At 38.1% G+C, this 144179-nt stretch overlaps 1 protein-coding gene and 1 pseudogene across 1 annotated transcript; one reads left to right on the top strand and one right to left on the bottom strand.

Annotated features, from left to right (window-relative positions):
• Nucleotides 1-70102: 70102 nt before the first annotated feature.
• LOC149256801 (uncharacterized) lies at nt 70103-73594 on the top strand. The gene is made up of 2 exons (XM_089460882.1): nt 70103-72912; nt 73020-73594. The coding sequence occupies exons 1-2, from the start codon at nt 70812-70814 to the stop codon at nt 73466-73468; spliced, it is 2550 nt and encodes an 849-aa protein (XP_089317008.1). The 5' UTR covers nt 70103-70811; the 3' UTR covers nt 73469-73594.
• An 11178-nt stretch (nt 73595-84772) lies between these two features.
• On the bottom strand, nt 84773-134018 carry LOC149256800 (putative CCR4-associated factor 1 homolog 6; annotated as a pseudogene).
• Nucleotides 134019-144179: the final 10161 nt, after the last annotated feature.

Raw genomic sequence — 144179 nt, 5'->3', positions numbered from 1 at the left:
TTCAAGCTCCTCCTGAGTTATCGAGGACTAAAAGTAGGTTCTTAAAAATGAAATCTTTGAAGTTTTGCATAAGTGACAATGCTTTATTTTGGAAAATTCACAAAGGCATCCTACTTAATTGTTTGTTAAAGGAAGAATCTGACAAACTATTACAGGATTTTCATGCAGGTGACTGTGGGGGACATCTTTACTAGAAGACCACAGCTGATAAGATCTTAAGAGATGGTTTTTACTGGCCCACTCTATTTTCTGATGTAAAGAAATTTGTAACCTCATGTCACAAATGTCAGACTTTTGAAGGAAAAAGAAAATTATTACCATTACCTTTGAAACCAATATCTACTGAAGAACCATTTCAACAGTGGGGTGTTGAATTCATTGGTGAAATTCATCCCCCTTCCTCTGCCCAACATAGATGGATCTTTACTGCCACAGATTATTTTTTTTATTTTTTTTTAAGTGTGGTTCACGGGCACCGGAGTGGCCGCTACGTCCACATAGAGAAGCGGGGCAGCTCCACCCGAAGGGATCTGCCGGTTGGCCATATCAGGCCTAACCCCGAGGGCGTCGAGGAGATTTGACCCCATGACCTCCCAAACCGGGAGAGTACTTAGCAACGGGAACTCGACCATTTGAGCTATCCCTCGGGGCTGCCACAGATTATTTTACAAAGTGGATAGAAGTTATACCCTCAAGACAAGCTATTGATACTGTCATAATAGGTTTCCTTGAGGCAAACATTCTATCGAGATTCGGTTACCCAACCAAAATCATCACAGACAACGCGGCAGCTTTTAGATCAAAGAGAATGATGGATTTCTGCAACAAATATCATATAACCTTGGGTCACTCCACAGCCTACTATCCCCAAAGGAAATGGACTAGCAGAATCTTCTAACAAGAGCTTAGTGAATATCATCAAAAAACTGTTGGAAGATAACAAGAAAACCTGGAACAAGAAGCTAGTAAATGCCTCGTGGGCAGATAGGCTGACCACAAAGAAATCCATTGGTACCAGTCCTTATCAGCTAGTCTATGGAATCGAGGTTGTTTTCCCATCTTCCTTGGGAACACCAATGATGAAATTGCTCCAAGAAGCACAGGTTGAGCCAAATGATATTCAAAGGAGGATCAACCAGACAATTCACCTACTGCAGACCAGGGAAGAAGTGTATATTAGATCCCAAGTTGTGCAGGAGAGAATCAAGCAAGATTTTGACAAAAGGACCAAGGCAGAAGATTTCTACGTAGGAGATAAAGTTTTGAAATGGGACTCAAGAAGGGAGGACAAAGGTAAACATGGGAAGTTCGACTTCCTATGGAAAGGCCCTTACATCATTTATGCTTTCAAGGGTAATAATGCTTTTTTCCTCAAAGAATTAGATGGTGCAAAAGTAGAAGGAGGACCAGTTAATGGTCGAATGCTTAAGCACTATATAGATCCCAGTCACTGATTTCACTAATCACTTGTACATATTTTATTCTTCAAAAAAGTTTAGTGTTGATTGGATGGTAATTTTGGAGTTGAAGCCTAAAGAGAAGGCCCTAAGCTTCAAAAGTTTCACTGTCATAAATATCAATAAAGCAGCAAAGTAAAAGGGAAAAGTTGCAGAGTAAAATCATAGTAATTCAGAAGGCCATTGATCTACTAGTTCTTGACATTTCATTAGGAAATTCCATCCCCAAGTGGAGCCACTATTATGTTCCTATACCAATAGGAATCACAATTTTTGAATAGATGAGGTCAAATCTGTAATATGTACATACCTTGCTTTCTGCAAATGTTTTCCATATTCAAAAAAATAAAATCAAAAAAATTAAAAAATGTAAAGAGGGTATGTCCTAAAAGAAAAATCAAAGGACAAAAAGAGGAAAAAAGGTATAAAAAAAAAGATGAAAAAATGAACCCCAAGAAAGAAAAGACCATGAAAGTGTGCAAGAAAAAATGCCACTACTATTTACTTTTGATGCAGAATACAAGATTGTGTGCAGCTTGTTACCTTTGCCACAATCCATGGATGGTCAAAATGTTTAAACTTGGCTATTTTATGTTTTCAATTTTATGCTTAGAGATAGAGAATAAAATTTGACCAAACTGTTTAATCTTGGCAGATAAGTAGATAGGTAGAGTAAATAAAAAGAGCTCAACAGTTTAATCTAAGCCCTTGGATGTAATAAGGTTAGACTTAGATAGATTACTCTTGTAACAGAAAAGAAAATGTTTTGATAAGGGTTTGCTAGCTTAAGTGCACCCTAATAAAGAGGAGTAAAAATGGTAGGATGAGTAGGTAGGTAAGTAGTTGAATGGTTGTAGAATTGTGATGATTGATTAGATAAGATCATATCATTCACCATCATCATCAAATTTATAAGTATGGATGAAATTGAGCATTTACCAAAGTACACAAAGTTAATTAATTAACCTCCCTCATTCATTACATTTTTCACTTAACTAATTTCCAAGGAAAGTCTTAAAGTACCTAAAATCTTAAGTTAAAGGGGCTCAGAGAATTTCTCTGACTTCTGGAGGGACCGAACCCTCGACCCAATAACTTATAGGTCCTAAGTATTAAAAGTCCCCTCATAAGCATTCACAACCTTCAAATTCACGCATATTCCCAAATAAACTTACTTTTCCCTAATAAACCCCTTTCTCTAAGGATAAAACCTTAGAAAAGTAATCACCTCCCATGTAAAAACCCCTTCTGACAAAAAACCCACAAATATACACTTAGCCTAAGTTTTTATGTTTTCTATGTGAAAAGCAAAAAAAAATTGCAAAGAATTCATTTTATACTTAGCGCTAAAACATTCTCCGCCTTCATTCATATTAACTAGTAACTTTATTTATATTAAACTCCCGATAAAATAACCCTTTTCCCTATGTATTTATTAAAAATCCCTTATTATTAATATCCAGTCCTAAAAGTTTGAAACATAAACTTTATTAATATCATGAATGATTAATGGGTTAATTAGTCGATCAACGATTAATTAATAACCAAAACCCTCCGTTGAATAAAAGAGATTAATTAACCAATCTATGGTTAATTAATAATCGGCCTCAGCTAATGAAATCACCCCCGACGCCCTTAATCCGCCATAATCCATGATTAATTAATCATGCCACGCTTAAACCTCCGCCGGACCCCTCCATTAAACCTCATGTCAAATCCTCGCCCCGATCACTATACGATCAGGCCCCATTTGATCCGACGGTTGACGATCATATCGGGTGGCCTCCGAAGGCCGACCTTTACCTGCTAGATAAAGGTGGTTTCACTTTTCACCCCGCTGCTACATGGCACCTGATGAGTGGCATCAGGCGGCCTCCCCCTGAAACCACTCCAGCCCAAAAGCGATGTGATCTAAACCCCGCTTACTGCCTCCCGTTAGATGACAAAACGTCTCACCCCCCGCTTAACTCCAAACGTACCTTTCCTATGTACCCGTCAAAATAGCTGACATTGCAAATAAAACTAAAAAAACTCATTGTTTTTAGTTTTATTGTGAAAAAGACTGCTCAGACCTCCATGCAAGCACCAGCGTATGTGCAACCGTCAACCCATGTCCTACTACCAACCTGCTGAAGCTGCTGAATTTCTAGACCATCATTCAGTCATGTACGCTTCCTGCAAACCATGCATAGTCACCCATCAATCCGTTCAGAGCCGAAACTAGGCATTCACCCAAAATCACTAAGAAACCCTGTTTAATTCCCAAACCTTTACTCAATTGTTTTAAGTTATTAAGTAATTAAGTAAAACAATTGCCCAACAACTCCAAACCATTATGAATTAAACCAATTTGCCTCCAATTTGACTAAAAACCTTTCGCCCCTGTCCTTGAATCCACAAGAACTAAGGATGGCTACTCCAGTTGCATTGAATGTCCTACCAATTTCTACTCCCCACAGGGACTTAGACCATCTCCCATTGGTAGACAAAGACTTTCAAATCAAAGATACCTCTGTCCAAGAATCCCCACTAAAGTTATACTACAGGTACAGAGACTAGTACTTAAATCATGTAGACAAAATAGGTCTTTGGGAATCAAGTTTGGCCAAGTACCAATTCCCTAGAGTTCATATCTTCCCTGAGATTGTCCACTATTTCCATATGAACTACAGTCCCAACCAAAAAGCAGTGATGACTCCTGACCATACTGTATTATTTACCATCAATGAAATGCTACAGTTTCAACCAGGCCAAAACCTGACCCCCCTTTCTGTTGGAGACCTGCTTAACAGATTCCCTACAATCACCTCCATCAAACTTGCTCAGTTATTCCAGACCTTCATTAGGGAAGAACAATACATTCCAAAGGACCCTCCCCCATACATGTGGACCATATTCTCTAAACTTGGCCGAGACATCATAGCAATGATATCCAGTGTGTTAGGCCAGACTACAAGTGAATTTTTTTATGAGATTATTATAGCCTTCATGTCCATTTACACTCCTGGACAACCCCCTGCCATCATGTTTGACTATGCTAAGTTCATTGCAGATAATATGCATGATCAACTCATGAGAATGGACAATGAAAGAGTATTCAAATATTCATCAGTTTTATATCATCTATTCCTATATTATCAAGCTGATAAATTCCCATTTACACTCCAAAAGCTTGATACCAAAGGCAACCCTAGATCAGTAGTCTTCTGGACTTCATTAATCCATCAATATGACTCTCCATACACTTATACGGATTTCATAGATCTCTTTGTTCACCCAGTGGAAACTATGTTGTTAGGAAGTCCTCCCCCCAGAATCAGTGCAGATATCAGGAGGGTCCTATAGTTGTCCAAACAATATAGAGTGGGAGATTGGTACTTGTACCAAAATCACACTGAAATCAGGATATATGGCTGTGAATTAGCACCCTAAAAACTGCCAAGATACCTCCCCATGAGATTGTTTGATCTAAAGTACTACAGGAAAATGATTAATTCAGATGAGGTACATTTTGTGAAGGCCAAGAAGAAATCTCAACTCAAAATAAAAGACCAGCGTGGCCCCTTTACATGCAATAGTAGGGAAGGTGGAAAGGAAGCAGAAGAAATCCTTCAAAGGCTGAAACTGAAACAAAGTTCCATATGGAGGTATGACTCTTTAGTTTTCATCTGTAATAGAAGACAAAAGAACAAATTATCTCCCTATATCCACCACAGAATTCCTGAAATAGAATAGTATGCAAATCAACTAGAATATGTGGAGAACACTTTAGTAGACCGAGATAGCACAGAAGTTGCTGTCAATAATGTGTTGATTGATCTAGAAAGAAGACTTGATGAAGTTTCCTTTGAACAGGTGCTAGGAGAATCCCAATCCCAAAGGGAAACACAGGAACACAGTGAGCAACTAGCAGAAGAAGGACCTCAAGAGCAAGAAGAATTAGAGCAACCAGACATATCAAAAGAGCTGGCTCAGCTAGAACACATCATGAGTAATCCTCCTATTGTACAGACTCCTCTAAATGAGGAGAAGAATCCCAAAAGATATAGAGAGGAGGCCACTCCTTCTAGCAGACCTGTTGCATAGACTTATGTCAAGAGGCAAAGGTTAAATCTTTTTTCAGAACAAGAGTTTACAGAGGAAACAACTGGAAACATAGGTACAGAAAGAGTAGAAAGTAGGAAGACCACTCCCTTCGGAGGTACACAATAACCTTCCACTTCATAGGATCAAATGCTAGAGAGACAACAAAGCGTGGAAGTATCCTCATTCAAGGCTCCAACTGGCTAGAACCATGACATTAGAGAGAAATACAAAGAAATAAAGGCTAGAAATGAAAGATTGAAGGCCCAAAGCTATCCACAATACCTTAAAATGGCTCCCACTAATCAAACAAGGCTAATGTCAACCTTTGATTTAAAAGAAGGTAAGATGCAAATGACTTTCATGAAGCCTACCACACAGCAGCCCAGGTCTATAGCAGAATACTTGAAGACAGATTTTGAGGTGTTGGCGAAGGATATACATCCTATCAACCAAATAGAATTACACAAATAGACCAGGCAAATGGTTTATTCCACATTGACTAGCAAGGCCATTGCAACACCTCAACTCCAAAATTCACTGAATAATATATCAACGCTATTCCAGTTAGAAAAGGCCTCTTCACAGGCAAAGGATACCAGGATAAACTCCTTAGAGGACTTAATCATAGAGTTGGGGCATGATCCCAAGGATGTAAAGGCTAGAAAAAAGCTAATTGAAAAGAAAAATGATGACATAGCTGCATTGAAAAAGCAGCTCAAAATTCCTCCTTTGCATCATCCACAAATAGCTAAAGTATTAGAAACTCGGAAGGAAGAGGAGCTTATGGACTTAGTCCTTAAGCTGAATGATCAACTAAAAGAAACAAAGAAAGAGTTGGATAATTTGATTCAGTCTAGACAGAGTGAGTTGGCCACCACTCCACAGACTGTCATTCCTATAGTCTCTATAGCAGTGCCCTCCACATTGGCTGCTTCCTTAGCACCAACAGTTCCACCAGCTACAACTATGTTAGTCACAGGTACATCTACAAGTGCAAGGACATCCACAGAAAAGATAGCTGAATTGGTAAAATCCATGGAGGAAATGACCATCCAAGCTACTGAGCTCAAAAATCTTAGAGAAAAAGTGTCAAGTTTGGAAACTGATTGCAAACTTGCACAAATACAACAGAAGGAAGAAGCTCAGAAGAATCAAAGAATGGGAGAAAGGATAAAAGTCCTTGAAAAGGACTTGACATTGCAACAGCCACTAGGAGATATAAAGGAAATGCTTTGGGCCAACATCATTGACTCTATCAATGACGTTTGGCCATTTATTCAAGTAATTTTTAGCAAATTGAATTGGTGAAAGTGGCCACCGAAGCAATTCACAAGACAATAGAAGAGCTGGGAGACGAGCGTGAAGATGCCAACCAATTGATAGCACTCTTGAACAACAAGAACAGGTACCAGCTGGATGAACTGGGCATAGAAGATAGGATAGGGACCATCAAATAAATCAAGAAGATTCTTACTAAAAGGAACCTTATGCTCAATCTTGATAAAAAATGCCAAAGCATCCAAGCTGATATTGATAGATTTATGACAAAGTTTGGTATTTTAAAGGAAAAAGGACTCCCCAATCCTATGGTAATCCATGACAAGCTTATGACCCAAGATGATTACGTTGAAAGACTAAACAAGTTGGCCAACAACCAAGCTAGAACTTCAAGGGTAAAAGCTCTACGCATGGGAAAGGTATTGTATGATAATCTGGAAAACCTGTTTTTCCTAGAGCATGAGATAAAGCACCTATTCGTCAACAAGCCAAATTTTGCCAAGAACACCGAAGTTGATGAGATATATAGAAAGATGCTAAAACTGAAATTACCTGAAGGTGAATGGTGGATGAAATTAACAGATTTACTATAAAGTTACTGTAGTAAATCTATATGGTAGCTAGGTAAAACAAATAAAACAGAGTCAAAGTGTAGCAGGTAAAGAGTATCAGTAGATTGAAGACATAAAGTGATTCCAGCACACAGCTATAAAGCAACTGAAAGAGCCAAATTCGAATTACAACAGCCAGCACAATCACAATAAAAGGGACAACAAGAAGGCAGTTCTCCATCTATCTCTATCTTCATGCTTGAAGATATTTTTGGTTTCCTAGAATAATTCTCATATTGTTATGAGATATTTTGTAACATTTTTTGTATAAATACTTCACATTTTGAAGTAATTAGGGTGGATTAAAATACATTTCTGTAGACATTTTATATCAAGCTAAGGAGCTATTGTATTCAAGACTGGACTGGTTTTGTTGGGTCATGAAATAAAGCTAAAGACATTTCACTGGATTCTTGTGCACAGTTGGAACCAAATAAGTATTATCTCTTCATGTTTAATTATTATTTTCTCATCATGTTATAAATATTCACATGTTTTCTCTATGAAATATGAATAGTAAAAAAGGAATGATATCTCAAAATTAGCTTTAATTGTCTCTATTTTGTCTGTTTACTTTCTCATTGTTTTCTACTAAACTATCTTGGTCTGGGAATTCTTAATTGCTCCCTTACTTCCGTAGTTCCCCCCTTAGGTCCATAGTAAAGGATTCTTAGTTGCCCTTTTCTACTGATCTCCTTCTGTTCTTCATCTTGATCCCGGTTTAAGGATTCTTCATTGCCCTTTTACCCTGGTTAGGACTACCTCATCCATTTGAACTTGCAAATTTGCTTTTTGTTGTGCTAGCCTACCCTGTGAACTCCTCCTTTAGTAATTGATCTGATCCAGTTAAGCCACTCTTTGATTGACTCCATAGACCAATGGCCTAAATACTTGTTCTGCCCATCTATTTTCTTAAGTCCGCCACCCAATCAAAACCAAAACATCATGAGCACTAATAACTATCCTGAAATCCTACTCAAACCAAAGTTAAATTATAAAGAGAGAGCCCTCTTTGGACTTAGGTTGGCTAGAACCTGAGTCTAAAAGATTAGGCTTGTGGTTACCTCGGATTATTCCTTCTTTTATAACTTCTAGGGAAGACTTTTGAGTGATAAAAGTTGACACAAGGAAGAAATAACTCATCAAAGAAACTTTGTGAGTTGGTCTTGTAGAGGAAAATAGGTTAAGGGTTTTGGTCTTGGTATTTGTCAATTGGAATCTTTATAAGAAGAAGAATTTGTTCAGGTTTTCCTCTCAAGTGGGAAAGGTTTTAGCCGTAGATGATAGCCTATATTTTGTGTCTCTTGTCTCTTTATGGTTTATGCATTGGTAGTTTCTTGATGAAGAATAACACTATAATAAGGTAAGTAAAAGAAGATCCCAATCTAAGAAGTAAAAATCATTCGCAAGCAGTTATCAATAGAAGAGAAATTACCTAATTGTTATGCCCTAAATTTCTCAACAGCTACATTGGCTTGAGGGGGCCTGACCCAAGTTCAGAGTTGTTTGTGTCAACCAACAAAAACCTAATTGCTGGCCCTTTCCGCAACAACCCGCGTAGCGAAGGCTGCAGTATCACTCGAAGCAGTATTGGGGGATGCTAGAACTAGGTTTCTGCATCCAGGGATGTGATAAGTGGTTTTTAAGTCTAGGCATCTCATATTTTCCTCCGCGCAAATCGGTATCTTCCTAGGGTTTTCTACTGTAACTCAAGTAAAAGGGCTTCTAGACCTTCGTGAAGGTCTACGATCAGTCTTTGCAGACATTAAACAAGCAGATTATCCACATTCGCGCATCAATAAATAACCCTAGATCTGCCTTCGCATAGATCTATTCAATTCATCAGAAATTATAACAGAAATAATATGTAACTTCGTGAACAAAGATAATTACTTAAAAACATATAAATAAGATAGATTTAGTAGTTTCGCACAACATTCATACATTATAAATTTTTCTATACGTCATACTCTATGTAGGTAGGTGAAATTTCTGTTATTTTCCATTTGGTAATATGGAAGTTAAGTCTAGGATAACTACAAGGTTCGCATATAATCAAGTCCATATATTTATTCTACGTTAACTTTTGCTTCAGTGTATATTTTAAAATATTAAAATAGAAGAAAAAAATGGGGCATGCTAAACTTGGTATTATAAACTAGGTTTCAAATTCGATGCATATTCAGAAGATTAAAATAAATATGAGCGACAAAATATAACCTAAGCAAGATTGATAATAATGCACAGTAATTCTTCAAAACGAGTCTATATTCAATTCCAACATTTAGATTACAAACTTCTCCACCCTGCGCACTCAGCTGTAAGGGTTTGCGCACTCAACTGCAGACTTACCAAGGCCTCCTGTGCACTCATCTGTAGGAGCCTACCCCTTCTCGCCTAAGTATAGGAAGCAAAGCCTTCCTACCTTAACACTTTCCCAAAACAACAAAAAACATTCAAAATTCACAATTCTTTATTCCAAGTTATCTCTAAAACTATATTGACTCAACTATTTATAGCTTTCTTCCATACAATACCATGGTCCGCAGACCATGGGAGACTCTTAAAACTGACTCAAAACAAGGGGATACAACCCCTTTGACTCCTATCTAGCTTCGTGCTCCACATCCACATATCGCGAAGACTTTATATTCTTTACAAAAAACTTTTACAAAATTGGGTTAAACTAACCCCAAAACTGACCCTAGGGAACCTAACCCAATAGGCCCCCAACACAAATATGGTGACTCGCCCTCGAGTCACTTAGCTGGAACCTCGATATTGCGGAAAAGGCCACCCAACTCAACCTGTAGTGTTGCGACCTCAAAAAAGCTCTGCATTGCTGCCTGATGTACTTCCTCAACCAATTTATCTTTATGGTTTATGCATTAGTAGTTGCTTGATGAAGAATACCACTATAATAATGTAAGTAAAATAATATCCTAATCTAAGAAATAAAAATCTTTCACAAGAAGTTATCAATAGAAGAGAAATTACCTAATTGTTATGCCCTAAATTTCTCAACAGCTCTAATAAATATCCTCCTTCAAATCTCCATGAAGGAAGGATGTCTTGACATCTAGTTGTTCACATTCCAAATCTAAAGAAAAACAATAACAAGAATAACTCTTATGGATGACATCTTAACAATAGGAGAAAATATTTTAGTAAAATCAATACCTTCTTTTCATGCAAACCCTTTTACCACCAAGCTTACATCATATCTTTCTTTCTTCTCTTCACTCTTATGTTGAATCATGTATACCTAGTTCTTATGTAGGATGCTTCTTATTTTTGGAGGCTTTACTAATTCCCAAGTTTTTTTTTCAATAGAGATTCCATTTATTTCTTCCACTCTTTGTTAGTTTCCACTTTGAAAGCTTCTTGAAAACATTCAAGTTCACCTTCATCAGTAGTAAAATATAATCTAAGGCTGGATACTTTTGTGAAGGTTTATGAGTCTTGATAGACCTACAAACCAAATGTGTTGGTGTGTTTTTAGGTTGGAATTCTTGCAAAGTTTTCCACACATTTTCTTCTTATTATTGTTCATCATTGCCCACTTTTTTTCCATCCCATTCTTGAATTTTCTGCCCATGTTATTGCATTGGTGGGATATTTGTAAGCATGTTAACAATTTTCTTTACCTCTATATAACTTGTAGACCTTTTAAAAAATTCTAACTAATTAAATATAATATCCATGCTTCTAATAGCTTTATTTTTAATTAGATGCCAAAGATAATACCAAAACCCACCATCCACCTATCCCAAAAAAATGCACCTTATGGATTTATAATCTAACTTAGTTCTATTCTCTTTGGGAATGTGCATAAATGCTTTTCATCCAAAAAATCAAGTGAGAATAATGCACCTTCTTACCACTCTAAAATTATTTAGTAATGCCACCATACAAGGCTATAGTAGGTGATCGATTTATAGGGTAACAAGCTATCCTTGCTGCTTTTTCCCAAAAGTGCTTTTACAATCCAGAGTTGGAAAAAATACTCCTTACCTTCTCCATGAAGGTATGGTTCATTCTTTCTGCAGTACCATTCTCTTGAGGAGTACTAGGGATAATCTTTTCATGCTTATTTTGAACCTATTTCAATAATCCTTTAATGCATTTGAGAAATATTCACCACCATTATATATCCTTTAACACTTCAATAGTTTGTTAGACTCTCTTTCAACAACAACATGAAATTTTTGAAATATATCAAACACCTCACCTATGCTTTTCATGGAATATGCCCAAACCTTCCTATATGCATCATCTATGAATGTGACAAAATATGAGGCTCCTCCTAAAAACATAATATTGGTTGTCCCACACACATCAGAATATACCAATTCTAATATACTTGTTTTCCTTTCATGGAAACCTCTCATAAATTAAACTCTTCATTGTCCACCATATATGTAATTCTCACAAATATTAAGTTCATGGGATTTCAAACCTAGAAGAAGATTTTTTACAACAAGTATTTTAAGTCCTCTTTCACTCATGTGACCCAATTTCTTATAAATTCCTCTTTCACTCATGTGACCCAATTGCTTATTCCATATATCTATTGAGTTTCCTTCTTTTACAACAACAACCACATTCAATATTTCTGTGCTTTCCATTAATGTATACAAAGTTCCTACATTGAGTCCTTTAGACATGACCAATTATCGTTTAATAACTTTACATATTCCTTTTATTTTCATGGAATATGCCCAAACCTTCCTAGATGCATCATCTATGAATGTGACAAAATATGAGGCTCCTCCTAAAGACATAATATTGATTGGTCCACACACATCAAAATATACCAATTCTAATATACTTGTTTTCCTTTCATGGAAACCTCTCATAAATTAAACTCTTAATTGTCTACCATATATGCAATTCTCACAAAGATTAATTTCAAACCTAGAAGAAGATTTTTTCCAACAAGGATTTTAAGTCATCTTTCACTCATGTGACCCAATTTCTTATGCCATAGATCTATTGAGTTTCCTTCTTCTACAACAACAACCACATTCAATATTTTTTTTTCTTTCCCAATGAATACAAAGTTCCTACATTGAGTCCTTTAGCCATGACCAATTCTCCTTTAATAACTTTACATATTCCTTTGCCAAACAATGTATGGTATCCTTCACCATCTAACATCCTAGTGTAAATCAAATTCACTCCAACCTTTGGCACATGGTTAACCTATTTCAACAATAAACTGGAACCATATTTTGTCTTTACTATAACATCTCATACTCCTTTAATATCATACAGGATTTTATATCCCAATTGAAAATTACATAGATTATGAAATTTATAACCCAATCAAAACTTACATAGATTACCAAATTTATATGAAATAAAATTTACTCTAATTGGTGTAGCATGATAGGAAAAATTGGAATACAAAATCCAATCATTATTATGATCAGAGGCATAAATACATACATATTCACAAGAAACAATGATTAATACCTCACCTTTTGATGCAACAACAATGGTTTCTTCATTGTTGTTGTTGGTTACCTTTTGCTCTTTTCCCCTTTTGCTTCTTTTTCCATATCTACCAATTTTTTTTATGTGACCACATTTTTCGTAATGATGGAAAATTATTCTTACATTTATAAACATTGATCTACCTCTAGCTTTTGAATTCCCTCATCCATCACATTCAATTTTCCTTCCACAATTAGATAAGGCTGGAACTTCTCCTCCTTGATTTTATAAAAATGATTTATGTTGCAATTCCTCATTTATTAAACTACAACTAAGACTATCAAACTTTAGGGTCCCTACAGGTGCTGGAGTGTTAATAGCTACTATCAAATTCTCCCAACTATCTGATGCAGGAGGTTGATGAAACTAAGGTGGTAGTCTTAAAAATAGACTATTGGCTACTTTAGAACGAATCAAATGCATTTAAGCGGATTCTGTTTGTGGCTTACTTTACACTGAGGGTCCCAATTTTCCCCTAAACACGTCGGTCCCACGTTGACTTTCCCTTTTAAACAGGCACTTCACTCTACGTTGTTGACCTCCTCTCTCCATATCTAACAGTCTTCACTCACCCCGATCAACAAAATAGTTTGGTGATCACTCTATACCGTTGATCTCCTCTCTCCAGATATAACAATCATAACCTGACAAACATAACAGTCTGGTCTTCCTCCACCGTTAATCAATGCGCACTTGATCCAATGGTTGATAGCGATATCGGGTGAGCCACTTGCATGGGGATTACCCACTCGATAAAGTGGTTTTCTCTCTCCACCCGAGTGCTACATGTCGCTTGGTTAATGGAATCAGGTGACTACCCCGAATTACCACTTACAACTTTTCCTTCTCCTGATAACCACCTTCGATGATCAAACCCGCTTTTCCAATATAACCACGTGGATTAAAGCAAACTTAAATAAAGCGCTTAATCAATGTTTTAACGCTTAATTCGAAGATTACCCCTTAACACTAAATGACCACGATTTAGTGAAAAACACATAAATACTAAGATTTACCATTAAAGTGTGAAAACAGAGAAAATATCCATTTACGTTTCAGAACGCGGATACACAAAGGTAAACGAGAGTCTACACCAAGATTAACACACAGTTGCACACTGAATCAATTTATTCAATATAATAGAAGTTACAGAGTTTTGGCCCTCTTGGCTCAATTACAATGATTTATATGACCTTTGTCTCAATCTCAAAACCCTATCTAACACTCAAACTCTTGCCTCTCACTCAATTCTCAATCATCTCAGCTAATCCCTTTCCATTACATTTCTTCTCTTTTATGAGTCAAATCCTATTCTAACTTCACTAACAACTCGATCTCTATTTTAATCAATCTAACAATCAAATCTCTATTTTTATGCTCTATTACACACCTATAATAATAACTTAGGCCTTAGTCTAAAATAAGACAATTTTCTAATTATTACAATTGTTAGCTCTGCTACAGTTTGCAACATTTAATGGATTAAATCAAGCCAGGCAGTGCTAGTTTTGGTTGCAGAGGGTTTGCGGTTGTTTATTTTATCCTTCCCCTTCATTTGCATTATTCCCTTATAGCTCCCGCCACCTTCGTTTCCTCCTTCCCATAAAAAACCCCGATAACCCTTTAAACCCCGTTAACCTATAAACCCCCGATAAACCTTTAAAACGGCTTTTGGGCGTTTTTGTTTTAATTCTATTAAACCCCATATAAACCTATTATTCGTTTTACCACGACACTATAGTCCTAACCCTTATAACTGCGCATATAATTAAAATCAATACCCGCCGAGACCGTTCCCTGTCACATCAACCCAGGAGCACGTGCCTTTTACCGTGACCATCCGATCATCCCGTGGAGATCCAATGATTGATGCTTCCCCCGCTCCGCAAACCTACACAGTCGATAACTTGCGGGGAAGCGGTTTCCTGCCTGCCACATGTCGCAATTTAACTCGATCACACCCGCCTGTACATAAACCGCCATTCTCGAAGAGCGGTGCGGGGAAACCGCTTACCGCCCTTCCGGTACGGCTCCCTGCCAGTTAACGCATGTTCAACTCCGCCGCCTGTCAGCCGTCGGATCTCCCCGATCATGATCCGACAGTCCACGATCCTCCTTTTCACCTACCCGCCCGATAGCCTCTCAGATCGAATCTCCACCGTTCATTTACATGATCTGACGGCCCTCATTGCATCTTCTTTGTCATCTCCTGATAGCTCCTCCCACACAATCTCCGTCGTTGATTTTTATCATTCGACGGCTGGGATTTTTTCTGCTGTTTAATCTGCCTCCATGTCTTTCATCGCCTCCCGCTGGTCTCCAATGTAATTTTCGTGTTTATAACAGTCCTGTGCACCCGAAGAAAAAAGGAGCTCATGGTTAAATACTCATCGCATTTAATCTGCAGCCAATTGCATTTAAAGACAGAATGGCCGAAGGATAGAAAGGACACCCTCGAGCAGCTCAACCATTTAGCAGTTATGGAAATGCATTCAAATCATATTTCACCTGATCAGGAAGGACATCAAAGTACAAAAAGAGCCATTTTGTTCATTAAAAACAATCAAACTGTATCAGAGACCCATATCTGATTGTAAATGCAATTGGTGGTCAGTTATGACCCCTCCACGCATGGGTATGCAGAGCAATTTTGTAGTCAACCTCCATATATACCCAAAAGAAAAATGTTATGAGGTTGATGAGTGTTATTTTGCTGTAAGGTTCAACTTCTGGAGATTGTAACTGTTGTGATACCTGCAGCATCTGGTCTTCATTTTCAGCTAATGCAAGCTTCTTTTGCTGTTAATTGTTCACTGTCCACTTCTTCTTCTTGTTCCAGGTTGTGCCTGTTTTGCATTTATTCATGTGCTATTAATGTTTAGCATTAGAGGGGTTGTCATCGCACCTCTGTGTTAGGATTCAGCATGTATCATTGAATTTGTTTGCAGGTTTCTATTATTTTAATGCCAGAGAGTTGTCATCCTATCTGTGTATTAGATAACAGATTTACAAACCTTTTAACTGGTTGCAGCTGGCCATCACAGGGTCCTGTGCATCTACTGGTGTGATCAGTGTTCTCCATTATCACATTTTCTTTAAAACTGTGAGTAATTGGTGGTTAAAAGCCTTGTAGTCTAGGGGTATTCACCCATGTGTGGGGTCAAGCACAGTAGAAGTGGTTATCTGGCTTGAATATGCAACATTTCTTTCATTCATCCACCATTTATCCAACATTTTGTTGAGTTTATAATGTTCCCGAGCATCTCTGATATACAACCTAGGAGAGTTTCTTGGGGTGATAACATTAATTGGCACTGTTGCCAGGGAGAGGAGAATTGAAGCTCAGCTTCCCTGGGAGAACAACACAACTTCAAGCCTTGATGATAGACAAGGTTTGAACATAGTTTCTAGTTGTAGTCATCTATCTAGCGACTCCATTCGAGGAAGATCATCCTTTGGCGCCTCCACATCGATGTTCTGGCTCAATTTGTGAGACACACTCAAAAAAATCCTCAAAAATCACCAGCTGAACCAGTACTTGACCCTAAGAGGACTGTTAAATCAAAGAAAGCTTCACAGAAAGGGGCATCAGGATCAGGTAAGCCTAAGAAATCTTATTCATCTCTGAAAGATAAAGTTATTGTTGAAGATTTACAGTTTGAAGATTTAGAAATCAGCACTGTTAATAAAGAAATTCCTTCAGAGATTAGTTCAGCCCCTTGTTCAGTTAGTTCCCCTTTGAATCTCAGTCCAAAGAAAGTTTCCCATTCAATCCAAAACATCCCTTTATCTCTGCCATCCATCACATTACTCCCTACCATTCAATCTGCTAGTATTCTTCCAAATATTCCAATCATGGCAGGACAGCAAGCACCTACGAGGATAGAAAGAATTGTAGCTGCCAGATATGGACCATTGGTATTGCCTGTGCCTTTAAATCCTATGCCTGTGGGAGAGTATCAAAAATATATGCCTAAGTTCACTGGAACAGAGGGTGTAACAGCAAAAGAACACCTAGAAGCTTTTTACAGTTATGCTGATAATTTAGATATAAGTGAAAATGATGTGTGGATGAGAGTTTTTGTCCAGAGTCTTGATGGAGAGGCTAGGAAGTGGTTTAGAGAATTACCCCAGAGATCTATAACATATATTGAAGCATTGGATGATGCGTTTTTGAAGCAATGGGGAGATAAAAAAGACTTGCTGTATTATCATACTGAGTTTGGTAATCTGAAGAGGGAAAATGGTGATTCTTTGCCTGATTTTAATAAAAGATTCAATCGAATGTATAGTAAGATACCAGCTGAGGTAAAGCCGACTCCTACCTCTGCCAAACTCACTTATGCCAATGCTTTTGACTCTGATTTTTTCCTGTTATTGAGAGAAAGGAGATGTGCCACTCTAGCTGATATGCAGGATGCAGCACTGGAGGTCGAATCCAATATTATGGCTGCAGAAAAGCTTAAAAATCAGGCTGACAGAAGGAGGCAGAGAGGTTAGGTTTCTACTTCCTCTGCATCATCTTCAGAGCCTAAATTGGACAAAATGACTAAGATGATAGAGTCATTGGCTGCTGAAATTTCTAAGCTAAAGGTTGAGCAGAATTCAGCAAAAACAAGGCAGCAAAACACATTTGCTCCAAGAAATCAGAATCCATTCAGAAGAGCAAATGAGCAGTTACAAATTATGCAGAGAGGTGAAGAATCAAAGGAAGAACAGAAAGTAAAAGCTCCCTTCCAAAATGTAGTCATGGAGGAGGAACAATTCGAACAAGAGGAGGATGAAATTCACTGCATGGAAGATAAAGGTAGCGTTGCATTTTTTACTCTGGCTGCTTATGAAGAATCATTGCTGCAAGAACAAAACAGTCAGGAGTGGGACAGAGGAGTTGTTCTACAAACTGAGCAGCAGCAGAGATATAACCTAAGGTCAAATGCAAAGAATGTCAAAGAAAATCCTGCACATAGAGTTGTTGTCCAAACAGAGTCACAGAATAGCAAGCAGAGAAGACCAGCAACTGATCCAGTCATCCTCAAAGCTCCAGTTCAAGAGGTAAAAAGTTCTGATAAGTCATCTTCTTCTTTTAGCTTTGAGTCAGAAGTTCAGAAATTGAAAATATCTATGCCTCTGGTTGAGTTGGTGAAGAGTGAAGTATTTAGGAAGCCTATCCTTGAAGCCCTTGAGCTAGAAACCAAACAAACCTCCACTGACTCTGTCAATTTGCAAGATGACAAGCCTGCCATTGTGCTCAACCCTATGATTGAACCTGCTAATAATAATTCTCCATCTTTTTATGTCTCATTGACCATTCATGACAAAATCCTCCACAATTGCCTGCTAGACACAGGGGCCAGCCACAATTTGATGCCTAAAGCTGTCATGGAAGAGTTAGGCCTTGATATCACCAGACCCTATCATGATTTATTTTCTTTTGATTCAAGGAAGGTGAAATGTCTTGGATTGATTAAAGATCTGGCCATTACCTTAACTCAGCTGCCCATGAAGAGTATGATGATGGATATTGTGGTAGCAGATGTCCCTCCTAAGTTTGGCATGCTGTTGTCCAGAGGGTGGATTAAGAGACTAGGTGGGACATTACAGAATGATCTTTCTTATGCCACTGTCCCAGTTTTTGGAGGAGAAAGCAGGAGGTTATATAGAGAAGCACAGTTGGCATATATCATCAGTGATGAGAAGAATCCTACAAATCATCCTATTTATGCAGTGGACACTGATTTTGGAGCATGTATTCTCCAAATAGAAGAATCTTAGAAGGCCTCATTGCAGATCAGGAAACCAACAGTTCAGGCCAAGGAAAAGCAAGGAAGTCAGATTTGGGAGATGTTCTTTGATGGAGCATGTTCCAGGGAAACTGCAAGAGCAGGGGTGGTGCTAGTTTCTCCAAAGAAAGAAAGCATTCAACTGTCTTTTAAGCTAGTTTTTCAAGTGACAAACAATATAGCAGAATATGAGGCACTGTTGTTGGGCCTTAATGCAGCCAAAGACAGAGGAATCAAGAATCTGAAGGTGTTTGGAGATGCTGATGTGATCATCCAGCAAGTAAATAAAACATTTCAAGTAAAGCACCCAAGGTTGAAGGCATATAGAGATGAGGTATGGAGAATTAGAGATTCTTTTGATTGTTTCTGTATTTCATATATTCCTAGAGCCCAAAATTAGCTTGTTGATTCCCTTGCTGTTTCTACTAGTCTATTTATCCCTCCCATGCCTCCCAAACTAGTTTATGAAGTGCAAATGAAGTACAGACCATCCTTGCCTGATAATGTCTAGCATTGGAAAGTTTTTAATGATGATGATGAGTTAAATAGGTTCCTTCAAGTCATTGATGAGTTTTCCGAAATGCAAATTGACCAAGAGAATGAAGCCTTGTTAGAAAAATCTTCAATCCCAGCTTAGAAATAAAATTGGTAAAGATAGCATAGTCCAGCTTCCTAGTAATCATATTCCTAAGGGCCTAATTCCTCTTGAAAGACTGTTTGACCAAAATGATGTGCCTTACAAAGCTGCCCAAAAAGAAGACCAATCTGCAATCTGTAAGCATGATATAGGAAGTCCAGGTCAGCCTAAATATGTAAATTTGTCCACTCATTTGTCTGTTGATCAAAGTGCTGAATACTGCAATTTAATGAGGCAATTTGTTGATGTGTTTGCCTGGGAGTATAGTGACCTGAAAACATATGATAAGAACATAATTCAGCATAAAATCCCTCTGGAGAAAGACACTGTTCCTTTCAAACAGAAGCTGAGACCAATAAATCCCATGCTTCTTCCTCTAATTGAAAAAGAAATTAAAAAATTGTTGGCTGCCAAGATCATAGTCCCTCTTAGGTATTCAAAATGGGTAGCAAATTTGGTTGTGGTGAGGAAGAAGAGTGGAGAAATCAGACTGTGTGTTGATTTCAGAAATTTAAACAAATGTTCCAAGAAAGACAACTATCCTTTACCAAAGATGGAGCACTTGTTGCAAAAGGTCTCAGGAGCCAAAGTAATGTCTTTCTTGGATGGTTTGTCAGGCTTTAATCAGATTGCTTTGCATCCAGATGATCAAGAAAAGACTGCATTCACCACTCCTTGGGGCACTTTCATGTATGCCAAAATGCCTTTCAGATTGATGAATGCTGGAGTAACCTTTCAGAGAGCTATGGATATAGCATTTGTGGGTGAGAAGGATAAATTTGTCCTTATCTACCTTGATGACATAACAGTATGCTCCAGCAGCCATCAAAATCATTTGCAGCATTTAAAAAAAGTATTATTGAAGTGCAGGAGGTTTGGAATCTCAGTCAATCCCAAAAAATCAGAATTTGCTTTGGAAGAAGGCAAGCTGTTAGGACATATTGTGTCTGCTGCAGGTGTCTGAATTGACCCACAAAGAGTCAAAGAAATTCAGACTTTGTCTGTCCCTAGATCAAAGAAGGATATTCAGTCTTTTTTGGGCAAAATAAATTTTGTAAGAAGGTTTATTCCAAATTTTGTTGAGTATGTGAAGTATATCACCTCCATGTTGAAGAAAGGGGCAGAAATTAAATGGACTCATACCGCAAGAGAATCGTTTGATTCCATCAAAAAAGTTATTATGGAGGCTCCCACATTAATAAGTCCAAATTATAGCAAGGAGTTCCATGTATTTTCTTTTGCCTCTGAAGACACCATTGCAGTAGTTTTATTGCAGGTAGATGAAGAAGGTTTAGAACATCCAGTGGCATTTTTCAGCGAGAACTTGAGGGATGCTAAATTGAGGTATGATATTATTGAAAAACAGGCATATTCTCTTATTAAATTCTTAAAGGCTTTCAGAGTTTATATCTTGCATTCAAAAATAATTGCATATGTGCCCTCTGCTGCAATAAAAGATGCTTAACACAACCTGATGATGATGGAAGAAGGGCAAAATGGATTTCAAAAATGATAGAATTTAATATAGAGCTGAAGCCCACCAAGCTGGTCAGAGGTCAGGGTCTTGCCAAATTATTAGCTGAAGAAAATTGCAGGTCTTCAGATATTGATTTCCTGTGTGCCATTGCAGAAAACGGTCAGACAAATGAAGAAGAAGAAACAGCTGAAACAGAGAGAAAGAAGTTAGTGGCTGAGAATCTAGCTTCTTGTAATTGGTATGTTGAAATAATTAATTTCTTGCTGAAGCTAGAGATCCCTTCAGGATTTACTCAAAGTCAGGCCAGAACTTTAAAACTTAGAGTAGCTAAATATTGCATTAATAAAAATCTGCTCTACTGGAGGGATCCATCTGGAATATTTTTAAGTTGTCTGGACAAGGAACAGTCAAAAGAAGTTATGCAGCAGTTTCATAACAGCATGTGTGGAGGGCACCATTATTGGAAAACTACAACCCATAAAATTCTCAGAGCTGGGTACTATTGGCCCACTTTATTTTCTGATGTGTTTTCTTTTGTTAAATCTTGTGACAGGTGCCAAAGATTTGAAGGAAAACAATAGTTGAAGTCCTTGCCCTTAAAACCAATAATTGCAAAAGGACCTTTTCAGTAGTGGGGCTTGGATTTTATTGGAGAAATTAATCCACATTCCAGTGGCCAGCATAAATGGATATTAGTAGCCACTGACTATTTTACCAAGTGGATTGAAGCAGTCCCTACAAGGAAGGTTGATCATAATGTGGTCATGAAGTTTTTAATGGAAAATATCTTCAACAGATTTGGTTGTCCACATAAAATAATCACAGATAATGCAGCAGCCTTCAGGGAAAAAGAGTTGGTGGAAATGTGTGATTCAATGGGTATTAAACTTGTTCATTCCACCTCATATTATCCACAAGGAAATGGTCTGGCAGAATCCTCTAATAAGAGTCTGATCAGGATAATTAAAAAGCTATTAGAGGACAATAAAAAGAATTGGGATTCAAAGCTCAAGTATGCACTGTGGGCTGACAGAGTGACCACTAAAAAATCCACAGGCAATTCTCCTTTCAAGCTGGTATATGGCACTGATGTTGTATTCCCAATTCAGATAACTCTCCTTGTGGAAAAATTCCTTCAAACAGAGTAGGATGAGGAAGAGGAAATGGCAAAGAGGATCACTGATTTAGCAGAGGTACATCAGATTAGAGAACAACTGGTTGAAAAGGTTGTAGCACATCAGAAAAAGATCAAGGAAGCCTTTGACAAAAATGCAAAAACAAATAATTTTCAGATTGGTGACTTGGTTTTGAAATGGGATACACTGAAGGAAAAAAAGGCAATCATGGGAAATTTGATGCTTTCTGGACAGGGCCTTTCATTATTTCACAGGTTCAAGGGAACAACACCTTCATACAGAAAAGTATGGGAGGAGAGACAGTTTTTAATGGCCCAATTAATGGGCGGTTTTTGAAAGTTTATGTTGTTTAAGGTCTTTGGCCTTAAAAGTTGTAAATATTTTCTTTTTATCAGTTTTGTATAGGCAAAGTAGACTCCATGCCCAATGGATCACTAGGAATTTTGGCTAATTTGTTTTCAGCTGGAAAGGCAATGGTCTGTAGGTTCTTGAGACCTCACAGGGAGGATCTCATCCCCAGAAGGAGCCAGTGTTAGCTCTGCTATAGTTTGCAACATTTAATGGATTAAATCAGGTCAGATAGTGTTGGTTTGGGTTACAGAGGGTTTGCAGCTATTTATTTTATCCTTCCCCTTCATTTGCTTTATTCCCTTATAGCTCCCACCACCTCCGTTTCCTCCTTCCCCTAAAAAACCCCGATAACACTTTAAACCCCATTAACCTATAAACCCCTGATAAACCTTTAAAATGGCTTTTAGGCATTTTTGTTTTAATTCTATTAAACCCCATATAAACCTATTATTCGTTTTACCCTGGCACTATAGTCCTAACCCTTATAACCGCACATATAATTAAAATCATTACCCGCCGAGACCGTTACCTGTCACATCAACCCAGGAGCATGTACCTTTTACTGTGACTGTCCGATCATCCTGCGGAGATCCAACGATTGACGCTTCCCCCGCTTCGCGAACCTGAACGGCCGATAACCTGCGGGGAAGCGGTTTCCCACCTGCCACATGTTACAATTTAACTGGATCGCACCCGCCTGTATGTAAACTGCCATTCTCGAAGAGCGATGCGGGGAAACCGCTTACCGCCCTTCCAGTACAGCTCCCCACCCGTTAACGTGTGTTCAACTCTGCCGCCCGTCAGCCGTCGGATCTCACCGATCATGATCCGATGGTCCACGATCCTCCTTTTTGCCTACCTGCCCGATAGCCTCTCAGATCGAATCTCCACCGTTCATTCACATGATCCGACGACCTTCATTGCATCTTCTTTGTCATCTCCCGATAGCTCCTCCCACGCAATCTCCGCCATTGATTTTTATCATCCGACGGCTAGGATTTGTTCCGCTATTTAATCTATCTCCGTGTCTTTCATCACCTCCCGCCAGTCTCCAATGTAATTTTCGTGTTTATAATAGTCCTGTGCACCCAAAGAAAAAAGGAGCTCATGGTTAAATACTTAGCGCATTTAATCTGCAACCAACTGCATTTAAAGATAGAATGGCCGAAGGACAAAAAGGACACCCTTGAGCAGCTCAACCATTTAGCAGTTATGGAAATGCATTCAAATCATATTTCACCTGTTCAGGAAGGACATCAAAGTACAGAAAGAGCCATTTTGTTCATTAAAAACAATCAAACTGTATCAGAGACCCATATTTGATTGTAAATGCGGTTGGTGGTCAGTTATGACCCCTCCACGCATGGGTATGTAGAGCAATTTTGTAGTCAACCTCCATATATACCCAAAAGAAAAATGTAATGAGGTTGATGAGTGTTATTTTGCTGTAAGGTTCAACTTATGGAGATTGCAACTGTTGTGATACCTGCAGCGTCTGGTCTTCATTTTCAGCTAATGCAAGCTTCTTTTGTTGTTAATTGCTCACTGTCCACTTCTTCTTCTTGTTCCAGGCTGTGCCTGTTTTTAATTTATTCATGCGTTGTTAATGTTTAGCATTAGAAGGGATGTCATCCCACCTCTGTGTTAGGATTCAGCATGTATCATTGAATTTGTTTACAGGTTTCTGTTATTTTAATGCCGAAGAGCTATCATCCTGTCTGTGTATTAGATAACAGATTTACAGACCTTTTAACTGGTTGCAGCTGGCCATCACAGGGTCCTGTGCATCTGCTGGTGTGATCAGTGTTCTCCATTATCACATTTTCTTTAAAACTGTGAGTAATTGGTGGTTAAAAGCCTTGTAGTCTAGAGGTGTTCACCCATGTCTGGGGTCAAGCACAGTAGAAGTGGTTATCTGGCTTGAATATGCATCATTTCTTTCATTCATCCACCATTTATCCAACATTTTGTTGAGTTTATAATGTTCCCGAGCATCTCCGATATACAACCTAGGAGAGTTTCTTGGGGTGATAACAACAATAATGAAGTAAAGATCATTTTCGAGAGATCCAACCCTCTCTACCAAAACTGACTTTTGACCACTCAGGTCAATGAAATTCAACTCATTTAGCCACAATATGTGAACAAACCATCACATTGTTGGCTAAGTCCAGATGCTCCTACATCAGACTCCTAGGGAAGAAAAGAATCATCCCTCAGACTTTCAATGTTTACTCCATACTTCTGCAACTCTATTGTTGTCAACTAACTAGCATCCTCCACTGGCTATCCTTTCCATTTGACTAGATATTGAAAATAAACCTGTCCTCTGGTTCTTTTGGATACTCTTTTTTCCAAAACAGCGTCCACCTCTTTCTTAATTGTCTTTGGCGTTTGTTCTTCCCAGTTCAAAGTTTGAACTTCATCTTCGATATTTTCCTCCTGTAGCTCTGTCTCTATCTCTTTGTATGGATACAAATCTGCAACATTGAAGATAGGTGATATTCCAATCCCTTCCAGCAATTCAATTTCATAAGCATTAGTTTAAAACTTTCTTACAATTCTACATGGTCCTATCTTTTTCATTTTTAGTTTATTGTAAGTCTTAGCAGGAAATATTTCTTTTCTCAAATACACCATCATTAAATCTCCCACTTGGAATTCTTTCTCTCTTCTTTTCATATCAGCTCTTTGTTTGTATTTTCCACTGCTTTCTTGCAATATGCCTTTGACATCTTCTTGTAGTCTCTACATATGCTTTGCAAACTCTTCAGCTTTGCACTTCTTGTCTCCTGTTTACCCAAATTTCTGAGCTCATACACACCTCTTGGATTCATCCCAAAAACAATCTGAAATGAACTCATTCCAGTACTTCGATTTGAATTGTCATTATAAGCAAACTCAGCCTGAGCTAGTGCTAAATCTCACTGCTTAGGATTTTGATACACTAAACTTCTCAATATGTTCCCCAAGCTTCTGTTTACTACTTCGGTCTATCCATATGTTTGAGGATGGTGTGTTGAACTGAAACTAAGGTTAGCTCATAGTTTCTTCCAAAGAGTTCTCCAGAAATGCCCTACAAACTGTGTATCTCTATTAGACACAATACTTACAGGCAATCCATGTAATTTTACCGTTTCTGAAAAAAAAAATAGATTAGCAATATGTGTTTCATCACTAGTCTTCTTACACGCAAGGACATGTGCCATCTTGGGAAATCTATCTACCACAACATAAATGGAATCATTCCCCCTTTGAGTTTTAGGTAACCCCAAAAAAAATCTATGCTAACTGCATCCCATGGTCGGTCTGGTATTGGAAATGGCTGGTACAATCCTGTATTCTGGCTTCTCCCTTTAGCATGCTGACATATCCTGCACTTCTCAACAAATCTCTTAACATCAGTCTCCATCTTTGGCCAATAGTAAAAATCATTTACCGGAGCAAAGGTTTTGTCTTGTCCAAAGTGACGAGATAATCCTCTGTTGTGTTTCTCCTTTATTATGTTTTCCCTCATAGAACATTTGGGAATGCACAACTTGTTGCCTTTAAACAATAAACCACCTTGGATAAGATAATCTAACCACTAACTTCTATTATGAACTATTGGATTTTGTACTGCTATATAAATATCTTTGAAATCTACATCATCTTTATACATTTCAACCATTTCTTCAAATCCTACAACACCAACTTTTAATTCTTGCACAATGAAATTTACCTTACTTAAAGCACCAACAACTTTGTTCAACTTACCACTTGTGTGTTTTATCACAAAAGTAAAGCTCTGCGAAAACTCTACTCACTTGGCATGTTTCTGGTTCAATTTTGGCTGGTTGTTTATGAACTATAATGCATGATTGTCAAAATACAATATAAACTCCTTTGGTAGCAAATAATGTCTCCATTTTTTTAAGGCTTGTACAATAGCATAAAATTCTTTATCATAAGAAGAATACTTCTTCTTAGCTTCATTTAATTTCTCACTAAAGTATGTGATTGGTCTCTGTTCCTGACTCAAAACTACTCCAATTGCAACTCCACTAACATCTGGTTCAACTTGAAATACTTTTTCAAAATCAGTAAAGCTAAAACTAGTTTCTATGTGATTTTCCTCTTCAGCAACTTAAAATTCTTGTCTGCTGATACTGTCCACTTGAATGGCTGATTAGTCTCCTTGATTGTTTCAAGAATTGGTGCACAAATCTAACTAAAACCTCTGATAAATTTTCTATAAAAACTTGCAAGACCATGGAAACTTCTTACCTCAAATATATTCCTTGGAATAGGCCAGTTCCAAATTGCTTGGACTTTCTCTGGTTCCATTTTCAATCCTTCTTTAGAAACCACAAATCCCAAGTAAATTAATTCTTCTTTTATGAAACTACATTTCTTCATATTTATCAGTGGTTTCTCTTTCTGTAGAGTTCTTAAAACCAATTTAAGATGCTCTAGATGTTCTTCTTTACTTCTACTAAAGACTAGAATATCATCAAGATAAACAATAACAAACTTGCCTGCATATTCCTTCAAGACTTGATTCACCAATCTTATGAACGTGATAGGTGCATTAGTGATTCCAAAAGGCAACACTAACCACTCATACAACCCACTATTTGTTTTAAATGCAATCTTCCATTCATCTCCTTCTGTAATTCTTATTTGGTGATATCCACTCTTCAGATCTATTTTAGTAAAATACTTTGACCCACTCAAACAATCCATCAAATCATCCATGCATGGTAAAGGAAACCTATACCTCATAGTGATCTTGTTTATGGCTCTGGAATCTGTACACATACACTATTCACCTCCTTTCTTTGGACTGAGTATTGTTGGTACAACACATGGACTAAGACTCTCTCTGATTAGTCCCTCATCCATCAGTTCTTGCACTTGTCTTCCAACTTCTGCATTTTCTTGAGGAGTTAATCTGTATGCTCGTTTGTTTGGCAAACTTGCTCCTGGTATTAGATCAATATGATGACTAATACTCTTGATTGGTGGAAATGCATTTGGAAACTCATCCACAATAATATCAGCAAAATCATTCAACAGAGTTTTGATTTCTTCAGGTAAATCATCTAAGTTTGTGGAAGTCAAAATTGCCTTAGGTATCCCTATGATAGCAAAATGCATGTCTTCACCTTTTCCAATCTCTTGCAACCACTTCTTTCCACTCATCAGCATAACACTGTTTCCAGGTGCTCCTTTGTCAGCTTCATCCTTTAATGGCAGCAGTGTATGTTTATTTCCATCCTTCTCCAGAGTATAAGTATTTTTCCTCCCATCGTGAATAGCTTTCCCATAAAACTGCCAAGGTCTTCCCAGCAATACATGGCATACATCAATTGGCATTACGTCACACAATATCACATCTTTATAAGTACCAATCTGTATATCTACCTTGCATTGTTCTGTCACAATAATATGATGTCCTTTCTGCAACCATGACACTTTGTAAGGAGTAGGCTGCAATGTCTTCACTAATCCTAGCTTGTCCACCATCTCTGTAGAAACAAGGTTATCAGTGCATCCACTGTCAATTATCACTTTATAACATGTACCTTTGGATTTGCATGTAGTTCTGAATAAACTCTTCCTCTGAGCTGGTTCTCCAATCTCTTTCTCTATCTTAAGCAATGCCCTTTCCAACAACAAGGATTCTCCTACTTCAGGGGATTCTTCCTTTTCTATAATTTGAGTTTTTTCTTCCTTTTCCTTAGCCACATTCACATTCCTCTGACTTGTTGTCTTATTATGAGGACAGTCCCATGATCCATGTCCCCATTCTCCACATATGTAACACCGAATATCTCTTCCTCGACCTCTTCCTCTGGGTGAAAATATTCCTTTATTAAAATCTCCCCTCTGTGGTGGTCCACTACTTGAACTTCTTGCTTCATTCTGATGTTGTTGAACCCTTTGTCTGGTAGTTCCTCTACCTCTTAATAAAATCTTCCCTCTATTCCTCTGATTTTGTTTTCTCAACATCCCTTCTGCCTTCAAACCTACTTGATAGGCATCTTCAATGGTCTTCAAACTCAGCAAGTTGATTTCATCCTATATGTCATATCCTAATCCATTGATATATCTGGCTACCTTCTCCATGTCATCCTCTGCATGTCCTGCTCTAATACTCAATCTATAAAACTCTTCTGTATATTCTTTAACAGACATTCTTTTTGCCTTAAATTCTGTAACTATTTGAAAAGATTTCACTGATAATATTTTGGCATAAATTTAGCTTTCATTTTACTCACCATTTTGTCCCATTGCTTGATCTTGGACTTTCCTTTTCTTGTTCTAGATGTTTGTAGTTCATCCCACCAAATAGTTGCATGATCCTTCAATCCGATAACTACAAATTTCAGCTTCTTTTTGTCATTGACCTCCTCATAGTCAAAATATTTGTCCAATGAACTGATCCAATCCATTAACTCTTCTGCATTGAGACTCCCTTCATTTTATAGCTCCAAATCTCACCCTTGATATTTTTAATGCTGCATTTATGGCCTATGGAAACCCGTCCTTCCAGACTTGGTCCAAATACTTAAAAAACAATGTTTTACTCCCTATACGCGACATTGCCCTGAGCTAAACATGTGTGTATGCGGGTCTGAGTATACCCAACCCGCGTATATGTATTAAAACACTTAAAAAAATTAAATCTCCTTAATTTTGGGTGGAGATCATGGGTTTTACCTATTGATTACCTATTAGTGCCCGTGGCCCAACTGTTCCGAACGAATTTCCAACTAAAAAACTACTTTGGGAGAAGTATAAAAAGGCTTCAATGGGAAGGCCAAAGGGAGGAGAGAATAGAGAGAATTACTCTGTTGAGATTATCCCTGATCAGGTCTGAAGATTCTTGTGCTTCAAGCACTCCCCCCACTACAGAAACCCTTTTTTCCTTGAGTTATGATGTTATTTCACTAGTTGAGATACCCTTGTGTGAGTCATGGAAGTAGCCTTTTGAAGACTTGGGATTGGATGGACCCAGAGGACGGTTCCGCTTGGGGCCAGCAAGAGGAAGATTCAGGTGATATCATTCCTTGCTTTGTTTTAGTTATCTACAATAAAGAAACATTTTCCTTGTTCCCAAAATCAATCTTCTTCATGCTTATGATGTTATTGTTATGGTTTGCATATGTATAATTATTTCAATGTATAACTAACCACCTTTCAATAAGTTATGAAGTTGATTTCTATATGATACTTTGTCTATATATGGCTATGATCCTTTGAATTGGTTGTTTTGTAGGTTCAAGGATCGAGAGGAACTCCAAGAGGGTTTGGACCCTGGCTGGATCTACCTAAATGAAGGACCCCCAGGTGCACCTTTCTTCGCATAGTTTTCTTATTTAAGTATCATGGTTGTGTGGAATGCTTATTTTTTACTGTATATAACCCCCGCTTTGATAGGGTATTGACTCAAAACCCTAGGGGACTTTGTCCCTCAACAGAATTGGTGACTCCGCTAGGGAAAACAGTATTGTTCCTAGTTTGGGTTAATTTAAGTGAATGAGGGCTCAGCCATTGATTTTCTTGCTGTAACTGAATTGTTTGTTCCTTTAGGAACTCAGACTTTAAGTCTGAGTAGTTTCTTTAGACCTATTTTTTTCTTTTTCTTGTGAACTATTATATATGCAGTTTTTTCAGGTTACAGTAGCGTATGTACGCAAGTTTCCCCATATGAACCCGCATATACGCAAGTTTCTTTGGGTTGAATTGCGTATACACGCAACTGTGTATTGACACAGTCATGTATACCCTATTTTTCCAAGATTTTTGCAAATCTTTCTTTTTCATAAGATTTGTTTGCTGGTCTGAGCGTTTCCTGAGCAGTGAAGTTTGATTGTCAGTCTTTGGTTTTGCAGCAAGTTTCCGGTTTCAAATTCTCTCCTGTTGTGGAAAGTTTTGGTCTTGTTTTGTTTTGTTGCAAGTGTCATCATTTGCGTTTGAGCACACGAGATCTCTTTCTGAGAATCTTGGTTGTTTCTAGTCTTCCAGAGCAGAGAGATTGGTTTTAATCTTTGTGGCAGACTTTATCTTTGTGATCTTCTTGCTTTGTGTCAAAACTGCATCTTGTGGCCATTTGCTTTTCTCACTTTTTGAAAGTTGTCTTCCTTGGTATTTTGATCATTGTCACCAAGCTCTTTTTGCTACTTTTTGGTCGTTCAGGGCATCTTGAAACAACTATTTTGTTGAGTTTTCGCCCATTTTGATTTGATAACTTGCAAAGTGTTTTGTTGCCTATTTTTTGGTCTTAAAGTTTTCAATAGTATTTGGAGCGCTTTTGAAAAGTTGTTTATGTTTTTGTGAAAAAGAAAACTCCTTAAAAACTTGGTTTTTGCTTTCTTTTGCCTTGTTTTGATTTGGTTTCTTTTTGCAAATGAAAGTGCATTTTGTTTGTCTTGAGATTTTCTTTTAGTGTTTGGACGAAAATTTGCATTAGAAACTTATATTCTATCTAAACATCAAAGTGGCTAATTAGAAGTGATAAACAAATTACTTTCATTCTTTGCTTTAGAGTAATCTTAAGTTTTTTACATCAGCATATACTTATTGCATTAGTATAGTTTGTGCATCTTTTAGGGCATCCAATAGTTTTTGTTAGTTTTTGTGAGTGTGAAGCTTGTTGAAAAGAAAAGAAAATTTTATTACTTTCTTAGAAGTTCCTTAGAACCTAGTAGAAATTTCTTTCATCGAATAACGAAACAAGTGCATTTGCATATAGTTTGGTTTTTATTAATTTATTTTGCATCAAAAAACACCACAAGTTTCATTTCCATTTATCCCTTGACTTAAGAACAACCCATTTAAAAACAAGCACTAATTAAAATATATTAGAACTTTTTTATATTGTCAATTTAGACACACCAACAAGTTTTAAGATATTTTAGGGCCTTGGATTAGGTGTGTGGAGAGAAAACTCTCCAAGGCCATTTTAAACTATCAAACATAGAAGTCTAAATAACGAGTGCAAATCCAGTGGCATTAGGGAGACCAAGAAAGCTCTGGATCTGTGAGTTAAGCACAAGGGCTTTTTAAGATAAGGAAGAGAGATACCCCCTCTCCTACTTGTTGGATCTAACTTCAAGATTTTTCTGCCTGGCTTCTGACACGAGTTGGTAACCTTAGTTGCTTCTCCTAGGGATCTACACAAGTAGTGTGGAGGGGAAAAACGTGGCACCTGAGGTCGACATTGTATCACTCGCAGCAATACTTCTGGAGGGCACCCTTAAAAATCTTGGGGGCTTGCACCGGCACAGGCTGTTGTTTGGAGGTCAACATAAATTCCTTTGATACCTTCACTGGTAGGCCTAGGCCGTCATTATCCTAGACTCTCTTTGGAAGGCCCCTACTTCACTTTCTTGTATTTTGGTGTCCGATCTTCATCACCCAGAGCGGAAATACTTGAAAGTTGTTTGACTGGCTGATATCTTTTGGGGACATTTTTAGAGTGTGCTCTGTGCTCTTAGTTGGCCTACATTTCATTTTTTCTTGAGTCTTTAATTAGATCTTAAATAAAAATTCAAAGTGGCTGACCAGTCGCCTAGAATATCTCAAAGACTTTGTGGTCTTTCACCACCAAGTTTAGAGCCTTCTCCTAGAAGGCGCAGAGGTAATCCTGCCAGTGGGTTTCATCCCGTGGCAGCCGACGCGTCGGGGATTGATCCCCCCGGGGGAATTAGTGTTCAGGATAGGCCTGGTACTTCCGCAGAACTAGAGAGGAACACTCCAATTCTTTCTCGAGTTCTCTTTCAATCGGAAGATGACATTGAGGTAGAAGAATTCCCGAAGTCGTTAGCGGCTTCGAATTCTCCTCTACCTTCTAATTATCCAGACGTATTACAATACATTGGGACTCCGACGCATAGACCATCAAGTCCAGGTCATATCACGCACTTACCTTTGATGACCACCACTGGAAGCATGGATTTTACTACGAGTGCTACAACCATGCAGACTCCAACATCAGTACAAGGGGGAGGAACTATTTCCATCCCCTCTGCATCCTTATTTGGGTCTTTTGCTAGCACATCATTAGTTGGGTCTACCTCCATTCCTTCTATGAGTGGAAATTCCCAAGCCAATGCATCTAGTTCTGGATTTTTCCCGTTTGGCACCCATTCACAGGGTATTCTGTTAGTTCCATTTAGTGCCTCCACATCCATGATGGGTGGGTCAGCTTCATTTCAGGGTTTTCCTTTTGGAAGTGGTCATATACCACATTCCAACCTGACGATAGGATCTATGCCTTTTTCTTCTACAGGTCAAGGCAGTAATCCCTTTCAAGGTTGGACTAACCCTGCAGTTAGTGGCATAGGAACTAGGAATCTGTTTTTCGGCCAACAAGGGAATAGGTCGTACTCCACAGTTAGTTCGTTTCGAAGTATTCCTCTGTTATGAAACCAGCTCAAGAAAAGATAGAAAAGATAGATCAACGCCTTAGAATTCAGCCTCTTCGAGGGGGCAACCTCCTTTACATTACATAAATGAACAATTCTTGGATGATACAAATGAAAAGACCTCCTTTCTATATATAGGAGTCCAAGGGGTCATAACATAATCAGAGCCGATATAACAATAATAATGTAAGGGCACAATAATAAAAATAGTGGGCTTCTATGGGGCACAATAGTAACAATATGGGCACAACATGGGTACATCAATATAATAAGTGGGTTGTACTAATAACAATAAGGGGTTACACTAGTAGTATAGGGGCCTAACATGCCCCTCTCCTTCAAAAAGCGTTGTCCTCAACGCTTGAGTAGTTCTTGATGCTTCTGTATAAAATTCTTGTCCTCCCATGTGGAATCTTCAGCAGGTAGGTTCTTCCACTTGATGAGATACTCTGAAATTGATCGATTTCGTAGCTGTCGGGTTCTTGTTTCTGTGACTACTCCAGGTTCCAATATGATTTTTCCTTCTGTTAGAGTCGGTCTAGTAGCCCTCCACCAGAGATCAAAGCTCTTTGCATTTCATGATTAGGTGTCCCATCAGTGTGATCATGTTGCATTCCGTTACGCATGCCATAATCTTGGTGGAAGGAGTTTATGTCGTTATTCCCCTCTTGTTTGGCACTGCTGATTCAGGTTTGTTCAAATAAATAAAGTCCTCAAAGGGTCATTCATCTTGCTTTAAGTTTTAAGGTCTTAGGTCTAGGGCTGAGTCTAATTTTATCTTGAGAGGTCATCAAGGACCAGTAGGCCAGAGGGATGTCCTTCATTAAACATTTCTCATCATTGTACAGCTAAATTTTTACCTTGTTCTCAAAAACTCTGTTTTTGAAAACAAGGTCATTATCTCATTTTTGTAAAAATTCTCAAAATTCAAATTCTTCAAATGTCGAAGTGCAGCCTTGGTCTCCTTTTCCAAAGCATCCCAGAAGCTATCCCTGCAAAACTTTTCAGAAGAAATCAGCATTTCAACCAATTTTTCAAAGAAATGAAATAAAGGTCAGAGCCAATTAAAGCAAAAAGTGTCAACATTCAAAACATTACAAAGTGGGTTTTGGGCAAGTAAAAATTAAAAGGAAGCCTATAAAAGCATGCCATTCCTCATTGGTAACTCATTTGCCTCTCAACACTTCAAGAGAATACTTGTCAAGTCGATTTCAAGGTTCATTGGGCGAATTGAGCAATTGCAGCGGCGCGCTACGCATCAGAGGAGGCGCGCTACGCGTTGGGGGCGCGCTACGCATCAGCGCACATTTTCCAGTTCAATTTAGCTCAGGCGCTACGTGTTGGAGGCGCGCTACGCATCAGGCTGGGCGCGCTACGCGTTGGGTTTCCTGCTCAGGAAATCGCCAGCAAGCCACCAAAACTACTTCTTTCTCAAAATCTTTTCAGGTAGGCCTCTAATCCATGGTGATTTTGGCTTGGCTGAGATGAATGAGCAATGAACATGCAAAAAATGCCATGCTAATATGAAGTAAAAACCCTACCTTGCTGTATCAAATTTTAAAAATGCAAATGTGCTAGGGTTTCATTGAAAGTTGTTGCCCAAGGTTACCCATTTTCCATTCCTCTTTCCCCATATTTTCCTCACCATTTTCCTTGACATTTTTCCATGCAAATCATATAATTTCCCTATTAAAAATCATTAAAATCCCTAAACCCTACTAATTCCTAAAACCCTATGTAAATTTCCTAAACCCCACTTCCCATTAAAATCCCACAAATTATGATTGTATATGTTCCATGTTCCTTTCCTAAAATTTCCTTTCACATTTGTTTTCCCTAATCCCCTCAATGTTCCCTTTTCCCTAACATTTCCCATGTGTGTTTGTCCCCTTGGTAACAGCATCTAAACAAGTCAAAACAGCAGTTCATTGGGTGCACAGTCAGCATTATTTTTCAGTCACTTGCCTCCAAAACCATGTCAGAAACCGAAACAGATTATGAGCAAAGTGATGACCGTGAAACAACACCAGAGGTAGAGGTTCCAAGGAGGCATCACAGGGGTGGTAAAGGTGGTCAGCATGTCAGGGAGGAGCCCACCTCTTTGGCTTATCTACAAGCTTGTCCACTTGCAGTGTCATGTTTCCGATATCAATCATGCTATGAATATTGTGAGAGAATCTCCCAAATTCAACACCACAAGGAATTGGCCCGCTTGTTTGTCCTACATTTGCACAATGGGCATGTGAATCTTGCAGGAGTGGACTTCACATTGTCACCCGAGATTGTTGCTCAAGCAACAGGGATACCCAATATTGGAGAAGAGTGGAACAAGCGCCAGCAGTTGGACAGATTTCATTATGAGCCATATATCAAACCTGTATATATGAGGCACCTAACTGGTGTTTTTCCCTTCAGATTCTTAAGAGACGAGTATGCACCTTTGATGAGGATCATCATTCGCTATTTCACTTGCGAGGGTAGATTTTCACGTTTATATTCGTACCATATCCGTTTGTTGATGCATTTCACACGGGTACGAATGATGAACATTCCATTCTTCATGTGCCGAAATATAGAGAGGATGGTGCCCTTGGTGCAAAGAAAGAGCCCAGCTAAGCAACACAAGAGCATTTATCATTATGCACTGATCAAGATTGTGGTCATGCATCAGTTGGCACAACAGGGTATTCCATGGGAGGATTTCATTTCTCGTGACTTGTTCATAGTGCCACAACCACCTCCTGAGGTTGTCCGTGATGAGGGAGGGCCTTCACATCAGTTTGACATTCCAGAGCCCGAGCATGTCAGCTCCCCTCCATTTGTCACATATCAGAGAGGCCACAGGGCCTTATTTGCATCTGCACGACGAGTATTATCTCCACATCAGGTGGAAGGGGTCTCGCCTTCTTCATCAGCACAACGAGTGTTATCTCCACATCAGGTGGAAGGGGCCTCGCTTTCGACAGCAGCACAGGTACCAGAGAGAGGCAAGCAGCCCAAGATTGATGAGGGGCCATCAGGTGTTCCAGGCATAGATGTTGTTGACCTTGATATCATTTCTCCTAGCCTAGACTCAAAGGAGATCATCCAGCAGCTAAGGGCTGAAAATGACTCGTTGCAGCAAAAGTTGGAGATGGAAAATTGGACAATTACTTATTTAGAGCAGCGCAACAAGCAATTAGAGGATGAACACTCTCTTGATGAGTTGCGGAGGATCCGAGAAGACCGGAACTTGGCTCGCAAGAGACCCGGTGATTTGACACCTAAGGAGCAAAGCTCTATGCTCATTCAGGTGAACACACATCTAGAGAGGTTGATAGCAAAGGCAAACAGGGACAAAGACATGCTCCGCCACATGAAGAACCATTATTGGGCCCGCATGCATGTATGCAAAGCAAAAATGAAGGTACTTAAAGCACGCTTGGCCAAGGCACTAAAACGGAGGAAACGGTCCGATCCGCTTCAAATTTTGGCTGAAGCTACCTTGAAGGAGCATGGTGCTCAATGATGCACTTCCAGCTCAAATTTCAGGAAATTTTGAGCAATTTTGGTCAATTTTGACTTTTTTGTGCCACACACAGGTTTTTGCTCTCAACGCGTAGCGCGCCGCGCGCTACCCTGAAGATGGGCAAGTCCATTCCTCAAAAACTCAGCATTTTTGGATTTTTCATGACAAATTACACTTGCTCAGCAATTTCCAAGACATTTCATCAGGTTTTGAGCCCTCAGAAGGTCAAAAAAATGCAAAAAATGACTTTCTGCCACTTTTTGGACACACAGGGAGCAGTCTTGGGAGATTGCAATTTTGGAGGGGAAAATGACCACCAAAGTGAGAAATTCTACTTGGGCTGGAAAGTAGACATCCAAACCTTTCCAACAAGCCTACTTTTGCTTCATTTGGATGCCAGGAAGTGCCTCGAAAGTTGGCTCAAAGGCGCGCTACGCGTTGAGAATTGGGGCGCTACGCATCAGGGAAATTTGCCAGATTTTCACCTACAGCTCAGCAAAACGCAGATTTGACTAGTTTTGACTTTTTGGAGTGATTTTTCATCCTCCTTGATGTAATTGATGTAATTTTATGATTTCATGGCACTTATTTATCTCTTCTAGAAGATTCATTCATAAAAAGTCAAAAACTTAATGAATGAATTGGTTTCCTAGCTTATAGAGGCAAGTGGTTTTGACTGCCTAGATTTTAGTGCTCAGTTTAGAATTGGTTGAAACAGCTCCTAGAAGGATGAGCTCGACCCCTAGAGGCAAGGAAAGGTGTTAGCTTGCCTATATTATGTATTTTCTTAGTCATTTTCATGGTTGGACTCTTGAGGGATAAGCTTAGACTGTATTACTCTTTGTATCTCTGCAATTTTGGCAAAGGAAAGACCAGGGTTTTGCAGCACTATTTGGGATTCCTGTGGTTATTTGTGTTGATGGTGTGCTTCTCTATTGTACTTGTAAGTGTGTTATGTGTATCATTTTCCAACTTCTTTTTTCTGCACATTAAGTAAATGAAGTGTTAAGGTAGAATTCATAATTTATATGCTCTACCTTTAAGTTTGCTTAATATCTATGTTTTCCTCTGTCTAAAGAGAACTCTCGAAAGTTTCTTGCTCTCTTTAGCTCCCCACCGGTCATTTCTATCCATTCACTTAATTCAAAGGCATCAAGACAATCTCCTACCTTGCCCCAAAAAGACCTCTGCAAAAACTGTGTCTCATCCCCGCACCCAAAATTGTTGTGCTCAGTTTTCCACCAAAACTCTAAAAATTTAAAATCAAACTTTCCCTATCAGTTTACTAGCCTAAAATCAGTGTTCTAAATTGGTCATCTCCTCCCTTTGAAGACCTTTCGTTGAGATAGACCCGGAGAGAGCCCTCTCCTGCCCCGTAGGGCTAGCTACGAGGCTAAGTGGTTTGATGTTGCCTTGGATTTTGTCTTTTTCAGCCTGAGGCCAAATTCAAGCGCTAACACCTTCCTCTTCAATTTCTAGCAATATTGTTTGAATTGGGATCTTTTGCAACTTTTGAATAAGTGGCCATACTTCCTTGTCCTTCTTCCATTCATCCCTTGCTTCGTTTATCCAATCTGGTTGGATAATAGAAATAGCACAAAACAATGCTTCCACATCCTCATCCTTGAAGAGTCTTCCCATTCGGTAAGGTCGCCATTTTTTAAGTGCATGTAGTATTGCCAACATTTCCTTCTCATAAATAGCTTGCTTTAGATGTAGTAGTAAAAATACCCAACCGCCTACATTAAAACATTTTTCACTATGATGTTGATCTACCTGTTGTTTCATTTGATTTTGCACCGAAGTGGCGTTATCCTTTAAAAGTTGGAGAACTTGTTGTTGATGCTCGATGTGATCTTTCACTGCTTGAACCTTTTTCTTCTTGATATGTCCTTCTATCTTTAGAGTTTGAGGCGTGGTAATTTCTTCCAATCCTTTACAAGATATGGTCGGATTCATTTCTTGACGCTCGATGTGATCTTTCACTTCTTGAACATTTTTCTTCTTTATATGTCCTTCTATCTTGATAGTTTGAGGAGTGGTAATTCCGACCAGTGAATTACAAGATATGGTTGGATTCATTTCTTCTTTATTGATGTGACCTTTCACTTCTTGCACCTTTTTCTTCTTGATATGTCCTTCTATCTTGAGAGTTTGAGGAGTGGTCATTCTTGCCAATAGTTTACAAGATATGTTCTGATTCATTTCTTCTTTCTCTGGGGTCGGGTCCTGGCATATATCCTCTTCTTTTGATGTTTCTTGATCGTTTTCTTCCTCCTCTTCATACTCTATGTAAAATAATTTCTTCTCAACACACTTATGACCTTTAGTGCATTTGCTATCACAATTGTAACAAAGCCCTTTTTCTCTTTTTTCTTCCAATTGTTGTGGTGTAACCCTTGTAGGTTGTGGAAGGCTAGGAGAAACAACACGTCCATCTTTATAGTTGTGAGGGGTAGACTTCCTTGTTGCCATAATTTTACTTTCAAATATGTCACAAAGCCTTTTTACTCTTTCCAATTGTTGTGGTGTTGCCCTAAAGAAGATGTTGCTCTTTGTATCCTCATAATGTGCTGTCATTTCCTCCGTGAGAATTGACCACGTAACAAGTTGTTTACGAGAACAAAGCCCTTTATACCATAAAAATTGATCCGGTTCTAAATATGAAGATGCAATACATATCTTTTGTAACAGTGTTACACCATGTAGATCAAAATATTGCTCCATCTGAAGTATCCAATTTACCGGATCCTTGCCATCAAACTTCCTCATCTTGCTTTTTCTTGATTTTATGACCTCGATCTTGAAACGAATGTAACTCTGTACTTTCGGAAATTTAAGTTCTGAAATTGCTACCTGTAGTAGCCCTCTGTGTCCTCTTTCCAATGCCACCAGTCTGATCCAAATTGGATTCTCCAAGAAAGAGTTATGCACAATCTCCCAAGATGACCTGATTATAGACCTTTCCAGAAGAGCGAATTTGTATGAAGTGCCACGTGTCAATTTTTCGACCTTTGGATCTAAAAACGATATACAAGAAACTACAGTCTGTCCTCTTTCTGTACCTTCTTACGAAATTTCAATCCAATGCTCAGAGAGAAAGTTATGACGATTTTCTCCAGGTCACCTGTTTGGAATGTAATTCAGGAGTCTACAAAAAGACCAACTTCCTCAGATCATATCTCCGCGAATATAGCGCGAAAAGCTCTGAAATTCGGACCCGAGGTTCAACACGATTTCTTCTCAAATGGGTGTTTTTTGCAACTTCTGAAACGTCGCAGAAAAAAAGTTATAGCGAAAATTCCACGATGACCTGTTTGGAGCAGCGAAACCCTAGAATCCAAAGCTCTGAAACCAAATGTTATGAAACCAGCTCAAGAAAAGATAGAAAAGATAGATCAACGCCTTAGAATTCAGCCTCTTCGAGGGGGAAACCTCCTTTACATTACATAAATGAACAATTCTTGGATGATACAAATGAAAAGACCTCCTTTCTATATATAGGAGTCCAAGGGGTCATAACATAATCAGAGCCGACATAACAATAATAATGTAAGGGCAAAATAATAACAATAGTGGGCTTCTATGGGGCACAATAGTAACAATATGGGCACAACATGGGTACATCAATATAATAAGTGGGTTGTACTAATAACAATAAGGGGTTACACTAGTAGTATAGGGGCCTAACATCCTCCCTTAGCTTCTGCTTGGAATCCTTATCAGGGGTTATCAACTCCTTATAATGCTTTAGGAGGGAACTTCGCTGGTTATGGAGGTTTTTCGGCTAGAGTTGGTCAAACTCTGAGTTTTGCTGGGCCACAAGGGTCACCTTTTGGTTTAGTGGTTTCTACTAGTTACTTCGGGTAGCCTGGTGCCTTTCAAAATCCAGGCCAATCTTTTCAGAACTTTGGGAACTCTGCCTAGTCTTGGTGGAATCCCCAAGGTCCTTCTAGGCTTCCTTTTCTAGCAACGTTGAATTTGCTAGATCTCATGAAATTGACAAATGATCCAATCAGATGCAATCCAGCCTGGCCTCTGGTCCCAACCAAACTCCCATCGAACATTCCAAAGTTTGAGGGGAAGGGCGGTGAAGACCCAGGTGACCATGTAACTACATTCCATTTGTGGTGCTCATCAAACTCCCTCATCGACGACTTGATTAGGTTGAGTCTTTTTCAATGCACCTTAACTAGCAATGCGGCTAAGTGGTATATATAGTTTCCAGGGGGCAGATTTACATCTTTCACTGATTTGGCTAATATTTTCCTAAACCATTTCTAGTTGCCTGTTCGTTATGATGCTGGAACTGAACTTCTGGCCAATTTCCGTCAGGATATGACAACTCACATTTCTGATCATATTCAGGAATGGAGATGAAGAAAGAGGCTCATTAAAGTCGAAATTCCTCCTGAGTACCCTCTCGAATGGTTTTTGAAATCCTTACAACCTGAGATCTCTAAGGATGTCTCTTTGTCCGGAGTCTATTCTGAAGAGCGAGCTATTTTTCAGGCCCAACAGTTAGAATTGATTTACTCTTAGTCTAGGATTCTCCAAAAATTCTTGCCTGATGCTCTTAGGACTAAGGTTGATATAGCCAAGTCGAAGCCAGGTCCGCATGCGGAAAGTATTGTTGGATCCATAGACACCAATGCGGTGAACCTGTTGAGTCAATTGCAGCAGTTGTCTTTACAAAATGATCCTACTGATCAGGTCACATCATCTAACCCTTCGCCTTCTCAACCCTCTTCCATTAACGCCGTCCAATCTTCTAACCCCAAAGGAAATCAAAATTCCAAAGGGAAGAAGAAAGGACGAGGTAAGAAGAAGAGTCAAGATGGGAAGGCTGATGTAAATAAACTTGGAAATAATGCTGGTGGGGGTGGAAATGAGTCTAGAAAGAAAGTTAAGTTTCCATGCAAACTATGTAGTGGAGACCATTTGACTCATCTTTGCCCAAAAATTCAAGATGCTCAGCACTTGTTAGGGTAGCAAGGGACTTCTAGCTCTCAAGTTGTGTTAACAAACCCTTTTCCCCAAGGGCAGTAGCTGCTTGCTGGCGCGAATTCAAATCTTGATACCTCTTCTGGGGGCAACCAGGAAGGGGATAAATCATCAAATGTTTTCATGATGGGTTCTAACATTAATGTGGCTACTCGGTCACGTGATTATGGTGAAACTAAAACATCCAAGGATAAATCTACTCCCGGAACTACCGACCCACTTCATATTGAGTGACCCTCTATCGAGACCATACCACAGATACCGAAAGGTTCCGCTAAACGTGCGACTATCAACCCTAATGCTAGGGCTGCCCAGAATTACTCCATTGTTGAGGATCTGGCTCAGATTCCATGCACTATGTCTGCTTTAGAGGTTCTCTAGTCGTGTCCTGCTCAACGATGTGCTTTGATTTTAGAAATAGGGGAAGTTGATCCAAATAATTCATTAGTGCTCACTTTCGACATGCTTAATGTCAAAAAGCGACTCCCTCATCATATGGCTTTTCAAATCAAGTCTACTTACCAGAAAATTAACATTTTTCGAACTATTATCGATGAAGGAGCTTCCATGTGCGTCATGTCGATGTCATGTTGGAAGGCCATTGGATCGTCTTCGGCTGTTCTTTCACCTACCCTCCTAACAGCATTTGACGGGCATTCTCACCGACCGCATGGGATTATCCCAGCCTTTCCTATATGTGTTGGAGGAAAGGTCGTTAATATCGAAGTAGAAGTCATTGATGCTAACCTAGATTATAATCTCCTCTTAGGAAGGAACTGGATCTATGAAATGGATGTCGTTGTTTCGACTCTGTTTCATGTCATTTGCTTTCCTCATGAGGGGAAAATTGTTAAGGTTGATCAATTGGATTATTCTCCAGTTGATCCTTGAGAAACTTCAGACTCTATTGTTCCCTTAGTGGATAACCCTCGTCTGCGTGTTGAGAATCTGGGAGTTGGGATGTATTCTTCATTGATGGGTACGTTTGATTTTCCCCCTCCTATTGCTAGAATCAATGTCATTTCATTATCGAAAGAGTCTTCACGGGAAGAGTTCTTCTGAACTCATTATTTTTCAGACCCTTGGACCTTGCCTTCACCTACGACCACATTAGATGAAGGACAAGTTGGTGGAATGGAATTTCCTATGTCTACAGTAGAGCTTAGATATCAGGTTATCATCAACTCTGTAGACAACCATCCTACTCCTTTCTCTGAGGAGGAGTTAGATGGTGATGTGGCCCCAGCTTGGACCCTTGATTCTACCTCCGCTATGGACTGCTTAGATAGAGTTTTACCATCTGAGGAAGCAATCTTAGAAGTAATGATGGGTGTAGATCGACCTTGGGAAGACTTACACCATCGTTCATATTTTCTTCCTCCATTGCAGGAAGTCGAATCTAGGTTCTCCGAACCCTAATTTGATCGAGAATCTCTTCATCAGAGCCTAATGTTCCCCTAAAGAAATTCAAATTTACACCAACCTTTTTAAGGAGTTTTGAGATGTATTCGCTTGGTCTTATGAAGAAATGCCTGGCATTGATCCATCCATAGTTCAACATGAGATCAAGATGTACGAAAACGCTAATCTGATCCATCCATAGTTCAACATGAGATCAAGATGTACGAAAACGCTAATCCGATTCGTCAGAAGCTTCGGCCAGTCAATCCTAAGAAAACAGCAGCTATCAAAACTGAAGTAGAGAAGCTGCTCAAGGCAAGTTTTATATACCTTGTTCCTCTTACGGATTGGGTTTCTAATCCAGTCCCTGTTGATAAAAAGCAAGGAACAATCAGAGTATGCATTGACTTTAGAGACCTAAATAAGGCTTGTCCCAAAGATAATTATCCCATGCCATTTATTGATTAGATTATTGACGAATGTGAGGGTAATGAGATTTTCTCCTTCATGGACGGATTTTCCAGTTATAATCAGATCTCTATCCGTCCTGAAGATTAGCATAAGACAACATTTATTTGTCCCTGGGGTACCTTTGCATACAAAAATATGCCTTTTGGTTTTAAAAATGCTGGAGCCACCTTCTAGCGGGCCATGTCATATGCTTTCCATGACATCAAGCATATCATCGAAGCATACTTGGATGATATAGCTGCTCGTTCTTGAAAGAGAATCGATCATCCTAGTCATCTTCGATTGGTTTTTGAGCAATGTCAATTTTACAAGATCGATTGAATCCCAATAAGTGCTTTTTCGCGGTTACATCTAGTCAGTTATTAGGGTTCATAGTGTCAACTGAAGGGATTCGGGTTGATCTTCAAGGTAGAGGCAATAATTCAGTTGCCTCCCCCGTCCTCTATTCGACAACTTCAAAGTATTCAGGGGAAGGCTAATTTCTTAAGAAGGTTTATAGCGAATTATGCCGAGATCACTAAAGGATTTATGCATTTTCTGTGGAAAGGAGTTCCATTTGTATGGGACGACTTTGCGCAACGATCGTTTGATGCCTTGAAAAAGGCATTAGCCTCTGCCCCGCTTTTGAGTCCACCGGATTATGGTAGGGATTTCCTTTTATATCTCGTCGCTGTAGAATCAACCATTGGTATGGTTCTCGTTCAGGAAGATGATGCTCTCATGGAGCATGTGATTTATTACTTGAGCCGAAGCTTGGTAGGTCCTGAACTTTGCTATTCTCCTATTGAGAAGTTGGCTTTGGCAGCTGTCCATGTTGTCCAACGGCTCCGCCATTATATCTTACTACGCAAAACTTTTGTCTTAGTGGTATTCAATCCATTCCAATTTTTCCTCAGTAGGCGATTGATTGGGGGAAAATACAATCGATGGATCGTCATTTTACAATAATTCGATCTCAAGTTCTTGTTCGCCAAGTCTAAAAAATCTATGGTTTTCGCGGAGTTAATTTCTGAGCTGCCTTGTGGAGAGGATATTGTTTATGAGGAGAGTTTTCTTGACAAACATCTATTCCTCATCTCTTCACAAGACCCCTGGTATGGAGATATCATTGTCTATCTCCAGACTTCGAAGTTTCCCTCTCATTTCTCTAAGGATGAACGTCGAAAGTTACATCACCTGGCTAAGAATTATGTCATCATTAGTGATATGTTATATCACCAAAGGGTTGATTCGATCCTTAGGTGTTGTTTAACCTTAGAGGAATTGGATTCTATGCTTAATGATTGCCACAGTGGAGCTTGTGGTGGTCATCTTTCAGGGCTTGCTACAGCCCAACGTATCTTGTGTGCTGGCTACTTTTGGCCTTCACTCTTCAAAGATTGTGTTGAAGTGGTCAAACGTTGCCATCCTTATCAAGTCTATACTTGTAAGATGCGCGCGCATCCAACTCCTCTTTTCCCTGTTGTCACTGTCGGTCCTTTTACTAAGTGGGGTATTGATTTTACTACTTGTAATCTGCCTTCAACAGCGAATCATAAGTACATTATAGTGGCCGTAGACTACTTCACGAAGTGGGCTGAGGCCATGCCCACTTATAAAAACAATAGTGAAATAGCGGCATTGTTCCTTTTCAATCAAATTATCTCAAGGTTTGGTATCCCGAGAGACATTCTCACTGACCATGGCAGTCATTTCCAGAACCAACTAATGTCTGAATTGGCTATTAAATTGGGTTTTCGGCAGTAGCATTCATCTCCCTATTATCCTCAGGCCAATGGACAGGTCGAGGCTATGAACAAAACCCTTAAGACGATCCTGCAAAGGACGATCAACAAAAATCTGTCCAATTGGGATCTTATGTTGTATCCAGCTCTTTGGGCATACCAAACCTCGGTCAAGATTGCCACAAGTTTTACACCCTTTCAGTTAGTTTACGAATTGGAATCTATATTTCCCATTGAATGTGAAATTTCGTCCCTTAAATTGGATGTTGAGCTCCTTCCCGAGACTTTGAGTCTCAAAGAGCACCTCCTTCATTTAGAACATCTCAATGAGCAGTGTCGAGATGCCACATAATCAATGAGGCTCATAAGAAAAGGGTTAAAACTCAGTACGATAAAGTTGTCCGTTCTCGAGTCTTTTCTAAAGGCGACCTTGTCTTGGTCTATGACCAAGATAAAGACGCCTTGGGGGCAAGCAAGTTCAAGCCTATGTGGTACGGTCCCTTTATAATTAAACGAGTTTTAGAAAAAGGGGCGTATGAGTTAGTCGATTTCGAAGGGAACAAGTTAGCGGAGCCCCGAAATGGGCTCTACCTTAAGAAGTACTTTGCTTAGCAGCTAGGCAATGGCTTCTTTGTATATTTTGTATTTTTGTACATATCTCATCGGGAGTTTTTGATATCAACACTTTTTGATCTGCTGTGGCAGGTGTTGATGGATGACTTGGTCTATTTTGGATTCACCGATGGTGCTAGTCGGCACACTCGGAACCTCGCTTCCGCAGCTTGGGTGATCTACTATCCAACTGGTCAGCTGATGGTGTCAAGGGGAGTATGCATTGGTCCTGCATCAAATAATATGGCTGAGTATACTACCATCATTAATCTACTATCTAAAGCTATTTCTTATGGAATTGATTCATTAGTATTATATCTTGTTTCGCAGCTGATAGTGTCTCAACTGAACAACATTTATCAGGTTAGGGATCCATATTTATATCGCCAATATTTAAGAGTGAGGTTATTGCAAATATCATTTACTTATATTAATTGTTTGCATATTCCAAGATCTCATAATTGGTTAGCAGATTCTATTGCTAATCAAGCTTTAGATTGGCACATCATTCATTCATCATCATAAAATAATCAAGCATCAGAAATTCGAAACTATATATATATATATATATATATATATATATATATATATATATATATATATATATATATATATCATAAAATATCTCAGGTGTACACAAGTGTGTCCAAAATAATATACAAAAATTGGGACTCAAATGCCCATAATCATGTTCAGTACATCTAATGCCCTGGCTCAGGATGAGCGGCTAAATAGGCAACCACTGCTTTGGCCACATGCCTAAGAGTCCGAACTCAATCCTGTGGCATTCCAACCACGTGACGCTGCATGTCTATAGGGAGATCCTCTATATCCTCCATCGGTACTCGGTGAGTTAATATCACCAGGTGCCGCTGAACTGTGTGTAGGAGTCGCTCTGTATCGGCAACCGCCTCTTCAGCGCCTCGGCTGCGACGTCCATGCTATGGGAATCCATCTGGTCGTACTGGTCCAATATCTGGAATATGATCATCACATTAGTCATTTGAATCCCATCAAAAATATTTTTTAAGTTCATTTTTATATTTGAAAAATCATAAAAATCATCATAAAATCAAAAGACATTTGTTACCTATATCGCCCCATGCCGCGCCTGGTGGTAATGCTAGATCAGGATCTCCTCAGAAGTCCAAGCTAGCATAAGGTAATCATCCACTGCGATGATCTGCTCCTCCCACCAGGAAAAGAAATCATCATCAAAAGCAGTCTGTGGTACGTCCCCACCTCCTAGTCGTTTCATCAGATCAACCCACCTGCCCATCCGTGGATCTCGTGGGCTACTGATTGAAACTGGTACTCTAGGGTGTAGCGTTGGGACCTTCTCAAAGAAGAAAGAGCACAAAATTGTTCCATACCCAAAGTTTTTGGTCTGGCCCTTTTGATAGATGTTAGCTAGCTCTTCAAATTGGTTAGAAGAGGAGTACACCAATCAAATACTGTGGTGAGACAGTCTACCGCCAAGCTCATGGCCAGTCATGAAGCCTAGTGTAAAGAGACTGATCCATTCACTCTGGCTATAGTGAATAGGATGATCCTCAATGACAAACTCTCTACATGCTTGATTGGAATTTGGTTTCCAATCTTCTCTGGATGGCTCGGGCAGTATATATGCACATAGTCCTCGATAGAGAGACTACCTCGTGATCGACTCGTAGAATGTACTACCTCTCCCCTCCAAGAAGGGCCCGTGATAAAATATATATCCTCAATCTCTATCCTTAGTGGCATTTGATCAATCATGAATGATTCGTCCTTGATGCTCCAGTAGTGAATGAGCATTTCGAGCAAGCGAGTATTTGCCTTCATATTTGGCATTTTGAAGAATTTTAGTAAACCGCATCCTCTTAAGGCATCCAAGGTCTGTGGATCATGCATGACCTCATCATCAACAGTGGCATGCTCCCTTTCCCTCCAGATGATTGGCATCCTGAGAAAAAATAAGTTTTGACCGTTAATTTTTTGTTTTGAAATGTAAACGGTGTATACGCGGGTCTGTTTAATACACAGTTGTGTTTAGGGCCTACGTATACGCAGGTTCCATATATCCAACCTGCGTATACGCCACGAATTTTTTTTTGACATAAATTCAATGGTGAAATCTTAATTAAATTTATTAAAACCAATCACAAATGAATGCAAGACATGTTTGGGGGTTACCTGGTGATTTTGGGAAGATTTGAATGGTCGGTTTCAGCAAAAGGAAAGCTTGCTTCTTTTTCACCACTCCTTGTGCTCTCAACTCAAACGGTAACAATGGTGAGTCAAAAAACTATTTTATAAGCTTTGAAAATGTCAAATTTTTTCAAAACTTGATTTTTTTTGTCTCATGTATCTTTTAGCTTGGGATCTTGGAATGTTGAGAATGGTTGTTTTTTCAGGACATTTTGGACGCTTTTTCAATAGTTTCGAGTCGGTTCCATGACTGTTGACTCGTCATGGCAGGTATCATTTTCTCACTGGCATATAGGTTAGGGAAGCCATTCTTCCATTGCATTTTGCATAACTAGCCTCCATCTACCAGATCCCATCGTGTCATCGTTAGAAAACTAACTTCACTCACCGATTTTTAAACTTTGACACGACGGTAGAGCCATCCTTTTCACAGGCATCGTAGTTAGCACATCACTGACATTGGTTGCCCATGCTGCTTCATTGAGTAGGCTCGGGAGTCCTTTGTAGTCCCGCCATGACTTTTGCGTTGAAGACTCATTCCTCTTTGCTTCTTCGCTTTGTTCTGGCCTGATACCCTAGAGGTTCCTTCGTGTTGAGTTGTACTACTGCATTGCATATTGACTATTTGCACCTTTTGGCCTTTAGCCAGCTTCACTTGGACTCATGTTTAAACAAACTTTTGACCATGACGTCTGCAAAATCAAACTTGCATCCCCTTGACTTCTGAAACTCGACACCCTATGACCCATGGAAGGAACACACCTTTGAGTGTCTTTGACCAGTTTTCACCTCCCTGCATTAAGCATAGGATTGTTCCAATTCCAGGAACTAGATCATCTTCTTCACCGACACTCGTTCTTTCCATTGTACTATAGCATTCTTTTAATCTTTTTCCAGCTTAAAGAAAAAGACAAAAAAATTATATATTCCAAAAAAAGAGCGAGAATGAGACAAAATTTCCACTTATTGTTGGCAGCTAGAGTCAGTCGTGTCGCCCTTGAACAAAGCACTCAAAACAAAGTCTCCTCCATTTGGGCGGGATTTAGTTTGACTTAGGTACACCTTAACCTTGTTATTGAGTCAGTCCTCCTCCGATTGGTTGTCTCTTCCAATCATATGGAGAGTTCGTTCATGCCTCCTACATGACAAGCTTATATAGAGTTATCATATGCTGCCACACGGTCATCATTGAGTTGTGCTTTTGTTCAAGGGAAGTAAGCCTGAGTCGGCCTCTCTGTGGTGTCTCTTGACTCATTTTTTAGTCGGTCATCCCTAGTTTTCAGTGTCTTGTCTATCATCACATCAGTTATATTGGTCCTTTACTCATGCCGGTTTGAGAAGGTCTCCATTGACTTCTTGTTGGCGGGTCTTGTCCTTATCGACGATGAAACCTTGCTCTGAGGACAGGCCTAGAGCCACACCCTGGCCCTATTTTCATTATTGATAGGTCACCTTGTGCTCAACATCGATCAGTATCATGGGTCTTTGACTGAGTGGTTTCCCTTGTGTTCGACGTTAGCTTACATTATCACACATTGGGATTCGTGCAGTACCTTGGTTTCCATTTGACCCTATTAATGGATACCTCGCCTCTGTGTCAACTTTCTTTATTGGTTGGTTCAAAGGGTTTCTGTTGTGTGCTATCTACATCTTGTGTATGCCAGAAACGTGCTTCGGTTGGGTTACTACATCTTTTTTGTCCAATTCCTTCCACATTATTGGCCTACGGGTTACACTCGCGCTAGACTGATGAAGGATGCCTTAATGCCTTCCTTCTAGCAGATCTTTCCCCATCGACTACGGCTCATTTCTCTGGGGCAAAGGTCTAGAGTCCACTTGGCAATACCTTGGGGTTTGCAATCATCAATGGCAGATCCTTCGCTATCGACAGTGGGAAACCATCATTGTCTCCTGATCTATAGATTCTTATAGGTGTTCAACTTCAGCTCATCTATTGGCACTTGTTAGTTTGTAATGGTACCTTGACTCTTATTATCATTATCGATGAGTAGTCTCGTGTTTGTTAACGGTATACATCAATGACCGGTAATCTAACGATTTCTCACATGGTCGACTTCAGATCATTTATTCCCATTGTGTATAAATGTACCACGGCGATCGGTGAAGACCTCGGGTTGCATCAACATTCATTGGTTCACTTGACAGTTGCTCCTATTGCTGCTAGTTGATACCACTCCACCTTATATGTTGCAGTCATTCATGGCGACATTCTATATGCTGGCACCCGAGTTTGTAGTGTAGTACCATATTATTCCATCATGCTCATTTGGTACTTTTGGGATCAGTCTTTGATATCAGTGATCAGCTTCATCTTTCAGCATCATTGACATTCTTATATGTGATATTCAGACATGTACTTGTTCGATCGTGATCAGATGATCCATTATGTATTTCCAGTCTTCTATACTTGTATACTTAGTGGATCTGCTTGTACTTGATATGCAGACATGCTTTACCTTTTCTGAGCATGGGTATGCCCGCCTCAGACAGTGTTTCCTTCTGATCTCCTTTTGTGGCTTGGCAGGTTGAAATCTGGTGAAGTCCTTCTCAGTTTTTGACAAGTTTCCTTTCCATGTACTTAATACATTTCAACTATCATGTACCCCTTTTGACCTCATATATTAGGGGGCATCTATTATAGCTCCAAATCTCACCCTTGATATTTTTGATGTTGCATTTATGGCCTAGGGCAACCCCTCCTTCCAGACCTGGTCCAAATACTTAAAAAACAGTGTTTTACTCCCTATACATGACATTGCCCTGAGCTAAACACGTGTGTACGCAGGTCTAAGTATACCCAACCCATGTATATGTCTTAAAACACTTAAAAAAAATAAATCTCCTTAATTTCGGGCAGAGATCATGGGTTTTACCTATTGATTACCTATTAGTGCTCGTGGCCCAACTGTTCCCAATGAATTCCCAACTAAAAAACTACTTTGGGAGAAGTATAAAAGGGCTTCAATGGGAAGGCCAAAGGGAGGAAAGAATAGAGAGAATTACTCTGCTGAGATTATCCCTGATCAGGTCTGAAGATCCTTGTGCTTCAAGCACTCCCCCCACTACAGGAAACCCTTGTTTCCTTGAGTTATGATGTCATTTCACTAGTTGAGATATCCTTGTGTGAGTCATGGACGGAGCCTTTTGAAGACTTGGGATTGGACGGACCCGGAGGACGGTTCCGCTTGGATCCAGCAAGAGGAAGATTCAGGCGATATCATTCCTTGCTTTGTTTTAGTTATCTGCAATAAAGAAACATTTGTCTTGTTCCCGAAATCAATCTTCTTCATGCTTATGATGTTATTGTTATGGTTTGCATATGTATAATTATTTCAATGTATAACTAACCACCTTTCAATAAGTTATGAGGTTGATTTCTATATGATACTTTGTCTATATATGGCTATGCTCCTTTGAATTGGTTGTTTTGCAGGTTCAAGGATCGAGAGGAACTCCAAGAGGGTTTGGACCCTGGCTAGATCTACCCAAACAAAGGACCCCCAGGTGCACCTCTGTTCGCGTAGTTTGCTTATTTAAGTATCATGGTTGTGTGGAATGCTTGTTTTTTACCTGTAGATAACCCTCGCTCTGCTAGGGTATTGACCTAAAACCCTAGGGGACTTTGTCCCTCAACAATTCATACGCAGGAATTTCCACCTTTGGTTTTCCACCTACTTTAGCCAACATCTTGATAACTTTGGTAGTTTCATTTTCTTCCTCTTCTTCTTCCTCAGGAGATTCTTCTGCAGCACTATCAACTCCTTCATTAGGAGTTCTCCTCTGAGCAATCTCCATTGTGTCCATCCTTGTACGTAGACTCAGAATCTCCTCCAGAAGAACTGCATTTGCTTCAGGTCTTCCTCGACCTATGGCAGCTCCTCTCCTCGGTGGCATGTTTACTTAAGTCAAACTCAATCTCTGTGCTCTGATTCCAAAATGACGTAGGAGGCTGACGAAACTAAGGTGGTAGTCTTAAAAATAGACTATTGGCTACTTTAAAGCCAATCAGATACATTTAAGAGGATTCTGTCCATGGCTTACTTTACACTGAGGGTCCCAATTTTCCCCTAAACACATCAGTCCCACCTTGACTTTCCCTTTTAAACAGGCACTTCACTCTACGTCGTTGATCTCCTCTCTCCAGATCTAATGGTTGTCACTTGCCCTGATCAACAAAAAAGTTCGGTGATCACTCTACGTCGTTGATCTCCTCTCTCCAGATCTAACGGTCATCACTCAACTTGATCAACAAAATAGTCCGATCTTCCTCCACCATTGATCAAAGCGCACTTGATCCAACGGTTGATAGTGCTATCGGGTGAGCCACTTGCACGAGGATTACCCTCCTGATAAAGCAGTTTTCTCTCTCCACCCGAGTACTGTGTGTCGCTTGGTTAATGGAATCAGGTGACTACCCCAAATTACCACTTACAACTTTTCCTTCGCCCGATAACCACCTTCGCTGATCAAACCCGCTTTTCCAATATAACCACATGCATTAAAGAAAACTTAAATAAAGCGCTTAATCAATGTTTTAACACTTAATTACAAGATTACCCCTTAACACTAAATGATTGTGATTTAGTGAAAAACACATAAATACTAAGATTTACCATTAAAGTGTGAAAACAGAGAAAATATCTATTTACGTTTCAGAACGTGGATACACAGAGGTAAACGAGAGTCTACACCAGGATTAACACACAGTTGCACACTAAATCAATTTATTCAATATAATAGAAGTTACAGAGTCTTGGCCCTCTCGGCTCAATTACAATGATTTATCTGACCTCTGTCTCAATCTCAAAACCCTATCTAACACTCAAACTCTCGCCTCTCACTCAATTCTCAATCATCTCAGCTAATACCTTTCCATTACATTTCTTCTCTTTTATGAGTCAAATCCTATTCTAACTAACAAATCGATCTCTATTTTAATAAATCTAATAATCAAATCTCTATTTTTAAGCTCTATTACACACATATGCTAACAACTTATCCCTTAGTATAAAATAAGACAATTTTCTAATTATTACAATAATGAAGTAAAGATCATTTTCGAGAGATCCAACCCTCTCTACCAAAACTGACTTTTGACCACTCATGTCAATGAAATTCAACTCATTTAGCCACAACATGTGAACAAACCATCACATTGTTGGCTAACTCCAGATGCTCCTACATCACTATCTAGTATGGAGTGTTGAGAAATGTAACTCGTATCAGTCTTCACTATCTAGTAAGTGTTGAGAAATGTAACTCGTATCAGTCTTCTTAATTGTATTGGAGTCATGATGTTGTGTATTTGTCGAAAGAAAGAAAAATAAAAATTATTGTAAAATAAAATTATTTATAAGCATGGGTTTCATGCTTTATTTATTTTAGTTGTAGGTCAAAGCCTCCAATGAAGGCTTCTAAGTTTTGTGTCATAAGTCTTTGTCCATGTCATCATGCAATAGACCCTTCCTGGGTTTTGTATGTCAAGAAAGAAAATTTATTTTGATTTAAATTGGTCATATAACCCTCCTCCACCAAGGCGCCTCAAGTTCTTCAAGTCCACCTAGAAAAGGAGCTACAACTACTATAAATAAGAAACTACTCGACCTCATTTTCTCACCCATCCAAGAAATTTGGATTTGCAATTGTAGGAGGAGGTAACAAATGTGAAATACCAAGAGAAAGGTGAAAATAAGGCTAGCGAAGAACGAGGAACCTGGGTGAAGAATTTAAATACCATTTTCTCTCTATTTTGACTCATACGTGCGAAGAAATTAAAGTTCTAGGAGGGCCGAAATTGCAGGTCTACGGTAGAGCTGAAAATTTGTTGTAAGAGGAGCGAAATTTTGTGACTAATGCATTATTGATGCAATTTTACTTAAGTTGAATTGCAAATTTGGCTAATCATCTTGAGATACTGACTTGGTGCGTTGGAGGAGGTATTTATCTTGGTCAAATGTCTTGGTTGTCTCAATTTCACTTGGTTCTACTATAGAAGAAGAGTTTGACTCAATTTTCCTCTAGAAAGGGTGTTGCCCTGGAGGAGAGCCTACATATTGTGTCCTTGATCTTCATGTTTATGGTTTTGGTAGTTGCTTGATGAGTAGAATTTAAAGAAGAAAAAAAAATTAATAATAATTTAAGAAACAACATAAGTAATTATCAAAGATAAGAAAATATTTTTGGCTTTATGATTGTCTAACATGGTTTCATAGCAAAGGTGAAGAAGAAGGAAAAAGGTAGTTGTTATATCAACAAGCTCTCATCAACTTAAGGAAGAATTCAATAGAATTTTTCAAGGTAGATCATAAAGAAGAAGAGGCCCATTTAATAGAAGGAAGGATGTATTGAAAGGTATACAAGTTTTTGTTTCCCTACAAGCTAGTTTAAAGTAGACGACTTTTTGAACGCTGCAAAAGATATCTAGTCTTCATCAAGAACGTATTCATATGGCTTCATGAATGAAATCTGAGAACAAGATTCAAGGAGCCTCCAAAGAATAAGGTATTGGATTTTGTACTAGGAAAAGTCAAGGAACCCTTAAATCATGTTGAAAAGGAGAAATACAAGGAAATTGATATTCTTTCCATGAAATTAATTATGGATGGAGTCAAAGACAACTTGATTCCTTACATATCTGCATTAGATTCTTCAATAAAATGTATGATTCTCTCTCAAAGTTGTTTACAATAAAAAATATTGGGCAAGTCGCAAGTCTAAAGAATGAACTTCGAATAGTCAAGACGACAAAGAATGATACAATGTCTTCCTATTTTGTAAGAATTTCCCATATAAAGAATGAGCTACAAGAAATTGATGAAATTGTTCCAAAAAAGGAACTTGTGATCGTTTCCCTTCTAGGACTACCAAAATCTTGGAATTCCTTTGCAATAGGAATTAGTAGTTGGAAGAATTATCCATCTTTTGAAGAAATGTGGTCTACCTACATACATGAAGAAACTTCTCTTTCCTTGATAGAAGGTAAACAATAAAATGAAGAAAAGGTTGCAAATGCCTACTATGCTCATTTCAATAAGAAAGGAGGGATTAAGAAGTTTAAGGGGCCAAAACAAAATAGTGGGAAGATTCATCTATCTAAAATAAAATGATATCATTATCACAAGATGGGACACTATAAGAATAAATGTCCTGATAATCCTAAAAACAAGAAGAGAGAAAGGGACCCCAAATTCTAAAAATGAGGACCCCGAAGTCAAAGGCTTATTATATTAAGTCTCATGTATCCTTCAATTATAGTTCAGGCTATTGTTTTTAGTTCTTGTAGAATTTCTCTTATGTTTGTATCTAGGATCAATCTTGTGATTTATATGGTGTATATTTAATATGCTTTTCTTTTGAGTTGTTTTGATGAATTAAAGGAATTCCTCACAAGACTAAGTTGATATAAGATCAAGAGAGATCTTCCCCAAGTTTTCACAAAAGATAAGTATCTTGTTCTTTATTTCTTCTTCTTTGTTGACTTCCTATATTTTGTTTAGTTTCATTTGTGCTTGTTTATAATCATCTCTCTTGTTTTTTCATTGGAAGGAAAGTTTGTAGGAATACTCTAAAAGGCAAGAGGGAGCTTGAAATAAGAATTATGACTAGATTTAAAAGAAGAAAATAAATTTTGTCGCAGAGGAATCCCTTCAATAAAGAAACGCTATAAGGTTTGTAAAAGAAGAAAATCAAGGTATGCATAAATGTTTGTAGCATTTATTATTCATATAAGAAGGTACGGTTGTTTTTGTTTTTAAAGTTTGCTCTATATTACTAACTCTCTCATGTCTAGGGTTTTGAATCATAATTATTCTTATTTGTCAGGGTGTTTGATCTTTAGATTAAATCGCAATTAAATCAACCCCTGTCATATTACTTATTGTTTGATCACTTTGATAAATGACTAACCTTTAGGGTTCACTATAAAACCATAGCTTTTTAATTATTAAGGTTTGTTGATGTTATGATGAAACCATAACCTCTTTAAGGTTTGATGTATCTAGGGTTTACAATGAAACCCTAGTAGAAATTGTTATAAGATTACAAGGCATGATAATAAAACACTAGATGTAAAAATGCTTTTGCTATGATTGAAATTCTAACTTGATTTAGTTGTTAATATCTAAGGTTTAGTTTTATTGATGGTATTTGTGGTTTGTGACAAAACCCTAAGCAAAAGGGTGTTATAAAATTCTAAGGCATGAAATTGTAACCGTAGTCAATCGCTTCTCTTTGCTATCCCATCTAGATTTAGAATTTGATGTTTAGAGTTCAAGTTCTTGCTCAAAGCTTTTAATAACCCTAGATGCTCTCTCTATGATAATATGTTAACCCTAATTTGATAAAGTTGATTTCATGCTCTATATATATAGAGAGAGAGAGAGAGCATGAAATCAACTTTATCAAATTAGGGTTAACATATTATCATAGAGAGAGCATCTAGGGTTATTAAAAGCTTTGAGCAAGAGATATATATATATATATATATATATATATATATATATTTGTGCTTGGTTAACCTTGCTCTTGAAGATTCGCACATACATAGTCTTCAAGATGTTTAATATGCTCACCTAACTCATACTTGTTGATGACTTGATGATAATGTTCAACATGATAGAAAGAGGGAGTTGAAATAATATTGATGGCATTGAAGTGTACATTGTTAATTAATATATAGCCTTGTTTCCATGTGAAGTTAGAAGATATTATGTTCCGAAGATTGAATTTCCTTGATGATATGATGATGTAAAAGAAAGATCCTGTGTGGTTGAGCTATTGATGGATTTGTCCCTAAGTAGAGAAGAAGCTTGGATAAAGAAAGTGTATATCTACCCAGTTAAGAGGGAGAGCATATTATGACAAATATAGTGTTGTAGCGCCTACAACCACCCTCCAAAATTTTGCCTTCGCTTCATTTAGGAGCCTCCTCCTTGAAATCATAGAAGTTATCCTACACTGATCAGGTAATTGTGTTTATTTGTTTTCATCCATCGCTTATCAACTTGTGTTAATTCACTTGTCCCGTCGGTCAACCATAAGATGACCTAGCAGTTGGTTCACATCTGGTTAATTGGTTATCGAGAAAAAATGCGCAATCCTGAAGGTAGTCTATCTTCCCCTCGGAAATTGCACAGAGCAACCCAACAGTTGTCCTGCACTCAGAAATTGCACACAGCAGGCCAACCATCCTTCTTTGGAAATTGCGCAAAGCATGCCAGATTACACTGCTCTCTAGAAATGCGCAGAGTGGCCCAGGCCAGCTGCACTGCTCTTTGGAAATTTGCAGAACTGGCCGGTAGCACTACTCCAGAAAAATGTGCAGAGCAGGCTAGCATCACTGCTCTAGAAAATTTCGCAGAGCTGGCCAGCCAACCAAGGCCACTTAGCTCAGAAATAGTGCAGAATTTTCCCTCAGTAATTATCTGTCGCATGTGGCAATAGGTTTCCCAGTTCCCTTCCGAACTGTGCAATCCTTACATACATGCTAGTTATCTTTTCTTGAAATAGAAAAAAGAAAAAAAAAAAAAAAAATAATCCCTAGATTTTAGGTATTTATTTTTAGGAGAAGGTGTTGGCTTGTTGGGGCCTGACCCAGGTTCAATGTTATCTGCACCAACCAAAAAAACCCTAAACTGATGGCCCTTTTGGAAACAACCTGCATAGCGTAGGCTGCAGTCTCACCCGAAGCAGTATTAGGGGATGACAGAACCAGGTTTATGCATCCAAAGGTCTGTGTGATGGGTTCCTGAGGTTTATAGGGCTTATTTCTATCTTCACGAACCCTAACCCTTCCAGAACACATAATCATAGTAATTTACTTAAACAACTTCCAGATCTTCGTGAAGGCCTTTAATAATTCATAACATGTATAAATAGTACTGATCTACTACTTTCACGCACAATATAAACATTAATTCATGTAATTTGCAATACAGAGAGAAAATACAAAAACTTGCATAAGTAAGAAATAATACACAGATGCACAAAAATCAGCTCAAAACTATCTTTATTAGATATAATCATTCAAGTACAGACTCCTTTTCCCTGTGCCCTTAGTTGTAGGGGGCTACGCACTCAGCCTACAGACTTACCAAGGTCTCTGCGCACTCAGCTGCAGTAGCCTTCCCCTTCACCTAAGTACAGGAAACAAACCTTTCCTGTCTTTTCTTACTTACCTTTTCAAATATTTCTATCAATTACTTAATTCTTAGACTTGTTATGACTCTTCTATTTATAGCCTTTTCTCTTATAATACCATGGTCCACGGACCATGGGCGGGTCTCAAAACTTACTATCACCTACCCACCTAAGGGACTAAATCCCCTTTGAATATTACTATCTTCGCGCTCCACTTACACAAATCGCGGAGACTTTACATTTTTACAAAAATAACTTACAAAATTTATCAAAATTTACCCCACGGACCTCATCCCAACAGGCCCCCAACACAATTTGTGACTCGTCCTCGAGTCACTTAGATGGCACTGCAATCTTGTCCTGGAGTTCGCGAAACTCCATCTTCAGAACCTGCAAATTAGATGTGCCCTGCATAGTGGCCTGGTGTACTTCCTCGACGAGCTTCTCCATAGTGGGTCCTTCCACCATGAGGCCCATAGTCCTTTGTGTATGTTGGATTCCCTTTAACTTTCTCTACATGGACATAATGATCTGGTTGGCTTCCTCTATCCAAGGTTGGGTTATGGCCCTTAGAATGGACTCTTTCTAGCACATATCTTCAATCCCAGTTTGCAGCTGCTTTCCTTCCTGTAACCGTGCGAACCGCTGGAATGGCACCTGTTAGTGTCAGTCTTCCCAGCCTTCCTACAGTGATCAAATATGCTCTTACAAAGTGGTCTCAGAGTGTCAAGGTCAAATTTTGTCATTTCAGTGAGTCTTCAAGCAAAATTTGGTCACTAGGCATTAGGTCTAGGGTTTTCCCAAATGTCAGTCCATGTCATCATTCAGCTGAGCCTATCATCATTCATAGGATTTTCATTATCATGTCAGTGTCGAATGAGTCATTTTACACCTTATTCATGCTTCAGTTGTGCCTTGACAAGGTTCATTTCCCTCTCCTAGAGTTTTGAAGGAAATTTCTCTTGGGTGGCCAAATTATCGGCAAAACTTGTATCCTGATGTTCATACACCTTCCTTTATCCTTAAAGTACCTTATAAAACACTTCCCATCCCTTAGATCCGCTAAAATCCTCATTTTTGCACAAACCCTAGTTTCTAGCTACAACTTGACAATTTTCTAGGTTTGGCCTGTGTTTTGCCCTTTTGGACCCCTTCCCCTCACTCAATCTCTGAGATTCCACTTTCCCCTACTTTCTAACATCCCTCACCACTCCCAAAAATTTCCCCAAGAATTTAGAAGCCCCCTATCCCCTTCATTTCGCTCCATTTCGACAAAATCCCTTGTTTCACACATCGGGACAAGTTGCACTCAAATGATGTTTCAGAGCAATGAAAGATGCATTTTGGAAAACTGAGAGAGTTTTTTGTCCATAACATGCCAAAGAAGAAAAACCTCCTTCACTTTTTGCACAGGTGTCATGGTTTTAGAGAAATGCCAAAATTACAATCGTCGGATCCAAGGAGTTTGGCCAAGGCACAAAAAAGGAGAAAGAAGCCAAATCCCCTCCGTATCTTGGTTGAGGCTTCACTCAAGGATCATGGCACTCAATAGCCTAGCCACAGCTCAAATCCCAAAAAATTTTGAGAATTTTGGGTAATTTTGGCAATTTTTGGAAATTTACAGGTTTTGGCTCCTCAACAGGTCTCACCCCCGGTGAGACCCTTTGTCATGGCAGTTCCTTTTTGCAAAAACTCAGCATTTCTAGATTTTTTATGCAAATTTACATATTCCTATGGATGGACTTGAGTTTTTATGGGGTTTTGGGCCTCTAGAAGGTCAAAATACATGAAAAATTTGACTTTCTGCCACTTTTTTGAACTGCAGAAAGCTGTCTTGGGAGAATTGATTTTTGATAGGGCAAATAAACTCCAAATTGCAAAATTCCAGTTGGGTTGGAAAGTAGACTCAAATACCTTTCCAACGAGCTATCCCACACCTAATTCTGACACCGGGAAGTGCCTCAAACAGAGCTCCCAATGTGCGCGACCCGTTGAGCAGGGGTGCGCGACCCGTTGAGCAAACTTTGCCAGATTTCACTATACAGCTCGGAAAAGCACAGTTTGACTTGGTTTGAATTTTTGGGGTTGAAGATGATTATCTTTGATGTAATTTTTGTAACTCTAAGACACTTTTACTCTTGTTTAACACTTCTAGAAGATTCATTCATGTCAAGGGTAAATATTTAATGAATGGATTGGTTTCCTAGCTTATAGAGGCAAGTTGTTTTGACTGCCTAGATTTTAGTGCTCAGTTTAGAATTAGTTGAAACAGCTCCTAGAAGGATGAGCTCGACCCCTAGAGGCAAGGGAAGAGGTTGGCTTGCCTATATTATGTATTTTCTTAATCATTTTCAGAGGTTGGAAGGTTGGACTCTTGAGGGAGAAGCTATCATTGTATTATTTCACTGTATCTCTGCAATTTTTGGCTAAGGAAGACCAGGGTTTTGCAGTCATCTTTGGGATTCTTGTGGACTCATGTGTTGATGGTGTGTTTCTTCATGTTCTTGTAAGCTTTGTTATGTGATTCATTTCCTTTCTTTACTGCTGCACATTAAACAAATGAAGTGTTAAAGTATGAATTCATGCTAGCCATGCTCTGCTTTTAAATTTGTTTAATTTCCATGTTTTCTACTGTCTAAAGGGAATTCAAAGTTATTGTTTGCTCTCTTTAGCTCCTCCTCTTTCTTTCCTAATCATCCACTTCAACTAAAGGCATCAATACAGGCTCCTACCTCGCCCCAAAGACCCCCTGCAGAAACTGTGTCCAATCCCCGCACCCTAAATTGCAGCTCCTCAATTTGCCACCAAAAACCCAAAAACCCCCAAATCAACCTTTATAATCAGTTTACTAGCCTAATATCAGTGTTACCTTGTTGGTCATCTCATCCCATTGAAGATCTACCGAGATTGACCGGAGAGAGCCTTCTCCTGCCCCGTAGGGCTAGCTACGAGGCTGAATGGTTTGATGTAGCCTTGAGGTTTGCCTTTCTCATCCTGAGGTGAAATTTCAAGCGCTAACAACACCAAAGTGAACGCAATCGACATTATCTCATCAAATTGTTGTTTCTTTTCCCTAAGGCTAGTGTCGATCTTTTGCAAAGTGGGATCCTCCTACGGAGATGTCCAAAGCTCGATGTCCTGCTCAAATAATTTGGTACAGTCCTTGACTATTGCATCTAATGTGGCCATTCCTTCCTTGATCGTTGCTCCGCGTTGCTCCTCGACCTCTGGCAGAGTAGTCGGTTGCAGCTTCAACTGCAACTCCAAAAGTTGTAGTTGTAGTCCAAATCGGACTCATACGATTTCATCCTTTGACTCCCTGACTGCCACAACTAACTTTTGTATCTTCTCTGTTGATTCTCCTTCTGCTGGAATATTGAGTTTAGGTAGCACATTACATTGTTGTGTAATCACTTCTTCCAAATGTTGGTTGCACATAGAAATTTCTTCCTTCTCCTTCAGCACCTGTGCCTTTTCTGCAAATATCTTTTGGTTGTTGGTCTTGACTTCAGTGATCACAAGTAGTGCGCACTGCTCCCTTACCCTGAGCTCATCGGATACACCTTGGTGCAATTCATGTAGGGTCTAGATAGGGAGTGCCACGCGATTGACACCTAGATCCTTGATCTGTGATAGTTAGGTGTCCGCTTCTTTTGATTGGGCGCATAGGGCCTCGTTTGGTAATTGAATCACTCTAAGATCCAAAGTCCGATATATATCTAGGACTATTGCGCTCACTAGCTGCAGACTTGCTTGACCCACGCTCACTTGGAGTCACCTCGTCTAGATCTAGAGCTCACGCAGATCCTTATACACATTTCCCAATGCTTGCTGGTACTGCTACTCAAATTGGATCTATAACACTGTCATCGTATCATGGACCTTATCTCCAATCTTGTCTAAGTCCCCCTCAGTGAGGAATAACATATCTAACTGGGAGAATTTGGTTGCCTTCTGCTTCTTTTGTGGCCCCGATGTTGTCTGTTTTGGTCTTCTCTTGAGCACAAATGAGGTTCCCTGCTCCGCACCCTCGCCTCCTTCGCAATTTGACTCGTCCTGGTCCTAAGGATGATGGGAGGCAGATTCCTAAACCTCTATAGTGGTTTCCTTGTGCTCCCACTCTTTGTCAGTAGTTGCCTTAGCAACAACTTCCTTGGCAGAACCTTCCTTTTGTTGTGCATCTTTCTCTCGAGCTGCAACCTACTCTGCCTCCTTCAGTTTTTGTGTTATTTTGGTCTGCACAGAGGTACCTTTCACTACCTTACTAGTTCCCTTGCCTGGATCTGATGGGTGCAGTCACTCCCCTCGCCATTTCTGAACAATATCCTCTACATCTACCTCACCCACAAGGTAAGGTAACTTATACAATGTCTTCTTTGGATCTCATCGCGCGCAGATTGATACATTGTTGAAATCCACCTTGAATTCTACACAGGGCATAAGTTGTTCATATAAGGTAGGTGACAGCCTCGACCTTTGGATGATCACTGTGCACAAATCCATATCGAATAGTACCTAGAACATTTTGGTTTCAGTGACCCGCGCTGCATCGTTGGTTGCCTAGAGTGAAGCGAACTTCACTACCTCATGAAGGTTTGGGTCTTGTGGAGGAAACTGACTGTCCTCTGACATCCTCCATGTGACCAAGACTATTAGCAATAGTCACCAGGCATAATGAAAGGCCTTGCCCTCATCCTACGCCTCGCGACAGTTTGTCAAGAACTCCTTGCATAGGCACTAAGCCCAGTTGTACTGGACTCCTTTGGCACATTGTGCAGCTAATGACTCAGATGACGTATCATGGAAAAAAGTACAAAGTGGAGCAGATGGGTAATAATGTGATCGTAATGGTGGGCATTTATTAGTTAATTATTTCCGTAACAGGAAAAGATTCTATGGAAATTTACCTGACAGGGGTATTATTTCCTAATTATTATGGAAAGGACTCTAAGTACGATGAATAAGACTTGTGAAACATGTCACTGAGCTCCTCGACCACAGTCGGTTGCGGTGTGGTGGCATAGGTGCTACAACTTAACTAACACATGGGTTTTATTATATTGGAAGTAAATAAATAAATGGACTGACTGCTTGACTGAATTATTCCTACTTACTCTAAAACCTACCTATGGGCCCTTTTCAGAGACCCCATCAATTAGAAAATTGGGTGTTGGGCTAGTGGAAAGGCTTCAGGCATGCACCATTCACCCATTCTAGTATCAATATTCCATCTAGTTGCATGAGCTTCACTGCTCTGGACTCCCTGATTTTCCCGAGTATGAATGGACCTAACCAATGCATCTGAAACTTGCCCGGGAACTTCTGGAACTTATTGTCATACAATAAAACTTGCCCTCCGATTGTGAAATATTTTTTCTTAATGTGTCTATCATGCCATGCTTTCTGTCTTCTTTGCTCAATGGATTGGTGGAATTCGGCTAGAAATCTGGCTTCATCTAATTCCATCAATTCCTCAAAGTGCTTCTGTAGCGATGCATCGTCTGTCATCTTTGTAGTTTGAGAAATGAAGATGCTCGATACTGCAAATTCAGTTGGTACCATGACTTCCCGTCCATATACCAACTAGAAAGGTGTTTGCTTGTGTGATCTCTTTACTGTCGTTCTGTATGCCCATAGTGTGGCTGGTACACGCTCATCCCAATCATCTCGATTTGCTGAACATATCTTTGTTAGTCCCTTTTCAAGTATCTTGTTGAAGGCTTCGACCATCCCGTTAGCCTCAGGATGGTATGGGATTCTCTTATGATGTTGGACTAGGAAATTCTGCAGGAGAGACGCAACTGTTTCATTTATAAAATGAGTTCCTTGGTCACTCATTAGTCTTTTTGGGCACCCAAACCTTGATATGATGTTTAAAAAAATGAACCTCGTGGCTGTGTTTGTTGTACAGTCTTTCACTGGTGCCACCTCTGCCCATCATGTGAGATACTTGGTAGCTATGATAATATACCATGCTTGAGAATGACGCGCTGGTGGATTAATCAGACCGATGAAATCAACTACCCACTTCTCAAAGATCTGTACTACACATACCGGATATAATGGTAACTCATCACGATGCGACGGTTTTCCAACTCTCTGACATACACCACACCCTTTCGCATATTCTTTGGCATCCTTATAGAGTGTAGGCCACCATAACCATGCTTGCAAAACCTTCCTCACCAATTTTTTTCCTCTGACATGTCCTCTCGCAACTCTAGAGTGGCACTCCCATAGGACATATTGCATTTCATGCTGGAGGAGACACTACCACAAGACCTGATCGAGGCCCAACTTATACAAATGTCTTGCGATCAGCTGATAGCCAACCGCTCGCACCACCATGTATCTCTTCTGCTTTGCCATATATTCCCCCGGACATTTCCCTATGGCCAGGAAAGATGTGATTTCTTCCAAGTAATCTACTATTTCTTCTATGCGAAAGAAATGAGCATCTAGTAGTTGGTCATCCAGGGAGCCCCAACTTTCCCCCGATTCAAGTCTTGAGAGGTGATCAGGTCCCACATTCAACCAACCTAGTTTAATGATGACCTCAAATGTAAGCTCTTGGAACAACAATAACCACCTGCAGATTCTTCCCTCTAAGACTGGCTTGTTTACCAAGTATTTTAATGTCGAGTGATCGATGAAGAATGTGAATGGGGCTCCAATTAAATAGTGCTGAAAATTTTGCAAGGAGTACACCATGGCTAATGCTTCTCTCTTGGTCATGGTGTAGTTATTTTCTGCAGTTGAAAACTTCCTACTTGCAAAGTATATCAGATGATCCAAGTTCCCTTCTCCTGGTTGCGCCAACATTTCCCTTAGAGCAATGCCCAATGCATCAATATGTACGTGGAATTTCTTATTCTAGTCTGGGTATACTAAGATAGAAGCACTTTCAAATTTTCCTTCAAGATGTTTAATGTCACTTGAAAAGTATCTGTCCATTTGAATGCTTTCATCTTCTTGGGCAGCTTCTCTATGGGAGCGGTGATGGACGCATAGCTGCGAATGAATCGGCGATAATACCCTATGTGGCCCTGCGTTGATCGCAACTACTTCAAATTGGTCAGCAGGTCCATATTTACAATTGCCACAACTTTTGCAGGGTCCACACAAACACCATCTTTGCGAATGATGTGGCCCAACAACGTACCAAATGGAACTGCAAAGATACACTTCTTTAGGTTCAGAGAGATTTGTAATTGTTTGCACCAATCAAACATCACTCTGAGTAAGTTGTCATGCTTCTTCAAAATGATATAAATTGTCCAATCTTCCATGTATACCTTCAAAAATCGGTGAGTGTAATCTTTGAAAGCAACGATAACAATCCGGGAGAAATTAGCAGGAACATTCTTTAGGCCAAATGGCATGACGTGGTATGCATACGAGCCCCATTCTATGGTGAACATTGTTTTCTTCTTGTCCTCCTTTGCTATTTAACCTAATGGTACCCTGAGAACCCATCTTTGAAGAAGTATGCTTCATTCCCCACAACATTATCCAAAACCTCATCAGTGAAAGGCATGGGGAATGGGTCATGTACATAGGTGTTGTTGAGGCTGCAGTAGCCTACACAGACCCTTATGTCCATGGCATCCTTTTTGTTTTGGATCACTATTGGGCTGATCCATTCTGCTTCGTTTATCAGAAAGATACCCTTATCTCCATGGCATCCTTTTTGTTCTCGATCACTATTGGGATGACCCATTTTGCTTCATCTACTGAAAAGATAAGTCCTGCTTCCAACATCTTATCTATCTCCTTCTTGACCTTTTCTTTTACTCTTGGATTCAATATATACGATCTGTGCTTCACAGGCTTGGCATTAGGCTTTAGCACAATTTTCATTTCTCCAATGTCTCCTTTGATTCCTTTTAATTCAGCGAATAAAGTTGGGAATAAGTCCTCATACTCCCGCAATAGATAAAAAAATTCCTTAGTCGTGTGCTCGTCCCAGTAGTCCCCGATTAATGCCATCTTAGATTTGTGCTTCGTGCCAATGTTGTGCTTCCGCAATTTTACTGTGAGCAAGTGAGGGGAATCTATTGTCGGTTCTTCTCAAATATCCCTTTCTCCTTCAGTCTCCTAAAATTCTAGGTGCCCAAAATTCCTATAGATCGTCCTCCTCTAGATCTGCGCTCACCTTCCCGCAAGCCATGGACTCTGGGTACCCTGACTCTTAAAAGTGTTGCATGGATTTTTCATCCATGCATCCTTCCCACAACTGTCCTGATGTGAGGATGATTCTTTTAATGGAATACAGAGCCTCAGTTAGCCGTCTATCACTATCTTTGAAAGAGAAACTGCTACCGAATTGTTTATCCAATGCATCCTAGTCCCATGTTTGTCCTCAAATTTCTTCCTGTATGTACCACGCCCGAAGAAATGTACCCAAGGTGTGTATGAACATGTGAACCCATAGTTCCTTCGGGATCTGTTCCCTATTCCATCTGTCTGTGCAACTCTCCAGGTGTTGTTGGGGATCATAGTTCCCCCCTGTATTATACAATCTCTCGCAGTTGGTCCCCTTCTGGCTTGAACCTTTCGCTCATGGCCCACTTGATCTTATGACAGTCACGAAGGGTTTTGTGGTGTGCTCCCCACCAGTGTGTTGGGATTGCTTGCATTACAATGTTTAGCAATGGTACCTTGTGGCTTTCCCTTATGGTTTTATCAAACTTATTTAGAAATGCGTCTACCAAATCTATGCCATGGAAAGTGGGATAATCACTTACCTCCGTTCCAATCCAATTGATGCAGCATATCGTAGCGTAGCGTCTCGTGTCAACTTCGTATGCTCCTTGCTGCCAAGCATCCCATGTAGCCTCATAGCCAACCTCTGAGCTTTGTATACTCTTCTAACTGACTGATCCCTCCACCGTAGGATTGATGAAATCCTCCCTCCTTCCTGTTGTTAATTGGTAGTGTTGGTCCAGCGTTCCGTGAATCTTGACCCCTGGTATGGATCCAGTGGCTATATCACCTGTATCCCCTCCACCTCAAAGATCATCAACTCCTTGAGATCGATGACAACATAATTCTCATAATCCCAGTCAATGCCTTGCAGTGTTGGGTAAGGATCTTTGTCACCCATATATCTATCACCTCAAAATCTGCGTGTCTTCACTCTCGCTACATCTACTTCCACATCTTCTAGCCTTCCAATGGGAAAAATGCAGTACTGGTTATCCATCCATAGTTAGACTGGTGGATACTTCAACTGTGGTTTCCCCAATGCCTCCCATGTTTTCCTGGACAGAATGTTGACGTCTGAACCCAGGTCTAACATTGTATCTTTGATCTGGAATCCTGCAACTTGTGTGTCAATTCTAAATTCCCTGCTTGTTCTCTTCTTATTTCTTTGAACCCTTCTCGTGTGCTTCTCCGACAAATTCGCCGAGATTCTTTCTTCCCTAGTTTCTCCTTCTAGCAGAACTACTTTCAGATTCTTGCACAGCTCCCCTAACATCTAATCATTGTCGACAATATGCAAGAATAGTCTGAACCATTCCTCAATCGGGTGGGAAATAATGGGTTTTGCCAAATCTGGCAATTTGTCCTTCTAGGATTCCGCCAAGTTTTCAAACAACTTTGATGCCTCCTTATAGTATTGCTTCTGCTATCCATGGTCGTATGATCGCTTTGGGGAAGCTACCCGAACAATCAGGGGGTTGGTCTGGCGCACCCTGGTTAGCCCTCGTCTTCTTTCCTCCCCTGGTGACTATGTTTATGTTGGACAGTGGAATTATTTGAGTAGCCATCGGTTTTGCATTGATCAAGTTAATCCTCCATTGCCTGGTTTGCTCTTCCCATCTCGTAATCAACTCGGACAATCCTCTCTTGCATGTGCGTTAACCCAACATTGAAAGCACCAAGGTCTTCTTGGAAGAGGACAATCCCTGGGGACGTGTCCTTCTTGATTGCAGTTGTAACATCGCACAGGTCCCCTCATGTACCCTCTTTTAGATCATCATTTGCAACATGTACCCTCTTTTAGATCATCATTTGCAAGCACAACAACTGGACATTCATCCTTTTTGTCTCATAATATCTAGATTCTCCTACACATTCTTCTTATAATTCCTCAAATATTCATTTGATTGTAATGTATGGCTAATGCACATTTGTGAAATACCTATGATCAATCATAATCATTAGCCACCTATGGGAAACTCGCTATTAGAAACTAAATATTCTAATATTTCATTTTATTAGAGGAAAGTTTTATTAGAAACTAAATATTTCATTTTATGAGAGGAAAGTTTTCTTAGTGTATTTGAGTTTTAACATTGTCAAAAGGTGAGAGGGTTAGAGTGTTTAGATCTTAATTTTTCTCTAAACATTTCCAAGAATAAGGAATGAATTTCTATTTTAATTATAAATTAAGCATAAAAAATATAATACTTTTCATTATAATTATAAACTAAGCTCGTTTATTCCCATAAATATTACAAGAAATAACTATTAGAAATAACTATTATTAAACCAAAACTATTAATTAATTAATGGAAGAATACAAAAACACATACCATTATTGAATACCCAAACCAAAAAAACTTAAAATAAATAACTAAAACAAACCAAAAAAACTTAAAATAAATAACTACAACAGTACTTTTGGCCTAAATTACGTTTTACTTTGTCTTATTATTTTAATAAAATTAGAAAGAAATGTAAATGTGCTCATTTATGTGTTTTCTTAAGAAAATATACAATTTTTTTTTCATAGAATCGTACATATTTTTTATAAAGCCGTATTATCATTCCTATAATAAAACTTTTATATATGATTTTTATTAAAAAAAAATAATTTATTTAAATACAACATTTAAACTTATATAGTAGCAATTTCTATAACGGAATGTGGTAAAAAAAAGAAGGGGTAATTCGTTACTTTTATTTCGTTAAAAGAAGGCATTTCGTCACCAAATGATAAGGAGAAATTTTTAAACTTATATAGCAATTTCTATAACGGAAAAAAAAAGAAGACGGGTAATTCGTTACTTTTATTTCGTTAAAAGAAGGCATTTCGTCACCAAATGATAAGGAGAAATTTTTTTTATTAATTGGATGGACTTTCGTTTACTGAGATGATTAATTTTATAGACCTTATTTATTTTAGGGTGTGTTAGATTTTTTATTAAATGGATGGACATTTTACTTTCGTTTATTGAGAGGCAAGGAGAAAGATTTATGATTAATTTTATGGACTTTTTTATTTATTTTAGGATGTGTTACATTTTTTTCAATTTATTTTGCCGTACATTGAAGTAATATTTACTTTAACGGTAATATAGACTTTTAATTGATTTTTATGGAGTGCGGATTTTATGGAGTGCAGATGCCGTATTCCTTCCCTTGTTTTACGGTAAAAGTAAAACATCATCGTTCAATTTATTCAAACTTCAAATAGAAGAAACCTTTAATTTGCCTTTTGCGTTACGCCAGGGGTTCAATAATAATGTGATATTCTTTTCTTACTAAAGGTCATTCAATTTTATTTATTGAACATCTGAAAAGATTCTTTTCTTAATTCTCTTGCGGATTTTATGGAGTGTTTACGGTAATATTCCTTCCCTTGAAAATAATTTGTCGTTCATTTATTCAATTCACTTTAATTTGCCTTTTGCGTTACGCCACGGGTATGCAACTAATGACTTTTGCGTTACGTATTGAAATGTGATATTCTTTTCTTACTTTTGAAAATAAGTGTTCAACAACTCCTTTGAAAATAATATATCAATTCATCGCATTTAGCGTTATCCTCACGGCGGTCGTTACTATAAAATTAATTATATTATTTTGGCCAAGTATATATATATATATATTTTTGATTCTTCTTACGCCCCTTTATATACAATGCGGTTGTGATAAAGGAAGAGCCGTGTGCGTAGAAGTCACGTTGAGGATGGATAATGAGTGGTATCAATAACAACTCCACTGAACATGATTTGTGTGGTATCAATTCACTCCTATATCTCCACGGCGGCCGTTGGTCTTCGCCGGACGAGAGAAGAAAAACAAATTAAAGATCCATCCTCCGTTTCGGACTGCCACTGTCTCCCTGGTTGTTTCATATATTTTTTATTGCATCCTGGAAGAACAATCCACTGAAAATGATTTGTGTGGTATGAATTCACACCTATATCGCGTTATTCCCACGGCGGCCGTTGGTCTTCGCGCACGAGAGAAGTCAAGTTGAGGATGTCGAAAAGATTCTTGCCATTCTTGTCAAGTTGAGGATGTCGAAAAGATTCTTGCCATTCTTAATTTGAGTCTCTTCATTCAATGCAGCAGCAGCTATATAGCTACTACATTACCAAAGTCCATTTTCTCATCACAAACCATTCTTTCTCTCACGCAAGAGATGCAGATTACCAGAATGCTTCTCCTCGCCGCCCTTTCTTTCATTCTCTTTCTCAATCCTCCTTTTGTCTTTTCCACACCCATCGCCCATTTCCCTCACCATCCTCCTCGTCTCACCAATGCTTCCGATCAACACGCTCTGCTTGCATTCAAGTCTGCAATCACATATGATCCCTACCAATCCTTAGTCGCTACCTGGAAACCGAATGTTTCGTTCTGCCAGTGGACGGGTATCATATGCAGCAGGCGCAGGCAGAGAGTCGTTTCCCTCAATGTTTCAAGCATGGGATTAGAAGGTACAATCTCTCCCCTTCTCGCCAATCTCTCCTTTCTTACAGTACTCAGCCTTCGCAATAACAGTTTCCACGGTAACATTCCCTATCAATTGGGAACCCTCTCTCGCTTAAAGATGCTTCGCCTGTCTCTCAATCAACTCCAGGGTTCCATTCCGCCCACTCTCGGTAGCTGCCCCAGTTTACGGTACTTGATTCTCTCGTATAACAATCTCACAGGAAACATTCCCCCACAACTCTGTGTTCTCCCCAACCTAAGAGACATGTCCTTCTACGCTAACAATTTGATGGGAACAATCCCGCGCTGCTTGGGAAACATATCCTCTTTGCAGCCTTATATTTGGCATGGAACAACCTTCACGGCAGTGTCCCTTCCGAATTGGGTATGCTAAGCCAGCTCAGCGTTCTTATCCTGGGTTTAACCATCTGACGGGACGCATTCCGTCTTCGTTGTCCAACTGCACCAATCTTGAAGCATTGGATATAGCTCTTAACCAATTAGTTGGCCACATTCCGTCGGAGTTGTGTACCAAGAAGACCGCCCAGTTAAAGGAACTCTATCTGTCTGCTAATCAGCTAACTGGCAGCGTTCCTTCATCCCTCTTCAATTGTACCAAGTTACAAACGGTTAGCTTATCAGTGAACCAGCTCAGCGGAATAGTGCCTATGGAGTTGGGTAAATTGACACATCTCCAGCGGCTTTTCTTGGACAGCAATTACCTTATTAGCGGCAACACCACGAGATGCCCCATTCTTACCGCTCTTAGTAACTGTTCCGATCTACAACAGGTAGACTTATCTGAGAATAGCTTCACTGGGCAATTGCCGTTTTCTATAGGCCATCTCTCTACAAAACTCAATTTCTTAAACTTGAGTATCAACGAATTAGCTGGAGAAATACCTCATGCTATTGGAAATTTAAGTAGCTTAACCTTCCTTAGTTTAGGAGGTAATTCTTTTACAGGGTCAATCCCATCTTCAGTTATTATGCTTCAGAAGTTGGAGAGGTTATATATGGATTCCAATAATTTACAAGGGAACATCCCAATGGAAATTGGGCAGCTAAAGGGTTTAGGTCTCTTATCTATTTCTGGAAATAATTTGTCTGGAAAAATCCCTGATTCTATTGCTAACCTCCAACAATTAAGATATTTAGATCTTAATCATAACCAGTTATCAGGAAACATACCTGCAAGTTTAGGGAAATGTGTGAACTTACTACTGCTAGATCTATCATACAACAAGCTTAGTGGGCACATACCTGAAGAGCTTGCAGGCCTTGCAAATTTAGCCTTCTATTTCAACTTGTCAAACAATTTATTAAGTGGCCATGTACCTTTAGAACTAGGAAAGTTCGATAAGCTTCAAGCCATAGATATTTCGGCAAATCAAATAACTGGCCACATTCCAAGTATCGTCGGAAGCTGCAAAGAAGTAGCATATCTGAATCTTTCTTACAATGCACTTGAAGGTCCAATTCCAGTGTCAATTAGTGAACTTCTAAGTCTTCAAGACCTAGATCTCTCCTCCAACAATTTGTCAGGTGGAATACCTATATCACTAGCAAATCTCACAATGCTCGATCACTTGAATTTTTCTTTTAACAAGTTGTCAGGGGAAGTCCCTAAAGAAGGAGTTTTCAAAAAGATTGGCGCCACAGCATTTATGGGAAATCTTGGTCTATGTGGACCTTGGGTAAATCTACCACCGTGCTATGCTCATAAACATAAAAGTGTTTTGAATCTCAAAAGAGTTATCATACCGGTTGTTGTTGTAGCAATTGTTGTATTGTGTTTGTTTCTTGCAATATTGTGGAGAAAGAATTGTAGGAGAAATATTCAGAGAGAGACTAGTCCATCATTAAATGTGGGGCATCGAAGAATCTCCTATGCAGAGCTCGTCATTGCAACAAATGAATTTAGTGATGCAAACTTGTTAGGAATTGGTAGTTTTGGAAAAGTGTACAAAGGGATTTTGAATGACGGCACAATGGTTGCTGTCAAGCTTCTCAATCTACAAAATGAAGGGGCTCAAAAGAGTTTTGATAGAGAATGCAAAGTTTTGGGTAGAGTTAGACACCGGAATTTGATTCGGGTCATAACTTGCTATTCAGATCTCCAAATCAAAGCTTTGATATTTCCATTAATGCCAAAAGGAAGCCTAGAAAAGTGGTTATATCCCGATGATGGAGAACAAAGCTGTTTGAATTTGATTCAAAGGTTGAATATAGCAATAGATATCGCCCAAGGCATGACATATCTCCATCATCATTGCTTTGTGCAAGTGATTCATTGTGATTTGAAACCCAACAATGTGTTGTTGGGTGAAGATATGACTGCATATTTAATAGACTTTGGCATTGCTACTATATGTTTTGAAAATAATGAAGATGGAGCTCTCACTTCCACAAATGCACTCAAAGGATCTACTGGGTACATTCCTCCAGGTATTATTTAAACTATATCCCATATGAAGCAATCTTATGATTTTCTTATGTTTACTTAACATTTTCAATTAAATTAAAAAACTTAAGATGGGGATCTATGAATGCAGAATATGGAGTGGGAGGACAAGTTACAACCAAAGGCGATGTTTACAGCTACGGAATAGTGCTATTGGAAATGCTCACTAGAAAGAAGCCCACCCATGACATGTTTGTGGAAGGAATGAACTTGCAAAAATGGGTGGGTAGTAGCTTTCCAAGCCGAGTACAAGAAGTGGTGGACATGGGTTTATTAACCAGGACTAGTAGATGCATTGAAGAAGATAAAGATCTCAATTGTCTCAGTGCACTGATAAATGTGGGTTTGCTTTGCACAAATGAATCTCCTCAAGGACGACCTACAATGATGGGCATTTTAGGCACATTGCAAAACATCAAAGACACTTTTTTGAGCACTACTTCCATTCCCAAATTCCAATCAAATCTAACACATTTGTTGGGTAGTACAAGTGCTACTATCAACAACATTTGTGAAGGTCAAAGTTCTTCCACATCTTAGTCTATTGTAACAAAGTAGTGGTTATATGCTTCTTTGTACATAAATCTTTGTTGTTGATTGTATATAAATGTTTTATAATTGGTTGCATGTAAATGTGAACAATACAGTTATATCTACTCATGAGTAGTGTTTTGCAAATGTGTTTATGATTATAATTTATTATTCTATCTTTAAAAAACAATTATATTCAATATCATTTACATCTATATGAATGTGTGACACTCTTCTGGTATTAATTACAAGAAGAATTTTGTATATGTTATGTTTTTTAGTTTTTATACCAGTCCTTACGAGTAAGGGTAGAAAAGTCTATCTTTCACTTTTAAAACTTGTCATAACCAACATAAAAAATGATACTGCGATCTAATTTAAAGGAACAAGAAAAGTTAATTAACACACATCTTTGACATCTTTGACAATTCAGACGACCTTTAACATTAAGTAATCATAGTTCACAAATTCTATCTTTATTGTCATAACAGCTACCAGGAAAACATATAAATTTTATATCTTTAAATAAATTATAGATCTCATTTAAGAAGTCAGGATTTTGTAGCTAAATGTTGCGATGATGTTTACAGCAACAAGAGTTTTGAGTTTTTCAGAGGAGGAGCATCTTTGTGACTAACAGGCAGCTATATCTACTTCCATTGCGAGATTCTTTTAAATGCAATTTCCAATTCCATAGAACGATTCTTACTACTTTAGCAGCAGCTCCAACCTTCCCTTAGCCTTCAAAATCTCCAAGGTGGATAGCATTTTGGACTAATTTTGCGGCAAAGATGTCCATTTCTCTCTGCGCATCTCTACTCACAACTTATTTTGTTTTTCTTGAAACAGATTCTAATTTTGAGTTAGGGGAATGCAGCAATGGTGGTTCCCACCTCATCCTGTCCTTCGGAAAAGCAATTTGAGACGACTTGTTATTCAATATGATCTCAAATTCTCTGAGAAAAGTAGGATGGAGTTCCCACCTGTGAAATCTCATTGGTTGCAGAAAGCAGTTGGAGCATGATGTTTCCCTTCTAACTTCCAGAGAGCCTGTGCATCCGTATTAATTGAAGCAATACACATAACACATTTGTGATTTCTCATTATAAACAATGTGGGTGAAGCACGAGGGAAAAATAAGCACAAATGTGGAGCTCGTTGCCTTGCTTGCTTTAGATACTGAAGAAAAAATAAGCACGAATGATGCTAAAGATAGATAAGAGATAAAATAATAAAAATAAACATAAAGTAAATAACAGAGTTATATAAATAAAAGGTTAAAAAAAGTTATATCAAAATACCTTATTTACTTTACAATATATTTAAATAATTTTAAAGGCTTGAAATTAATAATAATAATAATAATTAAAAATTAACTAAATTATAATTTTATTTTAAATTATTATTAATTATAAATAAATTTTATATTCACAAAAATAATAATTAAAAATCAACTCAATTATAATTTTATAATAATAATAATAATAATAAATATACATTAAATATATAATTCAATAATAAAAATAATTAATATATATTAAGTATATAAACATTTAAAAAATATGTAACAAAATTATTAATAAGATGCAAATATTCATTTACTTTAGGCTTTCCTTCTTATTAGGTTTTTTCTTTCTTATTTCTTCCCTTCTTTCTTCTTTATAGGGTTCTTATGTTGCTTAGATTCTCAAAAATAGAAAGAAATTGATGGTGATTTGGTGCCTTAGATCAGGGAGATGATTATTGAAAGGAATAATGTTAGATATAATCTTAATTTATAGCGAGCCAAAAATTTTAGGGGAATAAATGATGGGCAACTAGCTTGAGATACTTCAATAGATATCCATATATCTTCCCTTTGTCATGGAGATTCATTCCACTTTAAACCGACTTTGTTACAATCTCCCTTTAGCATGGAAATTCATTCCATATAAACAAGATTTCTTACAATTTATCATGGAGATTCATTCTACTTTAAACCGACTTTGTTACAATCTCCCCTTTACCATGGAGATTCATTCCACTTTAAACAAGATTTCTTACAATTTATCATGGAGATTCATTCTACTTTAAACAAACTTTGTTACAATCTCCCCTTTACCATTGAGATTCATTCCACTTTAAATAGGCTTTCTTACAATACCATCAGCTAATACCCTTACTATGCCACATGCCAAAAAACCATCACTCACATTCATATGACACAGGATCATATGACATTTTAAGAATATTCTAGAATATTCCATAAAGTGAAATCCAAACCCTCCACCAAATAATCATTGACAATTAAATTAAAATTTTGGAAGCTCTTTTTCAAAATAAATATGCCTATCACCATAAATATGGGAAAAAATAAGCACAAATGATTCTAGACGTCAAGTATAAGATATTTTTTTTTGAAGGAAAAATCGTATTTTATTCAATTTGAAAAACAAGGAACAAAATTACATTCTATATATGCTCAACAACATTCAATCATATCAGTCTTGCAATTGATGCATGATAAGAAGAAAGAAACTACTTTGGGGGAATGCATGAAGATGGGTTACTCTTTTGGGACAAATGTAGCTTTAAAATTTCAAAAATTTTAGAATTGAAGCCCTCAAAATTCATATATGTTGTGAATTTTGATTCGGGGTAGAAATACAATTTGTGAAGAATTATGTTGTTGTCCTGTTGACGGTGCTGGACCCGCCAACATTCAGGGGATCTCCCCGATATGAAGCCCCAACTAGACGTCACACCATTTACTATAGCAGTCCCATCCAGTATGATGGCATTGTTGCAATTATCTTAAACATATGCCTTAGCTCTTGCTTGTCAAGACATGAGAGTGGTATACTTAGTCTTTAAACAACAAGGTTCGTGTGCCTGGAGAGTGCTTAGTGTAACTCGTGTCTAAGTTCTTTCACTAAGAGGGAGAGGGTAAGAGTGAGTCTCAAGTTGAAAGGGAATAGTCCCAACTCAATTACAAACACACAACACAACAAGACATGTGCATCTTCCGGCGGAGTTGTCCACATGAATGCAACAGTCACAAACACAGAGTGAATAGATAGCACGTACAACACCCAACGGAATAGTCCACACAAGTGCGACGGTTGTCATAAAAAGTTTATAAGGATGAACCTGTCAAGTGTTCGACAGAGTAGTCCACTCAGGTGAGACAACGTTAGCAACTGATACAACACATTTCCAATAGCATATGCACTAAAACAACCAAAATAGTTCAACTATCTTAGTACAGGTTAAAGAAACATGCATTACAAGCGTCCAAAGAATAATGTTACAAACGAATACAATACATGTGTGAAAATGTGCTAGCATGTTAACAGACTTCTGAATTAAGCGAAAGTTCCAAGACACATTCGTACTACATCACTAACCCCAATAGTGGGGCGTTGGAGCCATTGCTCACTCCTCAAAGAAAAGACTACAGACTCTCAAGGCTATGTGGGAGGAGCCAAGTTGAAAAAGTCTTTTGCAAGTACAAATGAGGGGTATATTTAGCCAAGGGTGAACTTGACCCTTGTGACTCTTCGAATTTCCTCATGAATGTTTGACTTACATGACTCTTCAACTGACATGAATCTTCAACTTCGTATGTGGGTCTCTTGGACTTCCATGCTACATTACATTGATAACAACAATATGACCCACAATAGTGATGTGGCTGAGACGACTCATGACATAACTCGACATGACAATACTGGTTTGTTCATGTTGATGGTGGTGTCCATGTCGAGTTGCAGTGCTGCTGAATGATGAGTGTGCTCTTAGTGTATCATAGCTTCACCTCTGCATGAAAAGGTGTGCGGATCCTTTGATGGTCTTGGAGTTCGCTTGATGTTGCATGTGCATGTATCCCCTTCGCTGGTACTTGGCATGCTTCATGTGTTCATCCATTCGCGAACAAGTCTCCTAGCATGCGCTCCTTGTTCATCCCATTCATCGTCGGGCCATGTCTCATCCATGTACTTGTATCTGCAATCACTCATGATGAGATGACATCAAATCCAGAAATCCCCTAGTCTACCATGATGCATCATCTTTCGCTTTCGAGTGGAGGTGACCAGGAGAGAGGACAAGGCTTTTGAAACTACGAAGAGCATATATCATGCCGGGATGTGAGGCTTCGGGACACTGTCGGGAAAACTGTGCAGAGGTCATTGAGAGGTTGGGTTGAGCAATCTGGGAAAGGAGTGACATCTGCAAAATCTAGCTCAGCTGGGAGGCAGAACTACGCAATTTTTTCGACGAAGGCAGTGCGAATAACAGGAGGCACTTGCAGTCAAAACTACACAGATTTTTAGAGGAGGCTAGGAGCAGGATGCGGGAAGCTTGCTGGCCAAAACTATGCAAATCTGGGAGGCAGTCATGCAAGACATGTCTGCATAGTTTTCGAGCTGAGCGGGGTGTCGGGAAGCTAGTGGATAGTCCAAGAAAACTATGAAATTTTCAGGAGGAGTGGCAGGCCGGCCGACATGGGGACTCCCTGACAAAACTATACAATTTCCAGAGACAGTGCAGTGACAGGCAACGGGTGCCTATCCCTATTTTCTGCACAATTTCTTCAGTTAGTGCAGGTGGGCAGGATGATAACTTCTGCACAATTTCTGGGAGTGAAGCCCGGGGTCACTTCCAAGTCAAATTCTCCAGTTGACCAACAAGAGGCTTGATGGATAGGCTTGCGAGAAGCGCAGATTGATATAGCTTCTTGGGCAACTTCTGCATTTTTCTGGGTGACAGTCAGCCATGTCGATTCCATGATTGTGCAGTGCAGATTTCTTGGGAGGTAGCCTCAAGCTCTGCGCAATTCTGGGCAACAACGCTTGGTCACTGTGGGTTGAGATTGTGCAGGTCTGGCTAATGGAGGGTGGTCCGATCGATAGATCTTCGGAAAAATGGTGAAGTGTGTGAGCAATTGAACTCATGTCTACATGACCTTGCGAACACACACTCAACATGACTCAAGGATAAGACACCTCAAACAAACCAGACAACATGCTCAGTGTGACTGACTAATGGGTGTGAACGACAAGTGAGACAATTGAGATAGATCGTTGAATGATTGTGACAACACTTGCATGACATTGTATATAACTTCTTGTGTGAGTGCGACAAATGCTTACATAGCGAACACAACTTGTACACACGAAGACAGACCTTGAACATAGCTAGAACAAGATTGCAAGCATGACATGCAACCAACATGCTAAAAGATGACCGGTGAACGGTCAAGAAAAGAGGGTTTAAAGATTCGACATGAACTCATGGGATGAGACCAAGTGTTTGCAATCATCAAGGAAAAACCAAGGAAGGCTCCAAAATTGGATGTAGGCCAAAAAATTGGAGGGTGTTGCCACTGCTACAACACTTGGCGACACACTGGTTGAATACCATATTCTCTATTTCGTTCCATTGACAACACAGGGCCTTGGTCTATCAGGGAGTATTGAATTGTTGTGTGGGTTAATTCGGTTTCCCCACTCACCCCATGGACAAACATGGTTCACCTTTTTCCAACTCAGTTGAACACACAACAAGTTTCAACCTGATCATAGTGTTTTGAAATTGGGAAGGGTAGTTTGGCTTGTGAGTTTAAAATTATCACAGTATAAGTTTTCATCTTTGGTGTTGCTCCGCTACCAGCAGGCCTGGACAATACCTCGATGGATTCACACAAGAACACATGTATTGCTCCACTTCCAGCGAGCCTGGTCACTACCCTGGTGGAGTTGCATGCTTCAACTCTTTGTGCAAGAATCCTTTCTCTTCTTTCGCCTTTGTATTTTTTAGAATAGGACTGTCCATAGGCACTTATTTATTTTTGGGTCGGAAGAGGGATCCCGACTTATTGAGAGCAGAAGAGGTTGTTCCTTCAGAGAAGCATGTAAGACCTCTAATTTAGGTTTTCTCGTTTATATTTTCGCCTTCTCTGTTTCTACTAGTTGGATGAACTTGAACACACAGAGAAGAAGACTAAGTATAGGAATGCGGTTTCCCAGTGTGGACACAGGTTCATGGTTGGACCAAAGATCCCCTTACATACGGCTCATATTTTTCGTCGAGAGTTCATCAGCCAAATGTTATAACCAAGCATAGAGAAGACATACACAGGGCTGAACAAGTGCTGCAGTGTCACAAGACTCTTTGGATCTTAGCCACTCATTCAAAAGTCAGAACTCAGTAGAGGGTAGCACTTATTGACAAAACATAAAATAGCATGATATTAGGCAAACAAAACAAAGCAAAGAAAAAATAGCAAAGCAAATCAAAAATACAAGAAGCAGTAAACAGACTATGTACATGGTGCATGGCACGAACCCGACTTACTGAAAGTAGTGCTTTAAGTCTTGGTCGTTGACAGGAAGGTTTTCAATCCTCTCGTCAAGTGATTGCAGAGGGTACGTGTGTGGGCCAATATTTTCCTAGACAGTGTATGGACCAATCCATAGGGATTAGAACTTCATATGTTTTCCTTTGTCTTCATGGGGCTTATCCCATTTCAAGGCTAAGTCACCCACATCGAAGCTAGTATTCCATGCAGACTTCTTGTCGAACCATCTCTTGATACAATTTTGGTGGAGTGTGAATTTTTCTTTTGCTTTCATCCTTTCTTCCTACAACTTGTGAAGTGTATCCATCCTACGCTAAACTAGCAGACAATGCTTGCCTTGGGATTCTTGGGACAATTGGAGCACAGGCAAGTAGATGTTTGGCAGAATGTTGGCTTCTTTCCCATAAACCAGGAAGCATGGCGAAGTTCTTAGAGAGGGTTTGGGTGTTACATGGTTAGCCCATAAAGCATTCATCAAAGAAAAGTGCCAGTTACGCTACTCAGAGTAAATGGTCTTCTTGATAATGCAGATAAGGTTTTTATTTGTAGATTTAGGGAGACCATTTCCCTGCGGGCAGTAGTTAGCTGAGTGTTTAAGAACGATACCATATTTCAATGCAAAATCATAAAGCTTTAAAGACAAAAAGTAAGTTGCATTTTCAAAAACAAGTGATACCTGAACGCCAAATCACGAGATGATGTTTTGTTGGAGGAAGTTGATGACTTCCTGGTCATTCACTTGCTTAAGCGGAACTACTTATGTCCACAGCGTGAAATAATATGTAGCTGTCAGGATGTAGTGGTGTTATTTCAATGAATATGGGAATATTTCCCCAATGATGTCCAGGCCCCACCGTTGAAATGGTTTAGTCAACAAGGTGCAACGGGTCTACTGACCTTCATGTTCTGTTGGCACATCACTGACAGACCAGGCACTTGTAGGCATAGGCATGTGCATCCTTGAATAATGTTGTCCAATATAAACCTGCTCGTATGACTTTATGCACAATGGTATTTCCCACAAAGTGGCCCCTGACTCATTTTCCATGCAAATAATGCAAGACCTTCTCTGAATCATGTCCCTCCGTCACTGTGCTTTCTATACAAAACTTTGTGCACCAACTGATAAGGTAAATCTTTGAGGTGAAGTGCCCTCTTCTGTCTCATGGAGAAATGAGATGATATGGTGCCATGCTCAAGGTACTGGCACACATCTTCATACCAAGAGTTTCCGTATGAAGTGGGTGGTGCTTGCTCTACATCGTACATCTCGATTTCTTGCTCCCAACCAATGAGCTCTTCTTCTTCCTGCTTTGCATAGATTACTTTGGCTGCAAGTCTGTGGAGGCCATGACCCTTGACAATGTGAATTGGCTTGATGTCAAGATCATACTCTTTCATTCTTGTTATCCAGTTTGCATGTCTTTCACCCAACTCTTGATGTACAAGAAGAGAATAGACTATTGGGTGTGGCACAAAGACTGTGCAATGGTTCTTCAACAAGTAGGGTCTGAAGTGTTTCACCACCATGTATATTGCATATTATTGTTTTTTGACAGAGGGGTAGTTGAGTTCGGGTCCCTGCATGCTTGCACTCATGAAGGAGATGGGACGTTTTTCGTTCAGGTCATCCTTCTAAGTGAGTACTGTAGCAAGTGAATTGTCGGAGGCAAAGGCGTATATCAAGAAATCCTTATTAAAGTCTGGGGTGTAAAGTGAAGGCACATCTGCTATAGCCTGCTTGATATGAGTGAATGTATTATTTTCATTGTTACCCCAACTGTAGACTGCATCCTTCTTGATCATGTCTTGCATAGGTTTCACTATCTGTGCATAATCTGAGATGAACTTCTGGAGGAAGTTTATCTTTCCCAAGAAGGACTGCATGAATTTCTTATTAGCTGGGTGAGGAATATGTGTGATCATCCAAACTCGATTTGGATCAACCTTGATCCCACTTCTAGCAATGATGTACCCAAGGAGGTTCCCCTCAGACACTGCAAATACGCTTTTCTTGGGATTCAAACATATCCTGTATTTTCGGCATCACTCGAATATCTTCTTCAAATGGCATATGTGGTCTGACCATTTTCTGGAAAAGACAATCACGTCATCAAGGTACATCACTATGCTCTATTTGATAAGTCCATGATGTCCATGGTGCGCTGAAAAGTTGCGCCTATGTTCACAAGCCCAAATGGCATTCTCCGATAGGAGAATGTACAACACTTGGTATAGAAGGTATTTTTTAGTCTATTAGGTTCTGCTACTAGAACCTGGTTTTATCCCGAAAATCCATCGAGCAAGCAAACCATTTCCGCTCTAGATATTGTCTGTAAAATATGTTTCATCGACGGCATGGGATAGTTGTCTCTGTCCGAGGCACGATTCAAGTTTCAAAAATCAACACATAAGCGGATATCCCCTGACTTCTTACGTACATGAACTAACTTAGAAACCCATGTAGAATGACGAACTCTGTAAATGATCCCTGCATCCAATAGCTTAGTCAATTCTTTTTGTATGAGGGGTTGAAGTGACAGATGTACTTTTCTCAGCTTTTGCTGAAATGGCTTGGCCCCTTCTTTGATCAAAATCACATGTTGGATTATTCGTGTGTCGTATGTTTTTAGATCATCGTATGTCCACACAAACATGTATTGTTACTGTTTGAACAAGTGGACAAATGCTTGCCGCTCCTGTGGTGTGCAACACGTACTAAGATTGGAAAACTTCAGATCTTGTTTCGTTCCCAAGTTGATATGTTCATGCGTCATTGTTGAACTGTGGGTTTTTGTGTTCCTTGGCCCTTGAAAGTAGTTCTGCAAGTCATAGAACATTTTGAGAGATACCACACCCTTGGGTATGAGGTTGCATTTCTTGTCTTTAGCTATGGTTTGCAGAGACTGATCGTGCTTATCTTCGTCAATCGTTGCATCCTTGAAGACATCATCATTGGCCATGAAGTATAGCATTTGTTGATCATCGTAAAATACACATAGATTAGTTATGTTATCACGGATAGAAGGCTTATACAAAATTTCAACAATAAACCTATCCCTAAGCGGTGTCATCCTAGCAGTTGAGTTAGCCAAGACATCGACAACTGCATTACGCATTCTTGGCACAACAATGATATTGAAATCTTGGAAGTTAGAGATCAGTTGCCATACCTCTTGTTGATAAATTTTGAGATGAGGTGAAAAACAATGTATGTTGTTACGTATCTACCGTACCATGATTTCTGAATCACCTATCACTTTGAGTGTAGCAACATTGAGGCTAATAACTTTGTGCAAACCCAATAGGAGTGCTTCATATTCAACAGTTCTATTCGTGCACTCGAATTCCAAGTGGCTTGAGATCAAGTGTTTCTTGTGCTTTGGGTCTATCAAGACACACCCAGCTCTAGAGCCATCATGTGTCTTTGATCCATCAAAATAAATGGTTCACAATTCATCTGTACATGGATTGCTCGATGCGCTAGTACTACTACTGCTAATGCTACTAGTGTTACAATGTACTATACATGTTTCATTCCCATCAGTTGGGTAAGGAAGGAGGCCAAACTGTGTGTCTAGTGGGGTTGGAGCTAGTTGTGTGTGATAACACCCCAATTGTGTTTCCAAGAGGTAATTTCTGAACATGAGCTACGCGAAAGACAATAGTTCACTCTCACCATTGATGGGAGTGACATTATGTTTCATGTATCTCTCGGATAACACCCGGATCTAATTTCTTTTTCCTTGGTACAGAAGCCATAAGTGTGAGTAGTCTGTGGCAAAGTATCCATTCAACTTGCTGGACCATTATCTGCTAAGAAATAAGCCATATGTTTCCGATATATCCACAATGACAATGTTGATGCATTGGTGAACTCGGCATCATGAGATAATAAGATGATCACATCATGAAGTTCACCAATGGCTGGTACGCATGTTCGATCTAGTTGGATGATCTACGCAGATGTCTTGCTCCATTGCGAATTGATTCACTGGGCAATGGAGAGTGGCATGACGTTAGCTGATGTGCCAGAGTCAACCAAATAGATTCAAATGAGAGCAAGACTGGAGGGAAAACTGAGTTTTCTTCTTCCATCCAGAGTGTGTTTAACACAATTGTGAGTGAACCAGGAGATGCGCTTGCTCCCTTGCTAGTAGAGGCTATGTTGCCTGCTGATGTTTTCCCCAATGCATGCAGTAGAACATCTCACTGACCCTTGAGCTTAGCTAACTCGAACAAAGATATTTTTGCACGAGTTTTCTTCATATCTTCCACAATATTGTAGTCAGGAGTGGGTAAACTCACTGAGGTGTCCAAGGTTAGACTTGTGTTTGTACTATCTAGCGGAGTGTTCTAAAGTTTACTGCTCATGGACATACTCTTGTTTGTAGCTATCTTCCCGAGCTTGCTTTGTGCTTTCTACTTTGGGATGGTTGGTGGTTCAACCTTCCTCAACAATTCAAGCTTTTCTTGCATCTCCCCAATAGCAGGGGGGTCCCCTTGAATGCTGAGATTGTATCGACGATTTTGTTTTGGGGGTTGCTTCTCAGTGTTCATTTTTTGTGTTGCATGCGAGCATTGATACATGTTGATCACTTGCCCAGTACCTGGTGCCTCATCATATGCAACATCTTCTTCATCATCTTTGTCTTCCAGTTGACACTACACTACACATTGTTTACCACATTTCTCAAACTGTTGCACACCGAATCCACAACTTGTTTCCATTCCAGGCAAGTTCCTTCCAGGTGGCAGTCCTCATGGAATGAGAAAAACTTGGAGTTCGTGCACATTTCCATCTGGAACATTGAGCTAGAGCTTTGCGCGGTTTTGGATGGGAAGCTGTCGCTGCTTGATGACATGCTCCTCTTCTGTTGTCTGGGAGGTCAGCTGCTAGAAGATGTCTCAATCATTCGTTGCTTTAGCTCAGATACCTTTGTTGTCAAGTTCTTGACAAGACAAGTAAGGGTTTAAATGTCACTTTCTTCCTTGTCTTTCCCATTACTCGCAGCAGCCTGGGGCTTCCTTCTCGCATATTTGGAGTCTTTTTCTAGTTTTTCATCCTTGATGACTCCAATCACGTGTAGGTCCTTTTCCACAACAATCACCTCTTCCCAATTTTCAAGTAACATTGGTTTTGTAACCCACTTGATGAACTGCACAATACTGGTTCACAGCGAAGACGTGTAATAGTTGATAGTGATGGATTCATGATGTTTTTTTGTCTCAAGATGCATAAAAACCTCTGATTGAAGTCTTTCACTTTCTCTTTTGACTCCATCTTGAGACTACTCAACTCTTTGAGCAACATGGCAGGGATCTTGTCATCAATAATTTTTCCAAAAACATCCATTTGAACATACCCCAATTTTGGATGGAGTTGACAGGAAGGTTGTGATACCAAACCGTTGCTCAGCCATCCATGGTACACGGAAATAATCTACGTGCAACATCGTCGTACCATACCTCAAGTGTATGCAGTTGTAGGTAGAATTTGTCTAAGTGGTCTTCTACCTTCACGGTTCTGTCAGGGTCATACTTTGTCAACATCCTCTCTGAACAATTTGGCATCCTATACAAGGCACCCGAGAGAGCCAGTGGTCCCTGAGTAATCCATTCTAGGTTTTGGTTAGCCATGTCTTCTTCTTCTTCATCTTTCTCCTCTTCTTCAAAATCTGATGGTTCCACCTCTGTGTCTGTTGGTTTGTCTTTGTCTCCACTTCCTTCGCTGCCTTCCCCTTTGTCTCCTATACCTGAGCCTAAGCCCAAGATCATTAGAGTGTCCTGTTCTCCTTGTCGAAAGACTGGAGGTTCCTCTACGTTCTCAATCGCTTATGCCAGACCTTCAAGAGTGGAAAGAATTGCTTCTTCCACTGATGAGCCAACAAATCCTCTGGGAGTGGTATTTGGCTTTTTTGATGCATATGGAAGGTCTTGTATTCTTGGGATCAGTCTGACTGCTTTGGCAAACTGATGGGGGATGGGACGAATAGAGCGTAGGTCTTGATACGAAATTTTGTGTTCACGTCTAGGAGGTGAGGAGTAAAAAACTTCAGAGTTTAGCGTAGGTGAGAGGGAGTGTGAGTTAATACATTGACCAGATGACTGATGAGTGGGGGTGAGAGGACATTCAGCCATAAACAACTAGCGGCCCTCCTTCTAGCACCAAAAATGTTGATGGTGCTGGACCCACCAACATTCAGGGGATCTCGATGGTATGAAGTCCCAACTAGACCTCACATTGTTTCATGTAGGAGTCCCATCTAGTATGATGACTTGGTTTCCATTATCTTAAAGATATGCCTTAGGTCTTGCTTATCAGCACATGAGAGTGGTATACTTAGTCTTCAAACAATGAGGTTTGTGTGCCTGGTGAGTGCTTAGTGTAACTTGTGTCTAAGTTCTTTCACTGCATAGGGAGAGGGTGAGAGTGAGTCTCAAGTTGAAAGGGAATAGTCCCAATTTATTTAGAGACGCACAACACATCAGGACATGCGCAGCTTCTGGTGGAGTATTCCACACGAATGCGACAATCACGAACACAAAGTGAAGAGATAGCACATACAACACCCAGCGGAATAGTCCACACGAGTGCGATAGCCGTTATAACAAGTTTACAAGGATGAATCTGTCGAGTGTCCGATGGAGTAGTCCAATCGGGCAAGACAACGTTAATAACTGATACAACACATTTCCAACAGAATACGCACTAAAACAACCGAAATAATTCAACTATATTAGTACAGGTTAAAGTAACATGCATTACAAGCGCCCAAATAATAGTCTTATAATTGAATACAATACACGTGTGAAAACGTGCTGGCCTATTAACCGGCCTCTGAATTAAGCGAAAGTTCCAAGACACATCCATACACCATACATCCCTAACCCTGATAGCAGGGCTTTGGAGCCACTGCTCGCTCCTCAAAGAAAAGACTACAGACTCTCAAGGCTATGTGGGAGGAGCCAACGTGAAAAAGTCTTTTGCATGTACAAATGAGGGGCATATATAGCCAAGGGTGAACTTGACCCTTGTGACTCTTCGACTTCCCTCGTGACTGTTTGACTTACATGACTCTTCAACTGATGTGACTCTTCAACTTTGTATGTAGGTCTCTTGGACTTCCACGTTACATTACATTGATTACAACAGTATGTCCCATAGTAGTGATGTGGCCGAGACGACTCATGACATGAATCGACATGATAGTGCTGGTATGTTCATGCTGAGGGTGGTGCCCATGTTGAGCTGTAGTGTTGTTGAATGATGAGTGTGCTCTTGGTGTATCATAGCTTCACCTCCGCATGAAAAGGTGTGAAGAGTCTTCGATGGTCTTGGAATTCACTTGATGTTGCATGTGCATGTATCCCCTTCACTAGTACTTGGCATGCTTCATGTGTTGATCCGTTTGTAAACAAGTCTCCTAGCATGGGCGCCTTGTTCATCCCATTAGTCGTCGCGCCATGTCTCATCCGTGTACCTGTATTTGCAATCACTCATGATGAGATGACATCAAATCCAGAAATCCCCTAGTCTACCATGATGCATCATCTTTCGCTTTCGAGTGGAGGTGACCAGGAGAGCGGAAAAGGATTCTAAAAATACGCATAACATATTTTAGGCTGCGATGCAAGGCTCCAAGAACTATAAGGAAAAATTTCACAGAGGTCACTGAGAGGCTAGGTTGAGCAGTCTGGGAAAGCAGCAACATCTGCAGGATCTGGCTTAGTTGGGAGGAAGAACTGTGCAATTTTTTCGGGGAAGGCAATGTTGGTAGCAGGAGGCACTGGTAGTGAAAACTGCGTAGATTTTTAGAGGCGGCTGAGAGTGGGTTGCATGAGCTTGCTAGCCAAAACTGCACAGATCTGGGAGGCAGTCACGCAGGACATGTCTGTGCAGTTTCTGGGCTGAGCGGGGTGTCAGGTAGCTGGTGGACAGTCCAAGAAAACTATGTAATTTTCAGGAGGAGTGGCAGGCCGGCTGGAAGGGGGATTTCTTGACAAAACTGCGCCATTTCTAGAGCCAGTGCAGTGACCAGAAACAAGTGTCTGTCCCTCTTTTTTGTGCTATTTCTTCATTTAATGCACGTAGGTAGGCTGACAAATTTTTTGCAATTTTTGGGATGAGTGAAGCTCAGGGTCACTGCCCAGTCAAATTCTCTGGTTGACCAGTGGGAGGCTTGATGAATAGGCTTGTAGGAAGCGCATATCGAGATAGTTTCTTGGGAAAATTTTGCATTGTTCTGGGTGAAATTCATCAAGGTTGATTCCATGATTGCACAATGTAGATTGGTTGGGAGGCAACCTCAATCTTTGTGCTTTTTTGGGCAATAGTGCTTGGTCACCGAGGGCTGAGACTACGCAGCGCAGCTCAGTGGAGGTCTGACAGATGGAGGGTGCTCCGGTCAATAGATCTTTGGAAAAATGGTTAAGTGTGTGAGTGAGTGAACTCGTGTATACATGACCTTGCGAACACACACTCAACATGACTCAACAACAAGACACGTCAAACCAACCAGACAACATGCTCAGTGTGACTAACTAACGGGTGCAAGTGACAAGTGCGACACTTGAGATAGATCGTTAAACGACTGTGACGACACTTGCACTAAATTTCATACAAATTCGTGTGTGAGTGCGACAGATGCTTATATAGTGACACAACTTGTACACATGAAGTCAAACCTTGAAAATAGCTAGAACAAGACTGCAAGCATGACATTGCAACCAACATGTTAAAAGATGACCGATGAATGGTCAAGAAAAGAGGGTGTAAAGACTCCACATGAGCTCGCGGGATGAGCCCGAATGTTTGAAATCATCAAGGAAAAACCAAGGAAGGCTCCAAAATTGGATGTAGGCCAAAAGTTTGGAGGGTGTTGCAGCCACTACAACAAGTCATAATGTTATTTTTTGCAAAAACAATTAGTGTCGTATAATCTGTCACTTATATATATATATATATTAAAAATTACACATTTTAGACAAGTTATGCTACACGAACACACACATACATCTTAAGGTATATGTGTGTGTGTGTGTTAAAAATTACACATTTTAGACTAAGTTATGCTACACAAACATACACACACATTTTAAGATGTGCAAGCATGATCTATGCGGAAAGAACTAAGTTTTTCATATTAATTTTTTTCCTTATGAAAAATTATATTTTTTTATTACTTTTCCAAGTTGGCGAAGTAATACTTTAATCGCATTTTGCAAACACATGATCGCTTAGGATTTTAATCTATTGTTTAAATAAATTGAAAAACAAAGAATACCCTTTTGAAGATGATTCCTAAGCGAAGGCAGTGATATTTTTTGAAAAAAAAAATTGTTGTATATAATTTATGTTATAAATTTTTATTCATCCTTTGTTGAAACTGTCCAGCAAATTGTTAGAAATTGTAGCAAGAAAGGATCAATTTGACTTTAGCCTTAGTCAAATTAAGTAAATCAAATTTCCACATTAGCATGACAAGTTGGAGGAACAATAATGTCTTTTGGATTAATCAAATCATGAGGATTTGGTCGACGTTTCGAACCAATTAGTGTGGTTCATCCTCATGAAAAAGGTGAAAAAATCAGTCGATCTTAAGGAATAAATAACAAGGATGCATCCGGGTCTAGAAATAGTCTTTAAGATTTAGTCATTATTAAATTAGTTTTAAAATTAATAAAAAAAGATTTAGTTATAAATTAGTAATGTTTTATATGAGTTGCGAAAAGGGGTTATAACAAAGGTAGTGCAGATGGCCGGCTCGAAGATGAACCCTACAGAAGATGCCGCCGCCTCAGCGCCTTCGGCCACCGCTTGGCCTCGGCTCTCTGCCGTTGAAGGAGAAGACCGAACCCAGATCAACAGGCCGAAGCATTCCTCATCATTTGAGAAGTAGGCATTGAGCAGAGATTCGAAGCCGGAGCCGCACCCTAGCTGCAAAGCTGCCACCGCCGTCGCCTCCTTGTTCTCGGCCGCCACTTGGCCGCTGCGCGGATATGATGCTGAAAGGGAGGCTCGTTTTAGGGTCTACCGGAGGAGCGAACCTGAGTTGAAGCTCCAAGCGGAGGTGGAGCCGAAGGAAGAGACGAATTTCCATGCGTTGAGCACAGACGCGCATAGCCATGGCAGATCTGGCCCCTCCACTGCTCAGTGGCCTCTCCACAGATATGTCGCCCTTCCCTTCGCAGCGGGTCCGAGTCGGAGCAAAAGAGACCTTGAGCAGAAGATTTCTTCTCCCCTGATGCCTCCTTTGCGTCAAGAGATGGGAGACTCAAAAGATTCTGGCCCCATTCTGCTCCAGAAATCTTTTGAAAATTCCCCTGCATCCTTTCAGGTTCAAATCGCCCAGATCTTTGGCAAGACCATTCTGCAATGGGTAAACCTTACAGATCTGGTGCAGAACCTCAAAGCAAATCTGGAGAACAGACTTGGGATACCCTCAGCCCTACAGAGACTTATCTTCCAAGGTAAACAGCTCGATGATCCTCTTCCTCTCTCTTTTTACAGCATAAAAAACAATAGCTCTTTAGTGTTTTCCCTTCGCTTGAGAGGTGGAGCTGCAGGTCAATCCTCTTCTGCTCCTCCATACTCCTACAAAGCTGCAGTCCGCTCTGAGATTCCCACATCCCCTGAACCTCCCAAACCCAAGCCTTTCTTGGTTGACAAATTAGAGGAGGTTCCCTCTGTTGAGATCTCCTACGTTGACCTTGCAGACGACACCCAAAAATTCGCTGAAAGGGCCATCATCTGCAGATTCAATGGGCTCTGGCCACGCTCAAAGGATCTTTATGACTGGATCAATGAAAACTGGACTCACCGTTGCAAGGTTTATTTTTGTGCAAAGGGATATTTTATAGTGCTGTTCGATAATCCCGAGCACTACGAAAAGGCCTTAGAAGAAGGCCCTTGGTTCATGGGTTCAGCAGGCCTCTTCTTAACTCCATGGTTCCCAGACTTTGATCCAGCTTCTGCAGTCATCACTAAAGCCCCTGTCTGGATCAGACTTCCAAATCTTCCAATACACCTATGGCGCACAAAAGTATACAGGCAAATAGGCAACACTTTGGGTTGCTTTTTAATGGGAGATTACGGGAGGGAACAACAAGGTCTCTATACATATGCTAGAGTATGTGTGGAGCTAGATTTAAGCAAGGGACTGCCAGAGCAAATCAATCTCAAGATCAATGACTCTGTTTGGACCCAGATTCTAGATTACGAAAACACTGCCTTCCGATGCTGCCATTGTCACCTAACAGGGCACTTGCAGAACTCCTGCCCATCGCTGACAGCAAGAACGAAAAAGGGCATCTTCGCAAAAACCAAACCCAAGCGTTGGACTCCCTGTCCTCCGCCGCCAGCAGGGAGCTCAGGCTCCCCAAGTTCGGAGGATGAGGAAAGCGACTCAGAACCGGACCAGGCGCCTCAGCCGATGGATACGCCCACGGATACTCAGGGGCACACCCATGTCACAGGAATCTCCCAGAAACGCGCCCATGAGACTTCCTCCTCTGAATCAGAAAAGGAGATCTCGAAGATAGAGAATTCCAGTCTTCAAGTTGTTCTAGCTCATACTCCCCACGATGGCTGGACAAAAGTTAACAAAAAGAATGGGAAAAAACATTGTGTTGTAGTTTCTGCCCCCGTGGGGTAACAGTCTTTTAGTCAGTCTTTGCTCTCAAGTTATTTGATGTAGCTCTGAGATTGAATCTTTTCTCCGGGACCGAGGTTGATGGATTCATCATTTCCGTCTGCCGGTCTCTTGTTTCTCTTGATTGTACTATATTTTACTTAATAGAATTAGTCTTTACTCAGAAGAAAAAAAAAAAAATTATTTTATATTATTTATTATATATAAAATAAATAACCATGAGCTTTTAGAGTAATAAAACAAAAGTATGTAATAAAAATGTATGAGAAAAATAGAATTTAGAATAATATCCTGACAAATAACATCCTCCTCTCGAGGATGAATGATGCTTCCCTTTCTCACCAAGTTTTTCGTAAAAAATCACACAGAACAATATATTCATGCTCGTTCACATCATTTTCCTGCGCAAAAAATTGGAGTTCTTAGCACTCTTGCAACCCGGGCTTTGAGAATTTTGGATGAGAACCACTTGGAGCAAGAGAAGTCTCATCTTCTTGAGGTATTTGAGAATAATGGGTATAGCAGAAATCAAGGCCTTAAGGCCTTTCAAAGGGCCCATAAAGACTCTAGAGTTAAGACTGCCTGGATGGATCCCTCCTTTAGTGTTCATCTTCCATTTAGGGACCACAGACAAGATTGCCCATATCCTTAAGAATAAAGTTTTAGCTTCAATCAAACCTCTCAATACCATTGGAAATTATTTGAGATTTGTTAAGGACCTTGTAGACCCCAGAGACATGAAAGGGGTTTACTTGATCCCTTGTTCATGTGGGGTTTCCTACACTGGGGAAATTGGTTGCTCCATTAACCAGAGAATCCGAGAGTGTGCATCATGCATTAGGCATGAACATTCCCACTCATCAACTCTAGCTGAACATGCGGAGAAATCTAAGCACCATATCTGCATCGAAGATTCCAAAGTCATTGCTAGGGTTGATCACTTCCACCACAGGAAGCTTAGAGATGCATTTGAGATTTAGAAGCATGCTATCAATCTCAATGGGGATGATGGTTGGAAATTAAGTAAGAGCTGGATTCCAGCGCTGTCTTCTTAATTCCAACCCCCTGTTTCTTCCCTTTTTTCATTAATTAATTAATTTAGTAAGTTATTCACCAATGGCTTTTTCCGAATTAATATAAATATAGGACCTCTATTTTTAATATATTTGAATTCCTTACATCTGATTTATATACATCCTCGTGGCTATTTATTTTATTATTTATTTTATATATGTTACATAATATAAAAAAGTTACTAATTTATAACTAAATATTTTTTAAATAATTTTATAACTAATTTTATAACGACTATTTCCTAACCCTAATGCATCCTTGCTATTTATTCCTTAAGATCAACTGGTTTTTTCACCTGTGTCCTGAGGATGAACCACATTAGTTGATTCGAAACGTTGACCAAATCCTAATGATGTGATTAATCCAAAAGATATTATTATTCAACCATATGGATCACAAAAGTATAAGATCTAACTCGGAGGAAGTTAACTAGTGCGACATGGATCTTGTCACTCAGTTAGCTCAGTAAATTTGAGTTAGAGGGCTTGGAGTTCAATTATGCATGTGTGATTAAAAAATTTTAGTAATCCATTTCAGTTATTTCTAGTTGTATATAGTTAACTAACCTATAACTATTGATAGAGTTAGTTGAAGGTCAGTTGTGCAGTGAGACAATAGTCTAACTCAGAGATCTATCAGTTAACTGATCAAGCAACCCAAAATATCTCATTCATGTATGGAATTCAAATTCCTCAGCTGGAGTGGAGGAATTAAGGCTAATGTAAAATTATTTGTATACTAGTGGAGTGTACAAAATTTTGCAGGAAAGCAGTTGATCAATACTTTGGAATTGCGCAAGGAAATAGGGGTTTCCCTATTGTTGAGGAGCTAAATTTTCCTTAGGATTTGAACAAGGAAATAGAAGGCTTGGTGGGAAAGTAAATGGCTAAGTGTTGTCCAGAGTTTTTCATTGAGCATAGAGAACAATTATTCTTTTGTACATTGAACTTAGAGTTGGAGCTAGCAGTTGTAATAGTTTCTCTATTCAATTGATTAATGCAAAAAGGCTCGAGGGGTTTCTTCTAGTTGGGTTCCCCTACAAATCACTGTGTATTTATGATTTTTCTTATTACATGTCTATGCATGTTGTTCTAAATTGTGATTGTCATTCCACAGATCAGTAGAATTGTGTATCTTTTTTTTTTCAGTGTGAAATCTTGAGAAGTTGCAATTTATATCAAATTTCTACAAAAAATTCAAGCATTATGTTTAAAAAAATTACATGAAAAATACCATATGAATTTGAAAGTGTCAAACTCATATGCTATTGGATAGAGGATTCTTTCACGAATCAAACATGATCAACTCTGCCACTTAAGGACAAATTCTGCCCTAAGTCTGCTAGGCTACAAAATGTTGTAAAAAATCAAATAGCTTGATCAAGGGTTTAAGAAACCCTCAATCAAGCCCTTAACGTGGATAAGAAATGGTTTTATTGAGCTTTAAAGCTGGATCAATCCCATAGCTCGATCATGTTTTAAGGCTCAATTGAGCCACCCTTTTCACTTTCATTCCCAAGATGTATTTGTAGGGAATTGCAAAAAAATGGCTCCATTGAGCCCCTATCCTTGGGTTACATAGGATCTTGATCGAGAATTTGTTTTAATGCTCAATTGAGAAATCTTTAAGCCCTCAAATAGCTTGTTTGAGAGCTTAGATATTATTCGACTAAGCGCTTAAAAAGGCTTTTTACCCACAAGGCGCACTCACTTGCAGCAAAAGTGTAGCCCAAATCCATGCATATACCCTTAAATTAAATAATAACTTGAAAATCCACATGTAAGTGATTGAGAACATCATCAAAATGATAAGGCAAGATCACTTATAGGTCAAAAAAGTGAAGACACGTGTTTGAAGAGAATAATTTTGTGTGAAGGCTTACATTACCCTGCATCTCTGTACAAACCAATGTGTGGAGGTGCATGAAACTTCAATTAACATACAAATACAACATTAAACCACAATTTATTTATTTAATAATGGTTTGAAGAAAAAGTGGAAAAGGTGTTGCTATCGGCCATCAGGGGAATTTTGAGGTCACAAAAGAGCCTTCTAAGAAAAATGTACAATCAAAATAAACTTTATAAGAACCAATATGATTAAAGATAATGATGTCAACCATGGGGGATGATTCACCATTTTTTGAGCAAAAAAGTAAAAAGATTAAAAATAATAAAATAATAAAACTACTTTTTCAACTCATATTTTAAACTTATCTCCCTAAGGTTTTACTCAAATTTGGGGCGAGAGTACTCATTGGATTTAAAATTTAATTCCTCATCCAAGTAGTACCCATGTTGCATACTTCGATGGACCCTTCTACATGAAAAATGAGAAATACATGAAAAAACATGATTGCAATCATGTTTTTCATGTATTTCTCATTTTTCATGTAGCAAGTCCATCAAAGGTATGCAACATGGGTACTCCTTGGATGAGGAATCAAATTCTTCATCCAACGAGTGTTTCCTCTCGAAATTTGAGTAAACCCATAGGGAAATAAGTTGAAATTACAAGTTCCCTCTAAAATTTGATGATGTAATCTAATCTTATTTTATTATTTCCACTAATATTTTATAATTTATGTAGGAGGCCCATTTTAGACCTCCAAAATCCCCTAATTACTAATGCCAAAAGTAGAAGCAATATTCTTCATTCATTACAAAAATAACCTATTAAATATGAATACACCCATTCTACATGCTTGTGCAGAAAGCTCCACACATCCGTGGTTGCCAGTTTGATATCCAGTTACAAGCTTTGCACAGGTGTCATAAAATAGTTGTACATAAGTCCCCTTATTTCCTTTCTTCCCCCTGCCTTTCACCAAACACAATGATTGGAATTTTTTACTATTTCTATTTGATTACCATTTGTCTATAGTGGGATATATTTTTCTAAGTCTGAGCTTTGAGATACATGAGATGCTTTTATGCCTCCTGAATCTTTTTCCATTGGTAAATTCCACTTTCTATTTTTATGGTAATATGATATATGTTGATTCAGTAGCATTCTGGGTAACATCCACTGATCCAGACCTATCACCTTCACCACCATTTAACTAACTTCCATGTTGAGACTATACTTCAAAATTTGGATGAGTTTCCTTGAGGTCTTCTTTTTCATCTTCTAAATTGTTAGGGAATTTCTATCCCCTTTGCTTAAGAGATTACCTCTTTTTATTTTTTGGCGCATTTATTTCTTGTGTAAAAGAATTATGCAAATGTCCTATCTGGAAACATGTTTGGCATATGAAAGTTGTGTTCTGATAGCCTAGCACCCATGTTCACTGAAAGTTTTCATGTTTTATAAGAAGATGACGAGGAATACCTTTGCTAAGGTCGATCTCTACACATATCCTAGAATACATTTTCTAAGGTGTTTGTCATAGAGCTCAGACCTTACATTACACACCTAGTTCCCTAAGGTGATAGTTAGAAAGTAAGCCTAATGGTACCTAGAGAGGCTGAAAGCTTTAGTCCATCGTAGTCCCACCTAGATATATTTCTCTAGTCAGGAATCTAGTCTATGGTACCGTAAGTTCCTAAAATATTGATGGTTCATGCGTTTTGAGATATTCCATGTACTTGTATATGTATGTATGAATAGTTCCCTATTTAAGAGGGAGTGTTGAAGAAGGTAACAAGGTTTGTTCTTCATAAATTGTATTTGAGTCATAATGAAATATATTTATAAAAAGAAATAAAAATAATTTATTATTATTATGATTTCTTAAAGCAAGGGTTTCATGCTTGGGTCATCTTGTTTTAAGTCAAAGTCCCCATTGAGGACTTATAGGATTTATACTAATTCATTAGAGTCATTGTCCATTTAAAGAGACCCTTGGGATTTTGAATCATATAAAAATATTTATTGTGTCAAATAAGGTATTTTTCACCTCCACACCAAGTTAGCCTGAAGGAGATCAAGTCGGCCTCAAATAGGATAATTCGATCTCACTGAAAGCATATGTATTGGAGCAGTTCAATTTGTTCGGAGGACACTCACATTCACACGTTCGATATCTAAAAGGAAGAGCAGAAAAATTGTGAAGTTGCAAAAGGAGGAAAGTCATTGGAAGAAGGAAGATCAAAGTTTCAAGGTTTGTCTCTCTCTCACTCATTTGGATTTATTGGGTTATTTGCTAGAAGGAAAAAGTTTTTGTTGGGTCAAAGTTTTTGCTGGGCTAGCTGTTGGGTCAATGTTTTTGTTGGGCTAATCGTTGGGTTGAAGATTTTGTTGGGCTACTACTGGGTCGAAGTTCTGCTAGATCAAAGTTTGGTTGTGGCTGCAAGTTGTTTCTACTAGGTTGAAGTTATTGTTGAAAGCGTTATTGCCTACAAAAGGAAGAAAGGGCTGACTTGCTATGGAGGAAGTTTGTGTATAGGTCAAGAGTCTTCGATTATCGTGTGAAACTATTAAAGAAGAGTTGTTGAATGGGTTTTCCCCTAGAAAGCGTTTTTCCCTGGTTATCGCCCTACATCTAGTGCCTTTGATCTCTATTCTATTGTTTTCATAATTTCTTGATGAACTAAGATAAAAGAAGAACACAAGAAATTTGATAAGAACATAAGAATATCACACGTAATTATCAACATAAAGAAAATATTTCTTAGTTTTTTATTTTCTAACTCCATTAACGGCTAGATCATTACATCATTACATCATGACATGCTCTTCATCACAATAAAGAACATTAATCGCTATTGGTTCAGGTTACATAATAGAATTTAGAGAGAGAGATCATAAAGAGCAAGGAAGTCTTCAAGAAACAAAACATTTCGTCATAGACTCCCAATATTCTTCTTTTTTCTGCCATCTCCCCTTCGGGTTTTATAGCTTTTCTTCTTGTGATCTCGCTCACTTATTTGTTCTTGATCACCTTGGATTCCCTCAAACTCTAGTGTGTCCATCCTTCTTTGGTAGCCTCTGAAAATATGATCATAGTTTCCTTTTAATTTCTCTTGTGATCTTATACTCCTTTGGAGGCCTCTTCATATTTCATCGCAAATACATTTTCATTTATCTTGTGTGCCTCTTTCCTATGATTCTTGGCATTTGGTTGTTTCAACCATTCATTCTACTTTTTCCAGTGATCTCCCGCACAACCATTTTCCGATCAAAACCTACTCAAAATTTTCCAAAATTGCTTTTCCAAAAATGGAGCACCCAATAAGATCACTATAAGGTCTAAATAAGGACAATTTTTATCAAGAAGAGAATAATTTCAATCAACTAATGTAGCTAAATGATCATCATAATGATGAAGGTTAATTTAAGGTACTACTTAGGAAGTATAGTGACATTAGATTAAGTAGTGATACACCTATGAGTTCCTTTATATTGGGAATGAAGAAGATAAAACATAAATTTGAGATATTTCTCAAAGAGACATGTCTATTAAAGATATAGACTAGTGATTGGTGAATTTCATAGTATTTTAAAATGACAAGATAGGGGGTTATGAAAACTTGTAATTGGTTAGGGATGACAAGTGATAAAATGGGAAAATGTTCAAAGGCTTAAATGGTTAAAGATAACAATTGAAGCAGAAGAATGAATGTTGAAAGAAATTTTATAACAAGGAAAATTTTAAGGAATTTTTTATTTTATTAATGTTTAGAAACCTTGGCAAATATTACTAGTCCCTAACATGCAAACTGTACAATGTTTGGATATATTTTTCTAAAAATATTCACATTTCTAATGATTTCGTATCATTCTCTATAAAAATTTAGTGACTTTTAAAGTAAAATAATTGTATATTATAAAATGGGGGCAAATAAATTTTAGAGAAAATGGAAATTTGACGAATATTTTTTTTGAAAAATCATGAAAATTAGCCCACCTATGAATATTAGCCCTTAAAATTTTCCATGTTTTATAAGGAGACCTTGAGAAGGATCATGAATTTTTAATTTTGATATTGATAATTTAAGGAATGATTGTACAACCAATAACATTTTAATGATGAATTCACTAAATTTCCTTGGGGAGGGAAGAAAACATGACTAGAAATTTAGGTTAAAGATGATGAGACTCACTTGAAATTTAACGATGTACTTAAATGACTTGACCTATTGTTAAATTGTCAACTTTCTACTTGAAGGAACAAGAAAAGACTATTGAAAAATACATTATAAGCTTGATGAAAACATGAAACTAATAGTATTAATAGATAACCTGATCCTAGAGGGATGTTGAATAAGTGTATTTCATCATTAGTATTCATTTTTTATATAAGAAAATGAGATTGGTTTTCCTGATGAATCATGATGAGAATGCTATAGCGTATCAGTGATCTCTATTTGATAAGTATGATTCTCATAATTATGATGATATGATATGAGGATATATTGACATGTGCTTCCAGTTATTATGATGGTATTTCAGGATGTGAAGTGTGTGGTTAAAGAATTCATATATTATGACATGCATGAGCATGAGGTTTTTACTATTCAGAATGTTTTGATAACAATGATTTTATATTTTTGTCATGGAATACAAGGGTTGGTATGTGAATTATTTTATTATGATGTTATAATGAATACATTGGCTACATGTTGAGATGTGGTGATTCACACGAATTCCAAAAACGAAGGGAAGATTTATTTGATGATCTTGTGAGAGCCCATACCTATGAGGGAGAATGTGTAAACCATATGGGTTGGGGAAAAAATAAATCAACACAACATATGCCAATTTGTTTTCTTGTATAACTCTTGATGTATAGCTCTTGAGGAGCTATGGGACCATCTTGAGGAGGCTGAGTGCCCATAATTGGATTGGGATGCCAAAGTACACAAGTGGTGTAAGGACTTCGATTCCTGAGGCTATGTACCTTAGTTGGTTCTCGAGGGATTTGGGCCAACGTTGTGATATGTCAAGCATCATTCAGTACTAGACCGAATGCTTGCCTTGGGGCAAATGAGGTCTAAGCCCCTATGTGAGTCTTGGTGCCATGATATAAACTAAAGAGGTTGTATTCCTAATTCCTAAAGTTGGGAAAGAGACTTTAGATTCCTCTAGTTTTCCCCATGTTGTAATGTAACTTTCGATTCTCGTTGGTATACTAGTTCATCAGAGGGTGTTAGGCAAACATGGGGTAATAATTAAATCAAATAATAAATGAATATATTAACTTTGGGATGAATTTTCTTGAAGAGGGGTAGTATGTAATGCCCTGTATTAATAATATCAATAATAATATTAATAATAAATGAAATACTAATAATACATAAATAAATAAAATAACAAATAACGAAGAAAAGATAATAATAGACTAAGATTTTGAATATATATATATAAAGAAATAAAAGTCGCCATGATGACACATCTATATTATGCACATTCGGATATTTTTTCAATCCCCTTACCATATTGAGGAGGACTATTAGATGCATTGAAGAAGATAAGGATCTAGCAATTGTCTCAATTCACTGATAAATGTGAGCTTGCTTTGCACAAATGAATCTCCTCAAGGACGACCTACTATGCTGGGAATTCTAAGCACATTGCAAAACAATAGAGACACTTTATTGGGCTCTACTTCCATTCCCAAATTCCAATCAAATCTAACACATTTGTTGGGTAGTACAAGTACTACTATCAACAACATTTGTGAAGGCCAAAGTTCTTCCACATCTTAGTCCATTCTAGCAAAGTGGTAGTTATGTAACTAAACTATGAAGTAATTTGAGTCTTATTTCCATAAATATTTGTTACTAATTCTATGCAAATGTGAACAATAGAATTAGATTCACTGTGAATGGTGTTTTAAAAATGTCTTTATGATTATAAAATTTCTTATCCTATCTTTAAAAAAAATTATATTCAATATCTTTTACATCTATACTCTTCTGAAATACATAAGGAATTTAGTATTTCTTTCAAATGATTAAATATAGAAATATATTTTAGTTCTAGAAATTATTGAAGAAAATATCACAATGAATATAATTCTAATAGATGAATATAACTATTGTTTTTTATGATTTATGATTTGGGTATGAAACTAGAATTGTTATGATTTATGATAATCATAGGGACATCCATACCCTATTGAAGAGGTTGTGTATCCTGCAACATACACTAGTAATAGAGTAAAAGGTTGGGTGTTATTGTCCTACTGTGAAACGTGTGATAAGCCCATGTGATAAGCCCTTTCCCTGAAAGGTGTGGAGTTATGCAGCAACAAACAAGCAAGGTGGTGTGGTCCTACTAACATTGCTTTTGGTATCTTGCAAGGTGGTGTGGTCCTACTAACATTGCTTTTGGTATCTTTGAAGAATGTGATGACGATGCACACTATAACTTCAACTCTACTCTATTGTAAATCATCATATTATTCCTATATGAATCATAATATAGTATCCATTTAAGACCTCAAATAAATCGATTGTCCTATAGGCAAATTGTGTTAAGAGATGTTTTCGCATTCCCACTATATTTAAGTTAAGTTATTTTTTTAATCTCGTTGACCAACATTGTGGTCCTTTATTGGACTTTTGCACGTTAACAAAATTATCTTATTTTATCTACTTCTGCAAACAATTGTAGGCTTTGATTATTTTATCTACTTCTGCAAACAATTGTAGGCTTTGAAACATATTGATAATGAGACTTTTTGATTATATAACCCACATGGAAGACTTTGCAACCAACTTCTTGTTGTTGATACTGTCGAACTGAAGGAATTGGGCGCTCTGACAGCAGACTTGACAAAGTGATTGGTTGATTGAGGTGTTTGAACCATCAAAGAAGACTTGCACGGTTTCACTTGAAGATCTTGGTGCTATGCTCCTTCAAAAAGAGCAGCGCATTGATAAATTCAAAACAAACAAGAAGGAAGGAAATTTGAACAATGTAATTTAAAACGAGGAAATTCATAGTCCAGAGAATCTTGAAGGAAGAAAGTCTTTTGTTGCTACTATAACAAGGAGGGACATTTTGGTTGAACACAAGTGCAAACAAAATAAGAATATCATGACTAGGAGAAGATGTTGGTTTGCACCATCTAAGATGGGGGATATCATGTTTGGAGGTGACGGGACTGCAGTTTATTTGTTTTATTTGTAGTGCAAGTTTGTTATAAGTGAAAATTTAGATTGTATATACAATTCAGCATGGCGAGAACTTACCTGAAACTCCACATTTGAATCACTAAGCAAAGTTGGAAGCTAAGAAAGACAAATTTCAGCGGCCATATCCCATATCCCATGCATCCCTGTAAAGGAAAACACAATAAGAACCTCAATCAACAAACCACATTTAGGCATGAACTATAACCTCAATCAACAAACCATTTAGACATGAACAATAATAATGATGAAAGTAAGGTTTCCAAAACATATTACCACGTGGGAATCATGTTGATGAGCAGGTGCCAAGGGTGGAAAAGAAAGGGGAGAACAGTTCGCAATCCCCAATCAAGAAATTTCAGAAGAGACTTGCGACTAGAAGGTCTTGTCGAGACAACTCCTGAAACAGTTCTGCAACAAAACCGCTTTGTCAGTACAAGAACCTGTAACTGCTAAAAAGTTGAACACATCCAAAACCGAAGTAATGAGCATGGATAGAACCTGTAACTGCTAGAAAGTTGAACACACAAAACCAAATTCTTTAATGAAGGTAAAAGCTCTGCTCGAAAAAATGCTGATGGAAATAAAACACACTTCATGGAAATAAAAGTCTTTAGTTGGTTTGCACACTTCGTGACTAGGAGAAGATGTTGGTTTGCACTATCTAAGATGGGGGATATCATGTTTGGAGGTGACGGGACTGCAGTTTATTTATTTTATTTGTAGTGCAAGTTTGGTATAAGTGAAAATTTAGATTGTATATACAATTCAGCATGGCGAGAACTTACCTGAAACTCCACATTTGAATCACTAAGCAAAGTTGGAAGCTGAGAAAGACAAATTTCAGCGGCCATATCCCATATTCCATGTATCCCTGTAAAGGAAAACACAATAAGAACCTCAATCAACAAACCACATTTAGGCATGAACAATAACCTCAATCAACAAACCATTTAGACATGAACAATAATAATGCCGAAAGTAAGGTTTCCAAAACACATTACCACGTGGGAATCATGTCGATGAGCAGGTGCCAAGGGTGGAAAAGAAAGGGGAGAACAGTTCGCAATCCCCAATCAAGAAATTTCAGAAGAGACTTGCAACTAAAAGGTCTTGTCGAAACAACTTCTGAAACAGTTCTGCAACAAAAACGCATTTCCTTAATGGTTACCAAAATGCAGAGGTCATTAACACGAGATAACTATCCAATTCAATAGTGTCAGTCACTGCTGTAGGTATCCAATTCAACTATGCTAAAAGTGGTTTCCGTTCATTTTTTCTTCCAGGTATCATTAGCAACACAGTGAATCTCCAAGTATCCTATCAATCAGATTAGCATCAAAGTGAATCTCCAAGTAATGAGCGCGTATAGAACCTGTAACTGCTAGAAAGCTGAACACAAAACCAGAACCTGTAACTGCTAGAAAGTTGAACACACAAAACCAAATCCATTAATGAAGGTAAAAGCTCTGCTCGAAAAAATGCTGATGGAAATAAAACACACAGGGAATTTGGTAGCACAGAAATTCTGTACATCCAAATGCTTTGGGTAAATGGACAATGCACGATGAAAGACAAGTGTTAATGTATATAGCACATAGCGTGACATGTGATGGGCACGTGGTAATGGATACATGGGCTCCCATATGTAATGGATACATGGCATACCTCATTATGTGTCACAACATCCATACCAATTAGTTCACCAGTTACATGCATCACCTTCTACTATACGCTACGGAATAAAGGAACGTTGAACAAAATGCGTAGTGCATATGTTGTAAATGGAAAGTGTGGATCGTTTCTTTTTTGTTTCAAGTCTTTATTAATTTCCTAATTTACAACATTATTATTACTCCTTTTTTTATGTATATATTCCATTGACATGGTGTGTTATTTATGTAGGTTTTTTTTTAAGTTTAAATAAAACAATATAGTATAAGTAGTGAAAAGAGGTGAAAAGGTTTTTAAAAAAAAATTGGTTGAGATGGTTCAATAATAACGGTGACATGTTTCTTGTAATTAAATATCTAAGTAATTTTTATTTCAACATGAAAAATTATAATCAATTTATTTGGTTAATTAAAAGTTAGGTATTGAAAACATATCAATAATGAAGATTAGCAATTATCCAAAAGGAGCAAAGAGATGCAAATAAGATTGTTAAATTGTAGTAATTTCAACAACGCATACACGTTTGATCTAACATTTTTAAATTTTATCATCTTAATATTATCAGCTTTTCAAGGAGTAATAGAACACCAATTAATTAAAAAAAACAATTAAATTGCTCAAACTATGAGACCACTTCCACAAGTTCGTAAAAACTGCAATCTAGACCCATTAATTGATTAACTTTAGAGTGAAATTATACCTGTCAATATGAACATAGCACCATCAATTTGAGAATATAGAGTAGCTTCCTCAAATAAATAGAAATCTTAATTCATTTACCCAATTAGATTAATGGAAAACTATTATAATGGATGATATTACAATACATAAATTAACCACTCACTGGTATTTTGAAATGATTTAGTGTTGTTGTTTATAAAAAAAAATGAGAGTCAATGCAATAAATGGATCTCTTATCTCTTATTGATTGAGATCCTTTAAATTTCTAATCAGGGTTGTCAATATTGTATGTTCGACTTAAAAAGATATAACCATTAATCTTATTAGATATTCTCCACTTAAAATACATGAATCTTTGTCCTATAGATAATAAAATAAATAATGATATAATGAAAAGATAGAAATTGAGTGGCGTTACCTTGATGGCCTTTACTCTGTTCCAAATGTTTTTTTTGGACAACATGTTTGAATTGAATTTTTTTTTAGGATGTTCAAATGAAAATTGGGAGATATTCTTTGGAAAATGTTATAGTGGTTAAATAAATATTTTTGTTAGAGTCCCAATTCCATTTAATTAATGAAACTAAATGTTTTAGTTGTGATAACGCATTATTGATAACACACATTGACATGTAAATCAATAAGCATATCCTACCTATATTTCTCTTAAACTCTTTGAATTAATTATATTTATTAATTAAATCTAATTACTTATGCATATCCATGATAAAGCACATGCAAAATATGGCCTATGAATCACAACCCAAATTATAGATTATGCTTCTTGTAAGTGATGAATCACCACCCAACCTAACTCTTAGGTGACTGACATGTTTGCAATTAAAATTTTAGTTGTTAATTAGTCTACTTGTTGACAACATTATGGAGTTTGGTTTTGCAATAACACAACAATTTGATCTATGTCATTCCTGCAATTTTTTTGACATTTTCACCGTAAAGGAAAATATTTATTTATTAGAATTAAAGTTACATAAGAGGAGGTTTGATATGGCCTTAAATCCGATGCTTAAAAGTCAATAGCGAGTTTACAAAATATTACACACAAGGTAACCACTGTACATAACCTTTGTAGAAAACTGAAAAGTAGTAAAGCAAGAACAATCAGCCTAAATAAATAATCCCTTTTCTAATTTTCAATCATTAATATTTTCACTATGAAATGATGTGGATGTGCTTTTGTTTTTCGTCCCAAGAGGTGAAGAGTTTTACTCTTGCATTACCTTCTTCTAACGGAGCACCTCTCTTGGCTTATCAATATTTTAAAAATGTAGGAACTTCCTTATTGCAGTTCAAGAGCTGAACCTCCCAACCTCCGAAGCGTCTGATTTGGAAAAGGTAAGAGTTGCTACAAGTGAATAAACATGCCTACTTTTGCACGCCATAATGTTAAGGGGAAAAGTTGATCAAATCAGTCACCTCACACACTTTTACTATGGTTTTACCTTAAACGGTTCACTGGAAGAAGGCCTAAATCTTGCAAGCAATGAACCGATTGCCTCAGTTTATCCTTTGTACACATATCTCACTTGAGATTTCTTTCAGGGAGGATTGTCGGTGAAAGTTATGAACTACATTTTTCTTTGAAATCATACAGTGATTGGAAGCAAACTGGTGGAAATGGTTTTCGAAAGTATGAAGGTAACTTGAAGTCACTCAGTGTGGAAAAACCTCCCATTAAACAGCTGGGGAGAAACTCTGATCCATTCATCCAGTGTATATTAAAGAATTAATAGCCACCTGCAGATTCAAGCAATCTACTAATAATATTGGTTTAAAATTGTATGGTAATTGTAAAATAATGCTTGAGTTGAGCTAGAGAAATGTATCCTTGTTTCCATCTTCTGCAAGGGAACTGTTAACAGTCACTCTGCACACAATTTGCATTTGTTAATCGCTTGGTATCCAGAATGATAGGCTTTTACAATCACCCATATCCATGCCAAAATGTTTCTCCTTGTTGAAAGTCTAAGACAGGAAAGTCTAAGACAAATCATGACTCTTGTGCAACTATATTGTGAGTGACAAGTCTAGTTGTTGAAGATTGTTACATTGTTTATAGCTTCATTTAGAACCGATAGGAGCATATCTTCTTTCTCTGTCTGCTCAAAACTACCCAGTCTAGCATGACATAGATGCATTTCAAATTCCATCATGACATAGATGTGATTTTTGCTACTCTCGCAGTCATTCACACTCCATCAGTACACCTTCCACCTGCCACATCCAAAAGAGACCCTGAGAAGTGATTTAACAAATAAGATTTTCTACTATTTTGTTTTCCCATGGATGATATCACCATAATTTTTACCTCCTAGTTTTTAAGAACTATGTCATAAATTCCAAAAGTAATTAAATTTTCCAGAGACAAATTTTCATAACTTAGTTCTGTTGGTATCTGAAGCCCATCCTTGAGAGCAAGAATTCCATTGTTTTCTACTTGGGCTCTTCTGATAGGAACAATGCAAGCAAAGAAGGGTGTGAATCCATGTTCCCATAGCCTTAGTTGTCAATCTCGTAGGATCAATCGAGCCCCCAATAAGCTCAAAAATCTTCCATGCATCGCAAGTCTTCTCCAGTCTTTCGATGGAAACCTTCATATTTAGTTGCTTATACATGCAAGGAATCCCAATACAATGCAAGTAAGAAAACTGTGAACTCTGGACTTCATAATCTTCCATGAAGTTGCAAACTGGTTTTTCCTGTCGGAAACCTAGAATTCATAATCCTCCATGAACTTGCATATTGGTTTTCCAGTCAGGAAAATACTGTAAATAATAATTAAAACTATGACATAATTACTTTTGTGAATATTTTAGAGTATTGGCGCAACTTTCAAGGAACAATCATCACATAAACCAATGACCCAGTAATTGCTTCTTTGAATAGTCAAGAGTAGTGGTCTAACTTTCAAGCCACATCAGCGCATAAACCAATGGTGCAGGATAATTAAATCACATAACATATGTCAAATTAGGGCAAAAGGTAGAAGAAAGGGTAAGAGAATTGATTGAAAAGAAATGCCTATCAGCCTAAATATTACATTCCTTTGTATAACAAGGTAGTGTTAATATATCAACAATTAAGAATATTGCATCCATTTTTATGACATGGTAGCATAAATAAATATGATGACACTCAACCACATATCAAGCATGACTAGTCACAATTGTAATTATTCAATGCATATGTGTGAAAAGGAGGAGGGAAACATGGTTGCTAGAAAAATAAAAATTAACTAATGAAAACATTAAAATGAATAAAATTCAAGTCCAGGCTAATCTTTGCTTCTCTCATAATGATGGTGTGTGATTATATAAAAACAACTTTGTATAATTGAAAATATATTTCAACTTGAGTACCTAGTAATATTTATTATAAAAAATACCATGAAAACATGAGTAGACATGTGATGGGAGGATGTAATACCAAAGGCTTTGAAATACATGTTCATCACTAAATCAACATCAATTTGTGTTTATAATATCCCAAGGATTATTGTAATATAATGAAATGAAGGGTTGTTGTTATGACTCAAGACATTGTTGTTACAATTCAATTGGAGGATGAGAACTATTGGTTCATATGAGATCCTAGTTTAAAGTGCAAAAGAGAATCACTAACTCAACAATTTTTAGTCATATATGAGATATTACTCCCAAGTTGATAAAATATTATATGGGTGATAGACAATGTGGGATTTTTTTTTGATATAGAGTGAGATGTCGAATGGTTGGAAGAGTATAGTTGATGCTGACATACACGGACTTGATATAGCCATTGTGGAAAAAACATAATAAGTTTTTGGGAATCATCCAAGTGGTTCAAAGTAACCGAAGAACAATTTTTAATATCTAAAATCACTACACCCATTTCAATCTCTTTTCAAAGCTAGATCATAGATATTAAAATTTATTGATACATGTTGTACTTTTTTTTAACAATTTCATAAATGGTTTTCTATATACTATAATAAAAATATTAAGATTATTTAGCTTATAATGAGGGAGTGACATTCTAGTTTTTTTTTTTTTTTTGGAAGAACAAAAAAAAAATCATTTACAAGAAAATTTCACCTACATTCATCATTGTGTCGTTAAATATCAAACAATGAAGTAATATCAAAAGTTCAGTTTAGCTTGAAATTAATTTTAAAAAATTACCTCACACTTGTTAAGTTTCAAGAAACATTTAAGCTAAGCTTACCTTTTGTTTTTCTTTATTGACTTGAAAATATAAAACCCAGACATATCAAATTGAAAGAGAAAATATAAGTATAAAATGCCCAAGCCCACATTGGAGGTAAAATGGTGTTCACCTATCAATGAGGTTCAACAACAAACCATTGACAAATTTTAGAGAAGGTACTATTTTTTTTTTAAAGTGCACAAGAGGGCCATCACCTAAAATATTTGTAGTCATATATGAGACGTTGCTCCAAAGTTGATAAAATGTCATATGGGTGAGAAACAAAATGGAATATTAATTTTTTTTTTTTTATTTTTTTATATATATAGAGTGAGATGTGGAATGGTTGGAAAATTACAATTGATGTTGACATACACAAATTTTTTATACACAAATTGATGTTGACATACACAAATTGATGTACCCGATTTAAGCTGGATTCTTCATGCAATTTTATGGAAATTAGAGAGGGACGAGGCCCCTTACCCTTTCCAAGATGACTCTTTCAGGTGCATGAGGGTTTGAGGAAAACTTCTGGTTTTTTTGGATCCCCTTCTCCCCTTAGTCTATCCCTATAGCTTATTTTATGTGCTCCTGTAGCAAATCAGATCCTCCTATAGCACCTCTTGTATCACTTGCAATGCGACCTATAGTAGCTCGATGGTACCCTAGGAAAAATCAGGTAGCATCTAGCTCGTCCTTCAATACCTTGGTGGCTCTCTCCAACTTTTTTCTAGAAATGAGAAATTGTGCAATTGGAATCGAGCCTCGTACTTTTATTCCCTTTTTTGGTAATGGCTTAGAGTGCTTTGGTGACTTGGATCTTGCACAAATTTCCCTTTTTTAACTATTGTCCCCACTCCTCATAATCATCAACCCACATAATTTTACTTTTCCACGTGCATAGGTGGCCGAGTGAACTCTAGTTTACTAATCAAAAGTGGCCAACTTTATTGGCCACCTCTAGCCATAAAAAATCCATTCTCGGTCATTAAACACATTGTTTTACCATTATGTGCATAGGGAAGAGGTGAGGTTTGTCATACCTAAGCCTACCTGTGATGTCGAAGTGTTGGAGATGCATGCAGTTTGCTGCTACTGATGATCAATCAATCATACCATGGAGTTGTTGAATTTCTTTGTTTGTTTATGCACAAGTCTTCAGAACATACTGATGTAGTCAACTGATCAAATTTGTCTTCCATGCAAGCCTCCTTCTAGTGTTTGATTTGTTGTTGCTGGAGTGGATAGATGACCTTATATATTCTCTTTCAGGCACGATGTGACCTTTTAAGCTTTAGGGATGGCCTCATGATGCCTCAGGGTGGCTTGATCTTCAACTCTGGAGTTGTAAATAAATAAATAAAAAATGTCATTCAAGGTCTTGTTGGAAATGAGCACTTTATTATAGGACTAATATATTTCCTATAGTAGTGATTTAGTTCCCCCTTAAGACCCCATATTTCATTTAGGGAATAGGACAAATTATAGTCGGTCTAAGGACAAGATTATAATCATCAGAGAAAATTGGTGAAGGTGGTGAAAAAGGTGAAGGCAGAGTCCTCTTTCTATGTTTTTTTTTATGTATGGCAGAAGTGGAATTTTTGAGGATAAATTTGGATGAATGGGTGGGTGAGCGATGAAGGGATTTTGGAGGACCTCTGCTGAAAATGCAACAATAAAATATTAATTTAATTTTCTCCTTGAATTAAATTGTAATTCCAATTCTCGTAGCAACTTGTAATAGTTAAATAAGTTAATTTGACTTAGTTGGCTTAGTTAATTCGATTTGGAAGTCTATCTAGAGTCATGTCGAGGGTTCCTAAATTTTAGGGGCCCACGTTGAGTTTATTTTGAGTTGTAATTATTTAATTCAATTTAACTAAGTTAAATTCAGTTAAACTAGTTCCAACTGATGGAGGAATTAGTGGGAGATCCGGTAGTGGGGTGTAACCAACATTGCTCAACCAGTAAACTGAATATTCACTCATAATTAACTCATGCATGTTAGATCAGAGAAAGACACGATAGAGATTGCAGTTCGAGGACAACGTACTATCAATTGTATAATCATCTGATTATACAGATGGTGCATGCAATCAAAGAAAGGCCTATGAGGATTGCACAGTTCATTATTGAGGAATTTCCCAATTAAATATGGGCTAGTTCCCTAGGAAACTGCGCAAGGAAATAGGAGCTTGGCAAGCCCAAAATTTGGCTAAGTATTGGCTGGAGCTTGTTTGTGAAGTAGTGAGATAGATTTAGATGGTGCAAAGGTTGCTTGGGATTGAGCAAAGCATTGTAATATTCTCATATTTTCTGATTAATGCACTATACAAATAGCAGGGGTTTTTAGTTGTGGCCTTTCTTAGAAAATTATTGTGTTATATGTGATTGAATTCTTTCTCTTTTATGCTTCATGATTTCATCGATCATTTATTGTTTCTGTTAATGAGTAGAGTAGATTCAAGTCAATTGTTTTAGCATATTACAATCTGCAGTTTGAATCTACAAGGAATTTCTTGATCCGTAAACTGTCGTGGATATTCCACTTGACAGTTTGTCACAACAAATTAATATTATATTAAAAATATGATATTTTACACTATTACAGTTTTATTAAACTTTAAAACCTATAAATTTAATTGTAATTAGTGCAAGCATGCGAATATAAATTATGCAGAAAAGTAGGGAACAAAAAAACAAGCTCACACACACATAAGACACAAGATATGCTCTCTTGGAAACCCTTTCGGGAGAAAAACCAGCTGGAAGGTGAGGCCGCTTCACCTTCTTTCTCTATTTGGAAATATGGTTACAGGTACAAAGAAGTAATGCTTGTGGCCCGTGGGATGCTACAATGCACAGATCTGCTCTGTGTGATCTACCTCCTATCTCTCTTGGCTATCTTTGCTCAACTATGGAACAAAATGCTCTCGAAAGAATGGAATGCCTCTTCCTCTTAGTGGTCTAGTTATAACACAACTTGATAACTTACTAGTGGTTAATTTGACTACATCAACTCTTAACTAGAGTTACGAAATAGACTCTTATAGAGTCTTTTACATCACAAACATGTGTCTAGCCCCTTTTCCATGAATAATGGGGGATGACGAGTCATCCTCCCAGACTATAGGTGTGAAAATAGGAAGGTCAACTTCTGAGTGGCATAACTTTTGCATACGGACTCTGATTTACGTGATTCTTGTGCCATTAGAAATATCTCCGTCCGTAGAATAGAAAGAAAAGGTGCGCCTTTTAGGGGGGAATTTTTCCCCCAAAAAACATCATTTGAAGCCTCAAAACACTCCTAGAAGGTTTCAGACCCCATTTTTCCAAACTGGGTCCCGTGAGTAAAAATGGTCCCATGAGCTGATTCCTCCACTTTTTAGACTCCAAATGCATTGGGATGGATGAAAAATAATATAAGGATCCAATCCAAATCACACCTCCCTATTTTGGGAGGCTTTTGGTCTCCAAGAACTTTTACTAAATCAGGTGAGGAAATTTTTCCTCCACCTCCTCTCTGGTGTACCATTTAGCTTTGCCTGGAAGTTGTCCCTTTCACCAAATCTACCAAAGGTCTTGCTGCCCTTGCCTTGTAGTTCTGGACCTCTTCTGCAAAATTGTATCTTCCATCAAGTCTTCCTGAGAATTTGGTGTCAAATCCTCCATAGAAGGTAGGACTTGTTCTTGTTCCTGATATAGCATGCAAGGCTCATAGAGTTTCAAATTCTCTACATTCACAACTGAGTAAATGCACATATATGGTGGTAAACTGGTTCAATAGGCATTATCACCCACCTTTTCCAGTATCTCAAAGGGACCCTTGATTTTCTTACTAGGCCCCAACAAGCTCTCCGTGTTCAACTGTAGCCATACGTTGTCTCCAATTTTGAATGCTTTCTCTGTTCTGTGTTGATCATGCCTGGCCTTATACTTCTCCTACGACTTTTGCAGTGTTTCTTGTACCTATAGATGGATTTGCCTAATATTCTCTATAAATTTTTCAGCCCTCAAAGTATCTCCTGTAAGATCTTCATTCACTCTGCCTTTCTTCCCATATGAAATATCCAAAGGTGAAGGTGGAAAATATCCAAAACAAGTCTCAAATGGGGAATTCGTTGTAGAAGTGTGGACTGCTATGTTATAAGAATGTTGTATGTATACCAGATTTTCATCCCAGTTCTTCATATGCTTCTGGTTGTAACCCCTTAGAAGTTGCAAAAAAGTCATGTTGACTACTTTTGTCAGCCCATCTGTTTGTGGATGGAATGTTGTAGATCTCTTCAACTTCATGTCCATCTTCTCCCATAATGTAGTCTAGAATGCACTAAGAAATATTGTATCCCTTTTTGAAATGATGCTCCTTGGAATCCCAAAGTGCACCCATACCTGTCCAAAGAACAAGTTTTTTGCTTCTTTTCCACTGATGCTCTTTTTATAGGGCATTAGAACACACATCTTATTGAACCTATCAACTACCACGAATAGGTAGTCATGTCACTTCTTGGTTTTCGGCAACTGTCCCACAAATTCCATGGAAATGATTTCCCAAGGAGGAGTTGGTACATATAAGGGATGATATAGACCCTATTTCCTATTTCTAGGCTTGCTGGTAAAACAAAGCATACATCCTCTTATGAACCTAATTACCTGCTCTTGCATCTTGGGCCAATACACATACCTCTACAAGTTAGCTACGGTCTTCCCTACCCCAAAGTTCCCTGCAACCTTGGAGGTGTGACCCTCTCTAATCAACTGCAATCACTCACCTTTATTAGTTCTCTGTCTTCTGCTCTTTTCTTCTTCTTGACTCCTCTTTCTCTTTGACCTTCTTAACACTGAGATCATCTCCTCAACGAACTTTAGATACAATAGAGATGGCACTGAAACATGTCAATGTAATGTCACCAAAATGTGACCACTATAGCAGCACCGAAACAATGTGATAGATCTCAGAACTGTAGCTCCTTCATAGCACCACACAGTGGTCTCCATAATAGCACTGAGTTGTTTCTTCTTCAAAGGACCGAACTGTAGTATATATATCTCTATCAAATGGTTTTCCTGTGTTCTAGCATCGAGACCCTTATCTCATGAAACTGAACTTCTGTTTAGCCCTAAAAGGACCCTCGTTGTTCCTCCATTAACTATCCAAGTTCCTTCTTGACATCCAAACTTGTCTCTTCCTTTTTCACTCCAACTATGATCCGAATTTCAAAGAGATCTGAGCCTTACTGACTGTGATAAGTCCTAAACAAAACCTCATTTTCCCTTCCTTACCCATCTGATTTCCATCTGAACTTGTGTCTGCCCTGTCCACCTGAAAATCTTAGAGATATATCCAAACTTTTGACTGTGGAAATGTAAAGACCCTACGCTCATATATATAGTAGTTTGTCCCATAAATAATACAACCTATAAATTTTAATTGGTGTGTCTTCATAAGGTGATCCGACATGAGTTCTTTCATTTCATTTTGAAGCCGACATAAATAAGAGAACTTGTGCTTGTCTTTGGAGGGCTACTAGACTATTATATTGACTCATATACATTTGTAATATCCCCAAGACATGTTCTTCATACATGACATTGACTCTTTGACTTTAGTGACAAATCCTAAAGGCTCTCAATGGGAGCCATCTAAAAATAAAATCTCTTTCTCATGAAACCCATGAAGCAAGAATTACAATAATAATTTTATTTTCTTCTTTTCAGCATTTACAAAAATCACTATTACATGTCATTATAAAGACCGAACCTAGTTACACATTTCAACACAAAGTTATATTGTTGTTGCAACTTGTTGCTGCTAGCTTGAAGTTATTGCTTAAAGGGTTATTACCTAGAGAAGGAACAAAGGGATGAGTTGGTGTGGAGGAAGTATGTGTCCAGGTCAAGAGTCTTGGATTATCTTGTGAAACTATTAAGGAAGAGTTTTTTATTAGGTTTTCCCCTAGATAAGCAGTTTCCCTTGGGTGTTTGCCTACATCTGGTGCCTTTGATCTTTGTGCTATTGTTTTGGTAATTTCTTGATGAACTAAGATAAAATAAGAACACAAGAAATTTTATAAGAATATAATAATCTCACAAATAATTATCAACATAAAGAAACAAATTTTTCTTTTCTGATTATCTAACACCATTAATGGCTAGATCATTATATCATTACATTAGAACGTGCTCTTCATCACAAATAAGAACCTCAATCTCTATTGGATCAAGTTACATAATAGAACTTAGAGAGAGAGATCATAAATAGCAAGGAATTCTTCGAGCAACAAAACATTTCGACATAAACTCCAATCTTCTTTTTTTCCCATCTCCTCGATTTTCTTCTAGTGATCCTACTTGCTTTCTCTATTCCTTATCACCTTTGATTACCTCAAACTCTAGTGTGTCCATGCTTCTTTAGTGGCCTCTGAAAACCCCATCGTAGTTTCCTTTTCATTTCTCTTATGTTCCTTCTTTGGAGGCCTCTATAAATCTCATCATAACTACCTTTTCATTTCTCTTGCGCACCTATTTCCAATCATTCTCGGTGTTTGGATGTTTCAACCATTCATTTTCATTTTTCTGGTGATCTATTGCATAACCATTTTCTGATCAATACCTACTCAAAATTTTCCAAAATTTCTTTCCCAAAAATGAAAGACCCAATAAGATCACTATAGGGTCTAAATAAAGACAATTCTTATCAAGAAGAGAATAATGTCAATAAACTAATGGAGCTAAATGATCATGATAATGATGAAGGTTAGTTTAAGGTACTACTTAGGAAGTATGGTAACATTAGATTAAGTAGTGATAAAACTATGAGTTCCTTTAGACTGGGAATGAAGAAGATCAAACATAAGTTTGAGATATTTCTCAAAGAGAAATATCTCTTAAAGATATATACTATTAGGATTGAGCAACAAGAATGATGATTAAGAATGATTGATTACTGTCATAGTATTTTAAAATGACAAGATAGGGGGTTATGAAAATTTGTAATTGGTTAGGAATGACAAGTGATAAAATGGGAAAATGTTCAAAGGTTTAAATGGTTAAAGATAACAATTGAAGCACAAGAATGAATGTTGCAAGAAATTTTATATTATATAAGGAGACCTTGAGAAGGATCATGAATTTTAAATTTTTATATTGATGATCTAAGGAATGATTGTACAACCAATAACATCTTAATGATGTATTTCACTAAATTTCCTTGGGGAGGGAAGAAAACATGACTAGATATTAAGTTTGAAGATGATGAGACTCACTTGAACCTTAACGATGTACTTAAATGACTATACCTATTGTAAAATTATAAACTTTCTACTTGAAGGAACAAGAAAATACTATTGACACATAATTAGAATCTTGATGAAAACATGAAACTAATATTATTAATTGATAACCTAGATCCTAGAGGGATGTTGAATAAGAGTATTTCATCGTTAGTATTCATTTTTTATACAAGCAAATGAGATTTTTTTTTTTGATGAATCATGATAAGAATGCTATAGTGTTTTATTGATATAGATTTGATAAGTATGATTCTCATATTTATGATGATATGAGGTTATATTGACATGTGGTTCTAGTTATTATGATGGTATTTCAGGATGTGAAGCGTGTGGTTAAAGTATGCATATTTTATGACATGCATGAGCATGAAGTTTTTACTATTTAGAATGTTTTGATAACAATTATTTTATATATTCATCATGGCATACAAGATTTGGCATGTGAATCATTCTATTATGATGTTATAATAAATGCATTCGCTACATGTTGAGATTTGGTGATTCACAAGAATTCCACAAACGAGCTGATAGGGATGATTTATGTGATGATCTCGTGGGAGCCCATAACTATGAGGGAGAATGTGTAAACCATATGGGTTGGGGACAAACTAAATCAACACAACATATGCAATTTGTTTTCCTTGTATAACTCTTAATGTATAGCTTTCGAGGAGATATGGGACCATCTTGAGGAGGCCAAGTGCCTCGAATTGGATTGGGATGATAAAATCCATAAGTGGTGTAAGGACTTCAATTCCTGAGGCTTTGTACCTTCCTTGGTTGTGGAGGGAGTTGGGCCAATGTTGTGATATGTCAGGTATCATTGAGTACTAGACCGAATGCCTTCCTTGGGGAAAATTAGGTCTAAGCCCTGAGGTGAGTCTTGGGGTCATGGTATAAGTTGTAACCTTAGGAGACAACCCTTGACTGAGTAGAGGTCAGTGCCTAAGACATTTATTTAGAAAGATAACATGCTTTATTTGTTGTCCCATTGTGAAACTTTAGAAGTGTTTTTACAGGTAATAATTATGAAATCTTCTTGGTTGGCCTTTTCTTTCTTCCCCTCAAGAGCTGAAGGTAAGAGAACCTTACCTGAGCATGAAGTAAGGTCACTTACCTTAGCTTTGCTCAGAAGATAACCTAACCTGAGCTATGGGAAAGAAAGGGATAACTTCTCTCTCTTTTTTCGGTATGTCGCTTCGCAAGCAAGGAGTGCCACGAGCGGAGCGAGGAACAAAGCGCTAGGATCGAATCATTATATGTACGTATCCAACACCTTTAAAATTGGACTCTCCAACAATGAATTTGATTTTAAGTTGTAGTAAAGTGATGAAAGAGATGATTGAAAGTTTTGAACAAAAGGCTACTTATTGCAAAATCTATTGCTTCAAACTTTAGCAGAAATATGGAATACAGAGGAATTAAAATATAGAAAAGAGTGCATATTAAGGTTACTTAAATTTAATTTACAGATATTGTGAATTCAGTAAAAATGTATCATTAAAAACTAGCAGCTTCATTACTCTTTCTTATAGAAGAAAAATGTCAAATGATTCACAAAGAAGTAAGAACACATATCACATTCAAAGATATGTTCGGGATCACCTTGAAAAGCTTTATTTAAATCTTGAAGAAGATGAAAACAAACATTACATAGAAAAAGACTTTGCCTTTTGAAGTCAAAATTCAAAACCCTCCATGGATCTCCAAAATTTCTTTTGTATGATCATTACAATAATGACAGTTATGAAATAGTTAACTGTCAAAAAGCTACTAACTACTTGAATTACTTTGTTCTATTCGGTCCTTTGAAGGACTTTATCTATGATAAAATAATGAAAAAAATATATTATTATTACAAGTACAATTTTGAAAAGCTCATGAAAATAACAGGTGGCCCTTTTCCATTGAGTAACTTGTGATTCATGTGCAGGGTTGTTTGTAGAGGGTCCAACTTCTGTTGTTGCTACTATAGGAGACATCCAATATATGTATTTCTTCCACAATGTCAAATCTAAGCTTTGACTCCTTACAAATCTTGTGTGAGCCATTATTAAATTAGTAATTTGGTTGTAATTTGGCTTCTCAATAAAAAGAGTCTTAATAAACCATAACAACTGAAAATATTTGTGAAGATAAATAACAATTGTTGAACCTTTCATAACTATTGTTTTTTCATGGGAAGTGCCAATATTACTCTTGGCCTCTACCAATAGGGTTTCATAAGTTTCCCAGAGAAGCATATTTCCCTATTGATCTGAGCACGAGGGAAATCATGCCCTTGTTATTTTATCAAAGTTAGTGTTGAATTTTAGAACAACTTCTTTAATTTATCCTAGCTTTGTCTTAGTTGTTTTTATATATAAATTCTTCAACCCCATTTTATTAACCTCCAGCACTAACTTTTTTATGTATTCAATTTTCATATGTCTTAATTCCTGTGATGTCTTGGAATTAAGAAAACCAATTATCTTCTTAGCTAGGTTTTCACATTACTGGTTTTTCTATTTGCTGGCAGTAATTATGCTCTCCAAATCTCTGATAATAACCGTTTCCTCTACTAAAATAAACATGAATTCCAAAATATTTCGCATAGTGTGAATAATATCATTCCAGATAATTTCCCTAGCTTGTATGAGGGACATATTCCTGTTTACATTTTCCTTCAATTCTTTAATTTTAGTGCAAGCAGTTTGGTAGTCATTCTGGTATTTTGATCAGTAACCTTTTCCATGGTCAAATCTCTTTCTGTTACCTTTAGAATCCACTTGTATCATCCAGGTTCCTTTGCATTTTCTTCATTTGCATTGACTAGATGGATGCTTTACTACTTAGAGAATCTCCCCCTTAAACCTTGATGACTTCATTATGTCACTGATTTAACAAGTTGCTCTTATTTCTTCCTCTTCCACACTTTATTAGGTTGCTTTCTATTGTATGCATTTCTTTTTTATTCAAAGTTCAGTATGATTTGATTGGCTTCCGTAATCTATCTATTTTTCTTTAGGGTATATGGAAGTTTGCATTCTTTGGCTTTGTGCCCAAGCTTATCACACACATAATATCTTGTATTTCCAAGAAATGGAGAAAATGGTGTATTTCTTCGTGATTTAATGTTCTTCTTTGCATACATTTTGCATTCAACAACTTTATGACCAAATTCATTGCACAAATAACAGTAGCCATAGAAATTATTTGTCTACTTGGTAGGAAGTTGTCTTCTTCGTTTAGTTGCTTGAGGGAGCCATCTTGTTTTCATCTTTTCCTAATTTATTTTTATTTTCTTTCTCTTACATTCTATTTCCACATGGTGCTCGAGGGTTGGTCCTTATCACCTACAAACATAGGCCACATGGAGGCATCTAGAGGGTTACATGTAGCACCTCTTTGATGGTGCCACATGGCCTCTTTTGGTGATTCAAAGTGGCACTATCAATTCCCTTTTTTTTGCCCATTTCTATGAAACTTCACAAACTATATCTTCCTCATACAAAATAATTTTAAGGTGTCATTCACGCCATAGAAAATCTCTTGCCAAGCTCTATAGCTTGGTGCCATTTTTGATGATATTTAAGGACTTTGAATTTTGAGCCTTTTTGGATCTTCCTATATCAAACCTTCCAACTAAAGGAATTTTGGACCCCAAAAGTTTACATATAGAGATCATACATGTATCTTTGATTTAAAACATAACTTATACCCTTTGTTATCCAAAAAAATGCAAAAAATTATCACTATGTTGCATACTTAGTTGATGTTATACATTTCATCACTTTTACAAAACAAATCTCCCATCTATGGGGGATTCGAAATAAACATGTTATTCACAATGGTGGCCATACTCAAATACTTAAAAAGGCTACCTATATCTTACCTAACCAGGCTAATGGGATCTCTTTCTGTAGTTTTCTTTCTTCCTATGTGGTTTCTTGAAGGGTTACAATGTGCTCCAATTTCTCATTTATTGGTTCTTACAAAAGAGTTTCTTTCTTCATAGGTGATTTCATAATCTTTTGAACCTTATTTCGACATAACTCTGGATAGATCTTCCAACATGTCACTTTCTGATGTCCACCCTTGTTTTAATGGTTTCAATGGTTTTTCTTCATCCAAGCTTTCGTTCCCTTATTTTTCTCATGTTATGGAGAAGGGTCTTTATGTCTTGGCTTCTTCCTGGTGGACACAAATTTCCTTAAAAGGTTGTCTTTGGTGAAACTCTGGTGAGGATAATTTTCCTTAGCTCATCTTGTAAAATTGTCACCTCCCTTTGGAGATGACTTGTAATCACAATTGTTGGAATGGTGTGATGTGCTCTTAGCTTGCACTAATTAAAACTCATTGATAGAAGACTCTCTTGGTTTTATGGCTTTGGAGTATCTTTCATTGATGGTCTTGAAATGTGCTCCTTATTCCTCTTTGATATAGCCCAATCCTACTTATCAAGGTAATTCTACCACTTGGATGTGATTCACAATGCCTTGGCCATTAACTCTGAGACATTTTCCTTCATATCACATTTTCTTCATTAACATCAAGGCAATGTTTGTGGTGTGAGTTTCAAAAGAACCAAATTTATCATCATAATGAGGAGGACATAAAATTGAAAATTAATTGAGATTATTTACCTCAGTTGTTAATTTTTGATCAGTTGAGGATGCCTCACTAAGCCGTAATTACACTACAACTTTACTAAGGCATCTTCTTGGGCTTGTAACTAAAGTTGCAATCTCTCTCCTCTTCTTCTTCTTGTAGAAATATCCTCAACTAAGAATTTTTTGCTTGAATTATTTGGTTGATTTCCTCAAGTTCTTAGAGCCATTCATTCTTTGTTGTTTTCCCATCTTTTTTATACCGATAGTTTGATATTCATCTCATCGCCTGAATCAATATCCAAGTCTTGTTACATTATATAAACATTTTTCTTCTTCCTTTTTCTACCAAATCCCGTAGGATTTAAATAGGATGTAGTTTCAACTGAGAAATGATCCTTATCATTCTCGTGTTTCTTGTAATGAGTGCAAGAGGGATTTCTTTCGTTTTAATTTGTTGTCATTGTCTTCTTTGTATGGTTGTATTTTTCATGGTTTCCTCTATTTTCAAGATGAATTTCTTTGACACATGCTTCATCTAGATTAGTGGGATCAAATAATCACAATGACTGACAAAGATAACTATGTAAAGCGCCAACATATTTCATCAAAGCTTCTGGTGAGTCTAAAGGAACATTAAATGTCAGCGCCTTCTTCCTAAAATTTTCTGTGAAACTTGGCACACTCTCTCTACCATATCTCAAATGTTTCCTTTCCATCATGTATTTTTATCTGTAACCCAATGGGTAAAACTTTTATCTTGATGAAGATGTAAATTCAAACCATGACGAAAGGAGTTTACCATTATTTTTGGTACCTTTTTAAATTTTTCTCTCCCACCATATGTTAGGCCCCTATACTACTAGTGTAACCCCTTATTGTTATTAGTATAACCCACTTATTATATTGATGTACACATGTAGTGCCCATTTTGTCACTATTATGCCACATAGAAGCCCACCATTGTTACTGTTGTGCCCTACAATATTATTGTTATGTAGGCTTTGATTGTATTGGGACCACTTAAACTCCTATATATAGAAATGAGGTATTTTCATTTGTATCATCCAAGAATTGTTCATTTATGTAATGTAAAGGAGGTTGCCCCCTCGAAGAGGCTGAATTCTAAGGCGTGTATCTCTCTTTTCTATCTTTTTGTGAGCTGGTTTCATAACATTTGGTATCAGAGCTTTGGATTCTAGGGTTTCGCTGCTCCAAACAGGTCATCGTGGAATTTTCGGTATAACTTGTTTTATGTAACGTTTCAGACGTCGCAAAAAAAACCCATTTGAGAATAATTGGCGCTGAACCTTGGGTCCAAATTTCAGATCTTTTAGCGCGATATTTGCGGAGATATGATCTACGGAAGTTGGCCTTGTTGCAGACTCCTGAATTACATTCAAAACAGGTGACCTGGGGAAAATCGTCATAACTTTCTTTCTGAGCATTGGATTGAAATTTCGTAAGAAGTTACAGAAAGAGGACGGACTGTAGTTTCTGTTTATATATTGTTCAGAGTCAAAGGTTGAAACAGTGACACGTGGCACTTCATACCAGTTCTCTCTACTGAACTAGTCTATAATCAGGTCACTGCGGGAGAGTGTGCATAACGCTTTCTTGGAGAATCCAATTTGGATCAGACTTGTGGAATTGGAAAGAGGACACAGAGGGCTACTACATGTCACAATTTCAGAACTTAAAGATCCAAAAGTACAGAGTTACAGTCGTTTCAAGGTAGAGCTCCTAAAATCAAGAAAAAGCAAGATGAGGAAGTTTGATGGCAAGGATCTGGTAAATTGGATACTTCAGATGGAGCAATATTTTGATATACATGGTGTACAACTGTTACAAAAGGTATGTATTGCATCTTCATATTTAGAACCAGATCAATTTTTATGGTACAAAGGGCTTTGTTCTCGTAAAAAACTTGTTACGTGGTCAATTTTCACGGAGGAAATGATAGCACAATATGAGGATATAAAGAGCAACACCTTCTTTAGAGCAACACCACAACAATTGGAAAGAGTAAAAGGGCATTGTGACATAATGGAAATAAAAATTATGGAAACTAGGAAGCATACCCCTCACAACTATAAATATGGAAGTGTTGTTTCTCCCAGCCTTCCACAACCTACAAGGGTTACACCACAACAATTGGAAGAAAAAAGAGAAAAAGGGCTTTGTTACAATTGTGATAGAAAATGCACTAAAGGTCATAGGTGTGCTGAGAAGAAATTATTTTACATAGAATATGAAGAGGAGGAAGAAAAGGATCAAGAAACATCAAAAGAAGAGGATATACGTCAGGACACCACCCCAGAGAAAGAAGAAATGAATCAGACCATATCTTGTAAAGCATTGGCAAGAATTACCACTCCTCAAACTCTCAAGATAGAAGGACATATCAAGAAGAAAAAGGTGCAAGAAGTGAAAGATCATATCGAGAAAGAAGAAATGAATCCAACCATATCTTGTAATTCAATGGATGAAATTACCACTCCTCAAACTTTCAAGATAGAAGGACACATCAAGAAGAAAAATGTTCAAGAAGTGAAAGATCACATTGAGCATCAAGAAATGAATCCGACCATATCTTGTAAAGGACTGGAAGAAATTACCACTCCTCAAAAGATAGAAGGACATATCAAGAAGAAAAAGGTTCAAGTAGAGAAAGATCATATCGAGCATCAACAACAAGCTCTCCAACTTTTAAAGGATAACGCCACTTCAGTGCAAAATCAAATGAAACAACAGGTAGATCAACATCGTAGTGAAAAATGTTTTGATGTGAGTGATTGGGTATTTTTACTGCTACATCTCAAGCAAGCTATTTATGAGAAGGAAATGTTGGCAATACTACATGCACTTAAAAAATGGCGACCTTATCGAATGGGAAGACGCTTCAAGGATGAGGATGTGGAAGCATTGTTTTGTGCTATTTATATGATCCAACCAAATTGGATAAACGAAGCAACAGATGAATGGAAGAAGAACGAAGAAGTATGGACACTTATTCAAAAGTTGCAAAAGATCCCAATTCAAGCAATATTGCCAGAAATTGAAGAGGAAGGAAAAATCATATTGGAACCTGGAGCAGTCATAGAAACAAGAACCCGACAGCTACGAAATTGATCAATTTCAGAGTATCTCATCAAGTGGAAGAACTTACCCGCTGAATATTCCACATGGGAGGACAAGAATTTTATATAGAAGCATCAAGAACTACTCAAGCGTTGAGGACAACGCTTTTTGAAGGAGAGGGGCATGTTAGGCCCCTATACTACTAGTGTAACCCCTTATTGTTATTAGTATAACCCACTTATTATATTGATGTACCCATGTAGTGCCCATTTTGTTACTATTATGCCACATAGAAGCCCACCATTGTTACTGTTGTGCCCTACAATATTATTGTTATGTAGGCTTTGATTGTATTGGGACCACTTAGACTCCTATATATAGAAAGGAGGTATTTTCATTTGTATCATCCAAGAATTGTTCATTTATGTAATGTAAAGGAGGTTGCCCCCTCGAAGAGGTTGAATTCTAAGGCGTGTATCTCTCTTTTCTATCTTTTTGTGAGCTGGTTTCATAACACCATACGAGGGTTATGCCTTCCATCCAAAGAGATGGTATCCAGATATTTCTAATCCAAATTTTAAACTTTCCTACTTTAGCCTCTCCATTAAACATGGGAAATTCAAATTTTACATCTAACTTTAGCAATGCCTTTTTAGAAGCATCTTTTTTATGATGATTTGAATGATGAGAATGAGAGAAAGAAGAAGAGCCTACTTAATAGGTCAAGGAACATTAAGCCATAAAGATGTAAAATGACACTTCATGTAGGAAATCAATCAATTGTTGCATTTATATAAATCAGAAAGAGATTACAACTGGTGCCTTAACGTTGCTGGTCTCCTCCGATGTATCCAAGTTCCCACACTTTTGCTAGCACTTCATGGATAGCCCCAACAATGGAAGTTGTAGGGCATCTTTCCTTCTAGTCTCAAACCAAACCAAAATCACACTATTCTCCCTCAAGCATACACTAGAAAGCTACAAGCTATAGATGACTTGATGATTATTCAAACTTACTCCAAAACTCCAACTAGCTTTTGCTTGGGAAAAAGAGAGGTTTATATAGCTTGGATGAATGGGAGATGGTTCCTCTCATCATGGGAGAAGGTCTTATCTCTTGAGGTTGTTCAATCCTAATAGGGAAAGAAGCCCAAACTTACTTATTTGGCTCCATCCGGCCCAACCATTTACCAAACATCCGTTAAGAAGTTTCTAGACATGGAAGCTTCGGCTCCATATTTAGAAAACCTTCCAAAAGAGGATCGACATGACTGCAAAAGGGCTCAGTCACTCCAAACGGTGCAAGGGCTAGTTTTAATCTCTGCAAATCGGCGCGAGGAGAAAACTGGTCAGCAGTGTCGGTCTTGTAAATTGGGATAGAAGGAAGATTCTTGGGAAATGATGCAAAGGGGAATTATTCTGCTCATGAAGAGGGACATACTAGGTGTTTCTTCATGATGGGAAAGCATGTTGGGTACACTGTAGAGGTCCTCCAGGATCATAGACGGGGAGTACAGGGACAGTGACAAAATGTTGTGTAACACTTGGTCAATCCTCTCTACATCCATTATTTCATCCAACTTGTTCAACTCGCCATGCAGATTATTACAAATCTTTATCAAATACTTGATATCATACACTTTGGGGAAATAGACCTTCAACAGATTGCAGAAATACAATTCCTCGGGGGGGGCGGCTTCTGGCATGTCAGCAATTTTGACCGGTACCCAAAGTCATATCCACTGTGGAAGGTAATCCAGTGCACATTTTTGTTCAACTCAACACCCGACAACATGAGAAGCTTATCGAAACGATGTGAATCGATACCCTTATTCTCATTCTTCTCGAAATCAATCCCACTTTGTTTCAAAAACTCAATTGAATCCTATGCATATACATCAACATTGGTGTTGAATTTAATAAAATTGAATTTCCAAACACATTTCTCATTCGTCCCACGTGTGGGTGAATTTCCATCTTCATCCGAGAATGTGAGACCTAGTTGAATCAATTTCAAGAGATCCACATTGGATCTGAGTGCTTGGTAATGGAACTCTACACTGTTTCTAAAACCCCCCACAGGTTTGACTACAACACTAGGGAACTTCATGTCCATGGCTAGATAAGGGAAATCGTCAATTATTTCATGAATTAAATCAAATTCCTCTTCCAGGTTATCTGCCCATACCTCACATATGTGAAGAGTGCCCTTCTAAGTTGTTGAAATGTAGGCCAAAATCCTAGTCTTCTCGGCTCCGAACTCCAAATCCCCAACATAGAGAGAAGATTGTTATGAATGTACATCATGGGATTCGTCCCTACGACCTCTAAAATTAATAAAATAAATGGATGCACGTTAAGTAAAGGAAGACGAACTGGTCTTCGGAAAGGGTTGGTTGCTATCTAAGAAAGTTAGTGGGAATGATGGTTACTTGACAACTTGTTCATCAAACAAGTAGTGTTTTGAATACTTGTTGATGCAATCAAGAATGACGCCACTAATATTATTATTCTCTCACAAGTCCAAACTCTAGAGCATCGTGAGGCTACAAATTTTGTTTGAAATCGAACCTGCAAGTTGCACTGAGCCCAAATCCAGTTTAGTAACATGACCCGATTCAGAATCAGAGTCTACTACCTTCCATTAGCTGCATTTTGTGTCCTTCCAATAATCTAGCTGGCTTGTAACTTTCAAGTTGGCATTCATGTTCTACGTGAGTTTCAAATAATCCCCAAAGATAATGTCACCATGAGTAAATGAACAAAAATCATCCAGCTAAATAATAAACCTGTCTCATCGTATGCCCACAACAAGAAAATGGAAAAACCAAACTTCTGATATGCAGATATATGGTGATGGAGTCTATATATTGGCCTAATCAAAAGTGAAAAATATTTTAATTGATTGGACGGAGGAGAGAAAAAGGGTAGACAATGGTTGGCTTGACCATTTTCAAGAAGGAAACGACTATTGACGTAAAAATATATCATATCTAATTGAAATTTCTCCTCATTCACAATTGGTTCATTCAATGGATACTATATACTATCCTAGATCCATCTAACTCTGGATCTATCATGCATCGAGAGGGATCAAATCCCTCGAGGTGCAAACCTTATTTTTGGAAAGGTTTGCACCTTGAGGGATTTAATCCCTCTCAGTGCATGATAGATCCGGAGTTAGATGGATCTAGGCTAGTTCCAATTGAGGGCAACAATGGCACATTTTTAGATTATAATTATTATGTATATGTTTGGGATAAACTTCATACTTTGAGATCTACATTATGTTTTCTTTGTTTGACATTACTATATCATTTTGTTCTTTAACTTTAGTTTTGTTGCTTGCTTTGAATGGTGTGTATGTTTGTCCTTGGATGCTTTAAGTGGTTTGTGTGTTTGTGTTTGGATTTGGATGGTAATGTTTGTGAATGTTACAATTGTTGTGTTATATTACTATATGTGTGTGTAAATGTGTGCTAGTAATTAGTTGGTGATGAATAAGGGAGACAATCATGTCAATAGTTTGCAAGAGGATTGATATTGCACATTTATTTCATTTAATTTTAAGTATCACAACTTTTGACAATTAATTTATTATTAATAGTTTCCCTCCGGGTATTACTAAATATATCTTGAAGAGTAGTGCATCAAGATTATTGTTGAACTAATTTGTTTCATTGCTAATGTTTGAAATAATTTATTTCCTTCAAAATATTTTGATGAATGTTTTTATCTATAGTTTCTTTTGCAAAAGTCAAGAAATAATGTAATTTTGATTTTTTTTTAATGAGTGGCAAGATTTACAATTTTTTTACATTATTTGTTAGTTTTGCCATCTTTTCATATCGATTATATGAAAATGATAGTTTATCTTGTAAACCATTAAATTCTTTAACTCAGACTATTGTAGTAAACATCATACCTTGTCTCTCTTGCTCTCCAATATTAATAGGTTGAATTACTATAACACAAAAATCAATGCACATTGTCAATCAATTTTTTGTGCTTACACTGAAATAAATGCACATTGTTAATCCAATCACTTTAAGTTAATGTACCATCATACATTGAGTTACATCAAATCAGAAATCATCATCTACACTGAAATCAATGCATCTAATGCATGCAATCAAATAAGATTAGAAAACATCTACACTGAAATCAATGGATCTAATGCAAGCAATCAAATAAGATTAGAAATCAACATCTACACTAAAATCAATGCATCTAGTGAAAGTAATCAAATAAGATTAGAAATCAATATCTACACTAAAATTAATGCATCTAGTGCAAGCAATCAAATACAATTAGAAATCAACATCTACACTAAAATCAATGCATCTAGAGGAAGCAATCAAATACAATTATAAATCAATGTCTACATTGAATTCATCTAGTGCAAACAATCAAATAGGATTAGAAATCACCATCTACATTGAAATCAATGCATCTAGCGCAAGCAATCAAATAGGATTAGAAATCAACATCTACATTGAATTCAATGCATCTAGTGCAAGCAATCAAATAGGACTAGAAATCGCCATCTACACTAAAATCAATGCATCTAGTGCAAGCAATCAAATAGGATTAGAAATCACCATCTACATCGAAATCAATGCATCTAGAGCAAGCAATCAAATAGAATTAGAAATCACCATCTACATTGAAATCAACGAATCTAGTGCAATCAATCAAATATAACTATAAATCAACATCTACACTAAAATCAATGCATTTAGTGCAAGAAATCATAGAGAATTATAAACATTTACACTGAAATCAATGCATCTAGTGCAAGCAATCAAATAAGGTTATAAATCACCATCTACCGTGAATTCAATGCATTTAGTGCAAGAAATCTTCTTCCCTCTCTCCCCCCTCCATCTATATCTATATCTCCCTCCATCTTTCCTTCTTTGTCTCTCTATCTCACCCTCAAACATACACACTCTCTCTCCGTCTCTTCCTTTTCACTCCCTCTCTCTCTCTCTCTCTCCACTTTTCTCTCTCTATGTCTTTCTTATTCCCTCCCTTTCTCCCCTTCCAAATCCATCTCTTTTTCCTCTCTCTCCCCCTCTCTCTCTCTATCTCTCTCTTTTCCCTCGAACCCTATCACTATCTCCCTCCCTTTCTCCTTCTCTCTCCCCCCTCCACACACACACACACACACACATATATATATATATATATCCCTTCATCTATCCTTATTTGTCTCTCTATCTCTCTCTTCTTCCCTCTCTTCACCTTCCATCTATATATCTATCTCTCTTTGTCTCTATTTTGTCTCTTTATAACACCCCCCAAACATACACACTCTTTCTCCATATTTATCTATCTCTCCCTCCCTCTTCCTTTCCTCTCTCTCTCTCTTCCCCTTCTCTCCCTCTCTCCCCCCTTCTATCTCTCTTCCCTCCTGCTCTCCTCTCTCCCTCTCTCTCCAACTCCCTTATCACTCCCTCTCTCTCTCTCTCCACCTTTATCTCTTTGTGTCTTTCTTCTTACCTCCCTCTTTCTCTCCCTTCCTCTCTCCTTCTCTCTCTCACATCCTCGCTCTCTTCCTTCCTCTCTTGCCTCCCTTTGTCTCTCCCCTTCGTCTCTATGTTGCTCTCTCTATCTCTCTCTCCGCCCTCCAACTTTGCCACTATCTCTCATTCTCTTCCCCTCTTCTCTCTATCTCTCCTTCATTATCTCTCTATCTCACCCCCAAACATATACAGACACACACTCTCTCTCTCTATGTGTTTCTTCTTCCCTCCCTCTCTTTCCCTTTCTTTCCCTTCCTCTATCACTCTATGTGTTTGTTCTTCCCTCCCATATATATCTAGAGTTAATATATATTGTGGTATATTAATATATATTATAATATAACAAATTTAATATTGTATTAATCCCAAGTTATTAATTTTATAATATTAACATTAGATTTAATGATATTTTCTACATGGCATGTGTTATCACTTAGAGAAAACCCTGGCAGGAAGAAAAACTCTAAGATAACCTCAAAATTCTTTGAGGTTGAAAATTGACCCTTCAACCTGGAGAGGGATCTCTCCCTAAACTCAGCTACCCAAGGTCATAGTGGTAGAAGGTTTTCAATAAGTCCTATGGCCAGATTTATTTAAGAAAAACTGAGGTTGGTTGGATTATAGGAAAATTTCACAATCGGGCATGTAGTCTGACCCAATAAACTTTATATAATCACAGGTTCAATGAGAAAACATCACAAAAGCGAAATAGTCACAATTCCTTTGACAATTTTTAGGAAAGTTGGAGGATAGTGAATGAAATCAGTGTGATATATATGTGAAAAATAAGTATGTAAATATCTGAAACATAAAGAAAATATTAAAACAAGAGACAGACAGGGAAGATGCAAGAATTTCTGTAAAATTGCTTACATATACTTCTTTATTATAATATGATCACACAGTACATAAAAAAGGCTATCTTTCAAAAGTTCCAACCCTTTTTTCTTCTTCTGACAATGTTTATATAGAGAGTACAATAGATAAAATAGGTTTCTAGCTTATCCTTAATTACAGTAATCTAAAAATAACAATGTATATTTTTTAAGTACATTCATGTAAAATATATTTAAAACATATATGTTTATAATAAAAAACATCTTGTTGTAAATTGTGTTAAAAACGGGGAATGAAAAGTGCATTGTTGTTATGCCTCCTTTGCTGGGAATCACGCCTTGTCATTCCTTCAAAAATGGACTTTTGTTGCATAGCTTCTACTTCCTCGGGTACCTTTCCTGCAATTCGTTGATAATCCTGTTATCACCCTTCAGTAGTCGAAAACTGATAATTATGCTGACAGGCTCACTATCAGCGTTTTCCTCCAAACTGTCCGCTAAAATGCGCTGATAATGAAACTAGCAACGCTCCTCTACGCTTTCCTATGCTAAAACGTTGACAAGCGCTTTGTCATCTGTAAAACAAATTTCCCTTTTGACAGTATGGGGTCAAAAAACTCAAAAGACCAAAAATAGTTTCAGCTAAGGGTATTGATTATTTCCAAAAAAACATCAACATTAGCCATCATGTGTCTTTTACTTTCTCTAGTATCCATGGGAATTCCCTTCTTGGCAGCCTTTGTTTTCTTTGACTTTTTCGAACCTATAGCTCTCTCCATGTAAGAGCCCTATCCTAAAGTCTGCGAAAAAATCTAATTTTTTTCTGAAATTAAATGCAATAAGAGGTGATAACTTACTTACACGACTTTTAAACAAATAAAATTTTATCATTTACATTATAATCAACATAAATTAAGGTGAATATCTCATTTTAATAAACTTTACAAGAGTAGTATATGGAGGAATACCTGTACCGGTGGCTGATGGAGATATCTTTGTCCTGCTGCTCCTGTTGAACGCTCCTCTTGACGGACCCAACCATATTTACCTCGTAGACAACTAGGAAATAATCCCTAGCCCAGGAAACCTCCACAGGTTCCCTAGCCCTCCGAGCCCAAGTCCAACCAGATGTAGTGTGTGTGTCTAAGATGAAAGATCCAGACCAAGATAACAATACTTCCCTTCTCTCAACAACCCAAGAAACCTCCACAGATTCCTAAGGTCTCTAAAAACACAACAAGTCCAAACAATCAAAACCAACCCCCCACCATCATAAGCAAGACCCCCCCCTCTCTTTTTATACCCACCTTCCCTTCTCCACCTCAACCACCTCTCATTAATGTCATTAACTTCTCATCCATCCTTACAGTTGACTTCTCTTCTCCCAAGTAAAGCTGGGAGTACATTTGGAAATGTGACATGAATATAAAATTGGGAATTTAATGGGAAAGGACCATGTCTTCTCCCAAGTAAATCTGAAAAGTACATTTGGGAATGTGAGATGAATATATTTATTGATGATTAAATGGAGAGGACTATGTCTTCTCCCAAGTAAATGTGAGGGTACATTGGGGAATGTGAGATGTAATTACATGGAGAGGACCATGTCTTCACCCTAGTAAATGTGAGGGTACATTGGGGAATGTGATATGAATACATATATTATTTGAAATAATAGAAGGATACCATATCCTACCTAAGATTCAATTTGAGAAGGTAAGTTGGGAATTTGAATAATAGAAATCATGAATTTTATATTAGACCAATATTTCTCAATATTTTCAGATAATGTAAACATTAACAAAATTTGCAGGATAAGATTTAAGTGGGGCATTACATACACCCCTCCTTCAGAAAACTTCGTCCCGAAGTTAGAATGAAAAGATACTAGGAGTTTGAAAGCATAGCAAATCAGAGAGAGTTATAGCAATAAAATTTGATAAGTCAGACAATGACATTACTTCCCATCAAGAGTCTCCAACTGATCTATATCCTCCTATCCATCTTGACCTACTTTCGTCCCCAACCTATCCATCCTCTGCTGCTTTATTAGTGGCAACGGCCATACTAACCACTAATAAAACCAACATGGTGGAAGCGTCAAATGTATCGACCTAACTTCCCCAGCAGGCAACTGGCAATCGTCATCACACGTCTAGGGGAGCATGTCCACCACTGCCCTCCCACGATTCCAGGTTTCGGAGGATACACGGTGGGAAATGCCTCCACCCCTCCTTCAAAACTAGGGTCAACGCCCTAACACGGACCACACTACAGAGTTGGTTGGACTTGTCATCGAATAATCCAGTCAGGTCGTCTTGCCACGTGTAATTTTCATTTTACTCGTGTCATAAGAGTGCATATCAAGTAGATACCAAATGTAATAGAACAATATACATCGTACCTTTCCTCATTGGTCGTCTCGACCTTCCCCAATGGAATAGTAGATCTTGGTTATCATACGGTTCTTTCCAATCTGTAGTTTAGTTCTCATCCATGCATATATATAACCACAAAATAGATATAGATACATGATCTTAAACATCATGTTGATTAAGCCCAGTGTCCATGTGTCAATTTTTGTTGTTCATACTAGAATAAATCTTACATCAGATAAATCATAATTTCACTAAGTCATTGATTAGATAATCATATCTATATAAGCCTATACGATGCAACAATAACTCTGACAAGTCATGCACTAGATAAATTGTAACCAAGTAAGTCATACATTTGGTCATACATCCAACATTTCCATCATTAATACCAAATCCATCAATTGAGTTTCACGTGTCCAACCAAATGTATATAATGTTCATAAATAACAACATGGAACTGCAAAATAGAACCTTAACATAGGTGGTTATCTACGTTAAAATGGGCATCATAAACGCTCATGTGACATCCTTGTGGAACCCCTCAATAACAATTAGAGTTGAAATAGATTCAACTGTCTGTCATGGGAAATAGCATTTGAACCTGGATATGCTATAAGGTGGTACCAAGTAAAAAAAAAAACAAAATATTGGCAAGCAACGGATTAGTGCATTATCAATTCCACTAGAAGGCGCTAGTATAAGTTTCATGCATGTAATTTCTTTAATACCTCAGTGAATATGAACAGCTCAATCTCAAGTCTATGGATGCTAGGCAATATCTTGACTCGGTCACCTCCTACCTTATTCCTTTCTTAGTTTGATTGCTTCTAACTCTACGCAAAAGAGAAATGCTTTTCAAAAACAGTAAAGAATGTAGCTGAGCGTTTGGAGGTGGATGTGCCTGTGAGATCCACATGTTATGTTAACCCAAGTACTGTTATGGATAACTTTCTCCCTTTTTATAAAGGATGATAAAAGGGACTATGTAGGTAATCCCAAGCAAGATTATGTGGTCTTAGGCTATGCTCTTGCAAACAGTTTTGAGGATGACCAGTTATTCATACAAATTGGCCTACAAATTAGGTAGGATAATATAAATTCTCGCCACCTTCACATGTAATTTTTGAAGAGATCCAAATATGCAGTCAACTTGATTCAAGACTGAAGAGGTGACCAACTAACTTTCTAACAAAACTAAGATGTTAAAAAAAAGTTCCAGCTACAACCCAGTCCAAAAGCATTTGTATTGTGTAAATACTCATGTTGCCATGACTTCTGATAACCAAGGAACCACTAGTGTGAGTCAAAATTATTAATGAGTCACAAAAATAAAGAAGAATCCCAGAACATACAAATTTAATGGAAAATTCAAAATGAGGATATATATGAAAGCAAATTGAAAAGTGGGAGATCTGAAACTTTTATAAAGAGGCTCTCAATCTGTTCTCCTCGTAAGAAATTTATACAAAAATATTATGTTAAAAGCAAGCAAAATATTGCCCCACTTTAAAGGTTCATAAGACATACTTGCATCGGCAACACGAATGCAGTTAACGTGCACGTTTTCTTGCACTGACGTTGAACCAACCCAAGCATTAAACAATACAATGCAGATGCCTTTGGGCAAGACATAAAAGTTATAAATGAAAGCTAAGAAACTAATTTATGTTTGATGTCAATAATAATGATCCTAACTAGTCTGACTCTAATTTCAAGCAAAACTCAAACAAACCATACCTGAAAATTTTGTTCAGTAAGTCTCCGCATAGAAGTCTTAAATGACTTCAATGTTTATTTATGTTGTAATGTTTAGTTGCAAAAAGAGAAACCAAAAAGCTACATTTCTAAGAGAAAAGAAACATAGAAGCTAAATTTACAAAAGAAGAGAAACGTCAATTATGGTTGCAAAATACAAATCCAAAATCAAAAGCCTTAATGGAACTCATGATAGCTTTGGCTCATATTGATTAGTTGTGTCTTTCCATATTGTAGTCCTTGTTCCTTAAACTGTCTTACAACTTGGTTCTTTGCCTCTCTAACATTTCATCTCTATCTATGAATCGGTCCAGCACCTCATTATCTGGTATAATGCACTCTGTAGATTTTCCAAACCAATCATAACGGTGATTGGCAACATAGTCATAAACGACATCCCTTAGTGGAGTTGGAATAAGTTGGAAACTACTGAGAATTGAATAGGGTAGTGGCAAATATGACAAAACTTTCAATGCCGCTGTGAAAATACTACAAAATTAAAGTTAGTGCTATCCAATTGACAGGAAAATAAAAATTTAACCAAGAATTCTGTGTATTCTTCTCCCTTTAAATGCAAAAATCATAAAACATCAACATCCCTTCAAAATATCTAATTAATTGCACTTAAAACAATTTAGTACAAAAATAAAAATTTGAAGTTGAACCACAAGTTCTTCCAGGCTTTCTGGCAAACCTCCGAGTGATAGTTGAAACAATACACTGAACAATTTTTATAATACTAAAATTAATGTATAGATGTTTACCAGCAAACGATTCACATCCAAAGTTTCATTACAGATCAAAAGGTGTTTGTCTATTAGTTTCATTATAAACTTTTCATTCATTTAGGGAGGAAAAAAAAAACATGAACATTTCGAATTTGTAAGGCAAATGAACCAATAAAGTTTTAAACATATCAAACAAGGGCTGCCTAGGGAGATGAATTTTCTCCTAAATAACTTCATCCCTGCTCAAGTTTATAATGATAACATCTTTTACCAATCACAAATTGACAACCCAACTAAAGGATACCCTAAAATGCAACCAAAAGGCAGCCCTAGCCGCAGTCAAAAGGAAGCTTAGACGATGTCAAAAGAAGCTAGACACACAGCAAAAGGTAGTCACTATTCCGCAGCCAGAAAAGGAGAGACCCTAGCTACAGCCAGAGGGACCTTAACACAACAAAAAAGCATCAAAGAATAATGATCAGATTGTTGTAGGTGACAGCACAGTGATAGAGATTGTTCCAGGTTTGAGTTAAAGACTGACTGCAAGGAATAAGAACCACAATCATAAGGTGAGGTTGTGTGTTGAAGAAGTCTGCCCTCAGACTTAAATCGGATCTACGTAGGGCTAATTTCATATGCAGATTGGGTGCTAGAATTAAGATGAGTTCTTGCAGTTACATAATAATGCATTGGTGATGTTTGTGTAACTGTCTTAAGGACATTTACTACATTGTTGTTTATGTTTATGTTCTATCTACATTTTATTATCATGTTAATGTGATTGTTAATATGGATATTGATACTGGGCTTATAATAAATTTGAAGTAAATTGCTCTTAAGCATAGAACATATCGAAATTTAACACTTACATATGTGGAAGCATTTGTTTTGGTCACTTGAAGTATTAATTTCAAGGTTTCAAAATCAACAAGTAACCTGAATTTCAAACCAGCATATGATCATAGCCTTTTCAGATATTGTAATAGAAGTAAATGGTGCAGATTACTCTCGACTTTCACCTTGTAGAGGACTAGGATAAGCAATAGGGTAGACATTGTTCTCAAGGGATTTTTGCATTATTTTGTTACTATTTTAAGCCTTGAAATTGACAATTTTGTTTGCTAGTATATTCTTGACAACCTTAGATGACAATGTTAGTCCACGATAGAGCCACAATGATTTGGCTTGATTCACTTGTTACTTGCAAGCAAGGTCTGTTATTAGAGTTTGATAAGGTATGTAATGCCCCACTTAAATCTTATCCTGCAAATTTTGTTAATGTTTACATTATCTGAAAATATTGAGAAATATTGGTCTAATATAAAATTTTATTTGTTTAAAAGCCGTGTAAGTAAGTAAGTTATCACCTCTTATTGCATTTAATTTCAGAAAAAAATAGATCTGTTCGCAGACTTTAGGATAGGGCTCTTACACATGGTATTAGAGCTTTGGTTCAAAATTTGGACCCAAAACCCACTGAACCCAAATTCCACTATAAAAAAAACTTGTAACCCTCCTAAGGACTTGTAATCCTAATATATATATATATATATATATATATATATATATATATATATATATATATATATATATATATATCTATATATCTATATATATATATAACAATTTGTTTTTAGATTGAAAATGATACATTAACTTTTACCTCTGTTAAAGAAACCAAAGAATTTAAAATGGTTTTTCTTAAGAGCCATTTGATCATTCTTATGCCATCGTTACATCGCTCTCTTTAATGCAAAACCACCGTGAAAGAGAGCAAGATCACAAACTCAAATCCATGCTTCAAACATGAGATTGCTCTGATACCATGTGTAAGAGCCCTATCCTAAAGTCTGCGAACAAATCTATTTTTTTCTGAAATTAAATGCAATAAGAGGTGATAACTTACTTACTTACTTACATGGCTTTTAAACAAATAAAATTTTATCATTTACATTATAATCAACATAAATTAAGGTGAATATTTCATTCTAATAAACTTTACAAGAGTAGTATATGGAGGAATACCTGTACCGGTGGCTGATGGAGATATCTTTGTCCTGTTGCTCTTGTTGAACGCTCCTCTTGACGGACCCAACCAGATTTACCTCCCAGCCAACTAGGAAATAATCCCTAGCCCAGGAAACCTCCACAGGTTCCCTAGCCCTCCGAGCCCAAGTCCAACTAGATGTAGTGTGTGTGTCTAAGATGAAAGATCCAGACCAAGATAACAATACTTCCCTTCTCTCAACAACCCAAGAAACCTCCACAGATTCCTAAGGTCTCCAAAAACACAACAAGTCCAAACAATCACAACCAACCCCCCACCATCATAAGCAAGACCCCCCCCCCCCTCTCTTTTTATACCCTCCTTCCCTTCTCCACCTCAACCACCTCTCATTAATGTCATTAACTTCTCATCCATCCTTACAGTTGACTTCTCTTCTCCCAAGTAAAGCTGGGAGTACATTTGGAAATGTGACATGAATATAAAATTGGGAATTTAATGGGAAAGGACCATGTCTTCTCCCAAGTAAATCTGAAAAGTACATTTGGGAATGTGAGATGAATATATATATTGATGATTAAATGGAGAGGACTATGTCTTCTCCCAAGTAAATGTGAGGGTACATTGGGGAATGTGAGATGTAATTACATGGAGAGGACCATGTCTTCACCCTAGTAAATGTGAGGGTACATTGGGGGATGTGAAATGAATATATATATTAATAATGAGTTGGAGAGGACCATGTCTTCTCCCTAGTAAATGTGAGGGTACATTGGGGAATGTGAGATGAATACATATATTATTTGAAATAATAGAAGGATACCATATCCTACCTAAGATTCAATTTGAGAAGGTAAGTTGGGAATTTGAATAATAGAAATCATGAATTTTATATTAGACCAATATTTCTCAATATTTTCAGATAATGTAAACATTAACAAAATTTTCAGGATAAGATTTAAGTGGGGCATTACACTCCTTGTTTATAATTAGGTACTTTAGTGGGATATCATCCACATTTATAACTACTTTTTTTTTTTAAACTGAAACGGTTAAGTTTTATTGATAGAAAGCTGGTCAGGCATAGCCTAAACGACCATTACAATTTCCAAAAATGACTAAAGCACTCTTTCCACTTAAGGAATGATTGCCTTGATCGGAGATTCTGCATTTATGCTGATCATTCCTTCTTGTAGAGAGCATCCAATATTTGCCAATCTATCCGCGTCTTTGTTTAGTCCTCTAAGAATGTGGCATATTTGAACTGAATGGAAGTCTTTCAGAATTCTGTTTACTCTTGCTAGCTGTTTATTCAGTGCCAGATCCTTGAGTCTTTTCTTTTTTACCATTGTTTTTATCAGCAATTCTGAATCACCTATGATTAGAATTTCGTTTGGGCTTTCTTTTCTGGCAATTTGGCAGGCTTTCCAGAGACTGAGAATTTTAGCTTGATTGTTGGTTTTCAGTCCAAGGCCCCAGCTGAATTCGTCTTTTTCCCCGTTTTGAAAGAAGATCAAACCTCCAACTCCTGACCTCCCTGGGTTGCCTTTTGAGGCTCCATCAAAGAAAATAGTACACTTGTCCTGGGATTTCCACCACTTGTGGAAGTTGTCCTCAGAATCACGAATCTGCCATCTTTCCTTGTGGATTGGGCGCTTATTTGCTGAATGTCTGGCCTTTCCTGTATAATCTTCCAACCACGCTCTTTCTTCGCTTCTTAGGGAGTTGTCTTCCTTTACTGTAGAGTGATTAAGAGTTTCTAAGAGGAGCTTCTTTGCCTGTTCCGCCACTTTTGCTGCGTGCAGCTCAGTGTTATTGAAAATAATCTCGTTCCGGGCTAACCAGATTTTCCAGCAAACATATTTTGGAGCAGCTATCCACACTTTGTGCCAAATTGATTTGCTGACAGTACGGTGGGGATAGCTAGCATTCCAGGATGTAAACATGGAGGCTATCGTGCTTTGAGTTGGGGGGCTCACATTCAGCCCGGAGAAGAAGATGGACCATACCTCCTTCGCAAAATCACACACTATGAACATATGATTTGCAGTTTCCAGATCTCTTTTGCAGAGGGCGCATCTGTGTGGCCCTGCTATACTCCTTTTGCACAAATTTTCTCCCGTAAGAATTTTGTTGTGAAATAATGTCCAAAAAAAGAAGTTGATTTTAGGGATGCTGAAGCTGTCCCAAATCTGCTTCCACACGGTTTCCTGGTATGGCGAATCTTGTTTGCTTTGCATTTGATAGTATCCTTGGCTTGCTGTGTACACTCCATTCTTGCCCCAGCCCCATATGTCTTCATCGTCAATGTGAACTGGAGCAAAGTCAGAGATTGCGTCATTGAGAGCAGCCACCTGAGCGTTTAATTGTTCTGGAATTCTGGGGAAATTCCATCTCTGCCAATTGCCATTACTATCCCATTCTGAGATATCCTCGATTCTCTTGATGCCTTTTTCTCGGAGCCAGTCTCTAATCTCAACGATCTCCATGTTTTCGATAAGAGGGCGGTGTCCCATTATACAGTCTTTCCATAGCTTGGTTTTTTTCCCATTCCTGGGAATGCGATACAGATGGCTTCTGAAAAACTCTATACCTCTGATGCACAATTTCCAGGCCTGCGTGCCTTTTGGATGTTTCTCCGGCTTGAAGGTCATGATAGTCTGATTTTTGAGGTATTTCTGCTTGAAGATCTGGCTTACTGGATGGTTAGGCTCAGCGCAGAGCTGCCATAACAACTTGCAACCCAGAGCCAAGTTTGCATGCACAGGATCGCGGATTTGAAGACCTCCTTCCGCCATCGGTCGTTTCACAGTTTCCCAACAGATTAGGTGGAATCTATTGGAGTTCCCGTGCCCACCATTCCACAGAAAGTTGCGCATGAGTCTGGAAATTTGTTTTGAAATGAATTTAGGAGCCATCATAAGAGAAGCTTGAAATGTGGGCAAAGCCGAGAGGACAGATTTAATAAGCGTGAGTTTACCGCCTGTAGATAGCCAAAAGCCTCCCCACGCTGCTATCTTCTTTTTGAATTTTGAGATTACTTCCTCCCACAGGTGATTTCTATTGGAGCCCAGTGTTATAGGGAGACCCAAGTATTTGATTTTTTCCCATTCTGCGTGCCCTGTATATCCCAAATCTTCTGCAATTTTCCCAATTGAGTGTTGGTCTGTATTCCAACCGTAGACCGCGCTTTTCTTCTCACTTACTAGTTCCCCCGAGATGCTGCAGAATTTCTGTAGAATAGTTCTGAAGGTATTTTCAATTCTTGAGGAGAGTCATCAGTGAAAAGTGCATGATTCACTGGTTCTATACCTTTCTCAATTTTGATCCCTGGTATACTACCCTTTTGTTTTTCCAAAGTCAACTTTCTACTTAAAGAATCTGCCATCAGGATGTAGAGAAAGGGTGAAAGGGCGCAACCCTGCCTCAAGCCCCTGGTGGCTAAGAAGAAATTTGCAGGTCTGCCATTTATCATTGGTGCTATCCATATCTTCTCCAGGCAAGCTTTGATTAAGTTGATGAAGTCCTGGCTGAAACCAAAAGATAATAGAACCTTGTACAAAAAATAGCGGTTAACTCTATCAAAGGCATTACACATGTCCAGTTTGATGAGCATACCTTGTTCTTTTCGCAACTGACTGGAGTGCAGAGCTTCCTGTACTTGGATGACGTTATCCAGAATTTTTCACCCTTTCACAAATCCACCTTGAGCAGGAGAAATTAATTTTTGTAGTAGTGGTTTGATTCTATTTGCCAACAACTTGGCCACAATCTTATAGGATGAGTTACATAATGAGATAGGTCTGTATCTATCGAATGAACCTGGGTTTGCTTCCTTTGGAATTAAGGCGAGGAAAGTGGAATTTATGCCGCCTCCAACCTTTGCCTTCCTTATGAAACCTTGAACCATTCTTAAAGATCAGATTTGATTAACTCCCAACATATTCTATAAAAGTGAATTGAAAATCCATCGAGCCCAAGAGCTTTATCTGGCTCCATGGACCAGACTATGTTTGATATTTCTTCTTCCGAGATTGGGCTTAGGAGGGTATCGTTGTCATCTGAACTAACTAGCTGAGGAATGTTTGTGAGGAATTCTTCTATATCCTCCTCGCTCCCATCTTTTCCAGCACTAAGAAGGTTTTGGAAATGCTTTACGGTGGCTTCCTTAATTTGTTCAAATCCTCTGCATACCTGTCCACTAGATGTAGTGATTTCTGCAATGTGATTTCGTGAAAGTCGAGCCCTGTATTGCATATGGAAATATGTAGTATCTCTGTCCCCTACTTTGAGCCACAAACTGTGGGACTTTAATCGCCAGTATTCTTCCTCATTTCTGAAGTTGTATGCTTTCCTTTGGGCGTATTTTTCTTTATCTAGATCCATGGTTGTAATGTCTTTCTCTTCCAACCCAAGTTGAAGTTCTTCCAACTGATTTGTTGCTTCTTTCCTCTGGCTGGTGGGGGTGTTAATGGCTTTCTTTATCCATTCTTTTAGTGCCTTCTTAGTGTTCTTCATTTTTTGCTCCCATACAAAGCTTGGGGAGCCTAAGACATCTGTTTTCCAAGCTGTTTGTACAGTTTCAAGGAACCCCTCCCTTTCGACCCAAAGAGGGCTGAATCTAAATGGAAGGGGACCGAGATCTTCTTCCTCCTTTATGTGTAGAAGGATTGGCTTGTGATCCGAAGTTAGTTTAGGAAGGATCTTGGAGAAAACAATTCTGTTGTCCATCATGATAGAGCTGCTGGCGAGGAATCTATCTAGCCTTGCTGAGATATGATGTTCCCCTGTTCTATTATTTGTCCAAGTGTATGCTCCTTTCAATGGCTTAAATTCTACTAAGTCCCATAACTGAATGAGATTTTCCACAGTGGAGAGGAAGGGATCTCTTGTAGAGGAACCACCTCGCTTTTCTTTAGGGTTTAGGATTATATTCAGATCTCCTCCTATGACAATATTCGTAGGGTTAAGATGCTCTAAGTAATCTGAGAGTGTCTTCCAGCACTCTTTTTTTTCGTCATAATGCACTGGGACATACATGTTAAACAAGTCTAGTTTAGTATTACTTGCTATGTGGCGTAGTTTTGTATATATCCAATGTTTGGACTCATAAAATCTGCCTAGAGTGAAGAAATTCCTAGACCAGAATGTGCCTATTCCTCCAGCCGAGCCTCTAGCACTGACTACCTTTCCCGAATCAAATTTCCATTTGGTATTACTGGTGTTAAGAAGGATCTCCCCTTCTATTTTTGTCTCTTGGAGCATGAGTATGTCTATGGGTTCCATTTTCATTAGATCTTTGATGGCCTCTGCCTTAGTGGGATTTCCCAAACCCCTGCAGTTCCAAGAGACCAGATTCATCATTTACAGCTTGTTGGTGTGGGACCTCCTCCCTTGGGAGCCCTTGGTATGGTATTCCTTCCAAGTGTCATTTCAATAGTAGCTTGACTTCCGAGGGTTTTTTGCCTTTCTGATTCTTCTTCCCTAGTTTCCTTGTTTGATCTCCTTCCAGCTTGCTTGGATGGCCTTTCAAAGGTCTCATCATCCGAGGAGCCGACATTTTCTATCTTCTTCTTCTTCTATTTAATTATATCAGCATATGAAGGGGAAGAGTTATTACTTGGGTTCGGATTTGATGTGTTACCTGGAGCTTGAAAGTCGATGTTGTTTAGCTGGGGAGGATCTTCTTGTTCTGTCTCCGGAGGCTCTGAGGGAGGTGTGAGGGATTCGAAGGGGTTTTTGTCCTCCACTGTGCTGATTGCTTCCTTTTTCCTGACATTTTGATGGCTTTTGGTTTCTTGCCCTGATTTATTCCCTGTCTCCTTGCCTTTGTTTTTGTTGTTCTACCTGTTGTTTGCTGTTTTCTTTACTTGCTTCCATTGCTCTCCTTTTTCTCTCTCTGTAGATTCCTCATTTTTCTTCTTACAGTATCTTGCGAAGTGTCCGTATTCATGGCAGTATCGACATTTGAAGGGAAGCTGCTCATAGTCGAGCTCTTGGATGTGAGTCCAGTCCGCCACCGAGAGCTTAATGGCTTCAGGAAGCCCGATTTCTAGGTCGACCTCTATGCAGATTCGAGCACAGGAGTATTGATCCTTCCTTGGCGCCTGGTCTATATATCTACCAAGAGCATTTCCGATGGATTGCAGCGAGTTCTGGCTCCAACAATGAAGGGGAAGGTGAGGAAGGCGCACCCAAACTGGCACCGCCGTGGGCACATCTTCAGCTGGATCAAAGTCGGGGGACTATTTATTCAAATAGAGTCCTTGAGGGCCCATAAAATATGGCCCATTTCTGAAGATCAGGCTTCTATCTTCCGCATTTTCGAACACGAACACAAAAAACCCTTGCCCATGAAATAACTTTTTATTCCTTCTTTGACCAGGGGAATCCAGTTACGCTTTACCCAATCTTCGACAGCTTTCGGGGAGGGCCATAACCCTGTAAACTGACCAATAAGGCCTCTTTCGGCGAGATTCAGCGCTGATCTACAAGTGTCTTCCATCGGCAAAGACACCGTTGGAATGCTTCCCAGTTTTTTGATGAACCTGAGCTGAGGTCCAGAGGGCTGTCGTTTCCCAGTAGCTGCAACGAGAGTCCTGAACGCTTCCAGCTCAGGAGGTGGTGAAGGAAAGTCTTCAGAACCGCCGCCATGATCCATGACAAAGAAGGTCGCCCTCGAAAAGGAAACCAACCGATGCTAGGCCACAAACGGAGCCCCCATGCGAGGACAATGCAGCCTCCAGCAGAACCGACGTGCCGCGGCGAGCCAGCACCGCGCAAGACAGAGCGAACCTAAGCGCCGCGAGCGCCTGATGCAAACCCTAGAGGAGTTGCAGAGCCCAAGTGTTCTTCCCGGTGATTCTACTTAGATCCACTATTCTTCCAATTTAAAAATTAATATTTATTATTTCACATTTATAACTACTTTAGCAAGCTCTAGGTTATGTTTTAATTTGATACTCAATATGAGATTGTTCCAGGGCTTAGTGTGAGGATTTTTACCCGCTTTAAACATCTCAAACAGGGTAGGTTCTTTCTCAACTGAAGCTCTTTCATTTTGGGGCTCAATCATCTTTCCTTTGGTTTTCTTTAGCAACTGGCTTCTTGTGGGTAGGCTTTCAATAAGAGGTTTTCAGTAGGAGGGCTTTCAGTAGGAGGAGGGTTTTCCTGTGCCTTTCTGAGCTTATCAGTCCTTGTAGTGTAAAATTTAGGTAATTGAGGAATAGGAGGAGAAGTTTTCTCTACCCTTTTTTGACTTCTGGTTTGTGCAGAAAAAAATCTTTGAGAGGAGGTTCATTTCTTAGGGTGTTTGACTTGTTTGGCCTCCCTTTTAATGCCCTTTTTCCTACCTCTTTTAGACTTAGCAGGTTTGGGTTGAAACCCTCCCCAGAATATAAAATGACCCCATGTTATCCCAGCCTTCCTTAGCTGATTTTCAATTAATAATTTTGTCAAAGATTTATGGTAAATAAAATGTGAAGATGGGTATGTCTTGGCTCGAACCCGAGCAACCATATGTTTTAAGCTTTTTAATAGAAAATAAGAGGCATTGATTCTTATATGACCTGCCAAATGAGTAATAAAATAGAAATGGTAGAGGTTAACATAGTTGTAGTGCCCCTCGCATCTGAAATAGAACTAAACAATATGCAGTAAAACATGTCATTCATCTTTCAACTACGCTCTCGGCACCCCTGCTCTCCAGTTCTTTTCTTTGAATTCTTCTTTTAAAAAGAAAGGCACATCAATTCTAGATAAGATGTGGCTTATAAAAGATTTTTCTCCATCTGTGGGCAAAGTTGTAACCTCAGAA

Source organism: Pinus tabuliformis, chromosome 7, assembly GCF_031772625.1.
Source record: "Pinus tabuliformis cultivar Carrire ecotype Pingquan chromosome 7, CPIR1, whole genome shotgun sequence".
NCBI classification, from domain to species: Eukaryota; Viridiplantae; Streptophyta; class Pinopsida; order Pinales; family Pinaceae; genus Pinus; species Pinus tabuliformis.
The sequence above is the reverse complement of the archived record's forward strand: the minus strand, read 5'-3'. Positions and strand labels throughout refer to the sequence as shown.

Bases quoted from the DNA above. Each gene is read 5' to 3' on its own strand.
- LOC149256801 (XM_089460882.1), top strand. From the start codon at position 70,812: ATGGAACAACCTTCACGGCAGTGTCCCTTCCGAATTGGGTATGCTAAG. The intron at 72,913-73,019 runs GTATTATTTAAA...CTATGAATGCAG, and splicing joins TACTGGGTACATTCCTCCAG to AATATGGAGTGGGAGGACAA.